General features: G+C 44.1%; 4 protein-coding genes across 8 annotated transcripts; 2 read left to right on the top strand and 2 right to left on the bottom strand.

The window, feature by feature from the left end:
- Positions 1-16,437: 16,437 nt before the first annotated feature.
- Positions 16,438-66,163, top strand: ZFYVE9 (zinc finger FYVE-type containing 9). 4 transcript variants are annotated; one of them, XM_073643473.1, is made up of 19 exons: positions 16,438-16,728; positions 36,728-36,829; positions 37,000-38,678; positions 39,503-39,602; positions 40,136-40,312; positions 44,315-44,478; positions 44,632-44,743; positions 47,666-47,788; positions 48,873-48,938; positions 49,322-49,477; positions 50,694-50,918; positions 51,768-51,850; positions 51,983-52,087; positions 53,410-53,560; positions 58,162-58,242; positions 58,928-59,090; positions 59,194-59,299; positions 59,802-59,978; positions 60,247-66,163. In XM_073643473.1, exons 2-19 carry the CDS (start codon positions 36,760-36,762, stop codon positions 60,406-60,408), a joined length of 3,900 nt encoding a protein of 1,299 aa, XP_073499574.1. In that variant the 5' UTR covers positions 16,438-16,728; positions 36,728-36,759; the 3' UTR covers positions 60,409-66,163. The 4 variants fall into 4 exon arrangements, with proteins under 4 accessions (XP_073499574.1, XP_073499573.1, XP_073499576.1 ...); XM_073643472.1 differs by having other exon boundaries at positions 44,297-44,478; XM_073643475.1 differs by lacking the exon at positions 48,873-48,938 and having other exon boundaries at positions 16,439-16,728.
- A 943-nt stretch (positions 66,164-67,106) lies between these two features.
- Positions 67,107-94,418, bottom strand: CC2D1B (coiled-coil and C2 domain containing 1B). The gene is made up of 25 exons (XM_073643476.1): positions 94,119-94,418; positions 90,776-90,905; positions 90,205-90,343; positions 88,055-88,164; positions 87,677-87,817; positions 80,689-80,811; positions 79,596-79,830; positions 79,387-79,496; positions 78,686-78,761; positions 78,532-78,603; positions 77,991-78,115; positions 77,409-77,481; positions 77,196-77,314; positions 76,142-76,289; positions 75,886-76,058; positions 75,593-75,721; positions 74,050-74,108; positions 73,145-73,261; positions 72,569-72,642; positions 71,850-71,908; positions 71,617-71,668; positions 69,769-69,868; positions 69,246-69,339; positions 68,634-68,762; positions 67,107-67,505 (listed from the first exon to the last, which is right to left on the bottom strand). The coding sequence occupies exons 2-25, from the start codon at positions 90,842-90,844 to the stop codon at positions 67,503-67,505; spliced, it is 2,529 nt and encodes an 842-aa protein (XP_073499577.1). The 5' UTR covers positions 90,845-90,905; positions 94,119-94,418; the 3' UTR covers positions 67,107-67,502.
- Positions 94,419-104,359: 9,941 nt separating this feature from the next.
- Positions 104,360-124,569, bottom strand: ORC1 (origin recognition complex subunit 1). 2 transcript variants are annotated; one of them, XM_073643468.1, is made up of 17 exons: positions 124,436-124,569; positions 123,247-123,349; positions 121,906-122,030; positions 121,487-121,665; positions 119,386-119,761; positions 117,067-117,319; positions 111,665-111,763; positions 110,980-111,217; positions 110,767-110,864; positions 109,568-109,669; positions 108,886-109,057; positions 108,617-108,724; positions 106,719-106,868; positions 106,107-106,226; positions 105,380-105,546; positions 104,945-105,032; positions 104,360-104,658 (listed from the first exon to the last, which is right to left on the bottom strand). In XM_073643468.1, exons 2-17 carry the CDS (start codon positions 123,342-123,344, stop codon positions 104,464-104,466), a joined length of 2,568 nt encoding a protein of 855 aa, XP_073499569.1. In that variant the 5' UTR covers positions 123,345-123,349; positions 124,436-124,569; the 3' UTR covers positions 104,360-104,463. The 2 variants fall into 2 exon arrangements, with proteins under 2 accessions (XP_073499569.1, XP_073499570.1); XM_073643469.1 differs by having other exon boundaries at positions 111,665-111,760.
- Positions 124,554-131,943, top strand: PRPF38A (pre-mRNA processing factor 38A). Its single transcript, XM_073643471.1, has 10 exons — positions 124,554-124,743; positions 125,941-126,100; positions 127,069-127,190; positions 128,089-128,174; positions 129,581-129,688; positions 129,903-130,012; positions 130,175-130,201; positions 130,431-130,513; positions 131,177-131,225; positions 131,814-131,943. Exons 1-10 carry the CDS (start codon positions 124,614-124,616, stop codon positions 131,854-131,856), a joined length of 918 nt encoding a protein of 305 aa, XP_073499572.1. The 5' UTR covers positions 124,554-124,613; the 3' UTR covers positions 131,857-131,943.
- The last annotated feature ends 353 nt before the right edge of the window (positions 131,944-132,296 follow it).

Below are 132,296 nucleotides of genomic sequence, written 5' to 3'. Positions count from 1 at the left end.
ACAGAAAGGGGAAGTCATTTCGGCATGTTATCCTGAACTGGAGGGTGAGGTGCTGGAGGCTCAGGATGGTTATTTGTACCATCTAATCTGCGCCGCAAAGTAATTAAGGAACATCATAACTCTGTGGCTTCCAAGTGGTAAGGCAACCGTGGACATCCTCTCTCGTTTTTGGTGGCCGGGGTTGCATTGGGATGTAATTTAACATGTATCTGCTTGTAGTATTTGCTCGCGTTCTAAGGTTTCGCATACCCGTCCGTCTGGTACTCTTCTTCCGTTACCTATCCCTAGTAGGCCATGGACACACTTATCTAATCTGCGCCGCAAAGTAATTAAGGAACATCATAACTCTGTGGCTTCCAGGTGGTAAGGCAATCGTGGACATCCTCTCTCGTTTTTGGTGGCCGGGGTTGCATTGGGATGTAATTTAACATGTATCTGCTTGTAGTATTTGCTCGCGTTCTAAGGTTTCGCATATCCGTCCGTCTGGTACTCTTCTTCCGTTACCTATCCCTAGTAGGCCATGGACACACTTATCCATGCATTTTATTACTGACCTATCGGTTTCCGCAGGCAAAATGGTGGTTTTGGTGGTAGTACATAGGTTCAGTAAAATGGTTCATTTTGTCGTATTGCCTGCGCTTTCAAATGCCAAGACACTTGCTCAGGTGTTCATAAATAGGATTGTGAAGCTTCACGGGGTTCCCTCCGATGTGGTGTCAGATCAGGGGACCCAGTTTGTTTCCAAGTTCTGGAAGGCATTCTGTTCTCGACTGGGGGTGCAGCTGTCCTTTTCTTCTGCCTTCCACCCTCAGTCGTATGGACAGATCGAGCATGTCAATTAGAATTTGGAGACATACCTCAGGTGTTTCGTTTCTGAGAATCAGGAGGATTGGGCATCCTTCCTGCCACTGGCAGAATTTGCCATTAATAATCATCATCAAGAATCCACTGGCAGGTCACCGTTCTTCGGTGCATGCGGTTGCCACCCACAGTTTGGTACCTTTAGTGGGGGAAGAAGCTTCAGGAGTTCCTGAGGAGGAACGGTTTGCTTCGTCACTCTCCTCGGTATGGCAGGGTGTGCAGAGTAATTTAAAGATCATGGGAGACAGGTATAAACGTATGGCTGACAGAAAACGCTCGCCAGGTCCGGACCTGAATGTGAATGACTTTGTGTGGTTGTCTACCAGGAATATAAGATTGAAAGTTCCTTCTTGGAAGCTGGGACCTAGGTTTATTGGCCTCTATAAAATAACCGCCGTCATTAATCCAGCAGCGTTTCGTCTTGAACTTCCTCAGGCCCTTAAAGTCCACAACATGTTCCATAGGTCCTTACTGGTGGAACCTCTTGAGCCCTTGCCTCTACCACCGCCCCCAGTAATGGTTCATGGTAATCTGGAGTTCCAGATTTCGAGGATTGTAGATTCTCGTCTCCAACATCGTTCTCTACAATACTTGGTGCACTGGAAAGGATATTGTCCAGAGGAGAGGATATGGGTTTCAGCGTCAGAGGTGAACGCTCCCAGATAGGTTCGCTCATTTTACACACCTCTTTTCCTGAGAAACCCGGTCCTGAGTGTCCAGAGGCCACTCGTAGAGGAGGGGGTACTGTCACAGGTGTATCAGAGGTGACAGACAGTCTCCCTGCAGTTGGTTGCAGGAGATCTCTACGTTTGGCATTACAGACATCTTCTTAGAGGCTGGCTGTCTCTAGGACCCAGCGGCTTCCTCCCACTGGCTAATTAGCTCCCTCGCCTGCGTGTATAAATACCTTGGTGTGTCTGAGAGGGAAGTACCGGCGATATTCATTATTACTTGTGAGGCTTTAGCAAGATCAGTACTTCGTCCTCTCTGGAGCTTGAGGCCATGTGCACATTTGCTTGGAGTCTTCTAAGGCTAAGCAATCCCCCCTGTTTTGTCTACCCTTGTTGTCTATAGAGTTTAGTGGAGATCGACTAGTGCTCATCTCCTTCCTTCCCTACCCTTAGCCATATGCCAGGGAAATCAGGATGAGGCACACGTGCGGCGATTGGTGAAGACTAAAGAGACAATATAGGGACCGTAGTTGAGACAGGGTGACACTATACCAGATTAGGAGGTCTCCATTCCCCCCTTTCCCTAGTGTCTGGGCTCCCTTTCCCTCTTCCCTCTGTGTTACACTAAGTCTTCCACACACCTTGCGTGACACCACCATACGAGCCTCTCGGAAATTCCGGCATACAATCTCTCTCCCTAAAAACTGCCTTCCTGGTCTCCGTAACGACAGCAAGACGGATAGGAGAAATACAAGCATTGTCCCTCAAAAATCCATACCTAAGGATCCTAGACGACTGCATTATCCTCAGGCTAGATCCAGCTTTCCTTCCAAAAGTAGTAACAACTTTCCACATGAGCCAAGAGAAGTCTTGCCCTCCTTCTGCCCGCACCATAAAAATAGTCAAGAACTGACTTTTCATTCTCTAGATGTCAGAAGAGTAGTCCTCCATTACCTGGAAGCAACAAAGGACTGGCGACTAGATCCCAATCTGTTCATTCAGTTTGCAGGAAAAAACACGGAAAAAGACGTCAAAAGCAACATTGGCAAAGGTGGGTTAGGTCAGTGATCAGCCTGACCTATTCATCAGAAATAAGTTCTCCTCCGGTTAACATCAGAGCCCAATCTACTAGCGCAGTGGCCACATCATGGGCAGCATGAGCAGGGGCCTCAATGGACCAAATCTACAGAGATGCAACATGGACACATTTTAACACCTTTTGCATGGACATTTTATCAGACCAAAAAATGGCTCTTGGAAGAAAGGTCCTCCAAACAGTAGTCCCACCCTGAACGTATACTCTGGTATTCTACTGATGGCACTATCAGGAGGGACGTCCTGGAAAGTAGGCATTAGTCCTACCGGTAATAGGCTTCCCAGGAGTCCATCATGACAGCACCCATTACATTCCCTCCCTTTATTTTCCTGTCTGTTATGTAAAGGTAACGTATGTAGAAGGAAACTAAATAAAATAGAGTTGCATCCATCCTGGTGTGGTACTTGAAAAATCACTGGGGTTTGGGTGGAGGGAGGGGCCTTTTAACCTCTTTTGTGTTCCTGTCCCTATCAAGGATATGGAGGATGACCTCCTGATGGTGCTGTCATGATGAACTCCTGGAAAACCTATTACCATTAGGACTAATGCCTACTTTTCTTCTTCCTTCGTAAGGGATCTTTTGAGCGAACGAAAAAAAGTTTGCTTTCACCTTTTAATTTTTAACAAATCCTTATGGACTTGAATAATTCTGACCTTCAACAATAGATCAGGATTGGACATGCATTCCGTTTAACGAAATGTATGCACAAATTAAAAAAAAAAAAAGAAAATAAAAGTTTTCTTGAACTAAACTGGACAGTACATGGATGGGAAAAACATGAGGTGTGAACTTGCCCTTAGTGTGCTATATAAACTTCTGGACCAAAGTATGGACACCTCCACTTTACACCTACAAGACCTCTTATTGTAAGTCCATAGACAATAATATGCAATTTGTTCCACACTTTGGTTACAACAGCTTCTACTATTCTAGAAAGACTCTTTTCAAGACTCTGGAAGTGTCAGGTGGGTATTTATTTGCCCGTTCATCCAGTAGAGCATTTGTGATCTCAGATCCTAAAGTTGGAGAAGAGGCCAGACTTCTAGCTCTGGGTGGGGCCGGTCATGTTCTTCCACCAAACTCCCCCCAACCATGTCTGTATGGACCTTCTGCACTGGGCACAGTTATGGGGAACAGAAAAGGGTCTTCTCCAAACTGTTCTCATAAAGACGGAAGCTAAAATTGTCCAAAATGTCTTGAGCTGAAGTATTAAAGGGAATCTGTCACCCCCTGGGCGATATTAGACCTCTACTATGGGCATACAGGTGATAGAAAAGTAAATCTATACTTACCAGTATGGCCCATAGCAGAGGTCTGATTGCAGAGAAATCTGGTTTTATAAAGTCTGTTTTCCAGAGGCTTGGTGCCGGGGGATGCCAAGCAAACCCCTCCTATCTGCTTATTATTCCCCTAAATCGCCACCTAAATTACCATATTCCCCCCCCTGTGACAGGCCCTATGATGTGCCCTGCCCTGCCTCCCCTCCCGCGCAAAGCGCCTCACCCATGGAGCGCGCTTTGATTCCCTGCGGCCCCATTTGGCTGCGTACTGCCAGCGGAGCGGAAGTCTCAGTGACTCACCGTTGATTGCGCTATACAAGGCTGGGGCGCAGTACACAGCCAAATGGGGCAGGAGGGAAACAAAGCGCGCTCCATGGGAGGAGAGGCAGAGCAGGGCACGTCACAAGGCCCTGTGACGTGCAGGGGTGGGTAAGAGAGGGTAAATGCAAAGTTTCAAGATTTTCTTTAAATTGGTAGTGAAATGGAAGTTAAAAAAAAACAAACTTTTTATATGTTTAACTACTTTCAGACCATCCCGTGGTATTAAAAAGTAGGTCTGGGCCACGTGTGACTCTGCAGTGACATTATAAAATGTCATTGCAGTGTCAGCAGCTGCATGGCGATTAACCAGCTGCAACAGCGGGGAGCTGGCTATCTGAGAGGAATGGACTCTCCACAGACAGCCCAAGTTACAGGGGAAATCGGCAATAATAAAAATGTATTTAAATGTTAAAGCGCCTCCAAAGCTCTTTTATTGGGGACATTAAAGGGGTTGTCCAGTACTTTTTTTTAAGTTGCCCAACGTATTCAGCATGTGGGTATAAGTATCTCTGTAAATACCTTGTGTCGCAGATAATGCCTGTGAGTGGTGCTATCACTGGCCACTCACAGACATCACGTGACCCCCGGCTGCAGCCGGCGCTGACATCCGCTGCCGTCACGACAAATCCAGGCTTCAGCCGGAGGTCCCTCTTCAGCGTTCCACCGGTGACTGCTGCGTCACACCCGGCATCCACCGCGCGCTCTCCCGCTCCCCGCTGCGTCACACCCGGGGACCCCAGCGCGGAGTCACGCCTCACTTGTGACGTCAGCGTGGGGTCACGTGATGCCTGTGAGCGGCCACCGATAGCGCCGCTCACAGGCACTATCAGCAACACAAGGTATTTACAAATATACTTATGCCCACATGCTGAATACATTGGGCAATTTAAAAAAAAAGTATCGGACAACTTCTTTAAGTGTGAAAAACATAATAAAAAAAAAACAAACAGATAAATTGGGAGAAAAAAAAAATTAAAGCTTCAGCCAGTCGGAATCGCTGTTTTTAACCCAGCGCCCGATCAAGACAATGTCCAATATATAAAATGAATTGTTCTGGAAAGAAGAATGGAATTTAAAATGTATTTTTGAGGTTGTTTGTTGTGTTTATTTTCTTTACGTTATCGGAAAAAGAAAAAATATATCTAAATTACATACAAATATTTATATATTTATTTATCAATATATAAATGGCAAAAATTATTTTCAAAACCAAATGAGTAAATATTTTAGAACATGAATATCAAAAAAATAAAATGTGCGCCTGGTCATAAATGGAGAAAAATGGCAAGTATTGAACTAGTTCAAGCCTTTGTCTACTATTGTACATTTTTTTTGTTATATAGGACCGAACTGATGAAATAAATTGTAAGATAGCGGAGTGATCCATTTTCCCCGCGGAGCCCCTAACAAGGTCTGGTACATTGTAGAAGGCTGGGAACATATGTTGCAGATGTCGTATTTCACACAACACTGAGATTTCACATTCACTTACTGTAGATGATCAGGCTTTTCCCTCCGACTAATTAGTTTGGACTTACAGCAAAATCATAACCAGTTACACACGTGGTCAAAATTGTTGGTACCCCTCGTTTAATGAAAGAAAAACCCACAATGGTCACAGAAATAACTGAATTTGACAAAAGTAATAATAAATTAAAAATCTATGAAAATGATCAAATGAAAGTCTTGTTGTGGTGGAAGATAATCACAGGGTAGCAGTAAACTCTGATGAACTATTCCACGAACTATTACTATTAACTATAACTAACTAACTATAATTAACTATAACTAACTATAAACTATTACACGAACATGCAACCAGAGAACATACTAATGAAAGATATGAAGTGCGACAAAGAAGGTCCAAGACAAGATGCTTGGAAGGGAGGTAAGAAAATTTCAAATATAATCCACAGGGAGAAGATTGGAATAAAACAAAATCGTGTAAACTGCGCGCTAGCAAATGCCAGAAGCCTGACAAACAAGATGGATGAACTGGAAGCAGAAATATCTACAGGTAACTATGACATAGTGGGAATAACCGAGACATGGTTAGATGAAAGCTATGACTGGGCAGTTAACTTACAGGGTTACAGTCTGTTTAGAAGGGATCGAAGAAGTCTGAAAGGGGGTGCAGTCTGTCTATATGTAAAGACGTGTCTAAAGCCTACAATACGGGAGGATGTATGGGAGGGAAATGAGGAGGTCGAGTCCTTATGGGTGGAGATACACGGGGCAAAAAACAATAATAAAATTATCATAGGAGTCTGTTATAAACCACCAAATATAGCAGAAGCCACGGAAAGTCTATTAATGAGACAAATAGACGAAGTAGCAAAAAATAATGAGGTGCTTATTATGGGGGACTTCAACTACCCCGATATAGACTGGGAAACCGAAAGCTGTAGATCTCAGAAAGGAAACAGGTTTCTGTCAATTATCAAAGACAATTATTTGTCACAACTTGTGCAGGAACCACCTAGAGGGACGGCCCTTTTAGACTTAATATTAACTAACAGGCCAGACAGAATAACTGAGGTGCAGGTCGGGGGGCACCTGGGAAATAGTGACCACAACATTATACAATTCCACATGTGCTTCAGTTGGTGCCCAGCAAGGGAGTCACAAAAACACTGAACTTCAGGAGAGCAAAGTTTGATCAGCTGAGAGATGCCCTTCACCTTATAGACTGGGATAGTATCTTCAGTAATAGGAGCACGGATAGAAAATGGGAAATTTTCAAAACAGTCCTACATAGTCACTGTAGAAGGTACATACCTTATGGGAATAAAAGGGCTACGAATAGGAGGAAGCCAATGTGGCTAAATAAGGAAGTCAAGAGGGCAATGAAAAACAAAAAAAGGGCTTTCGGTAAACTTAAACAAGAAGGCAGCGAGGAAGCGCTAATATCTTATAGGGAAAAAAACAAAATCTGTAAGAAACAAATAAGAATAGCAAAAGAAGAGACAGAGAGACTAATTGCCAAGGAAAGTAAAACTAATCCCAAACTGTTCTTTAACTATATAAACAGTAAAAGGATTAAAACTGATGGAGTTGGCCCATTGAAAAATAACCTGGGTAAAATCATAGAGGGCGATGAGGGTAAAGCAAACCTACTCAATAGCTTCTTCTCCACTGTTTTCACTAAAGAAAACAATTTATCGGAGGAAATGCAGAGTGATAAAGTAAACCCTCCGCTAAATATCACCCACCTAACCCAGGAGGAAGTTCAGAAACGCCTAAATAATATCAAAATAGACAAGTCACCAGGCCCAGATGGCATACACCCCCGGGTACTAAAAGAATTAAGTAATGTGATAGACAGACCGCTGTATCTTATATTCAAGCACTCTTTATGGACAGGGACTGTCCCACTTGACTGGCGCCAAGCAAATGTGGTACCAATATTCAAAAAGGGGTCTAAAAGTGACCCTGGGAACTATAGACCAGTCAGCTTAACGTCTGTTGTGGGTAAATTGTTTGAAGGATTTCTTAGAGATGCTATTGTAGAATATCTTAATGATAATAACTGTCTAACTCCATATCAACATGGATTCATGAGGGATCGCTCCTGCCAAACAAACCTGATGGCCTTCTACGAGGAGGTGAGCTCACAGCTGGACCGGGGAGAGTCAGTGGATGTTTTATACCTTGACTTCTCCAAAGCGTTTGATACCGTGCCACACAAAAGGTTGGTATATAAAATGAGAATGCTTGGTCTGGGGGATAATGTGTGCAAGTGGGTAAATAGCTGGCTGAGTGATAGAAAGCAGAGGGTGGTTATCAATGGAGTAAGCTCAGGGTGTGTCAGGGTTACTAGCGGGGGGCCTCAAGGGTCTGTCTTGGGCCCTATATTATTTAATATATTTATTAATGATCTAGTGGAAGGGTTGCATAGTAAAATAGCAATATTTGCAGATGATACTAAACTTTGTAAAGTAGTTAATACAGATGAGGATAGGGCACAGCTACAGGAGGATTTAGATAAATTGGGGAGTTGGGCCAAAAAATGGCAAATTGGGTTCAATGCCGATAAATGTAAGGTTATGCACATGGGAAAGAAAAACAGCAGTCACCCATACATATTAAATGGGAAACCGTTGGGGAAATCTGACATGGAGAAGGACCTGGGCGTCTTGGTTAATAGCAAATTAAATTGGAGTGCCCAGTGTCAGGCAGCAGCTGCGAAGGCAAATAGAGTCATGGCATGCATCAGAAGAGGAATAGGGGCATATGATGAGAACATTGTTCTTCCTCTGTATAAAGCGCTGGTAAGGCCGCACTTAGAATATTGTGCACAGTTCTGGGCTCCGGTGCTCAGGAAAGACATATTGGAGCTAGAGAGGGTACAAAGGAGGGCGACTAAGGTAATAAAGGGAATGGAGGGACTAGAATACCCAGAGAGGTTGTCAAAATTAGGCCTATTTACGTTGGAAAAGAGAAGGCTTAGGGGAGACCTCATAAACATGTATAAATACATCAGGGGGCAGTACAGAGATCTCTCCCATGACCTGTTTATACCAAGGATGGTGACAAAGACGAGGGGGCACACTATGCGTCTGGAGGAAAGGAGGTTCCTGCACCAGCATAGAAGGGGATTCTTTACGGTCAGAGCCGTGAGACTCTGGAACTCTCTGGGAGAGGAAGTGGTGATGTCCAACTCACTTAATGAGTTCAAGAGAGGCCTGGACGCCTTTCTTGAGAACAATAAAATTACATCTTACGCTTAGTGATAGTTAATTAATCCAGGGATTTAATCTGACTGCCAGATTGGAGTCGGGAAGTGAATTTTTCCTCAATGATGTAAATTGGCCTATACTGCATGAGTTTTTTTTGCCTTCCCCTGGATCAACGCTGCGGAATAGCTGCAGTGCACAAGAAATAGGCTGAACTCGATGGACGCTTGTCTTTTTTTCGGCCTTATAAACTATGTAACTATGTAACTATTCCGGTTTTCTTGTCTCCTGTTTCCAATCGGATTTCATACACTGGGCTGTCATTACCTTTCCTCCTTACGACCACATACACCTTGTCTTCCCAGTAAGAACAAAGTTTTCCTGGGCCGCCTTTCTCACGTACGTTTTTGACTAGCACACGGCTTCCCGGTGCCAATTCTGCTCCATAACATTTTCGATCATAGTACTCCTTACTCTTGCTCTGTCCTTGCGTAACCACTTTGGACGCTATGTTGTATGCCTCTGCCATCCGTTCTTTCCATTTCTGAAGTACTCCGGATACGTTCTGTAAGTCTCTGACACCGGAGTATCGAACATGATGTCGATTGGCAGTCTTGGCGATCGTCCATACAATAGGAAAAAGGGTGAGTAACCCGTTGCATCGCTCTTTGTACAGTTATAGGCATGTATCACTTTTGACAGAGAACTCTTCCAGTCTTTCTTCTCATCAGCTGTTAAAGTGAGCATCATCGACAATAATGTCCGGTTATAAAGTTCCACTTGTCCATTACCCTCTGGGTGATAGGGCGTTGTGTGGGATCTCTGAATTCTTCAGTACTTTCCTAGCTTGGCAAAGAGCTGGTTCTCAAATTCTCTTCCTTGGTCAAGGTGTAACCTCGTAGGGAACCCAAACCTCAAAGCAAAATCATTGAAGATCTTCTCTGCTGCTGTTCGACCTGATTTTATTGGTGGTGCATATGCTTGACAAACTCGAGTGAAATGGTCTATCACCACCAAGATGTATTGATAACCACCCTTGCACATCTCGAGATGTAGAAAGTCTATTGAGACCATCTCAAACGAATACGTAGTTTGGATGTTGCCCATAGGTGTCCGGGTTGATGTGTTGGGACGTTTATCTTTCAGACACCCACACTCCCTGGTCACGTACCTCTCAATATCTCTCTGCATGTACAGCCAGAAGAAACGTTCACTGATCAAATTTGTTGTACTTTCCACTCCCAGGTGTCCCATGTTTTCATGGAGTTCTTTGAAGACCAACCTACAGAATATTTTGGGAAGTACCAACTGCCGGTTTTGTCCTCCTTTACGATACAGGATACCGTCTTCACTAAGGTGGAGCTTCGTCCATTCTTTAATTAAAACAGATACTGCTGGTGACTCATTGTCTCTCTCCCGTTTACTTGGAAACCGGTTTTGTTCCACATAAAGTAGTATTCTACCAATTATCTGATCTTCCCATAGTGCTCTACGGATTTTCCCTTTTGGTAGTAGTTGTTGAATAGACCGGGGATGATCTTGTTCGCTCACTTTTATGGTGGTTTCCATCGTCAACGGACACCACAATGGTGTGTCTTCCTCCTGATAAGCTTGTACTGCTTGGGTAGTGCTCTCAATTGCTTCCAGACTGACTTCCTCCGAGCATTCTTGTATGAACTCCTCAGGGTCTAGTGGCATTCTTGACAATCTGTCAGCATCCGCACTGCATTTTCCTGGCCTGTACTTGATGCTGAAATTGAAGTCAGCTAGTTCAGCGACCCATCTCTGACCCGTTGCATTCAGTTCGGCAATAGTAAGGACATAGGTCAAAGGGTTGTTGCCAGTGTATACCTCAAACTCTTTGCTGTAGTAGAGATAATCTCTAAATCATTCACAGATAGCCCATTTCTAAGTCAGGAACTCCAATTTTCCGGAATGTAGATGGTAATTCTTCTCGGCATCTGTCAACGTTCTAGAATTGTAACCGATGACTCTCATTTTTCCATCTTGATGCTGATACAGGGCAGCTCCCAGTCCAACTTGAGAAGAGTCACAATGAAGAACAAATGGTAAATTGAAATCAGGATATCCCAAGATTGGTGGTTTTACCAGGTAGTCTACTAGTCCTTACAATACCTCCTGGTGTTCTGCTGTCCAGAGAATGGGCTGTTGTAATGAAGCGGTGTTGTTTCTTTTAAACCCGCGTTCTTCTTTTTCTCCGTGGGTGTTGTGGTCTCTGTCGTCTTCCCCAAAAGAAGGTATAGTGGGGCGGCAATCCTGGAGAAGTTCCGAACGTAAGTACGATGGTAGGAGAGAAATCCTAATATCTGCCTCAACTTCCCGACAGTAGAGGACCGCTTTTCTTTTAAGGCCAGTACCAAAGCGATTTCTGCTGGGTCCATGGTATATCCTTCTCCGGACACAATTATGCTTAGAAATCGACTTGTCTTTTGAACAGTTCACACTTCTTTGGGGTCAACTTAACTCTGTGTTGTTGATACCGTTGGAATACGGTCCTCATGTGTTCAACATGCTCCCGGAAGGTTTTGCTATGTACCACATTGTCATCCAAGTACGGCTGGCAGATATCGTCCCTCAATCCTTCTAAACATGTCTCCATGCTCCTCTGGAATTCTGCTGGAGCTGAACTGAGCCCAAACGGTATTCGGAGCCACTCATATAATCCCCACAGTGTGATGAATGCTGTCAAAGGTCTACTGGACTCTTCAACAAACCCTTGATGGTATTCTTTACCCTGATCGAGGACAGAGAACCAGGTACTTCCTGATAGGCTATCCAACATATTTTGGATCTTTGGTATCGGATACTGATCAGGTACTGACTTTCGGTTTAGTTCCCAGTAATCACAGCAGAGTCTCAACGTAGCATCCTTCTTCCTAATGCAAAAAATAGGAGAGGAATAAGAGGACTTGGACTTTTGGACCCAACCTCTGTTGATTAGGTCTTGTAAATACTCTTTCACTTCACAGTGTAATGGTTTTGGCACAGACATGTAACTTCTGGTTACTGGGGTCGTGTCTTTCAAATTGATTTTCAACTGCAACAATGGGATACAACCTATATCAGAGTCATCTTTGGATAACACATGACACTCTTCTCTCAGGATCTGTTTTGCTGCCACTCGATCTTCAGCACAGTGTTCCAGGGGTATTGGGGGATCCCTGGACTCCGAGGTGGGTCGTGCAATTTCTTCCCCTGGGCAACTCCTGTTCCTTGGTGGGGAGACTGAATTCACTGTAGACCCCTGGGCGGGTCTTACACTGGCTCGATATACCATTTTAATGGTTTTGATGTGACCTAACACAGTGTTTGGATCCAGTCTAATTTTGTGTCTGGTAGTATTCATCACCGGTACTGTCACTCAAGCATACCAACCAGTAGGAATCGTAAGCACTGTCTCACCTTGAACTAGGCCTTCCGTAAGTTCTGAGGAGTCTTTTGGCACGAACAGTCCTTTCTGGACTTTTCTTCCTGGTTCTACTCGGACTCCACACCTCACCCCCACCATTTGGTTTGCAGGAATGATGGTTGGGCGCCAGCCTACCTTGACTTCTTTTAGATCCATGGTATTCTATGCTTTCTTTACTCTATGAATCACGTTTTCCGCCACGGCGTTGGGTATGGCGAGCAATGTGGCGATTCCATCCACCACCAATGCCCCTGTCTTGTGTTTCGTGATGACCTCACTGATTACATTATAACCCAGGATAGGATCCTCTGCCACGTTCTGATCACTAGTCACGAGAAAAGGTACCAAAAGCTCGATGGTGTTGCTGTTCTTCGTGGCCTTGAGTTGGAAAGTCACTTCCACCCAGCCTATGAAAGGAATTTCGGTCTGGTTGACGGCTTTGCCGTGGAGTTCCACTGGTCCCAAGAGTTCTTTTAGTGACTGAAGGCAAGTGTGTGGCAGGTAGCGCCTTCTCAATTCTTCATTTAAAAGGCTCGCTTGGGCTCCTGTGTCCCACAGTGCTTTTACCAGGAGTTCATCTAGCTGGCACTGTACAAAGCACCTTTCACCGATTAGGCTGATGAGGCTATCTTTACTGACCGAGGAATCCTCCTTCCAGGAGTACATAGTTTGACCTCCGCACTGGGCATTAAGTAACTGATGCCCCTGTCTCCCTTGCAGCTGTTGTAGACGGGAACACACTTGGGGATAGTACTGACGCAGCCGTTTTACCTCATGCGCCGTTCTAGGGTTTGGTGAGATTTGGATTTGCTTCTGGGGCCTCCTCCGTGTCGCAGTTACCAGTCGCCCCGCACTGGTAACCTCCTGTCTTTTAACCCAAATGACCAAGACCATTGGCATTCCTTGGCATAATGTCCTTCCTCACCATATCTTACACAGTGGACACACACCGTACTCTGTTTTGATGAACGGCACGCTTCATAAGCCGGGTATCTTCTGTTTTGGAACCCACTCCTGGGTCTGAGGGATACCGGTTCTGGCCTGGAACAAATCAACTTTTTCATCTCAATCAACTCGGCTCGCAGTTCTCCTATTACTTCCTCCCAGTCAATGCTGGTAGGCCGCTCTTTTGTTGGTAATTTAAGGTTCCCTCTCGGAAGTGGCACTGGAGGGTCTCTACGATGATCTTCAGACTGGCCACCGGGGGGTCTCCAAATTCAGCTGACTCATTTTGGTGATTTTAGGAGCAGAGCCTTTCTTTAACTTCTGTTCGCTCTCTGACTCCAAACTAGAGGCCTCATTCATTTTTTCAAATAGGACTTCGTCCAAAATGCCAGGATCTTCTAGGTACTGTTTCAGCTGCAACTTGATATCTTTGCTGATTAATCCCGTTCCCAATGATCTCAAGAACTTCTTTTGGACTAGTCCAGCATCAAACTTCTCTTCCGCTTCTACATCTCTGGATACAAACAACAGTCTATCCTTCAGTTCAATTGCTCTGAACAAGAAACTTTGGGGTGATTCATTATTTTTCTGTGAGAGGTTAATGAGTCGGTGGAACAATTCTGAAGTACTCTCTTCTTTATAGTGCCCTTTTAAAATCATCTTCAGCTGTTGCAAGGTCAATTGAATCTTCATTTCTAGCATACTACTGAGGTTCAGTCCTGGGCTGATCGCTTTCACCACCACCTCAACGATCTCATCTGGCTGGTAGTCTTTCTGTAAGCATGCATTGATCTGGTGCAACAAGTTCCTATAAGACAGTCAATCTTTCTGTTCACACTCTCCAGTCTGTCCCAGGATCTTGAATTCTTTCCTTATGGTGATTTGTGGTGTTAGAGAGGACTGGCTTCTTGATTTATCTAACCTGAGCAAGTTAAAGGTCCTGTCTGAGTCTATCACCCGTTCAGAGGTTTTGGTCGATTCCTGCAGTGATGTTATTAGGGCTTTGAATTGTTCTTTCAATTCCTGTAGTTCAGTCTGTGGACGGAGATTCCCGCTTTTGGTAATTGGTGCTGCCCCTCCATCCTCCAACTTCAACCTAGTTAGAAACTGTGTTAGTTCCTGGAGGAATGTCCCCATGACGTCTTCAGCTTCTTTCTCCCCCAGCTCATCCATTTTTGCATTAATGGCAGCTAACAGTTGCCTGTGGTTGTGTGCTTTAGAAATCTGTTCTTCTGACATCTTTATATGTTCTGCTACTGTTCTCAGTTCTTCACAGGTTAACTGAAGAAGCAGCTCACTAATTCTGTCTATTTGTATTTCAACATCCATTGCTGCTAGTGAGTTTTCTTTAGAGCTGGTCCCCTTTAACTGGTGTAGCAGAGTTGAGTTGAGGTGCTGTGCTTTTGTGTTTTTCCAGACACTTTTTCTCTTCACGCTAATTCCCGCTCAGGACTTCCCGTACGGGCCACCAATGTTACAAGCACGCCGCTAGGTTCAGATAGGGGCGAGACAGGTTACATGAGTTCTTTAGAATCCTGGGGGAACCGTTACTCAGGGCGACCATAGACCATGTGCTGCAGCTCCTCTCAGGCACACAGGGGTATTGACCCTCAGGCACAGACACGCAGGTTGTTTCACTTGCTGACCAGACACACTTGACAAGAGTCCTCATAAACGGTAGAACAGTAGCATTTAATAAGAAGCCGCACAACCAGTGCAAGTTAAGTCTTATGAGCAACAGGCTCCAGTGACAAACAGTACAGTTTCCTTAGCAGCACAGCAGTTCACAGTCTTCCCAGTAGTACAGGACAGCACAGTTCTATTCCAAAGGCACATTAATGAACACAGCATTCTTTACAGCACAGTGAGATGGAGGAGGGGGGAGGGTTTGCTGAGGGAGATGATCCCTGTGACATCATTTCTTCCAGTCCTTATCTTTCTGCCTGACAATACTTTGCACTGCTAGTTGAGGAACTCAACTTTTGTGAGATACGGAACACACACACCACCTTTCTCTTCGGCTCCAGCCAGACAGTAAACAACTTCTCCATAATCCCCCTGGGGCTCTGCTAAAACACTCCCCTTCTCTTGTGACTGTGTTAACCATTCTAGTTGCTGGATGCTTCTGGAGCACAACACTTCCGGTCTCATGTGCTTGTGTTACTTCTAATAGTTGCTGAAAGCTTTTAAAGCAACAGCACTACTTCAGCATGTCACACTCTGCAACAGCACTACTTCTGCATGTCACACTCTGCAACAGCACTACTTCTGCATGTCACACTCTGCAACAGCACTACTTCTGCATGTCACATTCTGCTTATGTAGTGTAGACGGCATGAGCCACTGCAGCCAAGTAATAGAGGTGGAGACGCGCTGCTGGACTTCGGGAAGGTAAGTAATAATCCGTCTACTATAATGATCAAAGCTTATACCGAAAAGTGTTCTAAAAGACTCCTTTAAGACCAGTATTTCATAAAATAGTTTTTAAAAGGATGAACCAATATAAGAACTTATCACTACAGATGAGCGAATCCATCTGTAGGACTCTAGCCAAATGGCCACCTCAGTAGTCCGTGGCTTCCGGATCAGCGCCCTGCAAACCGTTTCCTACCTGCCGACATCCCCGCTGCCTCTTCTGATTAGCAGGTCCGGTGTGACATCATGAGTGCACCATAGCGATGACATCACGCAGGGCCTACTACTCAGAAGAGACGCCGGGGAGGTCGGCAGGTAGGAGGCGAACCGCAGGGCGCTGATCCGGCGGCCAAAGACTACTCCAGAGAGAGGGAGAAGCTCCATGTAATGGCTACAACTAGGGTGAGCTAGGACGCACAACGAAAATAATAAATATATAAATAATATATATATATATATATATATATATATATATCATATCTCATCACACTACCTCCCTTTTCCTGGAAAATAAAAAAAAATAAAATAACATTTTGCCGCATGTGTCACCATCCAAAGTAACAAAAGATCAGACTATGTATCCCATGTGCTGACTGTAATCTTATCTATACATCTATCCCTCCCTACTTCATCCATCCATTCCTTCATTTATCCATCCATCTCTCCCTCCCTCCATTTCACCCTCTATCCATCCCTCCTTTCCTCCCTCCCTTCCCTGAGCCCTGGCTTGCACTTGTCTCTCCTCCCAGGCAGGGGGCGCTGTGTTCCCGGCGCTGCTCTCCTTCCTCTCTCCCTGCCTCCTCTTGTCTCGTCGGGCCGGACATGGCAGTGACAGCAGCAGAGCTGGGTTTGCACGGAGCCGGGCCGCATACCAGGCAGGAACCGGACGTCGGGGACAATACCAGGCCGGGGAGGAGGACGAGGCCCGGGACCGGAGCTTCCGTGCTAAGCGGCTGCTATTAGAAGATACGGGGGGACTGAGCTGCTGACGCCGGGAGCCTGTGCCGCCTGCTCGGCATGAGGAGTCCCCCGGTAAGTGCGGGCAGTGGCGGAGCGTCACAGTACGGGGGAGCCGGGGACACAGCGCTGTACTGCGGGCCCCGGACACTCAGCGCCTGCAGCGCGGGTCATAGCGGTACCTGAGAGCCCGCAGCAACTTACCGCACTGTGTGTATGTGTGTGTAATATATACTGTGTGTGTATATAGATCGATCACATACAGGCCCGGCTCCAGGTTTATATTGTCCTGTGGCCATCCCAGTCCAGTCGGTCCCTCTTTTGCATAGATTTTTTTTTTTCTCTTCGTCTTTCTTTTCTCCTTACTCTTTTTTTTCTTCATTTTTTTTTTTATTTTATTTTTTCAAAAATATCAGTCTCTGGAGGACTCTTAGCGCCTGTGCACTGTATAGTTGTATAGTTCAGTTTAAACCGCTCTACTTTTCATTGAATGTTGAAAAAAGTCTGAAAAAAAAACCACTTTCCCACAACACCTGGTATTGCCGCATGTGTAACTGCCGGAATTGATAAAATATTATATTTCTTCCATATAATAAATGCAAAAATAAAAATAAAATAAATTATTTCTCCCATTTGACCCCCTCCCTCCAAAAATCTAAAAAGTAGCAGAAGGTTTTTCTTTCAAAAATAATCATCATTCAAAATAATGGAATAAAAAAGAATATCAAAAAGTTGTACGGACGCTAAAATGGCGACAATGAAATTTACAGCTCCTCTAACCAAAAAAAAAACTAAGTCCTGATACCTCTCTACAAAACTAAAAAATAATATAAAAGTGCAAGTATTCCAGTGTATTGTACTGGGTTTTCCTAGAGGAGTAAAAAAAAAAAAAAAACCCCAATGACAAAAAAAAAAAAAAATAAATAAAAAAAAAATACAAAAAAATATATAGAATTTTTCTTTAACTAATTGTCATTGTTAGATAGATAGATATCTATCTATATATATGTGTGTTATTTTACTATTTTTCGTAGTTTTTTGTTGTTTCCTCCAGTGATCACTTGCACAATAGACTGTAATACTTTTTTGCAGTGTATTGTAAAATTCACCCAGGTATACAAACATAACCGACACTCGGGGGGGGCCTTTGCTAGGCACCTGGCTGTCATGAAAAGGCCATTGGCACCCCATTCCCAACCTCTTGAGTGCTGCTGTCATAATTGAAGGCAGCATCTAAGGGGTTAAACAATTTCAGCAGTTAGGGTATGTGCACACGACGTCTTTTTCAGAAGGATTCTGCCTGAAAAAAAAAAAAAATGCTAAAGAATGAACATAACGTGCACCACTGTAAAAATGACATTGCTGTGCGAATGTTCTGTCCTTTAAAAGACTGGAAGTGTTTGAACGCACAACTTCTTTTAATCTGTGTCCGGCATCCGCTCAATATTTCCAGTTTAAGTTACAAATAAAAAAATAAAAAAACCCCACAAAAATAATGACAAAAAATGCAAGCTAAGCATCTTTGTCTTGGAAAAATTGTCTGGTACGACGGCATCTAAAAGTTGTTGTGTCCACATGCCCTTGGACTAGTTGTACAGCCGGCCCCTGCTTCATATGGAGCAAGATCAGCCCCTCCATAGGGCCCTAGAAGCAGGGGCATGCACCTATCAAAACTCACTTGTATGCTGCAGTCCTCCCGTCCTGCACCGACTGCAGGGGGCAATCTCCCCTCCTCTGTCCTGTCTTCTGCCCTCTTCACCAGAGAGAGGAGGGGGAGGGGTGCCTGCCCTTCACAGGATCCAATTCCTGGGCCCCGAGCTGGAGAAAGTGAAAGTACTACTGCTCATCTCTGTCACAGGAAGGTAACTAATGCTAATATTCTGGTGATTATTATGTGCTCTCTGTACAATGTGTGAACTATATGTGCGATATGTGCAATGTACTATTTGCTGTCTGTAGCTGTCATCTGTCTATCACACTCTATCTATCCCTCCATGTATTCATCTATCTATCTATCTATCTATCTATCTATCTATCTATCTATCTATCTATCTATCTATCTATCTATCTATCTATCCATATCTTATCTGTACCAAAAAGAATGAAGCTCTGACTGAGGTAGCAGTTGGGATGAGTGGCCTACCGGACTGCCAGGCGCAAGAGGACTTGAGTCCTGACAGTGCTACTGCTGCCATATCTTCATCCTCATCAGATGAGGAGTTTGACTTTGACAAGTATTTGGATGACATGGAGCAGGCAAAGCGTTACCGCAAGGAAAAAATTTCACCCCGTCTCCTATAGCAAGCAGATTGACCATATTTCAGCAAAATATTTCACTTGCTCTCAAAGAAATAGAAAAATTCAACCGTTCATCAAAACTGACTGTGCATGAGGCAATTCCTTTATACCCGGGAATTGTTAGAGATGTCGCCCATGTGGTTACGGCTTTGCCTCCAACCCAAGTTAGTGTAGAGAGGTTGTTCTCTAGCCTTAAAATTATTAGGTCAGATTTGAGGTCCTCTATGAAGGAGGATCTGATGGAGGCAATTCTATTTCTTAGAACAAATTCATAGACTGCACAAATGTTATTTAGTATGTTTTTGTTGAAAACAGTTTTTTGCCACTTACATATTTATTACATATTTACAATTTATTAGTTTTTTGTGTATTCCAATAAATATATATTATGTTCTATCAGAAAAATGATTAAATGTCTGATGTTCACATTGTACTACAATCAATTTTTCACTTAAATATAAGCAATATATGTGGGAGTCGGAGTAAGGGAAATTGAGGAGTCGGAGTCGCAGGTTTGGCTTACCGACTCCACAGCCCTGCTAGTTACATCTACTCCAGTGATTTAACTGGGGGGTTCAAAAGTTGTTTTTTTCCCCTTAAGTTCTCATTTTGCTGTTGTTAGGGAACTTTTTTTTAAAAGATGAATTTAATTTAATAAGAGAGATTTTCTAGAAACTGCAGAGTGCTACTGATCTATGGGTGTTTGGATTGTGAAACCCTACTGTTCACTCAAAAGCAGCGCTCTAATGCAGCTCAGTGCTAAGTGTATAGGTCCCTGCTCCGCTCTGTTCACGTGCTCTTGCAGGAGCTGCACTCTTTAGAGCGTTGTTTTGTATGAATCCTCTTTAACCCCCTTTAGGCTATGATCACACATTGCGTTTTTACTACGTTTTTTTTTCCCACAGGCAAAACCTGCTCTCTTGGCAGTAAAGAAGCAGCGTAAAAAAAAGGAGTTTTTTTTTTTGCTGCGGAGTTTTTTAGAAGTGACATGCTGCTGCAATTTGCCAAATCGCTCAGGAAAAAAAGCCAATGTGTGTGCATGAGATTTCAGAAATCTCATAGACTTTGCTGGTACTTTAAAATGCAGCTTAAAATTTGCATAAAAAAGCAGCAAAAAAAAAAAAACGCTGCAAAACCTCCATATGTGAACATAGCCTTAGGGGCAGCAATGCTCAATCTTGTTTTTTTTATTCCATTTTTGGATTATTGGAATGCATTTGTACTGATGACCGATAGTGATGGTGGACTCTTTGGAGATAGACTTGTCAGCATTAGTACTTGTTCATACAGTGAAGTTTTTTTTTTTTATATGTTTTATGGTTGGCCCATATTAGGATTGAATCCAGAAATAAGTGTGTTTCCTTACGGCTGAATTCACACATGGGGGTAATTTCTTAATCTATTTGCCACACTTTTCGGGTGGGGAAAAGGAAAAGTTGTGTATTTTTATACATGTCTGTTTCTTTGCACAAGTTTGAACCTTTTATTAAGTTTGTATGCTGCTTTCACCACTTTTCTAAAAGAAAAAAAAATGTCAGTGGACTAGGGAGAGGGATAGGACCCGACAGATTTATAATTTTACTGCGGAAATTGATGGAAATTATACCGGAAGTCTCAATTTCAAGATGAGCCTCCTAATATATTTGGTTCGTCTTAGTTCAGTGGCTTCTGCTTAAAGGGGGTTTCCACTAGTTTAAAGGATAATCATCGTTAATATCAGACAAGGGGGAATGTCTGACACCTACCACCCCCAAATAAGTTATCAGCTCTAGGGGGGCTGTACAGAGCAGAGGAGCTCAGCTCTATCCATTGTCGAGAACTACAGCTCAGCTGAATATTGCATACGCTACCAAATGACATCCATCATCTCCTTTCTGGAACCCCAATTTATTGGGGGGTGGGGCTGGGGGCTTTCTACAGCTGCACTGGCTTTAATTAAAAAGGTAATTGTCCTTGTACCCAGCTTTTTCCATTGTTGTCCATGGCTGATATGAAACAACTGAGTGCTTGCTCAATGTATTTGTTGACGTGGTTGTGTTTTTTGGAAAATGGAGCATGTCACTTCTTTCAGCGTTTTTGCAGCAGAAAAGCGTACCTGCATTTTTTCACCCATAGGAATGGGTAATGGGTGGTCAAAAAAACGCAACAATAAGGCTATGTGCCCACGATGCAGAAATGAAGCGGAAAATTTCCTCTTCATTTCTGCATGTCCTTGCCAGTAAAAACGCGTGCGGATTTTTACACGCGTTTTTGACGCGTTCTTGAAGCGTTTTTGACATGCGGATTTGCCATGCTTTTTTTTAATGCATTGAGTAGCCAATTCCGCATGCGTAAACGCACAAATAATAAACATGCTGCTTATTTTTCCGCACATAAAATCCGCTGCGGAAAATTCCGCAGCATGGGCACAGAACATGCGGATTGTCATTGGGGACCATGGGGCACGGATTACCAAGCGTTTTTCAAGCATTTCCGCAGCAGAAATTCCGCAGCAAAAACGCTTGAAAAACGCATCGTGGGCACGCAGCCTAAACGCCCCAAACCAGCGTTTTTAACTCAGCTGTTTTCCTGCCAGAGAAAAGTTAGCAGATTTGCAGCAGAAAAAAACACAACGTGTGAAAACATAGCCTTATGGTATGTTCACACATTGCATTTTTTTTTTTTTGGCAGGGAAAATTGAGTTTTTTTGCAGTAGGGCTCAAAATAAGAAAAATGCAGCGTGTGCATGAGAATTGAGGATCATGAACAGCGGACGTCTCTAATGGGGTGTATATAAAGCTGGATTTCAGATTGCCCGTGCTGATGGTGCAGCATGTAGATCGTTTTTTATGGCGTCCTGTATTCTGTCAATAGACCGCAGTCACAGATTTTTGGAAGTTAGCTTGCATCTGGTGATGTTATTACGCATGCCCTGCAAAAACTGCTATCGAAACACCTCTGTGGTAAAGGGTTAATGCCAGAAATAACGTGGTGGAGCTATAATGTTTAGCCCCTGAGATAGGGCCCATTGGTAGAAACCCACCAATAAATCATTGATGGCGTATCAATTCAACATGCTATAAATGGTATTCCAGTGGGCCAATGCAAACTAAGTTTTTTTTTTTTTTTTCCATGCTCTTTCATCCTGAAAAAACAACTGAATACAACAGCAGTAAATTGTGCGCTTGGTGTTTTTTTTTTTTTTTTAAGTTTGCCCCATAAATTGACCTTAGGCGTGGTTTTTAAACTTTGCAACATGAGATTTGTTTGTGCTTTTTTTTTTTTTGTTTAATCTTTTTTTTTTTTTTCTCCATGGACTTCAAGAAACTTGTGTACAATGTGCTGTGTATTTTCTTTTTTTTTTTTTAATGCTTTTTGCATGCATTTCTGCACCATAAAATGCAGGTGTGGCTTTCTATATCAAGGATGTGATGTCACAGCAGCAAGAAGAACCATAAAAAAAATGCTATAGAAAAAAAAAGCACAAAAGAATTTATCAAACCTGCATGAAAAAACCCCCACAAAAATCTGCAATTTATTGATGCGTTTTCTTACAGATTTTCTTTTCTATATTTATCTCTATGTAAAATGGACCGTTTTTGTCTCTAGTGTCATCCATTTTGCCTCCACTTTACATCCATGTTTGTTTTTTTTTAAAAAAAGTGAAGGTGAACTGTCCGGTCTTATATTTATCCATTGATTCTTAGTGATGGATCAGCTAAAAACTGACGAATCGCAATGGAACACTAAAGGCCAAAGTTTTGTCTTCCGTTCTTCATCCATGTCTAATGGATCCCCATAGACTTTAATGGCAGAAACTGATCTGCAAAGCGGACAAGACTAGTGCGTGCTTTCAGTCTCGTAGATCGGATCCGTTTTTTTTAAAAATGATGTTTGTGGATCAATGTAAAGCCTATGGGTCCGTCCGTGTACTGTCTGTTTGATAAATGTTTGTGTGGTTGTAGCCTTGAAGAGCGGGCCCGCTCCTGGCCCAGGTGAGCCTCTGGGTACCTATTAAGAGTAGTCATACAGGGTACATGCAACAAGTTTTTTGTGTGACTTGTCCCTTAGATCAGGCATACTCTCTGACATTGGGTGTGGAACAACTCCAGTGCGTTCTGGGTGGTACAGTCGCCGAGTCAGCAGTCCGACACCTATAAACTATCGTGTACAGGTCCTGCTATTTGCTATAGGACCTGTGCACAAGCTTTGCTGGGCGTTGGATGGTTTGACTCGGCAGCTCTACCACCCAGCATGACCCCTTTAAGGCCTCCTCCAGAATATAGTCCTAACTAGCTAATGATCCCTTTGCTGCTGGGTCCTCCTCACGGATCGCTCACGGCAGTACTCAGAGCCTGCTGGTATTGTTAGCACAGGATGCTATAGGGTGGAGAGTATAATGGCTTCCTTAGTGCATTAACTAAACCTCATCAGAAGTCGGAAGCTTCAGCCATTGATGAGACATTAGAACGGTATTTCCTCTGGTTATTTACTGCTAGATCAGTCTCCCCTTGCAGCATGTGATGGTCACACACAAGTGTTATCGGATTTTTATATATTTTTTTGCATTGCAAATAATGATGTGCTTAGGGTGTGCCAGGCCGAATGTGTGATCCATTCCCCGGTGCTGGCATGTGTTATAAACCTTGTTATTGCTTCATCTTGGCTCCCGTCAGTCTTATGTTTTTTTAATTAAAAGCCGGAACGTGTGCCAGTGCTAAACTCTGCAGATGTTATTAGCGGAGACTCTGCTCGGTGCCTTTAAATGTCACAAAGAACGTACTTTTTACCAGGGTGATACTGGATGACACCATTAGAGATGACGTGGACGCAGGATTGTGGTGAGATGGTCACCTAAAAAGTGAATAATCCGACCAGGTCCTGTGCAAAAAGGAAAAGATATTAATGATGCAAAGCATTTAAAAAGAATTTGTAACCAGTTTTTTGCTATTTAATCTGAGAGCAGCATGATATAGGGACTGAGACCCTGATTCCAGCGATGTGTACGGTTTCAATACAATCAGTGTTTTATCAGCAGGAGATTATCACCACAGGACTAGGTGCCTCGTAGTCCAACCACGCCCTCATCAATGATTGGTTACTTTTCAGTGTTCACATAACACCCTGGAAACGAAGTGATATATCGCTGGAATCAGGATCTCAGCCCCTACGTCATGCTGATCTCAGATTACATAACAAAAACCTGCAGACAGATTTCCTTTAATAAGTAATCCTAATACCACTGCTGCAGATTTGAACTGCACCCATAAACGTATAGTCCTGAAGGAGCAGATATAAACTTTTCATCTGATAGCCGATCTAGTCTTATAATTGAGATTGTTAGAAATTGTCAAAAAATATTGTTTGAATTCTTTGGAAAATGTATCAGGCCGCGTCTGTGTTTTTTCTTGATAATTTGCAGTCTATTCCCAGGTGAATATAGCTGATATCAGGGAACAATACACACTGTACTGACTTTAAGCTAATTAAATACACTGCTCAAAAAAATAACGGGAACACTCAAATAACACATCCTAGGTCTGAATGAATGAAATATTCTCATTGAATACTTTGTTCTGTAGAAAGTTGAATGTGCTGACAACAAAATCACACAAAAATCATCAATGGAAATCACATTTATTAACCAATGGAGGCCTGGATTTGGAGTCACCCCCAAAATTAAAGTGGAAAAACACACTACAGGCTGATCCAACTTTGATGTAATGTCCTTAAAACAAGTCAAAATGAGTCTCAGTATTGTGTGTGGCCTCCACGTGCCTGTATGACCTCCCTACAACGCCTGGGCATGCTCCTGATGAGGTTGTGGATGGTCTCCTGTGGGATCTCCTCCCAGACCTGGACTAAAGCATCCGCCAACTCCTGGACAGTCTGTGGTGCAACGTGACGTTGGTGGATGGAGCGAGACATGATGTCCCAGATGTACTCAATCGGATTCAGGTCTGGGGAACGGGTGGGCCAGTCCATAGCTTCAATGCCTTCATCTTGCAGGAATGCTGACACACTCCAGCCACATGAGGTCTGGCATTGTCCTGAATTAGGAGGAACCCAGGGCCAACCGCACCAGAATATGGTCTCACAAGGGGTCTGAGGATCTCATCTCGATACCTAATGGCAGTCATGCTACCTCTGGCGAGCACATGGAGGGCTGTGCGTCCCTCCAAAGAAATGCCACCCCACACCATTACTAACCCACTGCCAAACCGGTCATGCTGAAGGATGTTGCAGGCAGCAGATCGCTCTCCACGAGGTAGCCTGACTGCCATTAGGTATCGAGATGAGATCCTCAGACCCCTTGTGAGACCATATGCTGGTGCGGTTGGCCCTGGGTTCCTCCTAATTCAGGACAATGCCAGACCTCATGTGGCTGGAGTGTGTCAGCAGTTCCTGCAAGATGAAGGCATTGAAGATATGGACTGGCCGCCCGTTCCCCAGACCTGAATCCGATTGAACACATCTGGGACATCATGTCTCGCTCCATCCACCAACGTCACGTTGCACCACAGTCTGTCCAGGAGTTGGCGGATGCTTTAGTCCAGGTCTGGGAGGAGATCCCACAGGAGACCATCCACAACCTCATCAGGAGCATGCCCAGGCGTTGTAGGGAGGTCATACAGGCACGTGGAGGCCACAGACAATACTGAACCTCATTTTGACTTGTTTTAAGGACATTACATCAAAGTTGGATCAGCCTGTAGTGTGTTTTTCCACTTTAATTTTGGGGGTGACTCCAAATCCAGGCCTCCATTGGTTAATAAATGTGATTTCCATTGATGATTTTTGTGTGATTTTGTTGTCAGCACATTCAACTTTGTACAGAACAAAGTATTCAATGAGAATATTTCATTCATTCAGATCTAGGATGTGTTATTTGAGTGTTCCCTTTATTTTTTTGAGCAGACTAGTAGAGTTGTAACTTTACCGTATGCATTACTTATATTGTACCGATTGTGAATTCTGCAGGCTTCAGAGCTGAAATCTTCCAGTGTTCCATTCCAGTCTCAATGTCTGTATTGAGCTTGCTTTGGTGATTTGTGTTCTTGGATAGTGTAGTCTTTCTGCCAGGTTGTATACGGTCATCTAATGTAGTAAAACATTTTTTGTTATTGCATTATGAAAGTTAAAATAAACTGACACCAACTTTTCTGACTGGTCTATGGAGCAACCAGCAGAATTGTGATTGCAGCTCTGGACTACTAGAGTAAATGCACAGGTAGCATAAAAATATTCCAAAATCTGCACTTCAATTACTTTTAAAGACATGCAGATTTTGTGACTCGGTTGCTACAGATTGGTGTTCAAGTCTATGAAGATTTTCATATTACTTATTCTCCCGCCTCGAGCTCCATGTGGTTTTGGCGCAACCGCCAAACTCCCAAAGTATAAGCCCCACATGGTAATCGGAGCCCTCTACCTCCAGAAATGTATTGTCTCAGACTCTGAAATGTTTTTTCTTTTCTTGTAACGTTCATTGTCCTTTTTCTGTTTTATGCCGGATTATTGGAATGTTACTATATAATGTGTTCTAGAACATTCAGATGTAAGGGGGCATTCTAATAAGGCGGCCATACACTTTACATTAACGTCGTCCAAACAAGCTGACCATCTTATGTACGTGGATGTGTCCTGAAGCTTCCCTGATGCCCAATGTTAGAGGAAAGATAGATCAGACATGTTGGCTTTCGCTCTGCCCAATCCTTTGTTCTGTATATTTTGGGGGGTTGTGAGGTTCGGCTGTAAGACGTAAAGCTTCTTTACAGTATGTCCTTTCTTTAGACTTGCGGTTGGGCCAGGCCTTGCATCCGTAAAAATAGACTCTCAAATGCACATTTCTGGTAATTTAGTGGTCAAATTTGGAGCTTTTTTTTTTTTTTTTCTCCAAGAATTGACTTTCTGCTTCTTTTTCCACATGGAAGAAAAACAGCTGTCTAGGAAGCTCATTCAAAGAGTATTTGAAGCCGTTTTCATATGGATTTTAGAATTTACTCCAAAATCCAAGTAAACAAAAACCTGTGCGATCCTACCCTTAGGCAATGTGCGCACATTACGTTTTTGCAGCTTTTTTTTAAGCAAATTTTTACCTGCTTTTTACAGTAGCAGCAAAGTCTATGAGACTTCAGAAATCTCATGCAAACAGCTTGGTTTTTTTAGTCCTTTTTTTTTTTTTTAGTTTTTGCATTTGCAAAATGCAGCCTGTCACTTTTTTCAGCGTTTTTCATCCATAGAAAGCAATGAATAAGTGCAAAAATGCAGCAAAAAAACGCAGGCATCAGGTTTTACTGCGTTTTTGGTGCCAAAATCTGAGGAAGTTGAATCAGGTTATGTTTTTTATGCACTAAACTTTATCAGCATGCACACGAGACAAATGTACACTGATAAAAATGCAGCAAAAACTCATCAAAATCTGCTTTTTTGACGTTGCTTCTTTAGGCTATGTTCATACATCATGTTTTTTTCAGCATTTTTTGATGCAAATTTTCAGCTGCGTTTTACAGTACCAGCAGAGTCTGAGATTCCAGAAATGTTTTTTTTTTTTTTTTTTTTCAGGATTTTGTGCTTTGCATGTTTTTTTTTTTTGCAAAATAGAGCATGTCGATTTCTTTCAGCGGTTTTTCACCCATTGGAAGTAATGGGTGGTGAAAAAAGCGCACCAAAAACGCAGTTGTCAGGTTTTTCAGCATTGTTTGTGCCAAAACCAGAATGAGTTTTTTTTTTTCTTTTCGCTGAGCTTTATGTACATGCATATAAGAGACAAAGGGACAGTGAAAAAAAAGCACCAAAAAATAAGCAAGAAAAATCCTGAACAACCTCCTGGCAAGAGATCAGGTGTTGCTGTAGGAAAAAAAATGCAGAATAAACCATGATGTGTGAACATAGCCTTACTGCCAAGAGAGCAGGTTTTGATGCAGAAAAAAAAAACGCAACGTGTGAACATAGCCTTAATGTATTTATTGAGTTAGGCCTCATTCTGACATCTGTGATTTTTCTTCTGCGAGAAAATCAGTCCGAGTGCCATCAGTGTTTTTTGATCAGTTTGGTGGTGGAGGGGGAAGGGGAATATAAAAACTTTCTCCAGCTTCTCCTATCAAACAGTCTGTGAATATGGGACAGAACAGGGCCACCTGCATTGGCAATTTTGATCTGATAATCGTATCCACTCGGTTCATGGAAAAAAATCAGACATGTGAACTGCACCGTAGACTATCTTAGGTACGAGTGCTATCCGTGTAGCGCTTGTAGGAAAAAAAACTGACGTCTGAATGATCCCTAGGGTGTTGAATTGTTTTCCTGGAGATTTCCAGCAGAGGCTTCCTCATTGGAGCTGGTTGAGGATTCGTCCTGACCATATAATTTATACCATTGGGGAGCAGAGGAGATGATTATTGCATCGGGGGATTATTGCGAGCCCATAATAAATAGTCAGGAGCCTTATAGGTGATATAGAAGCAATGGTGTGTTTTGTGGAGGCATTGCATTATTCAGCAGGCAGCTCCTGTGTTGTGGGCACAGTCGGTGCTGGCACGCCATTAATGAATAACACGCATGACAACTTTCTGTAGGTCATTGTTTGCATGAGGTCATTGGCTTCTGTGTGCCATTACGTGGGAGGGCCGACGCTGCTTCTGGGTGGCTCTGATGGTTGTTTCGGACCCTTGGGCTGGGTTTGATTAATTCTGCTCTATGATCTATGAAACGTGTGATGTTCGTTCAGTGATCAGATGCTCATTCACCCGCATGGCTGCACCCTGCCTGCAATTAGATAGACGGCGACATCCAGGACTTTTTACATCCACCGCACCACCTTATACTCTGCACTGTATGGATTCTCTTATGTGCTCCATGGGCCTTGTCCAGCGCGATCGCAGAATTGTCGTCATCCTCATTGTTCCCATTATTTTCTGTGATCTTTGAGGATTTATTTTCATCTTTTATTTCGGGCTACGACCAATAAAATAAAGGTTTTTGAGCAGATTCCTTCATGATCAAACCTTTTACCGGTCCTTTAAAAAGAAGGTATCGTCAGAATATGACTTAACAAAAAAAGAATGATAAAAAAAATCAATAATGTAGTTTTTTATTATTAATAAAATAATAAGTATATATAATATTTTTTATTGTTATTTATTATCATTTTTTTTTTAAATAATATTCTGATACCTTTTTTTTTAAAGGAATATGACTTAAAAATAAATTGATAATAAAAATAATACAATAAAAATAACAAGTATAATTGTTATACATATATTCAATAAAAAATACAAAAATAATAAAAAATAAATATAATAATATTTTTTATTGTATTTTTTATTATCAATTTTTTTGTTTAAATCATAGTCTGTTGATACCTTCTTTTTAAAGGAATATAACTTAAAAATAAATTGATGATAATAATACAATCAAAATAATTCCATCTTATTTTTTATTCTTTTTTTTTTATTATATATTTATTCATTTCGAATGCAGCTGCAGTGTTTTGCGTCCAGAATTATAAATTCTATTAAAGTTATTTTATCCTCTATAACATGGTCACTTACGGCCAAAAGAAAAATGAAATTCCAGAGAACCCCTTTAAGATTGTTATGCGATCAGGCCCAGTTGTCATGCAGTCACTTGTTCGTAAAGACAGATCTGTCTTAAAGGGGTTGTCCTAGATTAGAAAAACATGGCTGCTTGCGTCGACAAACTGTGCCACACCTGTGTGTGGGTTGTGTCTGATATCGCCGCTCAGCCCCAGAAGTGAGCGCTGAATGTGCTGCAATACCTCACAAGCCATGGAGGGTACGACAATATTTTTTGGAAGACATCAGCAATGATTTAAATGGGTTGTCCACTTTTGAGGACCTTTTTGTTTGTTTACTTAAGTGCATGCATTAGTGTGTTGATTTACCGGTAAATGTTTATGCACCTTTTATAGTCTGTTTATTACCGGCTGCAGAATGAGTTAACTGAGAATCCGTCAGCGAGCTTATTTGGATTAAACGATGGGAGAGTTTGTAACTCTTTTATCTGTCTTTTTCTGAGCTCCTCTCAGCTGATTTATGTCGACAGACTACATCAAAGTAGAATGTGCAGTGAAACAAAGAGCCTGGAAAAGCCAAAACGGTGCAAAATTTTTAATGGAGCCCAATTGTAAAAATAATTTTTAGACCCAAATACAAGACGGGGGGAAAAAAAATTATCCTGGAAGGGGGGCAAATTTATTAAGCCAAAATGATTGACGGCTATCTCCACCAGCTTCACCATAAACATGCAAGCATGGAGCTGAGCAGAAAGATTTGCAAGATTCTGGTTCAACAATCCTCATTTGACGTCTATTGGGGTCTGTCGGGTTTCTGCAGGACGAAAAAATGGTGTTGTACGTAGATACCATAGGGTCTGCAATGGCGGCTCCTAACGGAGCTTCTGACGCAGATTCCCACCGCACGGGTAGAGGGTACCTCTGGTCTCAGGACACTTTTCCTACCAGCTGAATTATAGATAGATACATTTGCTCAGGAAATGTAAAATGGTACAGAGCTGCCAGATGTTCCCGTTCTTAAATACATAAAGTAACCTTGCAATCCCACAGATTGCGGCTGCGGTGATTGTGCTCCTGTAAATCTCATGCTGGGATTATTCTTTGTCGCCTCTGCAGTCAGCGCTGATTGTGAATATACATCGCTGTATACTGCGCTCTCGTCACTCTCTGGATGGACGTTGTGTCCCTTCTGCAGCTGCTGTTTTATTCTTTATGGGTGATGCTTGATTGGTTATTCAGACTTTAATGAGATTATCTTTTTTGCTTAAAATCTCATGTAATTAAGTGGCTAAATAGCAGTGATTGGAGCATCTTGTATGTGACGATTTATATGTATTGCAAATGCACTGTATGAGCAAAGGTATTGGCACCCTACACATTACACCTACAGGAGCTTTTGTGTCATCCCATGTTGTGCCCCATTTGCAGATATAACAGCTCCCGCTCTTCTGGGAAGGTTTTCTAGAAGATTTTGGAGATGTCTGTGGGAATTTTTGTCCCTTCATCCAGAAAAGCATTTGTGAGGTCAGACCCTGATGTTGGGGAGAGGCCGGGATCACAATCTCCATTATAGTTTATCCCAAAATGTCATATTGTTCCACCCCCCCAACCATGACCTTGTGCACTAGGTACAGTCAATAGGACCAAAAAAGGCCTTCCCCAAACTGTTCCCAGAAAGATGGACGCTACTATTGTCTAAAATGTCTTGTGCTGAAGTAGTAGGATTTCTCTTCACTGGAACTAAGGGGCCACAGCTGAGCTCTGAGAAGCAAGCCCATATCATTATCCCTCCTCCACAGCTGTCAGACTCCTCCATCAGACGCCAGATAGAGAAGTGTGATCCGTCACTGCACAGAACACATCTCCTCCAGAGTCCAGTGGTGGCGGCTTTACACCACTCCATCCGACGCTCCGCATTGTGCTTGGTGATGTACGGCTGCATGCAGCTGCTGGACCATGAAGCTCCCGGTGGGGGCGCAGTGTTTGTGCTGATGTTATACCAGAGGAGGTCTGGACTCTGCAGTTATGGAGTCAGCAGAGCGGTGGTGACTTTTCTGCCCTCTGCTCCTCAGCACTCAGTCCCCCGCTCTCTAACGTTACGGGGTCTCCACTTCATGGCTGAGTTGCTGCGGTTCCTTCCACTTCAGTAATATCACTCACAGGTGATGGGGGAAGATTTAGGAGGGAGAAATATCATGAACAGACTTGTTACCCCTGTGGCTCCTATTACATGACCGTGCTGGTATCAGTGAGCTCTGCACCACCGGCCGATCGGTCCAGGGCTGTGGAGTCGTTAAGTCAAACCTCCTCCTCATCAATTTCCACAACTCCGACTCCCTTATACATCTGTCACTAGGCACACAGCATGGCGAGGGGCTGGAGCTTATACACCGAGGGGGATGAGAGGTCGGCTGTTATACACCGAGGGGGATGAGAGGTCGGCTGTTATACACCGAGGGGGATGAGAGGTCGGCTGTTATACACCGAGGGGGATGAGAGGTCGGCTGTTATACACCGAGGGGGATGAGAGGTCGGCTGTTATACACCGAGGGGGGATGAGAGGTCGGCTGTTATACACCGAGGGGGGATGAGAGGTCGGCTGTTATACACCGAGGGGGGATGAGAGGTCGGCTGTTATACACCGAGGGGGGATGAGAGGTCGGCTGTTATACACCGAGGGGGGATGAGAGGTCGGCTGTTATACACCGAGGGGGGATGAGAGGTCGGCTGTTATACACCGAGGGGGGATGAGAGGTCGGCTGTTATACACCGAGGGGGGGATGAGAGGTCGGCTGTTATACACCGAGGGGGGGATGAGAGGTCGGCTGTTATACACCGAGGGGGGATGAGAGGTCGGCTGTTATACACCGAGGGGGGATGAGAGGTCGGCTGTTATACACCGAGGGGGGATGAGAGGTCGGCTGTTATACACCGAGGGGGGATGAGAGGTCGGCTGTTATACACCGAGGGGGGATGAGAGGTCGGCTGTTATACACCGAGGGGGGATGAGAGGTCGGCTGTTATACACCGAGGGGGGATGAGAGGTCGGCTGTTATACACCGAGGGGGGATGAGAGGTCGGCTGTTATACACCGAGGGGGGATGAGAGGTCGGCTGTTATACACTGAGGGAGAATGAGACAGGAAAAACTGGAGTCCGCTCTGCTGACAATAACAGACACTGGGAGCAGTGATGGAGACTCAGCGCTGGACCTGGGGAGGCTGAGTAACTCAGTCTAGTTTTCTAAAACCCCTTTAACTGCTTTTGGTCTGCAGGTGAATAAACAACATTTAATGGAGCAAATCCACATGTGGCAATCCAACTGTGAGATCAATTATTAACTGGTTTTGGAAATATGAGTGGCAAATGATAGCAGGAATTTCATGGGTGCTCTTCTTGCTGATTTTAGTGTGTGAAATAAACACCGTGTACTTCACAAATATACCTTGGATTTTAGTCCATTCGTTTTCAGATAGCAGAGAGTCACCTTGAACTGAAACTTGCCCCTCTGTTAGGTCTGAAACAGACAAGCCCCTTTAGTCACCCCCACTGGTCTGTAATCTGCTCCTCCGCCGGATACTGCACAATGATGCACAGTCCCTGGTAATTGCTCTGCAAATTGCCTCTTCAGAGAGAGAGAGCATTTGATCTAGTGCCACCGATTGGATGTATAAATCCTAAAAGTCAATATCGACCCTTTAACAAGCCTTGCCACATGACTTTGGGATAAGAAGCCAAACCAGGCACTGCTTTTGCAGACACCTGTTTCAGGGTGTTTGCCCCTCATCCGTGCAAAACAGTAGGTCTGATTTGGCCAGATGAGAGGACTTTTATGGCCATTTGAACAGCATCTCTGCCTGAGAAATTACGATAAAGGAGAAAATCCACTTGCCGGCTCCGCTCCTGTAACTGGAATTGACAAGCGAGCTTTGACGCGTGGTATAAAATGTCACAGATTTCACAGTCCATTGGGATCTGTCATGAATATTTATCCCTCCTTTGCTACTAATGTTCTGACGTATGAGAGGTTAGAGGCGACCTAGCTACAGACGGAGCTCGCTGCATCTTATAATGACTTATACACTTCTACATATTTATGATTATTGAATAAAAACCTGCAAATTTTTTTATTTTTAAAAAGCAAACTATGGATATCAGCCTGTGAGAAAGACAAAGATATAAGATTAGTTAAAGGGAGTTTGTTGGTTTTCCGGCTGCAGTTTTTTTTTTTTTTTAAATAAATTTCTTTGCTCACCCTCCCCGGGTCCAGCAAGCATGAGCCGCTGAACTCAATTACTAGCTGCAGTGCTGCCGACATCATGCCTATGCCGCAACAATAACAGATACCAGAAGCAGCAGAGACTGACCTATGGACCCAGGGAAAGTGAGTAAAGCACAGTTTGTTTTAGAAAAACAAAACGTCAGCTGAGGGACCAGTGTTTTCCGAAGCCGAAAAACCCTGTCCATATACCCTATAAGAGAGCTGTCCCTTTCTCAAGCATCCAGGGACTGGCAATGTGATGACATCCTATCCATCAGTCACTTGACCTTGCGGCCAATCAATGGCTCAAATGAATGGGGTGTGATGACTTCTGGTCCTAGCGTAGATCACTAAGCTGGTGTGGGATCCCTTTACACATAGAAAACCCCTCTAATTATAAAGGGATTGTCTAATCTGGATGACCGAGGGGGTCTCAGCTGTACAAGTTGTTTTCATTGGCAGAAGAACCCAGCGGGCGTTGTCCTTTCCATTGAGGCCATACACTGTATTTTAAGGGGTATTCCCATTTCAAAGTTCCTATCCCAATAAGTAGTAGGTGTAGTAATAAGAATAATATTAGCAAATACCTCCATTTAGAACCGTAGTATAGTTCTTCTGATTTTTTTACGTCACTTACCCTATGTGCAGGGCATTAGAGTAGCTCAAGCATCCATGCTTACAATCATTGGGTGGTCATAACCATAGATACCTAAGCTATTGCAATGCCCTGCACATGCGGTAAGCAACATGGGTTATTAGCAGAACTATACTACATGTCGCTTACCCCATGTGCCGGGCATTGCAGTAGCGTAGGTATCCATGGTTACGACCACTAAACTAACTGTCACTATATGAGTGGTCGTAAACATGAATGCTTGAGCTACTGCAATGCCCTGCACATGGGGTAAGTGATGTAGCGAATCAGAAAAACTATACTAAATTTGTAATTGGAAGTATTTGCTAATATTATTATTATTACACCTAGTACATATTGGGATAGGATCTTGGAGATGGGAATACCCTTTTAACGTTAGAGTGGGCTATCTGAGAAATTTGCAGCAAACTTGGGTCGTCCAGAACTTCTGTTCCCGGTCGAAGGGATACATGTAATTTCTGTAGGGCAATATTTATGCTTTGCTTTAATGTCATGGGGTATCAGAAATAACATCTGTGCTCCATTACATTTGTAGTTCCCGGAGCTCCCATGTCGGGGCGCGCCTAGTAATCTATGGCTTGATTTCTTGCATTACTATTCCGAGTGAAAATCCCATTTACTCGCTGTTATTTCTGCCCTCCTAATCTTTGTTTTAAAATTTGTGTCATTTCTTCTGAGAATTGCAAATGGGATTAGGGTTTAATTTTAGCCAATGTCATTAATTTACACCGCTCTCCTAAGGATTTGTGAGCTGAAGGAGAGGGGGGAGGCGATGTATCTCCCTTGTAATTCATCCTGCACCAGCGGGAGAAGTGCAGGGAAAGTCACCCCACCTAATCAGATCCGTCTTCCACAAGACATCCTAGGAATTATTCCCCCTGACACAGGAGCTCTGACAATTCTATGTCTTTGTCATAGAAAAGCCCCTCTTATTACCTCCCATCCAGCAGTCTGAGTGCCCCCAGAGCCTCTATAAATGCATTTCCCGAAATCCATCACAGGGAAAGAGCAAATTTAGCCGACAGCTCCCAGCGCTGAATACACTCTTTTCTCTGTCCACAATGTCAGTCATTTATATATTCCATTTTTTTTGGTGTCCTTGTGAGTTGTGTTGTATGTAAGTCAGATAGAAGCGAACTACGTGTCTATTATTGTACGCAGGATCTGTACCAGGAGGTTAATAATAAACTAGTTCTACTTTTTGGACAGTTTTACTAGAAATTGATCAGCTTGTACCCAGCTGGGATCTTCAGTGACAATCTTTTAGTCTGGATTCTCACCGACTGGCCGCAAGTCTCTTGACCCGATTTTTACAGCCTCATGTGAAGCTGTTGAATTAGGGCCAGGAAATGCTTGCCAGTCCATGACACACGGATGTGTGAATGTAGCCTTAATCTGGGGGAAAACCCGGCAGCAAGTGTTAAATTACCCTACAGTGCCTCCCTCTTACACTGTGGGAGTGTCCCTTCCTGAAATATAGGCTGGATGACAAATCTGTGTGCTGCTGTCTTCATTAGCACTGCTTCTATCCTGTACTTATTTCCTTCCATGAGCCTTCCTCCTTTTCTATAAGTTTTTTTTTTCTGCCCTCCCTGAGAGACTGTAGATTCTTTCTTCCCACTCCATTCTTGAGATCTGTGGTGAAACCCAGCAGCAAGTGTTCAATTACCCTACAGCGCCTCCACTCTTGTGGGAGTGTCCCTCCCTGTAATATAGGCTGGATGAGAAATCTGTGTGCTGCTGTCTTCATTAGCTCATATACCAGCACAGCTTCTATCCTGTACTTATTTCCCTCCATGAGCTTTCCTTTCCTACAGCCTATTTTTTTTTCTGCCCTCCCTGAGACTGTAGATTCTTTCTTCCCTATCCATTCTTGAGATCTGTGTACAACCCCCTCTCTCCTGCTTGACTCTAATACTAATACAATACAATACAGAGCTGTCAGGAGCAGGAGTTTGACAGATCTGTATCTTTTTTTTCTTATAGTGCCTTTTGCTTGCTTGTAAGATATTACAGATGCTCTGCAGCAACAAAATAGCAGTACATTTTTAATGAAGACTATTTGGAAAGCTACTAAAAAGGTGTACATTGCTTATAAGTTTGACATTTGGGTGTCCCTGGAAAGATTTTTCTTGTATAAGGGCCCTTATTAAATTGCAGTCTGTGCACTTAAATTTAATGCGAGAAGCTCTCGGATAACTTGCAGAATTCGGTGGTTTCTTTACATTCGTATGTAAATGTTCCTTCAGTGACATTTGGGGACTTTCTCACTTATCGATAATGACTTGTCCTAGGTAATCAACCTTTTATGCCAAGTAACTAAATGAATCCTTTCACCTTTATAGGCAGAGAAGTCAGCCTGAAGGGTCCTTAACAAATGGAGAACTATTTCGAGGAAGAATCGTGTAACCTGGACAAAGTGTTAGATGAATTTGAAAAGAACGAAGGTGAAGAAGTAAATTTAATATGACGACTAAAGCTTTATTATTATTATTTTTTGTTTGTATTACTTTTATCTATCATTTTTATTATTGGACTGTTCTATTATTATTATATATTAGTATTTTTTTCTTCTTGGTCTTTGTCAATAATACAGTTTTTTTTTTTTGCTTTCCAGATGAGAACGTCTCGCCGCGATTGTTGGATGCGAAGTGGAATCAGATCCTAAATCCTCCTTCTCGACTGACAGAGAATTCAGCGCTGGACAATGTCAGCAAATCAATCATTGCTATCGAGGCTCACCTCAAAGACAGATCACCCAGCCTGGCACCCCTACGTTCCAATGGAGAGATCGAGTGCGTCGCCCCTGAGCTGTCCACTATGGTGACAGAAGACACCAGCATGGCTGAGGACAGGAAAGCCCAGCCAGAAAACATATGCAGTACAAATACTTTGCAATGCGAAGAGGAATTGTTGTCGGCTGACGTTACCCTAAATATGAGTTGCGGTAAAGGTCCCGCTCCTGGAGAGTGTTTATCTCCTTCAAGCCAAGTTATTGTGAACTCTGATAATGCTGAGATCTTACACGTCGCTGACACCAGTCTGACCGGTCCAGACTTCAAAAACCTGTCCCAGGTCCATGATACTATTGAAAGTAGTGTACACAGACATAGTAGTATTAATAGTAATTCATGTGAAAATAGCACTGAAGACCTTCATGGTCCACCCCATTCTGTGCCCCCTGTGTCTGAGATTTGTCCGCCCTCTCCTAGTACTATGGAAAATGACAATAAAAATAAATTCTGTTCAAATATAATCAATGATCAGACTGTAGGCGATGATTTAAGTGCAAATCATCTAAAAGCCTCATTTCTTCCATCTACGGATCAGCAGATCGTTATGGCCTTTGCAGATGGTGATCAGATCGCACTCCGTAATGATGGACTCCCGCCTGCTGGGTCTCCTGAGCACTTCTCAGACTTTCTCGTGACAAATGGGGATTTTGAGGATAAAGAGACAGCGGAAAGGGACAAGAAGTCTGAAATACATGATGATGCGGAAAGCAACCTGCCTAACGCCGAAGGAACAGATGCATTCACGTCTCTCCAAAATGGGTGTGATTCCTATGGAATGCAAAACCCACCTGTAGCTCGAAAGCCAAAGAGTTTACCATCGAAAGAAGACTCTGTGACAGAGGAGAAAGAAATCGAGGAGTGCAAATCAGAATGTTATGCTAATGCTTACGAGCAGAGGGAGGACGACGTCCCCGAGGGGAGAGGACTATTGTTAAATGTCAGCGGCGACGTCCTAAAGAACCACTTGCATAGCCTCAGCAATCAGGTACCGCCTGCGCAGGGGCAGACTTCCAAAACGACCAGCGGCGTGCAACCTCTAAGCGTCCCCTATGGTGGAGCGCGACCAAAGCAGCCGACTCATCTCAAGCTGCAGATTCCAAAGCCATTATCTGACATGTTACAATGCGACGTGGTTCCCCCCAATGCCGGCTGCAGCTCCAAAAACAAAAATGATGTGTTAAACAAGTCCAGTCAGAACGACGTTATCTCGTCTGACTTTCTGCGTGACGAAGCTGCACTGCGCAGCCCTGGTTTTGATGCAAACGGCGACCTGCTCGGAGAGTACAGGGGACCCAACAGTCCGTGCCTTGCTGCGTCTTCAGACAGCCCCGATAATGACCTCCTCGCTGGGCAGTATGGGTCTCCTGCCGCCAAGCCATTCACAACTCTAGGGGAGGTGGCTCCTGTCTGGGTCCCTGATTCTCAAGCCCCCAACTGCATGAAATGCGAGGCAAGGTTTACATTTACAAAGCGGAGGCACCACTGCAGAGCATGCGGAAAGGTAAGTGTGTATGGGCTAACAGTAGTGTACAGATTAGGAGCAAGTCTTAGGAGATGTGGTATCCATAGTTTCGGTCATCCATAACAGATTGGGGGGTGGATCAGACAGTCGGTACCCCCACCGATCGGCCCTGTACACTTGGCCTTTCCCGGAGACTGTTATTAGCTTCAGTATGATAGGTCATCAATATCGCAATCCTGGACAATCCCTTTAATTTGGCCCTAAACATTTAATGTCATTCAATTTCATTGGGATCTGACAATATAAAGTTTCCAGGACAGCTCGTCTGTCCCCGGATGCCTTTTAGGGCAGAGAGCATCGAATATGTTCGTTCATGTAAAAATATATATTTCTAGTGTAATTGAAGATATCTCTTTCAGAAAACTATTCCTTTCTCTTAACTAAATTTTCTGTGGTTTTCAGTTCTTTTATTTCTTTTGAATATTGACCTTTTTCTTTTTAGCGAAAATCCCCTTCCCAGGAGATCGGTTTTCAGTGCAATTTTCGGTGTTCATCTCAAAGAGGTTTTACTTGTTTACTTGTGAACATTTGCAGGGAGAAAGCGACAACTCACTTTTGTTACTTTTAGGAAAAAAAAAAAATTGCAATGCTCATGTTATGTAAAAATTATAATTACACCTTAATAAAAGTGGTGCAACCTCTTTAAGGAGACGCATAGCAGTAATAGACGATGCTTTACCTAACATCATGGTGTATTTACTGCCATAAATTAGGACTTGAGCTCTTCATAAGTTGTGATTGATGCTGAAGTGATGTATTGATGTAATGGCCAGTAATAATTGCATTTATCTCGCCTCCTCCAGGTCTTCTGTGCGGCTTGTTGCAGCCTCAAATGCAAACTACTCTACATGGATAAGAAAGAGGCTCGCGTGTGCGTTATCTGCCACTCCGTACTCATCAATGGTAAGTGATGTCCTTGTTCTGTACTACAAATTTTCTGCAACTTCTTCTAATATGCAAGTCCTCCTGTGGATTCTGAAATAACATAAAGAGCCCATGTCTACCCACTGATGTGGGAGTGCAGAACGGGGCACTTCTATCCCCATCTGAATGGAGCATTAGTGCACATGCCCGACCACTGCTCTGCTCATTCCCAATGGGGCTGCTGAGTTCTGATCAGTGCGGGTCCCGACTCCCCCCCCCCCCCCCTCCTACTGATTCCAGTCCCGGTTTCCCCCCACCCCACTACTGATCGGTGCCGGTCCCAACATCCCCCCTCTACTGATCGGTGCCAGTTCCGACCCGATCCCCCCCCCCCCCTCTACTGATCGGTGCCGGTCCCGACCCTACTCCCACTACTGATCGGTTCCGGTTCCAATACCCCCACCACCACTCCCCCCTCCACTTATCTGTGCCGGATCTTGAGGATATGTGATAACTTATTTTCACAGGATAACCGCCTATAATTCTAAATTTCGAAAAAAATTTTGTTTCAGCCCAAGCATGGGAAAACATGATGAGTGCATCAGTTCAGAGCCCAAACCCAAACAACCCCGCAGAGTACTGCTCTACCATACCCCCAATGCAACAGGCTCAGGCTTCAGGAGCCCTCAGTTCCCCTCCTCCTACTGTCATGGTGCCTGTTGGAGTTCTTAAACATCCTGGAACTGAAGGTGAGGCCTAAAATTGCAAAGTATTACATTTACCTAAAAGCTAAATTGCTTTCTTGCACTCTTGGGTTGTTTAAAGTTGTGTTCTAACAAGTTACACTATTTTTAATGGAATATCTATTTCATTGCACCTTTGGAATCTCCACCAATTGGGGAAATAGTGGTCATTTAAAGGGGTACTCCCATCTGCAAGATCTTATACTAATATGTTGTAGGTGTAATAATATTATTAGCAAATACCTCCAATTAGAAATGTATTATAGTTCTTCTGATTCGCTATGTCACTTACCCCATGTGTAGGGCATTGCAGTAGCTTAGGTATCCGTGGTTACTCCCTCTCATATAGTGACAGTTAGTTGTTAGTGATTGTAACCACAGGTACCTAAGCTACTGCAATGCCCTGCACATGGGGTAAGCGACATAGCTAATCAGGAGAACTGTATTACATTTTCTAATTGGAGGTATTTGCTAATATTATTATTATTACACCTACTACATATTAGTATGGGAATACTCCTTTAACCCCTTTCTGACATTTGTGGTAATAGTACATCCCTGTGCGCTGGGCCTATTGCACCAGGGACATACTATTACGCGGTGCGGGGCGATCACCACGGGGTGTCAGCTGATAGTTACCGCTGACACCCGGTACTATGTGCAGGGCGCTGTCCTCTCCTGGCACATTAACCCCCGCAATGCTGCAATCGAAGTCGATCGCAGCATTGCGGGTGGAAGGGGAGGGAAGTGCCGATACTTACGTCCTCTCCGGGGTCCCGCGGTTTCTGTGACCGGGTGCCGGATGTTGTCGTGGCAACCCGATGTCGTCATGACAACATCCGGGTCACCAGAAGGCAGGAAGTTACTTTGGTCATGCGCAGTGCATGACCAAAGTATCTTCTCCCTCTGCAGCTGTGACAGCCTGCTTAGCACAGGGATGGTTCTGCATTCCTGTACTATATAGGTTATCTGAATGTAAAAAGTGAAAGTCCCATAGTGGGACAATGTGTAAAAGTCCAAAAAGTGTAAGAAAGTGAAAAAAATATATATATAAAAAAAAAAAAAAATGAAAAAATGAATCCCCCAAAAATAAAAATATAATGTACCCATCAATGAATATTATTATAGAAAAAAAAACAGTAATGAAAGTAAACATATTTGGTATCACTGCATCCGGAATGACCAGACATATAAAACTGTCCCACTAGTTAACCCCTTTAGTTAACACTGTAAAAAAAGAAACAAAAAACGGTGCTTTATCATCATACTGCCAAACAAATAATGGAATAACACACAATTAGGCATTTATTCAAAAGTTAAAATAAAAAAAGTGACGATATGGCGACTAGTGTTGAGCGCTAGTGCTCGCTACTTGAGTTTGCATCGGGTGCTCAGGTATGCATTGAGTATCCCGGGTGTTCGGGTGACATGCTCGAGTCTCCGCCCCATATGCTTCGCGGCCAAAAAAAACCTCGCGGGGATTGCCTGCCATGCACAAGTGATCCCTGCGTGTTTTTTTTTTTTGGGTGTCTAATAACCGTGAAACATGTGGGGCGGGGACTCGAGCATGTCACTCGAGCACACGCTGTACATGGTGCATACCTGAGTACCCGATGCAAACTCAAGTAGCGAGCACTTGCGCTCAAGACTAATGACAACTTATTCAATATGATGACCTAATGTTATCAAATTCTGTGTCGTACCTCTTGGTTCAAAATGTTCACTATACCCCTTCATAAAATCCTTGAGGGGTGTAGTTTCCAAAATGGGGTCACTAGTGGGGGGTTTCCATTATGTAGGCACATTAGGGGCTCTCCAAACGCAACATGGCGTCCTCTCTCAATTCCAGCCAATTTTGCGTTAGTCACACAGTGCTCTTTCCCTTCTGAACCCTGCCGTGCCCCCAAACAATGTATTTTCCCCACATATGGGGTATCAGCGTACTCTAGAGAAATTGCTAAAACGTTTTTGGGGTCCATTTTCTCTTACCCTTGTGAAAATAAAAAATGTGGGGCTAAAACAAAATTTTTGTGGAAAAAGTTTGATTTTTTATTTTCACGTCTCAATGTTATAAACTTCTGTGAAGCACCTGGGGGTTCAGGGTGCTCACCACACATCTATATAAGTTCCCTGAGGGGGTCTAGTTTCCAAAATGGTGTCACTTGTGGGGGTTTTCCACTGTTTAGGCACATCAGGGGCTCTCCAAACACAACATGGCGTCCGCTAATTATTCAAGCAAATTTTACATTCAGAAAGTCAAATGGCGCTCCTTCCCTTCCGAACTCTGCTGTGGGCCCAAACAGTGGTTTTCCCTCACATATGGGGTATTGGCGTGCTCAGGAGAAATTGCACAACAAATTTTGGGGTCCCATTTTTTTCCTGTTACCCTTACCATATCTCTCTGATTTAAGTTCATGAAAAATCAAAGTTTTAAAACTGCGAAATTTTCAAAATTTTCGCCACATTTCCGATTTTTTTCACAAATAAACGCAAGTCATATCGAAGAAATTTTACCACTATCATGAAGTACAATATGTCACGAAAAAACATTCTCAAAATCAGGGGGATCCGTTGAAGCTTTCCAGAGTAATTACCTCATAAAGTGACAGTGGTCAAAATTGTAAAAATTGGCCTGGTCATTAACGTGCAAACCACCCTCGGGGGTAAAGGGGTTAAGTCGGTGAAGACATAATAAAGAACTGGTCGCTCTGTTGATATTTATGCCATATATTCCTTATGAAGTCAACAGGGTCACTTTTCGCCTCCGTCCTGACACTTTCACCTTTTTTCAGACCTGCCCAAAAACACGGCAGCCCCCATAACCCACTAGCCCCTATAGAGAAGGGTTATCTCCATCAGACAGCCTTTTATAGCCTCCTTTGTGCAGGTGAATAATAAGTTCTACACCATAAATATGTAGGAAGGTAAATGCTGAGGATTTGGCCTTTCTTTCCTCCTCGCTCTGGTTATTTCAGCCTCCCTTTTGAGGTGTGTTGCTGGCACTTCCTGAAATTCCAAACCCCCCAACCGGAGGCCTCTCAAAACTTTTCTCCATTGTTTGCCTTGTGTTTCAGTCAATATGGTCCTTAACATTCCTCTAAAATACCATTGTGTCATAGATGTTTGTTGTTTTCTTATAAGTCTTCTTTTAACCCTTTAGTGACCACCAATACGTCTACTTGCGTTAAAAGACTAGCGTTCCCCGACAGGTGACAATCCTGTAACTGTCACCTGTACATTATAGCTGATAACTTTCTGCATCAGCCACGATCGGTGTTGGCACCGACGTGGCCCTTTAACCCCTTAGATGCTGCTGTCAATAGTGACTACAGAATCTAAATAGTTAACGGAGTGCAGGGGCTCCCTCTTTAACCCCATTGGCACCCCAGTTGTGTGGTCCTGATGTTTGTCTTGGCAGTTCATGGGCAAATAACGGCCTTAGAGTCTACCGGCTATAGCAACCTGTACAGAAGTTATCAAAACTTAGATGGTAAAAAAAAAAAAAAAAGTTTTTTGTAAATTTCCTTGAAAAAATGAAAAATTACTGCTACATTTTTAAACCTTTTTAAAATGCTAACAAAATAAAACAAAACTTTAGAAATGGTAAATAAGACAGACATGAGGAAAATGTTATTTATTATTGATTTTGTGTCGTGTGACTATCTGGATGAAAGGGATAATCATTCAAAGTTTGAAAATTGCAAATTTTTTTTAAATTTTTGTCAAATTTCTGCTATTTTTATAAATAAGCGTAAAACCTATCAACCTAAATTTACCATTATTAGAAAGTACAATGCGTCATGAAAAAAATCAATTTCAAAATCAATGGGATATGTTGAAGCGTTCCAGAGTTATTACTACATAAAGTGACACTGGTCAGATTTGGTCTGGTCACTAAGGGGTTAAGCAACCAAATGCATTTAGCTAAACGGGACCGTTCTCTCTATGCAAATAAGAGAAGATGTAAAAAATAATTCTAAATAAAAGCAGCTTTGTTTTATTATGTAGGATCCCAGTCCAGGGAGCAGAGGAGGGTCTGGTTTGCGGATGGCATTTTACCAAACGGTGAAGCAGCTGATGCGGGAAAAGTGAGCGCAGCTCCGGCGGCCGGAAACCTGACTGTATCACATGACACTAATAAATCCTCCCCGAGCAATTCACCATCGTCAGAGGTGAGGTCACCTTGCTCGGAAAGCTGTAGAAAGAAAAAATACTCAGCATTCTGCAGATGTGATCTGGGTATCAGCATTGTGTTCAATCACATTTGTATTACTTTATACTCTTTTATTCGTTCTCTTCCTCACCGTTGGGTTCTATCGTCCTAGACTGAGAACACGTCTGGGTTCTGCGGCAGTATAACTCAGGTCGGCAGTGCGATGAACCTGATACCGGAGGACGGGCTGCCCCCCATTCTTATCTCCACTGGCGTAAAAGGAGGTGAGTTGATAAAAAAAAAAATGCAAGTTTTATAATAATAATATTATTATAAAATGTATTATTTATAGTAAAGTGAGTAATAACTTTATCATATAATTTTATAATAAAATACTTTTATAATACATTTTATAATAACATTATTATTATTAAAATTATATGTATTATAAAATTATTATACTATAATAAATTATGTCTATAGCGTCAACATATTCCGCAGCACTTTACGTCTTTATAGCAACCGGTTGTCGGGAAAGTTTTTTTTTTTTTTTTATACAAATATGCAGCAATATAAGGGTTAAATCAAGCCTACCATTCAATATATAATATTTGTAGGGGCACATCAAAAAATAGATATTTTCTGGCCTCTGTGACACTGCGGACCTGAGGAAATTACTCCCATGTTGCACGTAGACTCCACTTTGTCTGTGCATCACCAGAGGAGTACAGGGGGTGCTGCGGTGGGTTGTATCCATCCATCCATCCTGCTAGCTTTAGAGCATCGCTTACAAGCTTTATGCTAGAAGGCTTCAAAGCGCACTCCTGTTGCCTAGGAGACCGACCACTACTGATAGACTGCAGAGGTGACTGGTAACCTTTGCAACTAACAGTGATTTATTGAATTCTATGAGACTTTTAATAAGAGTCAAATTGCAAAGTTACTTGTTTTTACAAACTCTTTACATTTTACCCAGTTATGGCAACAATAATACCCCTTTATTGTATGAAGCTTGAGCTTTCATGTTAGGATAGGACATCAATATCTGCTTGGTGGAGGTTTAACCCCTGGCGTCCTGCTGGGGGCGCTCTCTCCCCGTCGCGTTTATCAGGCAGGGCTCCGCACATTTCCATGTGGTTGTGTAGCTTTTCTGTAGCTTCGTCCAATTGTGGTGAATAGAGCTGCCGTACCTGACCCGGCTACTTCTAAGTGTACGGAGCTCTAAATACCAGGAGTAGGCGCTAAATGTGCGAAGAAAGTGTCAGGCAGAGGTCACAAAAAAAGTCTCATGCGTATTACTACACGAGATTTCTCCAGCTCTCAGGTGCACACTGGTTTGTCAGAATGCCATGCCGAGTATTCATCACAATAGGAAAAGTTTACCTTTGCTACCCGACACAGAGCGTGGTGCAATGTGAGACTTAGAGAAAAAGTCAAGAAAACGTGAAAGATGTAGCATATCCGAGCCGGACAACGCATTGGAATAGAGGAGGTTTTCTTGCAGTCATATGTCAAGTGTTGTCGCCACGTACTGTGGGACGCTCTGAGACGTCTGCTCCAAATTAAATTGTAAAATCGAAGCACATGTACAAAGAGAGAGAACCCCACTGACACGCTTAATGTGCTGGCATTAGCTTACATGCTTCTAGTTGGCTAAGATTACACTTTATTTTGGTTTAGGTGTAGCTTCTACTTCTTAATTGTTTCTTTCTTTGGAATGTCTTTAGACAAAGACATTCCTAAGACCTTCTTATCTGAACACAGACTTAATTTTGGTTTTTATACATGCATGACTTTGCTCGTAAAAATGAAGTCAGGATAGATAAAGAACTCCTATTCTTACACAAGTCTACACAACACATCAGATGGACATTTACATAGGACTGCAGTTAAACCTACTTCTGACAAACTGAGCTCTGCTGTGTGCGTGATATCAGCACGTTAGATGTTTCCTCTGGTAACCAGGAGAGATCTTGTGAGTCAAGATGATAGTGGGGGTGAGTAGTAGTAATGGTGCACATCTTGGGAATCAAGATGATAGTGGGGGTGAGTAGTAGTCATGGTGCACATTTTGGGAATCAAGATGATAGTGGGGGTGAGTAGTAGTAATGGTGCATATCTTGTGAGTCAAGATGATAGCGGGGTGAGTAGTAGTAATGGTGCACATCTTTTGAGGCAAGATGATAGTGGGGGTGAGTAGTAGTAATGGTGCACATCTTGTGAGTCAAGATGATAGCGGGGGTGAGTAGTAGCAATGGTGCATATCTTTTGAGGCAAGATGATAGTGGGGGTGAGTAGTAGTAATGGTGCACATCTTGTGAGTCAAGATGATAGTGGGGGTGAGTAGTAGTAATGGTGCACATCTTGTGAGTCAAGATGATAGTGGGGGTGAGTAGTAGTAATGGTGCACATCTTGTGAGTTAAGATGATAGTGGGGGTGAGTAGTAGTCATGGTGCACATCTTGTGAGTCAACATGATGGCGGGGGTGAGTAGTAGTAATGGTGCATATCTTTTGAGGCAAGATGATAGTGGGGGTGAGTAGTAGTAATGGTGCACATCTTGTGAGTTAAGATGATAGTGGGGGTGAGTAGTAGTCATGGTGCACATCTTGTGAGTCAAGATGATAGCGGGGGTGAGTAGTAGTAATGGTGCACATCTTGTGAGTCAAGATGATAGTGGGGGTGAGTAGTAGTAATGGTGCATATCTTGTGAGTCAAGATGATAGCGGGGTGAGTAGTAGTAATGGTGCACATCTTGTGAGTCAAGATGATAGCGGGGGTGAGTAGTAGTAATGGTGCACATCTTGTGAGTCAAGATGATAGTGGGGGTGAGTAGTAGTCATGGTGCACATCTTGTGAGTCAAGATGATAGCGGGGGTGAGTAGTAGTAATGGTGCACATCTTGTGAGTCAAGATGATAGTGGGGGTGAGTAGTAGTAATGGTGCATATCTTGTGAGTCAAGATGATAGCGGGGTGAGTAGTAGTAATGGTGCACATCTTGTGAGTCAAGATGATAGCGGGGGTGAGTAGTAGTAATGGTGCATAGTATGTAATATTTGTGCGCCATTGTTTGTGCCGGAGAGATGACTCCTTTCTAATAAAGTAGGCCATGTGCCCTGCTCAGTAGTAATGCTGTGAGATACATTGTGTATGTGGTGGTTTTGGTCACCTTGGTGCGTTGGTCATCCTCCTTCTTCTTCCCTAGATTATGCTGTTGAAGAACGCCCTTCGCAGATGTCCGTCATGCAGCAGCTGGAAGACGGCGGACCCGATCCCCTCGTATTTGTCCTGAACGCAAATCTTTTGGCAATGGTGAAGATTGTGAATTGTACGTCATGTCGTTAAGTCAGAATTGTTTATGCAGAAGAAAGGCAGTGACAAAGCGCTCTGACTCCAAAACCTCTGAACCTTAAAGGGTTTGTCCAGTATTGGATGACCTCTTGTGATTGGCCTTGGAGTGCTGCATTAAAAAAAAAAAAAAAGTATAATTGTCTCCTGGAGGGGCGCCGCTTTTCTCTCCGGTCTGACTATTGCCAGAAACCAGTGAGGCTTTAATTCTCTCATGGGATATTTTGAGAGTTGAGTAACTAAAGTGAATATCACCAGATTTAATAAAAAAACAAAGACTACATACACTATTAAATAGATCACTTTGACCTGTTGAGGCAGGTGTACTTACTTTGAAAATCCACATCAGAATTGTTGCATAATCCTGATATTAAGATTCAGCATTTTGAGTCTTTTGTAAAGACTTATTCGGCCATTCTGACACCGACTTTTTTTCACATTTTGTACACCAGTCTCATCAGGTCTAAGATATATTAACTAATGTGTGCAGTTTGGTGACCAGTCTGCTTTAATAAATCAACCTTCAAAATATCCCACGTCACAGAGCTATAAAGTCTCACCGCTCTTATGGATGGTTTCACACTGAAGATTAAACCTTCTTTCCTTTAGACATTGTGATATTTACAGATCTAGGCATAAGCGAATCTTTATATAGCTTTCTACACCAGCCCCTGATACCGGCCATACATGAGGGACTAACATCAAGTTTGAAGTCTAGTAGAACCCCTTTAAGCAGATCTGTCACCAGATTTTACTATATGAGGCTGGTGTATTTACTTTAAAGATCCATGTCGTCATGGCTAAGAGATATATATATATATATATATATATATATATATATATATATATATATATATATATATATATATATATATACATACACACACTCCTTTATGAATGTTACATGCAATCTCTACCCACCTTGTCTGATTGGCAGCCCCTCAGTGCCCCTCATCCCTGCTGCTATCTCCCACTGCTCAGTACAATCCGCAGTTGTCAGTCAGACTCGGGTGGGTGAGTGGCTCCTGAATTCACTTGCACTCATGAAATATTTTATTCTATAGCTGGACTCCTGAAATGCCCATCCTTAATAGCAGGATTATACAGTCATTCTGACACTGATGTTCAAAGTAAGTACACCAGTCTCATCAGGTATAAGGTATCTTTTCTTTCTTTTTTTAAAGTAATGCCTGAAGTTTGTTACAACAGCATCTTTATTTTCATACTTAAAGGCAAGGATTACTTTACACGGTAAATCAGAGTGCGGGATGGCTAGTCAATCCCTTTAATTACTTTAGTTGTCCACCTACAGGCCACACTCCAGCTCCAAGTTTTATTGCCACCTATAACTGTACGCAATACCTTATGGGTCCATCAAATTATTTTATATGGCATCCTGTAAAATGAGGATGCTTAGCAGCAGCTGCCTGGCACTGGTAGTCGTTTTGTGCTCTACTAGTGCAGCAGTGTCAGTGCAGGATCACTCAGTGCCCCTGGTGTTTGCTTCCTGCAGATGTGAACAGGAAGTGTTGGTGTTTCACCACTAAAGGAATGCACGCCGTGGGCCAAGCCGAGCTCGTCATCCTCCTGCAGTGTCTGCCCGACGAGAAATGCCTGCCCAGGGACGTCTTCTGCCACTTTGTGGAAATTTACCGGGAAGCCTTGGCAGGTAGGTGAAATACTTTGTGAATAAACCTCTACAATTAATATAATTTTTGTTTCAAAACTTTCCTTTAGAGTTGGTGCGAATTGACCCCTAGCTGCAGACATCCCCGGCTCCTCTTTTGTTTAGCTGGCCTTTATCCATCGATGCAGTGTGACGACGTGCCAGGACGGCTAATCAAAAGAAGAGCTGCAGATGCCGCCGGGTAAAAGGCTACCGGCCACGGGCGTTGCTGCTGTACTGGGTCGATTTGCACCAACTCCACGATTATATTTTACACTTTGATACTGCTTGTCAGTGATGCCCAGACTTAAAGATGTCTCCTCCAGACACAGGATAGCTGTTCCTTTCTTTTTTTTTGTTTTGGCATGTTTTGTGTGTGAAGGAGGCTGGCTGACTGCTTCTTTCAATAATTAGCTTGTGCAGAACATAAAACATATTCCCTTATCAGTACGTCATCAGTGCTGTGTGTGAAGGAGGCTGGCCAATTACTCATTACAACAGCAAGCCTAAGCCCCTGCATCAGCCATAAAAGAGAAGGGGACTGGCCTAGTTATTGGCATGAACGGCATAAAAGAGAAGGGGACTGGCCTAGTTATTGGCATGAACGGTCTCCAAGCCCCCTTCTCTATCATGTCTGATGCAAGGACATACAATAAAATACTTTATTGATCCCAAGGGAAATTGCAGTACATAGAAAAAGGGTTAGGTGTGCTATTGTAATGAGTAGTCAGCCAGCCCCCTTCTCTATCATGGCTGATGCAGAGACCTAGGGGTTAGGCTTGCTATTGTATTGCGTAGTCAGCCAGCCCCCTTCTCTATCATGGCTGATGCAGAGACCTAGGGGTTAGGCTTGCTATTGTATTGCGTAGTCAGCCAGCCCCCTTCTCTATCATGGCTGATGCAGAGACCTAGGTGTTAGGCTTGCTATTGTAATGAGTAGTCAGCCAGCCCCCTTCATACACAACACTGACAAAGTGCCGACAACTGGAAACTCTGCTTTGTGTTCTGCACAAGCGGGAAATGGAGATGCCGGAGTCAATATCTGCACAGAAAGTACCTAAGTGGTAGAACTTGTTGAAGCTCCGATCACTTTCCCAATATTAACACAACCTTTCGGACCCTGCGCCCCTCTCTGTATTATGAAGTGTACTTCAGACCTTTTTTTTTTTCCAAATAGATGACAACACGGTTAACATCTCTGTATTTGCTCTCATTCTAGGTAACATGATCGGAAACTTGGGACACTCGTTTGTCAGTCAAAGCTTCCTAGGCAGTAAGGAACATGGAGGATTCCTGTATGTTACACCCACGTACCAGTCCCTCCAGGACCTGGTGCTGCCCGCACAGCCCTACCTTTTTGGCATCCTCATTCAGAAATGGGAGACCCCATGGGCCAAAGTTTTCCCCATGCGGCTCATGCTTCGTCTGGGAGCAGAGTACAGATGTAAGTAGAGATAAAGCGAGTACTAGAAATCTGACTCCTTCCATTAAAGGGGTATTCCCATCTCCAAAATCCTATCCCAATATGTAGTAGGTGTAATAATATTAGCAAATACCTCCAATTAGAAATGTAGTATAGTTCTTCTGATTCACTAGGTCACTTACCCCATGTGAAGGGCATTGCAGTAGCTTAGGTAGTGACAGTTAGCTGTTAGTGGTCGTAACCATGGATACTTGGGTTACTGCAATGCCCTGCACATGAGGTAAGAGACATAGTTAATCAGAAGAACTATACAACATTAATTGAAGGTATTTGCTAATATTATTATTACATCTACTGCATATTGGGATAGGATCTTGGAGATGAGAATACCCCTTTAATACAAGAGGAGGGACCTCCCTCCCTTATCTTGACCAGCGGAAATTGCCAAAAAGCCTTTTTGAATGGTTTTAAGGGATTTTTACTTTGTTGATCTGTCTTAAAGATACCTTTGAGATAAGTGTGTCTCGCTGAAGTTCCCCAGCACCTAAACTGCAGTGCCAACACAGCGCCACTGTCATCCAAGTGGCTGTTTTTGGTACTGCAGTTCAGCATTGTTCATTAGAATCACTGAACTACAGTACCAGACACAGATCTACTCATATAGGTGGCAGTGTGCGGCGTACCGGAGCAAAGGGCGACCACAGTGCTTATGTTCTTAAGTAAAATCCCAGACAACTGTTTATATAAGGATTTTACAAGCGTTATCCTTAAAGGGCTAATCCTCTTCATTTCTGCGTTTCCATCTTTTCTGTATATTTCACTGCTAAATGTTTACTAAAGGTCTGTAATTGTGTCTTTCTTTCCGTTTAGTGTACCCCTGTCCGCTGTTCAGTGTCAGATTCAGGAAGCCGCTATTTGGGGAGACTGGCCACACAATCATTAATGTCTTGGCTGTGAGTATCCCATTTTTTTCTGCACTTTTTCATTTTTTTTATGCCCTTCGGATAAGTAATATTATAGTTTAAGTTGATGTTTATCCGTCTAATAAAGCAGATTATTCATCAATGTTCTTCTGTATTTCTTAGGATTTTCGAAATTACCAATACACGCTGCCGGTCGTCCAGGGCTTGGTAGTGGATATGGAAGTCCGAAAAACCAGCATCAAGATTCCCAGCAATCGCTACAATGAGGTTACTGTCATATTTGCATTTCTTATCTCAACAACAATTATTATTTTTTTTTATACTACACCTGACCTGTTGATCAGGTCTGGCTTCAGAGGCCCCCGGGGATAACAGCTTTATTGTCAGGGGTCTCTAAATCTAGATTTCGACCAATGAGAGATGAACGAATCTTTTGATATTCAAATTCACAAACTTTGCCAAAGTTGGATTCACTACAAACTGAAAGTGCTCTAAAGTCTCCAATTGCCCTGACACGTCGTGTGTAACGCGCTGAGGTCTCCTAGGGCTGTATCCAACCCCTTTCAATTTCTTTAAAGCGCAAACAGCCTTAATGATGTCCAAATGACCTCCACATATACAGCTGTGGGTAAACGGATGGTAACCGTTCTTCACTGCTGTGCTGCCACACATTATATGTACAGTTAGAGTGCTTTATGGCTAAGCTGTGATGTCATCTCACTATCCGAATTGATTACAAAGTGGCTGCTGCATTCCCTGCCTTTGCTTTTATACAGGCTATCGTAGTCCCTCTTGATTGGATGTGCTATGCAATAGTCTTAAAAATGAGTTTGATTTGCATTGAATCGTTAAGCTCCTCTCTAAATATCCATACATCTTCCATGCAGAGCTGTTTTATGCTAGTCTGAACGCAGCCGTATCGATCTATATTATAATGAGTGTGAGAGTTCCCTTTTACATTTTTGGGCAGCTCCTGAAGATCACAGTAATGTCTCTGATTTATGCACTTTGTGGTCCTTCAGGAGCTGCTAGGCACTCAGGAGGAGGTAAGGAAATAAAAAGTGTGAGGGTGTATGATTGATAGTCCTCCGGGGCTGCTGCGGCAAGACTAAAGCAGTCAGAGCTTAGCAGAGTTTAGCTCGAAAACTACTGTAGATCTAGAGATTTCACCTTGTTGGCACTGGTTATTTTTTCTTGTAAAGGTTCATTTATTATTATAGCGACATTTATTCCATGGCGCTTTACATGTGAAAGGGTTTTATACTGCAAGATTATCGAGGACGAGCTTTCCTAGGAGCGCTTGTTTGGCGATAATTTTGCAGTCCAACAGTCTGCCGATCACCCTGCAAAATAGCAAAATGCTCGTTCGTCAGGTGAAATGATCTTTAGGTTTGCATGAAAGATCATTGTTTGTGCTGCCGAGTACCATGGCAGCCAGTGCAAACCGATCGATTTATCCATGTAAACAGGCTATTAAATGACTGCAAACGAACAGGTGACCGTCGGTCGTTTACTACCCCAGGTTTGGAGCTTTATGTTGCAGGTTGTTTGTTCCGTTCACTTTATCGTTTTTCTTTCTGATTTATCAGATGATGAAAGCCATGAACAAATCTAATGAACACGTCCTGGCTGGGGGCACATGCTTCAACCAGAAGGCCGATTCCCACTTGGTGTGCGTGCAGAATGATGACGGCAACTACCAAACACAAGCCATCAGCATTCACAAGCAGCCACGTAAAGGTAACCACATGGACTATGTATATCCGCAGTACGTCGGAGCTGCACGATGGCCGTCATACAACCCACATACACACATCCACGGTCACGACTATCGAGTATAGTCAGACCACATTATGCAAATCGAATAAGTAGAAGGTGTGCAAATGATGAAAGTTTTCAAGTACAGTGCTCCAATCCATGGCACGCATGGAGGGCATAAAAGTCAGATTGTCCAACCAATGATAGCTGGGCATTGGTCTGGAGACCGTCACGAAGGAACGTGACAGTGGTACAACTCCTGGGTGGACATAATTTACATTAGTCTGACGCCGTTAGTTTTTATTCCTGGCGCACTAACAGTTCGGCGTTACCTGGTTTTGTTCATGGAATCGGTGGTATGGCCGTTTCCCTTTTTCATCATTTGCAGATCAGTAACATGGCTATCCATCCTGTGATTTCCATAATTCCACAACTTTTCCTTCAAGGTGTTGCAATTTCATTGTTAAGGAGTGTATTTTATCACACACAGCACACTGGGCATTTTCACAGAAAGATCAGGCACAACACATGGGATCTCACATCCTCGGGCGCTTTCTCAGATGCCTTGTTTCGCCTCCTGGGGTGCTCCCTCAGGTGTTGGCCTCGTGTTGTGCTTGGTCATCTTGTGGAAAAGGCTGCTGCGAAACAATCTATGTATATTTGGGGACTGTCCTAGATTTATCTTGCAAGTAAACAATGGTGCAGCGGTCTCAGGGAGCGCGCCAAAGGAATACTGGACAATTTAGTAGATGTCAACCGACTTTTATTCTTCCTCCAATACCACTGCCACAACGCGTTTCAACGGTCTAAGCCGTCTTCATCAGGTGGGGTAACGGGGAATGTTACAATGACAGCTTTATAAAGGGGTGGTATTTTACAAAATTTAGACCACGTGTTGTAATCAATTAACCCTTTCATTGAAAAACTCCATATAATACATTCTTAACCAATTAACCTCTTATTTCCCCTGGAAACAGCATTGTGCACTAAAAAATCCGTACATGGATTCTTAAAATCACAATTCTTAGTAAAAACTTCCTATTTGTAAAAAAATAAATAAGTTTTTTTTTTTTTTTTTTTTTTTTTTTTTTAAATATATTTATTACCAACTATTAAAAATTATTAAAATCATCCTGGGGACCTTCTTGGGGTGTCTTGACAGTGTTATACTGCAGTTTCCAGCCCCCAATTCAAAAGTTGAATTTCTTAAAGAGACAGTGCACTTTCATATAAAATGGCCGAAAATAACCCTGTACAATTACCCACTACGATTATAAAACCCATAAATATTTAAAAACACCCTGGGAACCTTACCAGAGTGTCCTGACAATGCTATACTGCAGTTTCCAGCCCCCAATTCAAAAGTTGGATTTCTTAAAGAGACAGTACACTTTCATATAAAATGGCCGAAAATAACCTTGTACCCTTGCCCACTGCGATTATAAACCCCATAAATGTTTAAAAACACCCTGGGAACCTTACCAGAGTGTCCTGACAATGCTATACTACGATTGTCAACCCCCAATTCTAAAGTTAAGTTTCTTAAAGAGACAGTACACTTTCATATAAAATAGCCGAAAATAACCTTGTACAATTGCCCACTGCTATAATAAAACTCATAAAACCCAATGCTATCCATTATCATGATCGGAACCTATGCTTCCAGTAAACTAAGTAACTGACGACAACATGAAAAAAGAACTAAATACCAGCCCGAAAGGGCAAGCAAATCTCCTGCTATGCTACGTCATACCATACCTTTAATCCTGTGCAGGTAGCCCCGCAAGCCATCATTAAACGGCTGATGACAACCCGAGAAAGATATGAGAGGGACAACATTAAACCTTCTCAGATTTAATGGTTTGATGTGTTTTCAATCGTAAGGTTCAAACCCTCAGGGTACAAAGTGCCCATTTTGTATATCCAAAAACTTTCTTTCTTTATAAGTGTACTCAATCGTTCTGGTCCATTATCCACAATGTGGTCAATAATGGTTATTTTCATCTTACTCGGGTCTTTGTGGTGATGGTTTTCATAGTGTCTGGAGACACTATGTAATTGATATCCTGCCCTTATATTAGATCTATGTTTATTTAATCGGGCATGGGCGGTCTGAATTGTCCGGCCGATGTATTGCAAGCCACAAGGGCACTCCAGCAAGTACACTACATAGGTGGATTGGCATGTTAATCTCTGCTTGATCTGGAAAACCTCATTAGTGGTATTAGATTTAAAGGTTTTTGCATTATTGATTATAACGCCACAACACATACATTTAGGTGTATTGCATGTGAAGCAGCCTCCTGTGTTAGGATTAGTCGTCACATCCCTTATTTTTTTCTTTTTTCTATTCGTGTTGCTAGGAGCAAGCAAGGTTTTTAAACTTCTATTCTTCCTAAAGATAATATTTGGTTTCTCTGGGATACTTTTGGAGAGAATGGGGTCACCTTTTAAAATAAACCAATGTTTTTGTAATAACTCCCGTACTACCGACCTGGATTGGCAAAATGTAGTAATTAAACTCCACTTTGTCTTTTCCTCTGTCCTTACAGAAGCCCTATCCGGATTCTCCCTTCTGTCCAAGCACGAGTCCTGTGATAGAGTGCATGTTCTTTTATATGCATCTTTTAAAAGTTTTTTTGGATAGCCTTTTTCCAAAAATCTCTTTTTGAGAATCTTGGATTCCACCTTAAAGTCAGAATCCAGAGTACAGTTTTTCCTGACTCTCCAATACTGCCCATAAGGCACATTTTTGATCCATCCAGGAAGGTGTCCACTGTTGAATTTGAGGTAGCTATTCACATCTACTGGTTTAAAAAACGTGGATGTGAATATTCTCCCCAGGTGGTCGAACTGCCCCCATAGATCTAAGAATTGGAGAGAAGTGGATGATGCTGTGGCCGTGAATTTTAACCCCCAATCATTGTGATTTAGTTTGTCCGCAAAGCTCAATGCCTCCTCCATTGATCCATGCCATATAATGAATAAATCATCTATAAAGCGCCTATAGAAAAGTACTCCACTCGTGGATGATCCCGGCTGCGCGATGAGGACGGACTCCACCGCACCCATAAAAAGGTTAGCATAGCTTGGTGCGAATCTCGTCCCCATCGCGCAGCCCTTGATCTGTTTATATAACCCATCCTCAAAGGAAAACACATTGTTCTCCAATATGAACGCTATTGCGTTCAGAATGAATTCTCTTTGGTCTATAGGCATATTAGTGTCTCCAGTTAAAACCTCTTTGATGACCTTTATTCCCAATGTATGTGAAATATTATTGTAGAGGGCCACTACATCCAGAGAGAGAAAAACGCATCCCTCCATGGGTGGTAGAGCCCTTAATTCTTTAATTAATTGTGACGAGTCCTTTAGATATGATGTTAATCTCAGAACATATGTCTGCAAAAATAAATCTACATAATGCGATAGATTACTTGTAATGGATTGGATCCCTGATATTATTGGGCGTCCAGGAGGATTTTTTGGGTCTTTATGCAGTTTGGGCAGAAAATAGAAAAAAGGTATTCTATATTGTGCAATGTCTAAAAAGTTCTTTTCTTTTTTATTGAGTATTCCCTTTTCATAAGCTTTCTTAATTAGAAGATTATACTTTATAAAGATACTGATATTAGGATCATCCTCCAACTTCTCATAAAATTCCGTATCACTCAATATTCTCATGCCCTCTTCCACATACCAAGATCTATCCATAAGGACAATTCCTCCTCCCTTATCTGCATTACGAATGATAATATCATTATTTTCTCTGATAGATTCAATGGCTGCTCTCTCTTCTTTTTTCAAATTATCTCTCATTTTCATGCGGGGAATTGACCTTACTTCCTTTAATATTAATTGTTGGAATGCCTCAATATGTGACCCCTTATGGTGTAAAGGATAAAATAAGAGGTTAATTGGTTAAGAATGTATTATATGGAGTTTTTCAATGAAAGGGTTAATTGATTACAACACGTGGTCTAAATTTTGTAAAATACCACCCCTTTATAAAGCTGTCATTGTAACATTCCCCGTTACCCCACCTGATGAAGACGGCTTAGACCGTTGAAACGCGTTGTGGCAGTGGTATTGGAGGAAGAATAAAAGTCGGTTGACATCTACTAAATTGTCCAGTATTCCTTTGGCGCTCCCTGAGACCGCTGCACCATTGTTTACTTGTGAGATATCTCCATGCGGAGCTAAAGCGGCAGGAGCGGCCTGGTCTATTTGGATGTTTGAGGACCTGCGGTATCCAACCACCGGGTTAAACTACTGAGGACCTGCGGTGACGTGGTATCTGGTCCAGCAGGATCGTGTGACCACTTGAGGAGCACGGAGTTGCGAGGCAAACACCGACAGGACGGTACTACAAATAGAGGTGACCCGGAGCCTCATTAATTACACGCTTAATCTTGGTTGTGTAGACGTACACAACCTTCACAGGTGAGTGCACTGGCACTTTTTAAATTCAGCAAATAGCCCTGTGAGTCTACACATGCGCCCTTTCTTTTCTTTTCACTAGATTTATCTTGTACATTAGATAATGTCCGTAATAATCACATGACTTCTCTTTATTTCATCAGTGACCGGTGCCAGTTTTTTTGTCTTCAGCGGAGCACTAAAACCATCTTCGGGGTTTCTGGCAAAGTCCAGCATTGTAGAAGGTAAGGAGGTTCTGAGATGAGTACTAAAACCAGTGTATTGGTGAAATGAGTACACAAAATGACCTATAGTCCTAATATATCTTCTATATCCTGTGGGATAGTGAAGTCATCTAACAGCTATATGACATTAAATGTCCTTGATATTACAAGGCTCATTTAATAATGTTATCTGATATCCTCTGATTATTTAAGGGAGATAAAAATAAATTTATTTTAATCCACTTTCTGTCTAAAGCAATAAAGGCTCATAACCCTTTCCATGTGATTTTACTACTTCTCACTATGACCTGATGTGACAGCATTGCTGCGCTTTCTAGTTGCTCGCCCTTCCTTCTGGACTCTTCGTCAGAGATCAAAGGGGTATGGTTTGCTTCTTGCTCCTTATGCTAGCCAGCTCCCTGACCAAGGCTCATCACAGACCACCACCTGATCTGTGAGTGCATAGAGAAGCCTTGGCGAGGGGGCTGGCTAATATAAGGAGCAAGATACTCTGATAGCATCACAAAAGAGAGGGCGAGCACTCGGGAGCAGCAGTGTATAACGTGCGGTCACGGTGAGTAGTAGTAAAATCACATGAACAGGATGAAGGACATCAGCCTTTATAGTTTTGGACAGAAAGTGGATCGAATGCAATTTTTATCCCTTTAATGATAGAATATAATACATGTCCTGTCTCTATGTATAGATGGTGTGATGATCCAGATCACGGCAGAGAGCATGGATGCCCTGAGACAAGCCTTAAGGGAGATGAAAGACTTCACCATCACTTGTGGGAAGGCAGACGCTGAGGAGACACAGGAACATGTCTATGTACAATGGGTGGACGATGACAAAAACTTTAACAAGGGGTAAATGAGCCGTTAATTGTGCAGTACAGTAATATATCGATGTCTACTTTGTGATTCTGTTCTTCTCTATGGCTTGTTGTATCTATCCTGCTTTCTCTCTTAGTATTTCCAGCCCAATCGATAGCAAAACATTGGAATCTGTAACCAGTGTCAAGATTTCGCATGGCTCCGAATACAAAGCTAATGGCAAAATCATTCGTTGGACCGAGGTACGAGTAATAAAATATACGACACTCAGGGAGGAGAGATCTTGAATTGTGCTAATAAGTGATTTCAGGATCATTGCTTGTGCACAGCATATATTTCCACTTCTCTGTTTACTTGCAATCACATTGCTAATAAGTGATTTCAGGATCACAGCATATATTTCCACTTCTCTGTTTACTTGCAATCACATTGCTAATAAGTGATTTCAGGATCACAGCATATATTTTCACTTCTCTGTTTACTTGCAATCACATTGCTAATAAGTGATTTCAGGATCACAGCATATATTTTCTGTTTACTTGCAGTCACATTACTATTAAGTGATTTCAGGATCACAGCATATATTTTCACTTCTCTGTTTACTTGCAATCACATTGCTAATAAGTGATTTCAGGATAACAGCATATATTTTCTGTTTACTTGCAGTCACATTACTAATAAGTGATTTCAGGATCACAGCATATATTTTCACTTCTCTGTTTACTTGCAATCACATTCTCGCAGGTATTTTTCCTGGACACTGAGGAACAGCAGAGCGGCCTTAGTGATCCTGCTGACCACAGTAGACTGACTGAAAATGTGGCCAAAGCTTTCTGTCTTGCACTTTGTCCACATCTCAAGCTACTAAAAGAAGATGGGATGACCCGACTGGGATTGCGGGTCACGCTGGACTCGGACCAGGTAAGATTTTGGATTGGAGGTGCGATGATTGTACATAGTATAATAATGATACTAGAGATGAGCAATTTGATTGCCCTGGGCCGGTGTCCAGTCCCATCCTCTGTGTCAGCCGGTCTTCACTTCTGCACCCAACATCCTGGGCACCTCTGCCGTGACGTACATCATGGGGTCAAAGAATCACGCAGAAGTGAAAACTGGACGCCGGACCAGGGCAGCGCGAATTGAGTTACTAATCTCTAACAATATTGTTTGCGCTTGTGTTTTTCAGGTCGGATACCAAGCAGGGAGTAATGGGCAACCACTGCCTCCTCGCTACACCCATGATTTGGACAGTGCCTTGGTGCCAGTGATACATGGGGGCACATGCCAGATAAATGAGGGCCCAGTAACCATGGAACTCATTTTTTATATCTTGGAAAACATCTCATAGGGATGTTTATGAGAGTATCCTCAAAAAACACACAAAAAAAACTGCCCCTGGCTGAACCATTTGCACTTTAATCACGGAAGATTCATGTTTCTTTTCTTTTGCTAACACTAATACTAGGTCAGGGTGCGAGAGGCGGACACAAGAATGCTTTAAACCTTCTATGCATAGCCCGTGGAGAGTGTCGCGTTGCAAGGAGGGCGCACGGTAAAGTGGAAATCTGCGGGTGAAAAACTGAAGAATCGGGTGAGAGATGGAAGAAAGACCCTCATAAGTGCAACACAAAGAATATCCGACTTACAATCAGGAATATCTCACTCTGACCTCATTTAAATCATCGCTGCAAACTTTTCTGCTCGCGTTTATCTATCACTGTTTCATCCTATCCAAGTTTACACTGTTAAAGACCAGCCTGAACCTCCTAACTTGTTTTTGGTTTGTATCCTTATGTACAATGCATGGCAAAAAGGAGACCGAGATACACAGCAGCCTGTAGTGTTGATATCACCTCCCAGCGCAAGTGCATGAAACCAGAGGCCGATCGCCGGCATCGGTTCTTATTTGCAAGGGCAGCAATATTATTTTATACTATTCAGGACCGCACAAGTTTTTATTTATTTATTTTTTTATCTACTTTGTTCATTCGTTGGAACTACGTGGAAAATAGATTACAGAGAGGCAAGAAAATCCGAGACAATGCGTTAATTAACCAAACCCAACCCCGACCCTGCAGCTTCACCGGAGGACGGTAATGAGGTGACATTTACATTACATGTTCGTCTTCGAGACCGTATACTGCACTCTACAGTTATCAGCATTGCCGTGCGTCCCGGCAGTCGCAGCCCTAGCGGAAACCATCAAAGTATTTATTCCCTCTTAGGTCGGATTCAGTATAACACTATCCGCAGAGTACAATGCGGCCATTGTTCAATACACCAAATAAACCGCTTTAATTTATGTACATGAAATTCAGCTTTTGGGGAGTGATCTGGGGCCACACTCATCTTCCCCATCATCTGTGATCTAACTCATATTTATTCACATTGTTTGTGTCCTGGTATTTATGTCTGTCATTTCATAATGGTGTGTTTTTTTTTTTTTTACTGTGTCATTTACAATAATTGCTTAGTTAGTCACAACTTTATGGCTTTGTGCAAATAGGATCTTTTACTAAAAACATGAAAAAAGAGATTCCAGTGCCTATCGTATATGTTCTGTACATGGTATGGAAATACATGTTATTACCGGCAGGTCATTAAAGAGAGACCAGTCGTCTTTCCTGACATGTCTGTTTTAGGAAATCTTTGCCTTGTGCTGTTCCTCTTGTAAAGGTAAGAATAAGTTAACAACTTTAGGGATTATTGCTGACTCTACCGTCCCATCAGCCTTGATATTGTCAGACAATTTAGCGACGGTAAACTTTGTGACATTTATTTATTTTACTCACTTATATAGCGCCATCAATACCGCATCTCTTTACAGACATCATCATCTCTGTGCCCATTGGGGCTCACAATCTACATTCCCTATCAGTATGTCTTTGGAGTGTGGGAGGAAACCGGAGAACCTGGAGGAAACCCACAGATGGGTTGCAGATGTTGTCTTTGGTGAGATTTAAAGCCAGGACCCCAGTGCTGCAAAGCAACAGTGCTAACCACTGAGCCACCATACAGTGCTAACCACTGAGCCACCATACAGTGCTATCCACTGAAATGTAACACCCAGTTGTCATTTTTAGTTTGGGGCTTACATGGTGTCATTGGACATTCGAGGACAAATCGCACTACAATTATAGAGTTACAAGGATGAAGTCTCATGGTGGCAACACAACCTCTTTAGCAATGGTAAAAGGTGATGTTGCACTGTGACACCTTCATCTTCATAACGCATGAACATGTCCAGGAGTAATAACAGAAGAACAACACATTCCAGAGTTTCAAGAATAAATGCTCCAGAATTATCATTTTATGTTGAAAACAAAATAGACACGCCAGGAGTAAAGTTGAGCAAAATGATTTGCAGAACCCTGGACCAGCAGCCACTTCTGTACTCCGTGGATTTTGGACAAGAGCCCTGCAAACTTCCTCCTACCTGCTGGGATCACTGGCAACAACAATGGCCTACTAATCAGAAGACGTGCTGGGGGCGCCAGCCGCTACGTGGAGGTTCACAGGGCTCATGTACAGCTGCCATGGATTAGAGAGGTGGCTGCTGGACCAAGGTCCTGCCAATCTTTCTCCTGAACTGTAGCTAGGGGACTGGCAGGTCCTCCAGGAGGTTATGTATTTTCCCAAATTCTGGCCAAATCTCTTGCAGTAATGCGTTTAGTCTCCTGCAGTTACATCGGATGCAGTAACAGGGCTAAAGACATTTCTTCAGTGACGGACGCAGTCACCACAGACCCGATGGTTCACTGTGTGGTAAGTGAAGAATTCCTTCAAGGAGATATTAACTCTGCTTATCCAGATGTAGGTCACGCAGTCTGTACTATTCAGGGTTATGAGCTGAGCGATGTCTTGAGCAGAGGTGGTGGATATTGGTCCATTCAGAGTGCCTGATTATCGGCAAACAAAGCTTTCCTTGGAATGCTTCTTCCTGATTATCGGACCACGTAAACCTGCCCGCGATCACCGAACAAAACACTTTCGTCAGGTGATCAGATCATTGGGAGTACACGATCACCTACATGGGGACTATATTAATTTATAGTGTATACAATCCTGTCCTGTCCTGTCCTGGCCCTATGACCCTCACAGCAGGGGTCTTCAAAAGCCCATCGAAATATCCAATCAGGAAAGGTTGCCATCCAATGGAAATAATCAATGAAGACTCCTTTCCAAACAGCAAGCAGAGATCTTAAAAACAGTTTTTTTTTTTTAAAGTATATTGTCCTTCTGTGTGACGATCCGTCTGTGACTTTATGATTGATCGTACCCCCCATAGAGGTGTCCCTTATGTTATTAGGGAGTGCGGTTTTGTACCCAGTGTGTATTTTCTGCATTGCGCCATAGGTCGGTAACACTTGTGTGCAGATTTATACAGCCGGGGTTACGTTCCAGATGAAGCCGTCCTTCATGTCAGTGTTACATATTTATGCTATTACACTTTAGTGCTTGAATTGCTGTGCGGCAGCAGCGGATGATGAGGTTGGATCCGGCTGCAATGCACAGTTTTAAAATTTGCAAAGAGCCATATCCAATAAGTCATGTTATAGCAATAGCCGAGGATTATGCCGTCCCTCGATAGATGGGAGGGGGTTGGCTTTAGAAACCAAGACCAGTATTAGCAGAATGTTCCTCAGCGTATGTGCATCGTTCAGAGGTAGGCTGGGTTTTGGGATAGTTAATATTCTCAATGTGCATAATGAAGTCATTACTGAGCACCGTGGTTATTCTTGGATACCTCTCCAATGACTTCTCCGTCCCTGAGCTCCTCCATCCTCCCCCCACCCAGGCACTGGTCCGGCTTCCCAGTATCTTAGCCCTTCTTGTGTGTAAATAAGAATTTCTACAATGCTGTAAGTCTGGGACATTATATAAGGAATCTCCTCTCTGCCTTTGTAACTCTGGTAATGTCATATGTTGGACGATTAAACATGCCATCTGTCTTGTGTGTCCTGAATCCTGTTTTTTTTTTTTTTAACCCCTGTGTTCCGTTTCTTGTCCATAATATCACCGGTGTTCCTAAACTATACGCTGCCAAAAACATCCATTTAAAGTGAGTGTTGTCAGAACAGAATAACTGTTCAAACTAAGCACAGGCGCCCGGAGCACCCTCGGTGCAGCCGCGGCGCCCGGAGCACCCTCGGTGCAGCCGCGGCGCCCGGAGCACCCTCGGTGCAGCCGCGGCGCCCGGAGCACCCTCGGTGCAGCCGCGGCGCCCGGAGCACCCTCGGTGCCCAGCCTCCCACCTACTTGTTCTCCATCTATCTCCGCCCTTAGCGAGAGCTGTCAGTCAAGGAAGGGGATGGAGAAAAAAAAAGATGCAAAACAAGTAAGCAGGAGGGTGCAGTGATCTATTCGGCTACACCAGGGGTGCACCGAGCACCTGTGCTTGGTATAAACCGTAATCACAAAATAAGACTCTTTAATTTCCATGTATACAAGTGTTTTTTTCAATATACTAGTGTGAGAAGGTACAATGAAACCAGGGTGAGGCATCACAACCCATGTTTTGCAATGGGAATCAATGCAGTGAGCTACAGTTTATCACATAATTTGCTATGCTTGCAGTTGGACACTACCCCCCCCCCCCCCCAAAGCGTTGCAATAATCCCATTGTTTTTTTTGCTGTGGTTTGCATTCATGGCTATGGTTATCTTCACATCTCGGTCAATGATACTGCAAAAGGATAACCACCATTGGTTATGTTCTAGATAATGACACTTGCCTGAAAATGCAGCTTCCCCTTTAAGACCGTCTTGGTAGCCAGCTTGGAAGACAAAGTGGCCACATACCAGATAAACATATGTAACCTGCTGATTTTGGCAGCACTGGCTGACCATCTAAAATGTATGGTGGTGTGTGTATAGGTGATGTTTTTTTTGGGGGGGGGGGGGGGGACTTTTTTTTTTCTTAAGTGAGTATGTCCGCAAATGACTGTTCAAACAGAGCGCTGGGTGCACCCTGGGCGTGGCTGAGCACCTTCTCATGTACTTGATTTCCATTTAACTCCGTTGTCATGTAAAGCCAGAGCTGCCAATGGAGGGTGGAGACAGAGGGAAAACAAGTAGGTGGGAAGGTGCACTGAGAAGCTTGGCCACACCCAGGGTGCACAGAGCACCTGTGCTTGGTTTGAACAGTTTTTTTTTTTTTTTTTTGTGCTGACATGTCTTAAATTTGATCATATTTTAGTTGGCTCGGCCTCATTTTTATTAATATAGCCATTTTAACCATTGTGAAATGTATCACACACCCTTTTGGAACAACATAAATCATAGTGGGAACTTTTCTTGTATAGTAATACACAACGTATGACGTTCTACTACTTAGATTTGACATCATCTTTCCTACAAAATTGCCTATAAAAATGGACTTTCCTGCATGTTCTGCAACATCAAGTTTAGGAGAAACATGGTCCTTCCGGAATAAAAGATGTTAATGCGCAAAATCAAATAGTGTCACAAATTATACTTTTTATATGAGTTTTTTTTTCCTCTAGGGGGTTGATACTCCTGTGCCTCCTCTTTACACATGGATTGGTTCATTTTGTTACATGCATAAAGTCATGGCACATTGGGACAACATCCTCACTGGTTTCTTAAAGGGGTTGTTTCAGGTTTAGCGAACAATTTGCTTTTTATTAACAAACTGCGCCACTCATGTCCATGGCCACATATGGTATTGCAGCCGATCTTTATTTGTGCTGCAATACCAGGTACAGCCAGTAGTCAAAAACAAGGGACAGACTTTATTTTCTAAACCTGGACCATCCCTTTAAATCACAATATACTATTGCTTTAACTTACGCAATTGTCCGGGGAAAGATTGCAAGTAGCTATGATCCACATTCCCCCATTTACAATGCTTTTTAGAGGGTATATTAGCATGTGACAATACTGCATGGCACCGTAGCCTGCTAGCACTGGATTTTATAAGCTCTCCAGGAAGATCCTACGATACCTCACTTGTTCTGATGCAAAATTATTTTGCTTGCTCCATTGGTCGAGTACAATCATTATGTAACATGATTTTTTTTTTCCTGTTTTGACTATAAAATGTATTTTTCTTTTAATAAAAAAAAATATTTTATTTTGTAATGCCAAGATTAATATTGTATTTTCTGCTGCACCTAGGAGCATAATCATGGAGAGGGGGGAAAAAAAAAAAAAATTAACATAAAAAGGTTCCCCCATTTCAATTTATTTTTTTTTTACTATACAAGTAAATACAACATCTTCATATAGAACCATCCAGGAAGATAATAAATAAGAACAAAAATGGCTTCCTTTAACAGTCTAAACATTCATTTACACATGGCACAAACATTTCAACTATGGGGAGAAAAAAAAAAAAAAAAAAAAAAAAATGCCGACAACTGTTGTCGGACACCTGCAAAGTGAAGGGTTAATCTGCATATTGGGGGGGGGGGGGGGGGGGTCTGCAATGCAAAACTAAATGCTCTCAGCAGTCTTTGGCTGGCAAAGCATGCTGGGGGGGTTGTAATTTTGCAATGCATAGCTGTTGGAGACCCCCATTCATAGTGCTTAAAAAAAAATAAAAAGGCACACAGAACAGACAAAGCTGGAAACGTAGGTGACAGAACCCAATGACCCCGCAGTCTGCAGACTGAATCGGTTAAAGGCACTTACAGGGAAAGGTTGACGAGATCGCTCTGCAGGACCAAACCTCTCCTTGCCAGAGTAGTCATGCTTGGGTGGTCCCTAAAAAGGGTACATAGTCCTCATTGAAGCCACCATGGTGGAAAAAGAAGTGGGACTGTGAACCCCTAGTCAGGGTGATTATACACCGCTTCATACATAGGAGGGTCTCCGTGCTGTCACTTCTTCCGTTTCAAAGAGTCGGAAAGGTTTAGCTGCTGTGCAGATTGCAAGAAATAGCATTTGAGCACCAGAAGCGAATCCATTCTCATAAAATCCCCCCCAGCCCGAGGCTTCGTACTGCATTCTAGGAGTTCATTGATACACCCGCTGCTTGTCCGATTTGGGGGAAGTAGAAGTTTGCAACGAAGTACAGGTTAGTCGCTGGTAGTTTTGTTGCCGTACATTCTTTTTTTTTTATCACGCTTGTCCACTGGTGTTTGACAAAATCGGAATATAGATCCTGATTTACATTCAACAAATGAAAGAAAGCCAGAGGTTACGCAAAAGGTGACACGAGTTATATTGTTAGTAAGGTATAGCGGCCGGCTTGGTCTAGGAGCCACGGAGGCTACAGAGGCTACCAGCACGGCGGACATTCTGCACCGATAAATCCCTTTGCTCTAGACAGTGTTCCTCCAACGTGCTTTGATGCTGGGGAAGATCCTTTGGTAGGTTACTCCTCTCGCAGCCTGCAGGACATGTTGCTTAGCAGGCTGTCACGGGCGTGAAGGGCAGCATCTTCATTGCACAGGGCACTGTCTTCCTTTACCGCTTCTCACTAAGTTTAAGAAGAAAAAAAATTACAACTCTGTTACTTTTAATATTCGGTACTGCAGACACATCTCCCTCTGTGCACTCAGGCACTGAAGCCCCCAATTGAAAAAGTTTGCAAAATTGGTGAAAACTAGTGCAAATATGCAAAAAGTTTTGCCACATTTAAAGCAGTTTTAGTATAGAAAACTGTTGTAAATTGCGCTCTAAGGTATAGATTTACAAAAAGTCTTGATTCTATCTAGCTTTATATAACAAAAACCACACTACACTATAGTTTTGAGTATACGTCGCCTGAGTTTAGGTTACTCTGCTTTCTTGGTCTTTTGTACTTTACTCCCTCTTCTTGCTGAACTAAAGTTACCCGTACAAATTAAAGCAGACAATTTTGATTAGACTAACGTACTGACTCTCTCCCAATAGATGACATTGGGGGAAACCAAGGATCGTTGAATTTTAACAACTGATCCTTTAGGGGGGTCATTGGTGCAGTTGGGAGGGTGAGAAGAAACCGGTTCAATGTGAATTTGAGGTGCAGGAAGGAAAGGGATTTAAGCAGTGAGCGTATTAGCTAAAAAATGTACTGAATGCTATGATTTAGACCTCTCTGGAAGGGGCTGTAATCCATTTTGTAATCCTCGGACATTTTGCATTTTTCTACCACCTAATGTGTATTGTGGCGTCCAGCTTTTTGCTGCTGCTTTTAATTGTTTTTTAACTTTTTGGAGCGTTCTTTAATGAATTAAATAAAGTTGACAAACATATTTTTTCTATCTAAATATTATTGTCTTGGGTGTGCATTATTTTACTGTGCAAGCTTTCTCTAAATGTTCTTTATCTAGTTTCTTTTTTTGCATGGTTACCATTGCACCCCTCATTATTCAAATTTATAGGGTGGTGCCCGCTGTTGCTTGTTCATTTTCACAGGTTCTCTCCCCAGTTTTCTGGTTTTCCTAGTGGAGGCACACCAAAATGTGATATTCCATTTACTCCCCTCCCCCCACTGAGAACAAACGAGCCCTCGGCCGTACTGCTGTCAGGGGAATATGACTGAAGATCTGACTACAGCATTTGTAGCCATTCAGACATGAAATAAGAAAAGCCAAATAATAATAAGGATATTAATTATAATTACCTTCCTTGTAACTGGATCCATCACCAGCCATTTCTCTGTCAGCGTCTGAAGGTCTTGTCCATTAAGGGGTTCTCTGAGCTGAATTTTAACTTCCAGCTTCCCTCCTGTTGGTTTTCTTCCATCAAATACCTGAAATGAGAAGATTATTGAGATCAGAACAGTAATCTTCTGGAAATTCTCCCTCCATATCACAAACACAGAACAAACTTCTTACATGGTATATAATGTCCTACGCTACAGTCATTTTCCTGCTTCCCTCAGATGGGATCCAGTCCAATTTTTGTCGAAAAAAAAAAAAAAAAGGGTGTACACATCTATATACTGTCCTATAGACTATATAGGTAGAAACAGCTGATATTTTGGCCAAACTCCTTAAAAGATGAATCAAATTGATCCATAAATACCAGATCCAGCATATGGATGGCGCTTTTCTCTACAGAAACAATGTTGCTGATACTTTTTCTAATCTCGTACAATCCTTTTACCATAGCAATGAGAGATCAATATGCGGTAGTTATTAAAAATACCTAGAGCTGAATGTCTGTTTGAGATTATCGCACAAACAGTCCCTATGGATAATATAATATTACACAAGTAAGATTTCACATTTACCTCCACAATCTCCCGGATTTCACACTGTGTCTCCAGTTTGTCCAGTTTCACACTGGCTGTACCGATCTGTTTATCGCTCCTTAGCAAAAACACTCTGGAAAAGATAAGAAACCAAGAGTAATGAATACAACCATATAGAACTCCAGTCTACTGGGAACACCTGGAATAACAAGGATTCCTGCAGATATTCGAAATAAAGATCGACAGACATCTACAACAATACTTATCCATACAGATATGTGGAAGGAGCAGAGGGGCGGCCGGCGGGAGCAGAGGGGCGGCCGGCGGGAGCAGAGGGGCGGCCGGCGGGAGCAGAGGGGCGGCCGGAGGGAGCAGAGGGGCGGCCGGCGGGAGCAGAGGGGCGGCCGGAGGGAGCAGAGGGGCGGCCGGAGGGAGCAGAGGGGCGGCCGGCGGGAGCAGAGGGGCGGCCGGCGGGAGCAGAGGGGCGGCCGGAGGGAGCAGAGGGGCGGCCCCAGGCACCAGACACTCAGAAAAACGGCGTATATTATAATCACACACTCACCCCTTATGGAAGATCTCAAACTTGATGCCTTTAGCCTGAACCACTCTCTTAAAGCCTCGGTGGTTGCGGTTAATGTTCAATTTAAATGACTGCTCATATTCTGAAGGAAAGTAAGAAAAACTAATCAATCAATCAAGTAATGAAATGGTCAACAACCCCATGAAACCTAATAACTGCGCTATGTCTAGTGCAAGGCCGAAGGGAGCAGAGCATGACAGATTGTACGCTTGGTGCTCGCCATCACTCTTCTGTCTTTGGTAAACTATTTAGCATCCAGCATCCACAATTAGAGAGAGGGTCCTGGCCATATATATGTATTACAAAGGATAATGCAAATAATGACTTTCATTCCGAAAACCTTGGGATGCCGTTAATAGCTGTATAAACAATACAAATATCATCATTCTTTGCTCCCATGAGCTTCTGCAACGACTCTGGACAGAATCAGTCTCCTCCCCCCTCTGGAAGCCAAAATTGCAGTCCTTACTTCCCCCTACACGTCAGTATTTAAGGTACGTGTGGTGACAATGACACACGTAGACCTATTCAAATGAATGGGTCTGAACACATGTAAGTATGTTTCCACGGACCGTGACCCACACATAGACATGTCCATTTTTAGCCAGCAGCACAGATCACATGGACCCATTCAAGTCACTGGGTCCTTGTAAACACGTACGGCACACGGATGCCATCCGTGTAACACGTACCGGCCCTTGGGAATCAGCGGTACAGTTAGCGCTGTTCTGAAGCACCGGGTGCTGAACGCTGCCCTCATCATAGTACCCTGCCGGCGCTGTGATCAGCACCAGCAGGGGTTAATGATGAGAGTTGTAGTCTGCTCCTGGTGTCTCCACCTGTGAAAATAAGAATAAAATAAAAAAAATCCATATTCTCACCTGTCCTAAGTGTCCCCCACTGTAATCCATGCGACCGCTCAGCAGAGGAGCCGGGGAGAATGACGAACAGGCCTCCGCTGTGCTCAGTGAGTAACAGGCCACTGCTCACTGCAGGAGTCATTCTCCCTGGCTCCTCTGCTGAGCGGTCGCATGGATTACAGTGGGGGACACTTAGGACAGGTGAGAATATGGATTTTTTTTATTTTATTCTTATTTTCACAGGTGGAGACACCAGGAGCAGACTACAACTCTCATCATTAACCCCTGCTGGTGCTGATCGAAGCGCCGGCAGGGGACAATGATGAGGGCAGCGGTCAAGCACCCAGCGCTTGGAAACAGTGCTAACTGTACACTAATTCCCAAACGCCAGTATGTGTGCTCCTGATGTGGCACACGGGCAGCACATGGACACAGATATCTCTGGTACCGGAAATATCCGGACGTGTGAAACCGGCCTAAGAGGTAATAACACTGTGACCCTGCAAATATTCTGCTCCTTCTCTGACAGTGAGGATAGTAAACGCTTTCTATTGCCGGCCTTCTAGTGAGCAGAGGATCACTAAGCAGTGAAAGCTCTACCGGGAGAGTGACTGAACTTGCGACACCGGCACTCAGCAGTAGATCACCATGGACATTGCTTTACACCATAGTTGGGACAAAAAGATTTGCAGGACCTTGGTCCAGTGATTACATTGCTAGTGCATGGCCAGTGCAAACCTCCTCCTACCATCCATGGCGCGTCATGCGATGTCATAGGAGGAGTTTCACTGTGCTGGGTACTGTACACTAGGTGGCGGAGTACTATGTAAACAAATGTTTGTTTTTTTTTTTTTTTACAATAAATTTGATATTTTAGTGGTTGAACAACTGATTTTTATTGAGCCCCATTTTCAAATATCAAGTTTTACTTTGGTAAATTGTGTCCTTTAAGGTTGAGGAGAAAACCGACCTGGAGAGTTGGTATTCTTTATAACATAGGTTTTATTCTTTTGAGGTTGTTCCTGCAAAACACAATTAGGGAAATGTTCTGTTACTGCAGCCCGATATCTGCCATAGCGTACAAGTGTATATGGACTCTTACCACAGCCCTGCACATGTAACGGAGCAACACAGGAAAACGTATAGAAGAGATAAAGGGCGTCATGGCAACGGAATCTTGTGACAACATTCCGCGACTCTTACCGTGCTGGGATATGGAAAGTCAAACTTCACAAACGCCTGCAGATCACTGGGGGCCAGTCCTGTATGGAAGACAAATACATCATTGATTAATAATGTACTGTATCAATGTTTTCAGCAGGTTGGAAAACTTTTAAAGTATAGATAATCCATGACCCCCAGCTGCATTTTTTTAAAATAAATAAAAACAAAAAAACCCAAACACCTCTCCTCCCCCTCCCACGGTCCACAACTGAATCTCATTTGCTGCTCCAGGTGTCTACTATTGTCTGCAGCGCTGACGTCGCATTGACATGGCTGCAGCCAATCACTAAGCTCAACAGCTCTGCACAAGTTGATTGCATTAGCCGCTCAGCTCCCTGTTTGGCTGCAGCGATGTCAATATGATGTCAGCACTGCAGACAATAATTAACACTGGAAGCAGTGTTGGAGACTCCGCGCTGGACCCGAGAAGGGTACGTAAAGAATTATTTTTTTTAAACAAACTGCAGCTGGGTATAGAGGATTTCAGAAACAGGAATACCCCAATTAAAAGGCTGATGTCAAGTTTGATCGCAGCAGTCACTCTCGGGCGCCTGCTGTGTAACACAGCCGACACCCACATTGCTCAGTTCCTATGCTGGCTCCATAAAAGTAGGGCATACAGCTACCAAAGGGTTAAGGTTTTCACCAAGAAAATAAGCAGAAAATCTAAATAGAAACCAGACACCCAGTGACCTCACCTGAAGGAGCAGGAAGGTTAATGCCTCGAACTATAATAAGCAGCATCTCTGTACTACTGAGTTCAGAGAAAACCCTGTGGAAAGAAGAGAGAAAGCAATTTTATCAACCCGTGAGCTTAAAAAAAAAAAAAAAAAGGTTATACTTTAAAAGAATCACAGTGCGTACAAAGCCGGCTACAAGCCTTTCTCCCCTAAACAAGGATGGCTGGTTTGATGCAAAAAATATGTTAGAATTATACATTACTCAGTATGTAAAGCCATATGCATCTCCTATGGAAGCACACGGGACTCATACAGCCCGGGAATCCATGCTGACCTTCCCAAGTGCAGCCTGTGCACCTGTACTGAGGGATTTATAATACAGCTGTACAAGAGGAAGAATACATATATTCCAATATGCCAGATCTATAAAAGGTTTCCAGTACTATAAAGTCAAAAGACCCCAAGTCCTTAGATTGGTGAGGGTCTGACTCCCAACAAAACCCCCTCACACCAGTTGACTAAAGGGGCCATCACCGTGGACAGCTCGCTACTAATTCTCTAGTCAGCAGTCTATGGAGTAATGTAAGGAGATACCTGACGATTTTCAGTGTTTTGTCCTCAAAATGATAGGGAGGAGGATCCAGGCCCTGAGCTTGCGATAAATGCAGAATCTCACAGTTTTTCTTGCAGTCCTCTGCCATTTTCTCAAATCTGAATAAAAAAAAAGAATAATCAATGTAACAAAAAAGCCTGCCTGAACATAGAGGATTCTGAACGTAGACCCGTTATAGTCTGTGAAAAACAGGGATAGAAGATGTCCATGAAAAATAGAGGCCTTTTCCATAGTGGAGAGCCCCAGTTAAAAGTGATGCCCGGGACCACCGAGTATCTTCACACAGCTTTCTAAGAAAAGACTCAAAACTTAAAAAAAAACAACAATTAAGAAACCCCAATAAGAAAAAAATGATGCAGATCAGACTTTAATTGATAGGAATACATAATGAAATGTATCTATGGTCAGTGCAGTTGCTGAATAATATATAAAATTGGGACTTTTTTTCCTTCTGTATATCCAAAATCAGCATCATTGTTTATGGGCTGTATTTGGTATAACAGCTCGGTCGGATATAAGTGAATGTTATTGAGCTGTATTTTCCCATACGAGCCACCTTGCCTCTACAATGAAGCGGACACAGCACTTATAGATCAAATATTAATGGCCTATCCCAAATACAGGCCCACCAATACTTGGTGAAGTTTCCCAGCCTTTTCTAAAGTTTGTGGCTTTGTCTAGTCCTGCAGTTCAGCCATGCTAAGCCCCAATCACTTGATAATGCAGAGCTGCTGTACCGCTGGCCAAGAAGCCATGGCGCTGCAGCTGCCGGCGAGACCCCGACTGACCATGCATGGATAGAAATATCCAGTATCCTACAGAATAGCATCAGCACGCCAGCATTTATATAGAAACTGACAGTAATGTGATGATTTAAGAAGCCTACCTTGTAGTCTCTGCAACATTACCCATGTGTGTGAACTGCTTAGAATATCTCATACATTTCTAAAGAAAAACAAAAATATTAAATTCAATGGTAATTGGTCTTCAAAATGATACGCTTTATGCTGTTTCATGATTACATACCCTTCTCATATGCTGCATTAAATCATATAGACATAACAGAGAAGGGTCACACAACTCGGTGCCCCATCTGTAATCCAGAGTGGAGATCTACTAACAAAGAGCGGTTGCTTCCCCCTCCCCTATCCACCAGGGTCGTTTCACAGCTTCTTTATTACAGTCCTAGCTCCCTCTACACTCCTGGACATGTCATAATGAAGCTGCAAATACAAGCTGCGATTAACTGCAGAGCAAGCCATGACGGTGTATAATGTATACCGTCATGTGTCGGGCAGGGAGCAGAGCTATGGTACAGCACATGCAATGACATGTGGATCAGCGCTCTACCTCTGCTCCCTGCCTGACACATGACAGTACACATTATACACGGTCATGGCTTGTTTTGCAGTTGATCGCATCTTGTATTTGCAGCTTCTTTATTACGTGTCCAGGAACATGGAGGGAGCTATGACTAATAAAGAAGCTGCGAAACTAGCAGGCATGGATCCCGAGTGCAGAGCGGAGGGGAAGGGTAGGCAGAGCACAGATAGAATGACTGCAACTTGGCAGGGTCTGGCTGCGCCCCTTGATTCTGGCTAAATGGAAGGAGCAGGGTCTAACGTCCCAGAAGGAAAGGAGCAGACTGTCACTTACAAAAGCAGGTAATGTCAGGATTAGAAACAACTTTATCGCTTATGAAGGCATGCTCATTAAAATATTTTTTTCTATCTCCCTGGAGTATCCCTTTATATGTTGCAGACAGTGATTGACAGCTGCATTTAAAGACAGTATACAGCAGTGATCAGAGCTGGCTCCAATTGCTGCTGTTAGTGGGAGATGCTGGAAATATAACACAGCCGGCACCTGCCAAGTGTGAAACAGCTCCATACATCTACACATGCTGCATAAAGTAATAGTACACCATGTATCAGGAAGGCAGTTTTCAGTCTTCACGAATGTTGTGACACGAGGCGCAGTTTGAAGGGAGTAAACAGACTTGTTTTATTCATTCTCCATGGGTCCAGCACAGAGTCTCTACCGCTGCTCCTGGTATCTGTAGTTGCCTGCAGCCAATCAATGAGCCCAGTGTCTGTCAGTGTAGACTTCACGGACTGGCAGTAACATTGTCGAGGTGACGCCAGCGCTGCAGACAATAACAGACACAGAGTAGAGCCAGACTCAGCGCTGGACCCGGGGAGGTTGAGTAAAGCTAGTTTATGTTTTAATACAAACTGCACCTGTGATTTTTTCTGAAAATGGAAAGCCCCTTTAATTTATGTTATAAAATAAATAGGTCCTGCTTTACAGACTACATCCAAAGAGGGAACATTTCCAATCATTACAATTTATGTAGGTTAATGCAACTCCCAAATGTGGCACCAAGTGAGAGAATAGGTGAAATATTTTGGGGGGTTCATGTTCTGTACCTCATGTTGCTCTTGAAGAATCTTTGTCAACTGGGCATACACCTCATCAGAGTTCTGTGCTTGCCGGCCGTCCTCATGTTCAACCACGACAAAGTCAATGTCTTCATCCACAGGCGGAGGAGGAGGCACCTGGGAGATTGTTAATGCAAGGTTTATACACAGAGAATAATCTACATGTGTGGACACATTGCATCACTTATACTTTGCCTGTGGGTGAGGTTTTTGCAAATACTACCGGCATGTAGTGATAAAAATGATGCAATGTGGTTTCCAAATCTGAACATCGCTCCCACCTTGGTAATGTCCACCAGGTTTCCGCTCTTGAGTTTATCGATAGAGGTCTGGAGAACATGGGCCACTCTCATGTGCTGTTTGGCCAGTTCCAGATCGTTGTTCTGCTTGGCTTGTAGAGCGGCTTTTCTGTATTGTCTTCTCCGATTCTCCAAGAACTCCATTTGCTCTTGCACTAAAATACAGGAACAGGATTAGTGTCGGTGATGATACGAAGCCCCTGCACTGGATCATACTGTAAACTTTTGCAAATATTACCTGCAGAGGGGAGACTTTCCAGAGACCCTGCCGTACCCGCACCTTTGGTTTTGAGCATTTCATCTTGTGGTGGCGCAGCTGGCGATACCTGCGGCCTTACAACCTGGGTGGGTTTTTGAGGAACGGGTTTCTTTGCCGGCTGTTCATCCTGAGAAATAAAATGTAATGAAATGTAACAATTGTATTAGATTTTCACACTTCATCATTACAATACTGCTGACAGATGTCATACTATACATATATACATATACTTTTTATCAGTTTGCTAGTAAGCTTTTGCTCCGAACGGACATTTTTGTAAATGAGCGATGGTATAACTTTATATAATTCTATGGTTACTGTACACAGCTCGCATTCAGAGCAGCAATTAAGTGTCCTGGACTCTCTGCACGAAACTCTCCCCTATCTTTTCCCCTCTGATCTTGAGTAACCATTCTTGCAGTCTACTGGATGGATGCTACAGTCGCCACCCAGAGAAGGGGGCCAGGGTTAGGGCGTTTACTGCTGAGAGTCCAGGACACTTTATAGTAAAGGGAACGCCCACTGGACACTTTACATTGCAGCACAAGTCAGAATAAAACTTCTTTTTCTCCCCAGTACAGAGTGGGCTCAGCTTCATACACCTACTCCATGATGGATATCTACGTCATTGTGTATGAAGGGTCCCACAAAGATAAACTTATAACAGAACTTCTAGCAATCAGCTGTGATCTGCGGAGACCTGACTGCGTCACCGCAGGAGAAATAGAGCATGATCGTTCCTAGTGAACTCAATGATCTGTCCCTGTAATGCAAAAGCATGAGGCACTCTTTTGCATTGGATCTAAAAGATAAAGAGGTTTACAAATTTATCCATGAAAAATCCTTATGAATCACAAGCTCTTGTAAGGAGCATTCACGAGATGCGTCCACTGCCGTCACAAGTATTTTAGCTCCCATCCCCTAGTGTCACGGTACAATCTTGTACAGTCTCTTGTGATTTGTAAAAAAACACAAAAAAACAATTAATGTATATATAAAGAAAGAGCAAAGTAACACTTAGACATTAGCCAACCTCCTCATCTTCATCCTCTTCATCTTCCTTGGCATTTGCCAGTTTGTGGGCAGCTTCCAGCGCTTTCTCCACGCTCCCCTCACCTTCTGCGTCCTCCATACCAGGGAACGGAGGGAAGCCTAGATAAAAAAAAAAAACAGATCTTTACTCTTGTATGCCTGATGTAGTCTCAACCATTCTCCTTCTTGCTTTATATAAATATACATGGCTTACCTGGAGGAACGGGGAGCTCGGCCAGATTCACCTGTCTCCCGGCTTTATGTGCTCGGATGGCATCCTGGTATTGCTGCAGGGAAACACACTGATGGGTAAGTTGGCTTCCTATGAAAGTGGCCCAGCTTTTCTCAGCAGACATAACATTTGTGGTGATTCATATGCATTTTTTACATAGCTGAGACATTCTTTTTAATGCCCTGTGGACCATGAAAATAAAGGTGCAGCCCTCTGCAAAGAAACACAATGTTGGCCCCGAGCTGCTCGGCTTTACTTGTTGTTTGCCTAACCCTGAATGAGGGTGCTCCTACCAGCCGGGGTGAAATAAAACAATGTTACATCATATCTCTAGCATGTGCCCTTATGATCAGTGGGGGTCCAACCTTTAGGACCCCAGTAAATTCCTGCACTCCCGCTGAGCAGGGAACGGCAAAACATCTCGCTCCGAGTGAACGGGGCTTCATGGTAGTGTCCTGCACCGGTGGTGTCTGGAAGCGTCACTGTGCACAACCCATCACCTCCAACAAAATACTGAATGTATGGAAAGGATAAAAGACGGATATAATGGACCTTCCTTTTTACCTTCACAATCCTTTCATGCATTCTTGCTTTCCTCTCGTCTCCACTGCCTTTGGCTTGCTGTGCTGCAGCTTTGTATCTTTCCATTCTCTGTTGTAGACCTTGCAACACAGAACTGGCCGGGGCTGCTGTACCACAAAAAAGACAGGACTTGGTCAATACCAGCTTTATTCCAGGAGAAGCAGATTTTCTTCCACCGGTCACACAGCACCACTAGCAGCTTCGATAAATGTCAATCACAATGCTGGGGCCCTCACTCATTGCAAAAATGAAAACGAATTGTGCAGCCCCTTTGAATGGAGCAATGGTTGAGCATTTGTGCTGTCGCTCCAATTCATTGACTATGGGACTGATGAAGGCATCTCTTTCACGCACGTTTGACAGTCACTCTATAGACTTCTCCAGCTCTCATAGTGAGTGGAGGTCCTAACAGTGAGACCCCCATAGATGAGGCTCTTATCACCCCATCCTATGCATCAGTCCAATGAATAGGCGACAGGTTTTGAGGGACAATGCCAGTAGTGTCCTAATCTCAGTCTCTCACCTTGTGTAGTTACAGGGACGGATGGTTGAGGTTCTGGAGTTATGGCCACTTCTGGGGTCTTTACATTGTGGTCTAAATGTAAAGAAGAAATAACAGGTACAAAAATCCATGATGTCTGCAGGCTTTTCTCATGTATGGTGCGGCTTTTGCATACCATTTGGAGCAGGAGGCATCTGGCTAAGGTCCACAGGTTGTCCGCTCTCCAGAGCTTCCAGAACATTGCTGAATTTCTGAAATGAGAAAACAGAACCTTGAAGACATGTGAAAGAGAGGATACAACTTTTAAGGGGTTGTACTCTACTAGAAAAACCCTTATTATCCACTTCCTGTACCAGGATGTATGTAAAAAGTAATGCATGCAGCAGCTGAGCAGGCACAGGAGTCGAGCCTGCACCTTACAGGGCAGGAGACGGCAGTGTTATACAGCCAGCACCTGCCTTCAAAATCAGTGTTTGAGGCTGCCTGGCAGCGGCATTTAAAGGCTTCCTCGCTGTCGGACCAGATGTGAACGCTGCTACTGATCAGTGGCCACTGGATTTTGCTATCAACAGACCAGTGGGGAAAGCAGCTTCGAGTACAGAGGAGTGGCACCGGTCCGATAATGGATGATCCCTTTAAAATGCGAGATGACGAAGTTAGTAAAACTTTTTCATGTATTACAGGAATGTAATATTAATGTGAACTTTTTTTTTTGCTTGTGAAATCAATAATCTGGAGCATCGAACAAGATTTATATTCTTCCTCCTACGTATGGGATGTGCCATTACCTGGTCAAAAGTAATGGCACATCCGCATCAGTTTGTAGTATAGAGTCTTTTAACCACGTGTGATCTACTGCATGCACCCAATAAATACCTTAACAATCTTCATGTACTCCTTGGCTTTCTCCAGATCTCCGCTCTGTTTCGCTCTCAGAGCCGCCATCTTGTACTCCCTCTGTCTTGCCGTCAGCACAGTTTTGGGGTCTGTAAATTGATATCATTACAGTGGTAGTGAGATAGGGCGGACATACCGTCACATATGGCTGTGGTATATGATCTGATGTGTATGGTTAGAAGTCCTACCGTCTTCACTTTGCTCCTCGGCCCCCGGAGCTGACACTTCTGTCCTCTCTGGAGGGTCTTGGCTGCTGGCAGATTCTGTGGGAAGGGCTTCACTTTGACTAGGGTGCTCTTCCTCCATGGCCGCCATCGAGCCTTCGGCAGGCGTCGTAGACTTCCCACAGGCCACTGGTGGCGGCATTTCTTCCTCCATCACTGGTTTCCCTTGTTTGGCCGCTTTTAACATAGACTCTAATGTCTGCAAGATGGAGATACAATAGATGTAATTCTGTGAGTACATATTTTCATGAAATGCTACATCGTGCCATTCCTCTGTTATTCCTCCTGGAAATGTGAGTATGAGTAGACAACGATGTATTACCATCTCCCTAAAGTGCGTTTCTACATTGTCAGACTATGTCAGAAAAGATTAGGCAGTGTCAGTGTGTGGAGACAACCCAATGTGATGACTCTGTTAAAAGGGCTGTCCACTAATTAGATATTGATGGCCTATCCTTATGATCGGTGGGGGTCCAACACCCACTGATCAGCTGCAGCGATGGCTGGTATCAGGAGCACGGAGCCGGCACAGCATGGCTCCCTACACTGTGTAACGTCTGTTCTCACCAGCAGCAGTTCAGTGCTAGGAGTTGAGCTGTAGTACCCAAAAATGGCCACTAAGCAGTGTATGGCACTGTAGTGCTCAATCTATATGCAAGTAGTGGACAATCCCTTTAATATATTTCCAGGAGGAATAACACGAGGAACGTAACAATAAAGGAAAACATGCCCTGGATTTGTACGTTTATGGGATCTGTGTTAACTAAAACTTGTTTGGACCTATGCAAGCTCGGCTTTAATGTATTTTCATGCCATGTGGTATAACAATCTGATCACAGAGAGGGGCGTACTTATAATATGTGATGCCAATTTTGGAAAAATAGCCCAGATGCACACAAAATGGTGAAGTGTGCAGCAATTGGTGCCATACTCTGAAGTATAGGACACAAAGCACTGGAATAAAAAGGATTGTACAGAGTTTAGCGCCTAAATATGGATGGTATGAACAACGCCATGATGACCCAAAGCAACACATACTGTAGCAAGAGGGTCTGACCTTCAGCCCCCGCTCGTAGCGCCTGGCTTTGGAGCCTTCGTTGCTCTGTTTTGCATTGATAATGGCAGTCTTGTAGTTGGAGATCCGTTCCTCTAGCGTCTGTACGAGTCCCCCGGCGCTCGCCTGCGGAGTACACGAAAAAAGTGGGTCATATCACAACATGCATTAATTAGATAATGAAGTGAGGGAAAACAAAGCATTTACAGAGACAAAAACCTTTCATTCCGATAGAAATGAAGAAGAAAATAACTTAGCATAATCACAGTGACCGTGTATGAGATCAGTGCATGACATTTATTACAGAGTACGAAATTATATAATTATAGTTCTTATTTGCACTTTTGTTTTTTCCTCCCTTTCTTCCAAGAGTCATAACTTTTTTTTTTTTAAATTTCTGATTAATAGCAGCATCTAAATAGTTAACAGCAGCAATCGGAGTATAGCACAGCCAATACCTGCTATGGGTATGCCGAAGGTGCTATACGTCCTCCTACAAACGCCAATATATGTAAACACAAAGCAGTTTGATAGACGCATCTTCTTATCGTCTGTCCCTACAACCCGGAGAGCTCACATCCATTACATGTGCTACTTCGCTCTTCTACAAGGACCCATGAGTCTCCATTCAATACCGAATTCTAAGGCAGGGCCTTATGGTCTGATCTGCAACACATGGGGGGTCCTATATCAGAAAGGGTGGGATTGATCTATTTCGGTCAGATCTTTCCAGATGCTAAAAGAACAGCTAAACCTTCCAAACAATGACCTCTTCCGCTACCTACAGTTGTGACATGCCCTTCAGATCTTGTCCATCCTCTGTCCTGCGAGACTTCCCCTTGTCCCAGGTGCTACTTCATCCCTATATTCGCCCTTTTGCTGGTAGGAAGCGTGGAATCACTACATGACCTGACGAGAAGCGAGTGGGAGACAGATGTAGGACCGGTAAGTGATGAGCAGTGGCAGCTCTCGCCTTTAACCCCTTAATAACATCTGACGTACTAATACGCGTCTGTGCCCTGGGACTTAAGAGCCAGACCCGTATTAGTACGTCATCGCGATCGCGCGCGCACACAGGCTGTGCGGGCGCGATCGCCGCCGGGTGTCAGCTGATTGTCACAGCTGACACCCGGTACTATGTGCAGGGAGCGGTCCTGCACCGCTCCCAGCACATTAACCCCCGCGATGCTGCGATCGAAGTCGATCGCGGCGGCAAGGGGAGGTGATCGGCGATACTCACCTCCTCTTCCGGCTTCCAGCGCAGTCTGCAAAGGCTTCCCGGGTGTTGCCATGACGACCCGATGTCGTCATGACAACATCCGGGTCACCAGAGAGCAGGAAGATTGCTTGGACATGCGCAGTGCATCTCCAAGCAATCTTCACACTGTGCACTTCTGACAGCCTTCATGGCATAGGGATGGTGCTCCATTCCTGTGCCATACAGGCGATCAGAAAAAAAAAAGTGAAAGTCCCAGAGTGGGACAAAGTAATAAAGTGTATAAACTGTGTGAAAGTGGAAAAAAAAAAAAAAAAAAAAAAAAGTGCAAAAATATTATAAAAAAAAATAAAAAAAAATAATACACCAAAAATAAAAATATAATGTACCCATCAATAAATATTATTATAAAAAAAATAAAAAAAAAACAATAAAAGTACACATATTTGGTATCGCCGCGTCCGGAAAAACCTGACCTATAAAACTGTCCCACTAGTTAACCCCTTCAGTGAACACTGTAAAAAAAAAAAAAAAAAAAAAAACGAAGCAAAAAACAATGCTTTATCACCATACCGCCAAATAAAAAGTGGAATAACACGCGATCAAAAAGACGCATATAAATAAAAATGATACCGCTGAAAACGTCATCTCGTCCCGCAAAAAACAAGCCGCCAAACAGCTCCATCAGCCGAAAAATAAAAAAGTTATAGCTCTCAGAATAAAGCGATACTAAAAAATATTTTTTTCTATAAAATAGCTTTTATTGTGTATAAGCGCCAAAACATAGAAAAATGATACAAATGTGGTACCGCTGTAAACGTACTGACCCGAAGAATAAAGCTGCCTTATCAATTTTACCACACGCGGAACAGAATAAAAAAAAAAAACAATTCCTGAATTGTTGGTTTTTGTTTATTCTGCCTCCCAAAAATCGGAATAGAAAGCGATCAAAAAATGTCACGTGCCTGAAAATGGCACCAATAACAACGTCAAGTCATCCCGCAAAAAACAAGCCATCACATGACTGTCTGCCAAAATCTGGAAAAATTATAGCTCTCAAAATATGGCGATGCAAAAACTAGATTTTACAAAAAAATGCGTCTTTTAGTGTGTGACAGCTGTCAGTCATAAAAACCTCATATGATTCTGGCATTGCTGTAATCACACCGACCCGAAGAATAACGTCGTCTAATCACTTATACCGCACAAGGAACAGCGTCAAAAATAAACTCTTGGGTTAGGATTGGGCTAGGGTTAGGGCTGGGGTTGGGATTTTTTTCAAAAGTAAGAAAAAAAGATGACGATATGGCGACTAGTGTTGAGCGCAAGTGCTCGCTACTTGAGTTTGCATCGGGTGCTCAGGTATGCATTGAGTATCGTGGGTATTTGAGTGACATGCTCGAGTCTCTGCCCCATATGCTTCGCGGCCAAAAAACTTTACGGGGATTGCCTGCCATGCACGAGCGATCCCCGCATGTTTTTTTTTGGGTGTCTAATAACCGTGAAACATGCGGAGCAGGGACTCGAGCATGTCACTCGAGCACACGCTGTACATGGTGCATACCTGAGTACCCGATGCAAACTCAAGTAGCGAGCACTTGCGCTCAAGAATAATGACAACTTATTCAATATGATGACCTAATGTAAACAAATTCTGTGCCGTACCTCTGGGTTCAAAATGTTCACTATACACCTTAATAAAATCCTTGAGGGGTATAGTTTCCAAAATGGGGTCACTTGTGGGGGAGCTCCACTGTTTAGGCACATCACGGGCTCTCCAAACGCGACATGGTGTCCGCTAACAAATTGAATGGAAAATCGGCTCAAATTGTTAGCGGACACCACATTGCGTTTGGAGAGCCCCTGTGTGCCCAAACTTTGGAGCTCCCCCACAAGTGACCCCATTTTGGAAACTAGACCCCCCAAGGCACCTTTCTAGATGCATAGTGAACACTTGGTACCCCCAGGTGCTTCACAAATTGATTCGTAATAATGAAAAAGTGAAAAAAAAAACACTTTTTCATTTTTATGAATCAATTTGTGAAGCATCTGAGGGTTCCAAGTGCTCACTATGAATCTAGATAGGTGCCTTGGGGGGGTCTAGTTTCCAAAATGGGGTCACTTGTGGGGGAGCTCCAATGTTTGGGCACACAGGGGCTCTCTAAACGCAACATGGTGTCCGCTAATTATTCAAGCAAATTTTACAATCAAAAAGTCAAATGGCGCTCCTTCCCTTCCGAGCCCTACAGTGCGCCCAAACAGTGTTTTTCCCCAAATATTGGGTATCTGCGTGCCCAGGGGAAATTGCACAACAAATTTTGCGGTCCATTTTTTCTTGTTACCCCTGTGAAAATAAAAAAAATTGGGTCTAAAGTAACATTTTTGTGAAAAAAGTTAAATGTTCATTTTTTTCTTCCACATTCAAAAAATTCCTATGAAGCACCTGAAGGGTTAATAAAGTTCTTGAATGTGGTTTTGAGCACCTTGAGGGGTGCAGTTTTTAGAATCGTGTCACTTTTGGGTACTTTCTGTCATAAAGACCCCTCAAAGTGACTTCAAATGTGATGTGGTCCCTAAAAAAATGGTTTTGTAAATTTTGTTGGAAAAATGAGAAATCGCTGGTCAACTTTTAACCCTTATAGCTTCCTAACAAAAAAAAATTTTGGTTCCAAAATTGTGCTGATGTAAAGTAGACATGTGGGAAATGTTATTTATTAACTATTTTGTGTGACATATCGCTCTGATTTCAGGGCTTAAAAATTCAAATTTTGAAAATTGCAAAATTTTCAAAATTTTCGCCAAATTTCCGTTTTTTTCACAAATAAACGCAAGTGATATCGAAATTTTTCCACAATCATGAAGTACAATATGTCACAAAAAAACAATCTCAGAATCAGGGGGATCCGTTGAAGCGTTCCAGAGTAATTACCTCATAAAGTGACAGTGGTCAGAATTGTAAAAATTGGCCCGGTCATTAACGTGCAAACCACCCGCGGGGCTTAAGGGGTTAAAGCCCCTAAACAGATTTCCCCCATCTTGTACCCACGGAAATATATTTTCTGACAATCTGTTCAAGTTCTAACGTTTTTGGTTTTATAGCAAACCAACGTTTAAGTGAGCTGCAATACCAGACACAACCTTTGGGCAAGAGTGGTGCTGTTCTGTTCCTGGAAAAAAATAGAATTCTCTTTCCTAATCTCACACTATGCCTTTCAAATACTGGCTCTCTTAAGACCCCAGTACACATTAAAGGGGTTGTCCGGGTTCAATATATTGATGTCCTATTCATAAAATAGGTCATAACTGTGAGATCAGTGGGGGTCCGACGTCAGTCACGTCACTGATCAGCTGTTATTTCCTTCAGTGGCCGCTGGATGGAAACATTTTGTAAGGAGCTGCTAAGTGCAACTCTGTTCAGTGTGTAGTGATCGCTGCAGGGTACTGCAAAAAAAGCTCCTATTCCTTTTATAGGGCTGTTCTGCAGTACCCAGCAGCAGCTGCTACACACAGAATAGGGCTGCACTTATTATAGGGGCTGTTCTACAGAACCCAGCAGCTGCTACACACAGAATAGAGCTGCACTTATTATAGGGGCTGTTCTACAGAACCCAGCAGTTGCTGCTACACACAGAATAGGGCTGCACTTATTATAGGGGCTGTTCTACAGAACCCAGCAGCTGCTACACACAGAATAGAGCTGCACTTATTATAGGGGCTGTTCTACAGAACCCAGCAGTTGCTACACACAGAATAGGGCTGCACTTATTATAGGGGCTATTCTACAGAACCCAGCAGCTGCTACACACAGAATAGAGCTGCACTTATTATAGGGGCTGTTCTACAGAACCCAGCAGCGGCAGCTATACAATGAATACAGCTGCACTTACTACAGGGGCTGTTCTGCAGTACCCAGCAGCGGCAGCTACACACCGAAAAGAGCTGTACCTTATTATAGGGGCTGTTCTGCTGTACCCAGCAGCAGCTAATCACTGAATACAGCTGCACTTACTATAGGGGCTGTTCTGCCGTACCCAGCAGCAGCAGCAGCAGCTATACAATGAATAGTCCTGTACTTTACATCATCTTACAAAGTGTTTCCATCTACTGGAGCAAATAACAGCTTATTGGAGGGGGTGCCCTCGACGATCTCATATTGATAATCTGCCGAATATGTCATCAATATGTTGTGCCCGGACAACCCCTTTAATGTTGACCAAATCCACTGATTTCAGCAATACTGGCCAACAATATGGAATTTTCCCCCTGCAAGATATTATGTCCGGGAAGGGAAAGAGCGGGCATATTGCATTATCATGCCCCATCCTTCTGATTCATTAGGAGATAAGCTGCCCCCAGAGGTGTCCGTCAGTGGCTTACTCCCCTCTTCCTTTAGTACTCGCCATCATATAGTAAGGGGATCTCTCGTACTCACCATCACATCGGCATCTTCTCCAGTTCTAACTGGCTCAGTGAGTAAGCTTGAGATTAGTCCTATACTGAAGCATGCTGGAAAATAAGTGACCCTGGCGACAAGATCCTAAATGTCATCTCCGTCTTGGGTTTAGGATCAGACCAGTGAAACCTTTATGCTTAGAGTCGAGCTTATAGTCACAGTGAGGATGCCCGATACATACAGAATCCTGCAGATCCCACTGCAGGAGTGAGTGGAAATAGTTACTGGTGGAAATAAAAACACAGGGACACCGGGCCAGGAGAGGGAACAGTGTGGCCTCTGTGTCAGCCGCAGGGAGGGGTTCTTCCAGCAAATATCCGTTAGAAAGTGAGGCTGATCCTTATACATATTCCATGTGCTTGTACAAATTAGAACTAAACAAAACGGAAAAAAATAATACCGCCAAATCTCGGTGAACTGCATTAATAGACCAGTAAGGGCTGATCGCCACACTGCGTGGGCAGGTTTCCCACTGAATAACAGTGCAATGATGTCAGATCAATTTTTAGAAACTTTGTTCAAAACTTTTCTCTTGGCATTTGCAATTTGGTCTTATGAGCATTAGACACTCCGTGCCCCCTGGGGTGGGTGAGGCAGTAAGGAAAGGGACGTGGCTTAACACACAACACTATGCACCAAAATTTTGGCGCATATTTCTGGCACAAAAAAGCCATATAAAAGGCAGTGTAAACTCAGAGTAGATAGTCTAACGATGCGCAAGATGCATGAACTACTACGATAACTGACGCATTTCAAGACTTTCTAATCTAAGTTTGCAATGTCTAAAAGTAAAGGAGTATTGATAAATCTGCCCTGATATGTCACCAGCTAACTCGTCCGGTCTCCCCACCCTCCAATCCTTCTAATCCATATTTCCTCTGAAATTTAAATGGGTGGCAACTGCATTTAAGTGGCAGTGAGGACCGCGATCGCCAATTTCTCCCCAAAGTGACATATCAAATCTTTTAGATAGAAAAAAAAAAAGATAAAAAAAAATGCAATTTAAGTCAATCTTTCCCAGCAAGAATCGCTTGGGATTCTTCCTTATCAGGGGGGCCAATGTACATGTTTGCATGGCTCTCAAGGCCGGATGTCACCCCAGGGTTCCTACCACACTTGCATTGTAAATAATGCAATACTCTCTGCAGGTCTTTGCAATTCTTTAATGCTGGAAAAGACTCCACCTTGGACGGAACAGCTAAAGAAGGAACAAACAGAATCTCAGACTCCAAAATTGTCATCTGATAAATCGAACCCTCCAGTGACACTTACATACAAAGGTGAGAACAGTAGGGGGCGCTGCTCAGTTCTGGGGCAGTTACCTGTGATGGGCTTTTCAGGTTGGAGATAAGGAGAGGTGCAGGGTCTGCATCTTCCACCTGCTGAGGTGCGGCTACTTCTACAACATCTGAAGAGGTTGATGTCTCCTCCTCATCCTCTCCTACCACTTCCTGGAGCTCAGCCTATTAAGAAAACCACAAAAAAACAACATTTTCATATGTCAAAGTTTTGGCAAGGTTAGAAAGGGTGGAGACGTTCGTATTTATATTTTGCTGCACGATAGATAGATAAAAAGTAAAAAGAAAAAACATAAGTTGTAAATTTCTAAAAATTTTCATTCATTAAAACCAAATTTCAGAGAATTCTGCTACTTCTTTTGCAAAATATCACTGTAGTGATACTGCAATGTTAATATTTACCAGCAAGTCATCATCTTCCTCCAGGTCATTGTCATCATCTCCGTCTTCTGCATCCAAGTCTTTCATGCATTCTTGTGCCATCTTCTCGATATGATCCATAGGGAGAGGAGCTGTGGAGACATAGTAAGGGGGTCATGGGTTACTAGCAGCAAAGTTTAGGCTGTGGTCACATTGTGAAATCGCCTCTAATTATTGTCAAATGGGGCCACGCTGCCACCTACTGTGACTAAGAGGAGACTGTCATGTAATATCCGACACACGGTCGATATAGTTTGCAAGCAACTGTGCAACGTGTCTGGAATTTTGCTCTTAGCTCTAAAATAGTCACGTGACAGCAAACTGCAGACATTTCGCACAAGTACTTTTGGTTGCGTGATTTGTCCAAGAGCTTCTGTCGTAAAACAAAAAAACCCTATGATAATAAAATAAACAATAAGAATAAAAAATCAAGTAAAATAAAATTAACCCCCCCTGAAGAAGCGCAGCGAAACGCACGCTGGAGGTTACACAGCGGCATTTACTATAATGTAGCACTATGAAAAAGCCCAATACAAAAAAAACCCCAATGACAATAAAATAAACTATCAGAATATAAGTAAGCACTCCCTGAAGAAGCGTAGCGAAACACAAGCTGGAAGTTACACAGCTACATTTACTTTATGGATGTTTCAGCTCTGTTACTATCATGAGTGACTTATACCTGTTAGTTCGCCGTACTATGCGGAGCGCCTTGAGATTTATGTTCCACTGATTGATTATATTACATCCTACGGCATACTCTTCTGGTTATTTTTGGACCTCCTTGACACATTAAAAATTTATAATATATTATCAGATTGATTTTTTTGGAAAGTCAGGGTCATTTTATCTAATCGTGTGATTATCTATAACCTTTGGTAGTCTCACTAATATGTACTTTAGAATGGTCCTTGTCTTTTCTATTTATGTTACTACCATTGGATTAACTAGAAGACCTTTGTCCCATCTGCTACTTATCCTGTGTTCCTCCCCCTCCTTTGGATTTTATCATGTCCTGTCTTGTGCATTTTGGTATTTTATGTACAGAAAACTTGTAAATTAATACATTTATTTAATTACATTCTGATTTTATTTATTATCATTGGGTTTTTTGTAGGGCTTTTTCATTTGTGTTGACGACCTGATGATTTTTTATTTATTTTTTTCATCATATTTATTTGGCATTTTCCTTTGGTTGTAGGTGTTAATTTGTTAAATCAGTCCTTTATGTCAAATGTATCTACAAGATGTCAATGATACGATGAGAGGAGAAAGCTCTGCAGAAGTTGTGTGACAGATGAGGAAAAAAAAAAAAACGGGAATGGAGGCTAAAGCTTTCTCATAATTCAGACATATTGGATTATTTCCATTTTGAGACCCTTTTTCACTCCGAAGTTAGTAACTTGCATGGTTAGCCATGCTTCTGTATGGGAGACATGCAGTGGTACAGTAGAAGAGCCAGGCCCTTTAGCTGCCAAAATAAAAAGTTTTATCCCTTCTCCATTGGATCGGGGATAACTTGCTGATAGTTGGGGGTCCAACTGCTGAGACCCCTAGAAATCCAAAGAACGGGGCTCTGGAAAAAAATAGTCAGGGCTATGGAAGTAGTCTGCGTTTACTGGAAAGAAGACATTCCCGATCGGATATAGAATGCAGGTTTATTGTCTATGCGCTTCAGAGTCACACTGACTCCTTCTTCAGGACACCCATACAGAATACCAGGGGATAACTTGCTGATCGTTGGGGGTCCGACAAATACCAAGAAAGGGGCTCTGGATCCCGGAAACTAGAGTTCTGCACACCCATCTTGGAGGTGCGCATGCTCAACACTTTTCACTACTTATTGTCTATGGGACTGCCGATAATAGAAGAGCAATGTACTCTCTCCAGCAGTCCCATAGACAATGAATGGAGTGAAAGTTGAGTATGCACACACCAGATCGCTGGAGGGTCCCTGTATTAGTTATTCCAGATGGATAGGGAATAACGCTTAAATTCTCTCACCCTACTGAAAATATATGAATGCTCGGTCATCCTATGTACACAGGAAGTCCTGAGAGATTGCAGTCAGCCTAACAAGCATTCGGCGGACATCTACCTGATGTGTATGGCCGGCCGGCCGGCTTGCTCACCTTTTCCTTTAGGCTTGGCCTTAGGTGCAACCTTGCCACCAGTAAGTGCAGCCAATTCTGCCTCAAGATCTCCGTCGTCCGGGTCATCTGGGATACCCATCATCATGTCCTCGGGGTTGAAGTCTATAAAGAGCCCGAGCTACAAACCAGACAAAGAATCATAAGTAGACTGATCGCACCAGGGTTGTCCACATTGTCCCAAAAACAGAGTCACTTCTGTTCAGGGGCTAAGCAGTAATTAAAGTTCAGTTTTGTTCATGGATTGCAATACCAGGCACAGCCTAAGGGTGGCACTATTTGCTTATCCAATACATCCCCTTTAAAAAAAAAATTACCGGTCACATGTGGAAATCCATGTGTTGTATTGTGATGTACAAGGTTTTGTAGAGTTGTCACCGGACACGGGTTCAGCAGCCACATCGGTAGTCCGTGACTGCCAGATCAGAGCCCCGTGAACCTTGCGGGTTCTTCAGCTTATATACAATAAGTACGGCACTCCAAGGATCCCCCCCGCCCCCACCCGTAACACTAGTGGAGCGCCATTTCCATACCCACCTTGGCATTTCCTTACCTCCTTTGCTGCGGCTGCCCCCCTGCCCTTGGCTTGGGCATTTTTTTTGCCGGGTCTCCTGCCCAGCATTTCGGCTCATGGAAGCGCTACTGCTGGTCCCAGTGTATGGATTACTGGTGATCGCGAATCCCTAAAAAGAGAAATAGTCAAGGAAGCAGCAAGGAGCACATCAGTAATAGAAAGCTGGAAGGAAGGCGACACGAGAGCTTCAGTACACGTAACGTCAGATTAATCATCACTGACGCTCCACTTCTATCAGAATCCTCCGAACGTTACTCATCGTTGGCCAATGTTCACATCAGGAATGATTACACAAGTTCTCTCATCAGAGATACAAAATGAGACCTGGACAGTTATCCGCTTTGTACAATCCATTTTTGTTGAATCTGCAGCTGAGATCTCAGCAATCAGCTGTAACCTGTAGCAAGTGTTTGATTTCCCTATAGCACCCCCACAGGGCAAATTAGGCATTACACTATTCTATTAAAAATCAATTATGTAACATATGGAGGTTCATTTAGGCACAAGACACGATGAAGATACTAGAAGAAAACGTATTACATGCGTTCCTGATCCTAAATGCACACACAATTAAAATGGTACTCTGGGACTTGAATATATATTATGTATCCTATCATCAATACCTGATTGGTGGGGCCCAACTACCAACACTCCCACTGATCAGCCCACAGCAGGGGCAAATACCATGGCCCCTTCATTGTTAGACACAGCACCATACATTTAGTAGTGGCTGCACCTGGTATTACAGCTCAGTCCTATTCACATGACTGCGACTAAGCAGCAATGAGTTGTAATAGCAGGAATAACAATGCAGAACGTGAGGCGTCCTGCCTGGCAAACAAGGGGATGCAGAGAGCTATGGCCCCTTCAAATAGTGGATCAATGGGGGCGGCAGGAGCTGGAGCACCACTGATCCGATATAAGAAAAGACCCCGGACAGAGGACAGGATTATAGAGTCTCCGGGTTCCTATAAACAGACAGCCAGGCAGGATTATCAGACAGTCACTGAAATGAGGTCAAAGATGGGTCTGGACGCTGTGGATTTGCACAACACGATTGTGACCTGCACCAGGAAGCCTCCAACATGTAATCTCATTACAAACATGGGTGATTTCTGCTCTGACTCACCAGACGACTCCTCACCAGGGTTTCCAACAGGTTTATCATAGATTATATTAGGCTGCGTTCACATTGTGTTTATTTTGTTTTCTGCAGTCTCCAAAACTCACAGCAAAAACAATGTGCAAATTGCCTCTTCAGAGAGAAAGAGGACTTGTACTCTGTAGCGCCACCTATTGGAAGCAGGGATCCTACAAGTCACAATCGACCCTTTAACGAGTCGTGCGATATGACTTAGGATAAAAGCCAAATCAGAATCTCAATTTGCAGACACGGTGTTTCGGGCTGTTGGCCCTCATCAGTGCAAAGTATGAGAACTGATTTGGCTAGGTGAGAGGCTCTGGACTGAGGTCTAAGGGGTAATGTTTCTCCTTCTCGGGAGTGACATACCAGCTCTGGCATGCCAAGGTAAGGAAGCTTATTCGCCGTGCAATGCTGCTCTGGGAAATTTAATATGCAAAAACAATGAAATTGGCGGCACCAAGCTTGAACGTAGACTACAGAGAAAAGTATTGGGACATGTCAATCAATCAATTCAGGTTTTTTATCTCCCCCCCCCCCAGTGTATAACATCCGGCCCCCGCCGTGCCGTCTGCCTTTACTACCATGTGACAGAGCAGCCAGTGGTGCAGAGCTCGCTGATACAAGCACGGTCCTGTACTAGCAGCCACCGGGGTAACAAGTCTGGGCATGACATTTCTTCCTCCATCACCTGTGAGTGATATTATTGAGAAGTGAAGGAACCGCAGCAACTCAGCCATGAAGTGGAGACCCGGGGGGCCGAGTGCTGAGGAGCAGAGGGCAGAAAAGTCACCACCGCTCTGCTGACTCCATAACTGCAAAGGACAGACCTCCTCATCAGCACAAACACTGGAGCTTCATGACCAAGCAGCTGCATGCAGCCTTACATAACCAAGCACAATGCTGGGTGTCGGATGGAGTGGTGTAAAGCCGCCACCACTGGACTCTGGAGAAGAAGTGTTCTGTGCAGTGAAGGCTCTTGCAAATTAACCATTAAAGAGGTTGTTTCATAATTTGTTTTCAGCAGTGCCCAACTTGTTGGGGGACTGCTCTCCTGCTTGATTGACAGATCAGACCAGCAGCATTATTGCGCTAGTGATCCGCTATAGTGCTTTTTGATGCTGCAAACAGAAGCAGCTTTACCTCTCAAGCACCACAGAAGTGCAAGGGCACTGAGGATCCTTGCCAAGGAGACCGGCCACTACTGACAGACTGATGAAGTGGCTGGTAACCTAGACAACAAGCTGTAAACAAACAGCAGTAAAAATCCCTCTTATTCTGTATGATTAAATATTTGTTTTCCCCCTAAGAAAAATAAAATCACAATAATACGGTGGCACCTCTTCTTATTTCTCGTGTCGTTCCTCTGTTATTACTCCTAGAAATGTAGACTAAATTGACAACTAGGGCAAGGTGTGTTCCTCGAACGTGACACGGTCAACAATGCCTGGATGGTCTAAGTGTACGGGACCACCCCCTCCACGATTAGTAACACACAGTTATTGCTTTAGTCATACATTTCCAGGAGGGACAACAGAGGACCTATATCATACAACGAATTTTCAGAATTGTTATATTATGGGGAGTAAAATTACTGACTAAACTGAATGTGTCAGGAGAGGTGACATGTACTCAGGAATGGCCACCCCTATAATACACCGAGGGGGGCACCGTGTCGTATCTATAAGGTTTTTGGTCCCAATAGACCTTATAGGCTGGGATTGCATTTAGGAGACTGTCCCTTTAACACATTGCCCCATTAAAGTCAATAATGATAATAATTTTTATTTTTATAGCATCAACATATTCCGCAGCACTTTACAAATTTTAGGGGGGGACTTATACAGACAATACAGAATAAACATAACTCATATCGAAAGGAGTGAGGGCCCTGCTCACAAGCTTACAGTCTATGAGGAAATGGGTCAATAGGGCTGGCTGCATGTCTGTGCTAAGCCGGGCGTCCAGGAAAAGCAGCGATGATGGGTGTAGGATCGGACCCTCCTAACTGATGCGGTGACACTACAACTCCCAGCACACTGCAAGAGCTGCTGGGAGTTGTAGTGTCTGGAGCCTCAAACACAGAAATCACTGCAGCAGCTGCGCATAACTTTGCGGCTCCCCAGCTGCTGTGGGACTACAATCACCAGCATGCCACGGGGCACCACATCACACACTCACCTGGGGGTCACACGGGAACCAGGGTGCAGGGCTCAGCAGCGGAGGGATACCAGCGGGCACAGCCGGCTCCTGTCATGTGACGCTCTGCAGGGACAGGCTTATACCACAGTATGGTAAGTGCAGGGTTAATTAATGATGGCGGCTTCCAGGCTGTCCGTTGCCGGGAGGAGAAGCTGAAGAAGAAGGAGGAGGAGGCGTGGGACCCAGCACCGGGAAGAGGTCCTCAGAGTCAATGGAGGACAGGAGCAGGGGATGCTGGGAGGAGGAGTGATCCCGGAAGTAGGAGCCGCTGTCACCCAGCACGTGACGGCAAGCGCCAGCTGTGGGGGCCGGCCTGTGTAAGAAGCACGTGACCTGTCACATGAAGGGGAGGGGCTTGTCATACCGTTGGGGAATGCCACTTATGTGAGCAGGAAGGGGGAGCGGCAAGCATGTAGCAGAAGAGCGTGCCTACAGATAGTGGATGCAGCAGAGCCGAGTGTGTGCGTGCCTACAGATAGTGGATGCAGCAGCGCCGAGTGCGTGCGTGCCTACAGATAGTGGATGCAGCAGAGCCGAGTGCGTGCGTGCCTACAGATAGTGGATGCAGCAGAGCCCAGAGCGTGCGTGCCTACAGATAGTGGATGCAGCAGAGCCGAGTGTGTGCGTGCCTACAGATAGTGGATGCAGCAGAGCCCAGAGCGTGCCTACAGATAGTGGATGCAGCAGAGCCGAGTGTGTGCGTGCGTGCCTACAGATAGTGGATGCAGCAGAGCCGAGTGCGTGCGTGCCTACAGATAGTGGATGCAGCAGAGCCGAGTGTGTGCGTGCCTACAGATAGTGGATGCAGCAGCGCCGAGTGCGTGCGTGCCTACAGATAGTGGATGCAGCAGAGCCGAGTGCGTGCGTGCCTACAGATAGTGGATGCAGCAGCGCCGAGTGCGTGCGTGCCTACAGATAGTGGATGCAGCAGAGCCGAGTGCGTGCGTGCCTACAGATAGTGGATGCAGCAGAGCCGAGTGCGTGCGTGCCTACAGATAGTGGATGCAGCAGAGCCGAGTGTGTGCGTGCCTACAGATAGTGGATGCAGCAGAGCCCAGAGCGTGCGTGCCTACAGATAGTGGATGCAGCAGAGCCGAGTGCGTGCGTGCCTACAGATAGTGGATGCAGCAGAGCCCAGAGCGTGCGTGCCTACAGATAGTGGATGCAGCAGAGCCGAGTGTGTGCGTGCCTACAGATAGTGGATGCAGCAGAGCCCAGAGCGTGCCTACAGATAGTGGATGCAGCAGAGCCGAGTGTGTGCGTGCGTGCCTACAGATAGTGGATGCAGCAGAGCCGAGTGCGTGCGTGCCTACAGATAGTGGATGCAGCAGAGCCGAGTGCGTGCGTGCCTACAGATAGTGGATGCAGCAGAGCCGCGTGCGTGCGTGCCTACAGATAGTGGATGCAGCAGAGCCGAGTGCGTGCGTGCCTACAGATAGTGGATGCAGCAGAGCCGAGTGCGTGCGTGCCTACAGATAGTGGATGCAGCAGAGCCGAGTGCGTGCGTGCCTACAGATAGTGGATGCAGCAGAGCCGAGTGCGTGCGTGCGTGCCTACAGATAGTGGATGCAGCAGAGCCGAGTGCGTGCGTGCCTACAGATAGTGGATGCAGCAGAGCCGAGTGCGTGCGTGCGTGCCTACAGATAGTGGATGCAGCAGAGCCGCGTGCGTGCGTGCCTACAGATAGTGGATGCAGCAGAGCCGAGTGCGTGCGTGCGTGCCTACAGATAGTGGATGCAGCAGAGCCGAGTGCGTGCGTGCCTACAGATAGTGGATGCAGCAGAGCCGAGTGCGTGCGTGCCTACAGATAGTGGATGCAGCAGAGCAGAGTGCGTGCGTGCCTACAGATAGTGGATGCAGCAGAGCAGAGTGCGTGCAGCCCTACAGATAGTGGATGCAGCAGAGCCGAGTGCGTGCGGGCCTACAGATAGTGGATGCAGCAGAGCAGAGTGCGTGCGTGCCTACAGATAGTGGATGCAGCAGCGCCGAGTGCGTGCGTGCCTACAGATAGTGGATGCAGCAGAGCCCAGAGCGTGCGTGCCTACAGATAGTGGATGCAGCAGAGCCCAGAGCGTGCCTACAGATAGTGGATGCAGCAGAGCCGAGTGCGTGCGTGCCTACAGATAGTGGATGCAGCAGAGCCCAGAGCGTGCGTGCCTACAGATAGTGGATGCAGCAGAGCCGAGTGCGTGCGTGCCTACAGATAGTGGATGCAGCAGAGCCGAGTGCGTGCGTGCCTACAGATAGTGGATGCAGCAGAGCCCAGAGCGTGCGTGCCTACAGATAGTGGATGCAGCAGAGCCGAGTGTGTGCGTGCCTACAGATAGTGGATGCAGCAGAGCCCAGAGCGTGCCTACAGATAGTGGATGCAGCAGAGCCGAGTGTGTGCGTGCGTGCCTACAGATAGTGGATGCAGCAGAGCCGAGTGCGTGCGTGCCTACAGATAGTGGATGCAGTAGCGCCGAGTGTGTGCGTGCCTACAGATAGTGGATGCAGTAGCGCCGAGTGCGTGCCTACAGATAGTGGATGCAGCAGAGCCCAGAGCGTGCCTACAGATAGTGGATGCAGCAGAGCCCAGAGCGTGCCTACAGATAGTGGATGCAGCAGAGCCCAGAGCGTGCCTACAGATAGTGGATGCAGCAGAGCCGAGTGCGTGCGTGCGTGCCTACAGATAGTGGATGCAGCAGAGCCAAGTGCGTGCGTGCGTGCCTACAGATAGTGGATGCAGCACAGCCGAGTGCGTGCCTACAGATAGTGGATGCAGCAGAGCCGAGTGCGTGCCTACAGATAGTGGATGCAGCAGAGCCGAGTGCGTGCGTGCCTACAGATAGTGGATGCAGCAGAGCCGAGTGCGTGCGTGCCTACAGATAGTGGATGCAGCAGCGCCGAGTGCGTGCGTGCGTGCCTACAGATAGTGGATGCAGCAGCGCCGAGTGCGTGCGTGCCTACAGATAGTGGATGCAGCAGCGCCGAGTGCGTGCGTGCCTACAGATAGTGGATGCAGCAGAGCCGAGTGCGTGCGTGCCTACAGATAGTGGATGCAGCAGCGCCGAGTGCGTGCGTGCCTACAGATAGTGGATGCAGCAGCGCCGAGTGCGTGCGTGCCTACAGATAGTGGATGCAGCAGCGCCGAGTGCGTGCGTGCCTACAGATAGTGGATGCAGCAGAGCCGAGTGCGTGCGTGCCTACAGATAGTGGATGCAGCAGAGCCGCGTGCGTGCGTGCGTGCCTACAGATAGTGGATGCAGCAGCGCCGAGTGCGTGCGTGCCTACAGATAGTGGATGCAGCAGCGCCGAGTGCGTGCGTGCCTACAGATAGTGGATGCAGCAGAGCCGCGTGCGTGCGTGCCTACAGATAGTGGATGCAGCAGAGCCGCGTGCGTGCGTGCCTACAGATAGTGGATGCAGCAGAGCCGCGTGCGTGCGTGCGTGCCTACAGATAGTGGATGCAGCAGAGCCGAGTGCGTGCGTGCGTGCCTACAGATAGTGGATGCAGCAGAGCCGAGTGCGTGCGTGCCTACAGATAGTGGATGCAGCAGAGCCGAGTGCGTGCGTGTCTACAGATAGTGGATGCAGCAGAGCCGAGTGCGTGCGTGCCTACAGATAGTGGATGCAGCAGAGCCGAGTGCGTGCGTGCCTACAGATAGTGGATGCAGCAGAGCCGCGTGCGTGCGTGCCTACAGATAGTGGATGCAGCAGAGCCGAGTGCGTGCGTGCCTACAGATAGTGGATGCAGCAGAGCCGAGTGCGTGCGTGCCTACAGATAGTGGATGCAGCAGAGCCGAGTGCGTGCGTGCCTACAGATAGTGGATGCAGCAGAGCCGAGTGCGTGCGTGCCTACAGATAGTGGATGCAGCAGAGCCGCGTGCGTGCGTGCCTACAGATAGTGGATGCAGCAGAGCCGCGTGCGTGCGTGCGTGCCTACAGATAGTGGATGCAGCAGAGCCGCGTGCGTGCGTGCCTACAGATAGTGGATGCAGCAGAGCCGCGTGCGTGCGTGCCTACAGATAGTGGATGCAGCAGAGCCGAGTGCGTGCGTGCCTACAGATAGTGGATGCAGCAGAGCCGAGTGCGTGCGTGCCTACAGATAGTGGATGCAGCAGAGCCGAGTGCGTGCGTGCCTACAGATAGTGGATGCAGCAGAGCCGAGTGCGTGCGTGCCTACAGATAGTGGATGCAGCAGAGCCGCGTGCGTGCGTGCCTACAGATAGTGGATGCAGCAGAGCCGAGTGCGTGCGTGCCTACAGATAGTGGATGCAGCAGAGCCGCGTGCGTGCGTGCCTACAGATAGTGGATGCAGCAGAGCCGCGTGCGTGCGTGCCTACAGATAGTGGATGCAGCAGAGCCGCGTGCGTGCGTGCGTGCGTGCCTACAGATAGTGGATGCAGCAGAGCCGCGTGCGTGCGTGCGTGCCTACAGATAGTGGATGCAGCAGAGCCGCGTGCGTGCCTACAGATAGTGGATGCAGCAGAGCCGCGTGCGTGCGTGCCTACAGATAGTGGATGCAGCAGAGCCGCGTGCGTGCGTGCCTACAGATAGTGGATGCAGCAGAGCCGCGTGCGTGCGTGCCTACAGATAGTGGATGCAGCAGAGCCGCGTGCGTGCGTGCCTACAGATAGTGGATGCAGCAGAGCCGCGTGCGTGCGTGCCTACAGATAGTGGATGCAGCAGAGCCGCGTGCGTGCGTGCCTACAGATAGTGGATGCAGCAGAGCCGAGTGCGTGCGTGCCTACAGATAGTGGATGCAGCAGAGCCGAGTGCGTGCGTGCCTACAGATAGTGGATGCAGCAGAGCAGAGTGCGTGCAGCCCTACAGATAGTGGATGCAGCAGAGCCGAGTGCGTGCGGGCCTACAGATAGTGGATGCAGCAGAGCAGAGTGCGTGCGTGCCTACAGATAGTGGATGCAGCAGCGCCGAGTGCGTGCGTGCCTACAGATAGTGGATGCAGCAGAGCCCAGAGCGTGCGTGCCTACAGATAGTGGATGCAGCAGAGCCCAGAGCGTGCCTACAGATAGTGGATGCAGCAGAGCCGAGTGCGTGCGTGCCTACAGATAGTGGATGCAGCAGAGCCCAGAGCGTGCGTGCCTACAGATAGTGGATGCAGCAGAGCCGAGTGCGTGCGTGCCTACAGATAGTGGATGCAGCAGAGCCGAGTGCGTGCGTGCCTACAGATAGTGGATGCAGCAGAGCCCAGAGCGTGCGTGCCTACAGATAGTGGATGCAGCAGAGCCGAGTGTGTGCGTGCCTACAGATAGTGGATGCAGCAGAGCCCAGAGCGTGCCTACAGATAGTGGATGCAGCAGAGCCGAGTGTGTGCGTGCGTGCCTACAGATAGTGGATGCAGCAGAGCCGAGTGCGTGCGTGCCTACAGATAGTGGATGCAGTAGCGCCGAGTGTGTGCGTGCCTACAGATAGTGGATGCAGTAGCGCCGAGTGCGTGCCTACAGATAGTGGATGCAGCAGAGCCCAGAGCGTGCCTACAGATAGTGGATGCAGCAGAGCCCAGAGCGTGCCTACAGATAGTGGATGCAGCAGAGCCCAGAGCGTGCCTACAGATAGTGGATGCAGCAGAGCCGAGTGCGTGCGTGCGTGCCTACAGATAGTGGATGCAGCAGAGCCAAGTGCGTGCGTGCGTGCCTACAGATAGTGGATGCAGCACAGCCGAGTGCGTGCCTACAGATAGTGGATGCAGCACAGCCGAGTGCGTGCCTACAGATAGTGGATGCAGCAGAGCCGAGTGCGTGCGTGCCTACAGATAGTGGATGCAGCAGAGCCGAGTGCGTGCGTGCCTACAGATAGTGGATGCAGCAGCGCCGAGTGCGTGCGTGCGTGCCTACAGATAGTGGATGCAGCAGCGCCGAGTGCGTGCGTGCCTACAGATAGTGGATGCAGCAGCGCCGAGTGCGTGCGTGCCTACAGATAGTGGATGCAGCAGAGCCGAGTGCGTGCGTGCCTACAGATAGTGGATGCAGCAGCGCCGAGTGCGTGCGTGCCTACAGATAGTGGATGCAGCAGCGCCGAGTGCGTGCGTGCCTACAGATAGTGGATGCAGCAGCGCCGAGTGCGTGCGTGCCTACAGATAGTGGATGCAGCAGAGCCGAGTGCGTGCGTGCCTACAGATAGTGGATGCAGCAGAGCCGCGTGCGTGCGTGCGTGCCTACAGATAGTGGATGCAGCAGCGCCGAGTGCGTGCGTGCCTACAGATAGTGGATGCAGCAGCGCCGAGTGCGTGCGTGCCTACAGATAGTGGATGCAGCAGAGCCGCGTGCGTGCGTGCCTACAGATAGTGGATGCAGCAGAGCCGCGTGCGTGCGTGCCTACAGATAGTGGATGCAGCAGAGCCGCGTGCGTGCGTGCCTACAGATAGTGGATGCAGCAGAGCCGCGTGCGTGCGTGCCTACAGATAGTGGATGCAGCAGAGCCGAGTGCGTGCGTGCGTGCCTACAGATAGTGGATGCAGCAGAGCCGAGTGCGTGCGTGTCTACAGATAGTGGATGCAGCAGAGCCGAGTGCGTGCGTGCCTACAGATAGTGGATGCAGCAGAGCCGAGTGCGTGCGTGCCTACAGATAGTGGATGCAGCAGAGCCGAGTGCGTGCGTGCCTACAGATAGTGGATGCAGCAGAGCCGCGTGCGTGCGTGCCTACAGATAGTGGATGCAGCAGAGCCGAGTGCGTGCGTGCCTACAGATAGTGGATGCAGCAGAGCCGAGTGCGTGCGTGCCTACAGATAGTGGATGCAGCAGAGCCGAGTGCGTGCGTGCCTACAGATAGTGGATGCAGCAGAGCCGCGTGCGTGCGTGCCTACACATAGTGGATGCAGCAGAGCCGCGTGCGTGCGTGCGTGCCTACAGATAGTGGATGCAGCAGAGCCGCGTGCGTGCGTGCCTACAGATAGTGGATGCAGCAGAGCCGCGTGCGTGCGTGCCTACAGATAGTGGATGCAGCAGAGCCGAGTGCGTGCGTGCCTACAGATAGTGGATGCAGCAGAGCCGAGTGCGTGCGTGCCTACAGATAGTGGATGCAGCAGAGCCGAGTGCGTGCGTGCCTACAGATAGTGGATGCAGCAGAGCCGAGTGCGTGCGTGCCTACAGATAGTGGATGCAGCAGAGCCGCGTGCGTGCGTGCCTACAGATAGTGGATGCAGCAGAGCCGAGTGCGTGCGTGCCTACAGATAGTGGATGCAGCAGAGCCGCGTGCGTGCGTGCCTACAGATAGTGGATGCAGCAGAGCCGCGTGCGTGCGTGCCTACAGATAGTGGATGCAGCAGAGCCGCGTGCGTGCGTGCGTGCCTACAGATAGTGGATGCAGCAGAGCCGCGTGCGTGCGTGCGTGCCTACAGATAGTGGATGCAGCAGAGCCGCGTGCGTGCGTGCGTGCCTACAGATAGTGGATGCAGCAGAGCCGCGTGCGTGCGTGCCTACAGATAGTGGATGCAGCAGAGCCGCGTGCGTGCGTGCCTACAGATAGTGGATGCAGCAGAGCCGCGTGCGTGCGTGCGTGCCTACAGATAGTGGATGCAGCAGAGCCGCGTGCGTGCGTGCCTACAGATAGTGGATGCAGCAGAGCCGCGTGCGTGCGTGCCTACAGATAGTGGATGCAGCAGAGCCGCGTGCGTGCGTGCCTACAGATAGTGGATGCAGCAGAGCCGCGTGCGTGCGTGCCTACAGATAGTGGATGCAGCAGAGCCGCGTGCGTGCGTGCCTACAGATAGTGGATGCAGCAGAGCCGAGTGCGTGCGTGCGTGCGTGCCTACAGATAGTGGATGCAGCAGAGCTCCTTCCATTTCTGGATATGTGCACAATGACTTTTTCATGTGGATGTCACCTGAACAAGTGCTTAAATATGCAAAAAAAAGAATGAACCCATGCACTGATATATTAAGACGACTTGTGCAAATGTTCATCCTTTTTGAGCTTTTAGAAAGTTGTTAAATGGCTAAAAGAAGTCATCATTCTTCAGATCAAAGACGCCGGTGTGTCTAAAAGATGTTGCAAACACTAGGAACCTAACACCTGCAATGAGCATGCTCCAGCCAACTCATCAGGCTGCAGAAATGTGTCACTATGGTAGTTCTTGTCATTTACCGGACTTTGGGAGAAGTTTGCACCAGGTGGCTTCTCCCCAAGACTTTCCATGGCACAGAAGAGCTTGACTGACAGGTCTCCGCCTATAAGGTTGGGCACCAGAAAGCGGACAGGTGCCCTCAGTCTAGAGATCTACTCTCATGCACAGGTACAACTTGAGCACGTATGTTTTCAATGAAAAGAGTGGCATACGCTGGCAGATACCTCTGGTGACGAATTATCCCCCACAGTAGAGGAAAAAAAAAAAAAAAAAAGGAATGGGCGCTTTTCAACTTGTCTAATCCTACTGACCCCATACAGATTAGCTGGTCGGCCAGTCCCGCTAAAGTCGGTGGTTGCGGCCAATAATAATCTAATATATATTGGGGCCTTAAAAAAAAAAAACACAACACCTCCACCACAGAACTTTTATCTACTGAAAAGGAAATAAGACTCCACATACAGTACAGACCAAAAGTTTGGACACACCTCATTTAGAGATTTTTCTGTATTTTCATGACTATGAAAATTGTACATTCACATTGAAGGCATCAAAACTATGAATTAACACATGTGGAATTATATACTTAACAAAAAAGTGTGAAACAACTGAAAATATGTCTTATATTCTAGGTTCTTCAAAGTAGCCACCTTTTGCTTTGATGACTGCTTTGCACACTCTTGGCATTCTCTTGATGAGCTTCAAGAGGTAGTCACCGGAAATGGTTTTCACTTCACAGGTGTACCCTGTCAGGTTTAATAAGTGGGATTTCTTGTCTTATAAATGGGGTTGGGACCATCAGTTGTGTTGTGCAGAAGTCAGGTGGATCCACAGCTGATAGTCCTACTGAATAGACTGTTAGAATTTGTATTATGGCAAGAAAAAAGCAGCCAAGTAAAGAAAAACGAGTGGCCATCATTACTTTAAGAAATGAAGGTCAGTGAGTCCGAAAAATTGGGCAAACTTTGAAAGTGTCCCCAAGTGCAATTGCAAAAACCATCAAGCACTACAAAGAAACTGGCTCACATGAGGACCACCCCAGGAAAGGAAGACCAAGAGTCACCTCTGCTTCTGAGGATAAGTTTATCCGAGTCACCAGCCTCAGAAATTGCAGGTTAACAGCAGCTCAGATTAGAGACCAGGTCAATGCCACACAGAGTTCTAGCAGCAGGCACATCTCTACAACAACTGTTAAGAGGAGGCTTTGTGCAGCAGGCCTTCATGGTAAAATAGCTGCTAGGAAACCACTGCTAAGGACAGGCAACAAGCAGAAGAGACTTGTTTGGGCTAAAGAACACAAGGAATGGACATTAGACCAGTGGAAATTTGTGCTTTGGTCTGATGAGTCCAAATTTGAGATCTTTGGTTCCAACCACCATGTCTTTGTGCGACACAGAAAAGGTGAACGGATGGACTCTACATGCCTGGTTCCCACCGTGAAGCATGGAGGAGGAGGTGTGATGGTGTGGGGGTGCTTTACTGGTGACACTGTTGGGGATTTATTCAAAATTGAAGGCATACTGAACCAGCATGGCTACCACAGCATCTTGCAGCGGCATGCTATTCCATCCGGTTTGCGTTTAGTTGGACCATCATTTATTTTTCAACAGGACAATGACCCCAAACACACCTCCAGGCTGTGTAAGGGCTATTTGACCAAGAAGGAGAGTGATGGGGTGCTACGCCAGATGACCTGGCCTCCACAGTCACCAGACCTGAACCCAATCGAGATGGTTTGGGGTGAGCTGGACCGCAGAGTGAAGGCAAAAGGGCCAACAGGTGCTAAGCATCTCTGGGAACTCCTTCAAGATTGTTGGAAGACCATTTCCGGTGACTACCTCTTGAAGCTCATCAAGAGAATGCCAAGAGTGTGCAAAGCAGTCATTAAAGCAAAAGGTGGCTACTTTGAAGAACCTAGAATAGAAGACATATTTTGAGTTGTTTCACACTTTTTTGTTAAGTATATAATTCCACATGTGGTAATTCATAGTTTTGATGCCTTCAGTGTGAATGTACAATTTTCATAGTCAAGAAAATACAGAAAAATCTTTAAATGAGGTGTGTCCAAACTTTTGGTCTGTACTGTACGTTCAAATACAAGGGGTTTAAAAAATGCATAAGAAAAATAGCAACATAAGGAAAAATTGAAAAATAAATAAAACACATATAAAGCTTTATTATAAATAACCATAAACTGGGTTAAACATAGGTCACAGATTTAAAATATATACATTACTGCTCAGCACAGTAAGAATACAGCTCACTCCTCTCGGAGGGCGTACATGATATCATCCTGGCTGACATTCATCCTCACTCGTAGGTACAGGTCATTCCGGCTGGATTCAACCAAAAGAAGACGAGAGGCTCCGAGTCTTAAACAGACGGCCATGGTCTCTGACATGGAAGGAGGCGCAATTCCTTCTATCCTGCATAACACGATGTACTGATGATATACCTGCAAAAACAAACAACAACAAAAACCACTAGAGTAAGAGCACATACATCTCACAGCAACAGCACATACGCCTCTGGTTTCCAGTGTCCCCAATGAAGAAATAGAGAAAAGTAAAATTACCCCTTTAAATTTTGCATATATTATTTCAGAGGCTCGGTGCAAACCCCCTGTGTGAAGTGGAGATGGACAGATGACCCTGCTCAGCTCGGGCAAATACTGATGAATTGCTGGATCTTTTACAAAATATTAAATATAAAAATAAATATTAAATCTATATATAAATCACCTGTTGAAAAGTGGATTCTTCAAGGCCAGATCTTCTGAATTCTGCAATCACCGCTTTTAAGAATGCCTGCTCCTGCACAGAGGCGCTCCTGCAGAGAAACATGCACACTGGGTTACTGCTGTATCTTCTGCTCTGACTTCTTTAAAGAAGGGGTTGTCACATAATTAACATATCAGCTATCTGTAGGATAGGTGATAAATGTATGATCACTGGGGGTGCAGCTGCTGAGATCCCCACCAATCTAGAGAATGGGGGGCTTGAAGTCTTCTAGTGGTGGTCGCACATGCTCACTACCGCTACAGTGAACTTTGGGACCTCCTCTGCTGATTGGTTGGATCTTCAGCGATCATACATTTATGATAAACCCCCTGTAATATAGCAATAAAAAGAAATGTAAGGCTTTGAGATTTTGCCCATCGCTGGACCCGATCCTACCTAATGGCCAGGACATAGGGAGAGGAGAACATCTCATCCAGGGCCTCTATGACATGAGGCATTTTCACCAGGGACAATTCACCCTTCTTGCTCGAGAACTCGCAGATCTCTGTTGCTCTACGACAGATGTCCAGACATCGGCGAGCATCGCCAGACAGGGCAGCCACCTGAAGGATAACAATGAGAAGGTTACATGTAGTCGTCGTAAGCGTTCGTGGTCGTACTGCATCCCTGCAAACGAGACTAGCAAGTTTTGTAAGGTGCACGTTACGATACATTGTGGCCCTGTTCACATACATCACAGCATAATGTAACAGCAAGTCAATCCTTGGCCAAGCGACCTGTGACCAAAGATTCCTTATTATGTAAAAATAAAATCAGAATCTCCTTTAGGACCCCCACTGATCAGGGACTGAAGGGGGGATGCAGCGCTACTTCAGTGCCGTGGCACCTTCACGGTATTTTCCTACATAATCGGTGCACCAGAGAAAGGAAGAACAACTCTGTTCACTTGAAAGAATAAAAGAGTCACAGAGTCGGAACCCGCAATTATCCTAGTGATACAATATCACCTCTTTATAATCAAATATTACTTGAATTCTTCAATAAACGATAATGTATGTCCAATTGTATTCATTAGTGAGCAAAAAAAAAAAAAAAACATGGAAGACCTTAAAAGTCTCCAGAATGTAAATAAACTATACCCGAAAGTACTGTACGCACAAACCTTTCTTGACACTAGTTGGATGGCATCATCCTCAAATGCCTTGACGTGATTTAGCCTGGAAGTTATGATCTGCTGGAGCTGTTTGTGTGTGTAAGGCTGGAACGACATTCGGGTAAGACCCTAAAAATGAACATTTTATATTAATAAGAATACATATTTTGAGAAAACACAAAGCAACCGAAAGAGCAGAGTAATTAAAGATACAACGAAAGAGGAAAACTATTAGATCATGACGACAAAGCCTTGGCTTATGTCCTATCAGGGTATAACATGGGGGTCCCCCACTTGAATCCCACCCTGTGTATGGAGAGAGTCTCTCTCGTTCTGAATGATGTTCACCTCCCTTCTACTACCAGGATCGTCATATATCTGAATGGCCGCCATGTAATATTACATCTTCCTTGCAGCAGTTCATGCAATGTCAAAATTGGAACCCATATGTCCTCCGTGGGGACACCCAGGCTCCATCTGTACCTTTATGAAAACAGATTCATACAGACAGTCTGCGGCACTTTTTATATGGTGTGAATTTAACCGTTATTGCAAGACAATAAAATATGAATATATGACATTATGAAGAACATTATTAGAAACACAAGTAACATTTCCTACCAGCCTGCTGGCAACCCGATTCATCATTATTCTTTCTGGCAGATCCATTGTGTTAGCAATTGCAAGGACAATGAGTTTTGCACGTTTTCGTGTCGGCCAGTCAAATAAACTGTACATCACGTTTTGCTTCCTGGTCCAAAGCAAGTCCAACTGGGGAGAAATATTACAGGTCAGAAGTATGCAACCTGTTCCTTGGCATATTTAGCTTAATTTCTGTCAATGCAAGTCAGAAGATTTGAACAAAATTTAAAAAGGGAGCCTGCACTTTAATTTTTCTGTGCAAGGAGAGTATAATGCACGGATCCAATGCACGATACTTTGATGTGGTAAGATTGCTGGAGTAGAGGTGGGCGAATTTATTTGGAACAGCATTCTACTCGAATTTTACAAAAATCTGCATTCTTTGAGAATACAATTTTTTTTGCAATTCACTCTGTGCAAATTCAGCAATGTGGTGGCCATGCCAGCATCTTGGTGAACAGTAGAGGGCTGGCAAAAGGTTAACAAAACACAGACTCACATTACAACTTCGCCCCCGTTGCTGGGTCCTCTGTTGCACCCCCAGCCCGGTGTTTACTGTAGGCTGGGGCTTTCCGGCTGCGAGCGGACCCCGGAGTTTACTGCACATGCTCCGGAGCCTACTCGTGACCTTAAGCCCTTGCCTAAAGTGAACGCCAAAATGGAGATGCGGTGTGGTGGAGGACTGGACGGGGGGCAGAGAACAGAGGGAGCAGCTTGAGAGGTAAAGGTTTTTTTTTAGTACACTGAACGAATAATTTCATTGCAAATCAAAATTCCCAGGTAAAATCAGCATAATTTGGTGAATTCAAAATTTTATCAGATCCGCCTGTCCCTATTCCAATGAATTGCAATACGGCAGGTGGCGCGGGGGCACAAAAACATAGGAACATTTTTTAATTGAGCTAATGCATAGTCTTGGTAAGAAATAGTCTTGCCATCAGCATTCACTTGGGGCTGAACACCATAAAAAAAATAAATAAAACTGCATCCCCAATTCTGGCTGTGTAAGGCTGAGTTCACACGATGCGTTTTTCATGCGTTTCTGCGGCGTTTTTGCAGTTGCGTAAACGCCGTGGAAACGCATGAAAAACGCATGGTAGAAGGGCAGAAAAAATCCGCAGCATGTCAATTAATTTTGCGGAAACGCTGCTCTTTTGCCGCCATTGACTTGCATTAGACCGCATGGAATCCGCATCACTGTATATGTTGATGCGCTTTTCATGCGGTCTAATGTGCGGATGGTACCCGGGTGTGGATGAGAGGACTCTCATCCAGACCCAGGTACCATTAAAAAAAAAAAGAATAAAATAAAAAATATATATATTCTCACCTTCTGACGGCCCGCGCTGCGTCCTGCCGGCTTCCCGCGCACTTCGCGGTTGAATGAAGGACCTTCGCTGACGTCAGAGTCATGTGACGGGTCACGTGATGCTGACGTCGGAAGGTCCTACAGTCTTCACTGCCGGCAGCCGGGACCGATGACGCAGGACACCGGGGGCCATCAGAGGGTAAAGTATATATTTATTTTTTGACATCACACACTATATAAATCCATGCCGGCTGCATGGATTTATATAGTGTGAAGTTGACAAGCACTTTCCAAGTGATGCTAAAATCGCTTGGGAAGCGCTTGTCAACCCGCATGCGGAAATGAAAGTGAAGACCGCTTCATTTCCGCATGTCCCTGGCAGGAAACCGCATGTACAATCCGCATGTACAATCCGCATGCGTTTTTTCCTGCCAGAGAGATGCAGAAACGCTCAGGAAAAAATCCTGAGCATTTCTGCATCGTGTGCACATACCCTAAGACCAACCTTTAACTTGTGCAAAACTTTTTTTTTTTCCCACAGAATTGATTCCAAAATCCACATCCTCACCTCATCTACCAGCAATACTGTGGTCTCTCTATTTGAGGCTGCTGTGCTGAATCTTTTCTCCAGCAGTGCAGCCGCGTGGTCTGCGGTGGCCTTCTGTCCTGTTAAAAGCTGAGATGACACAAAAAAAGGGAACGTCACAGCGTATCGAGTATCTATGTACATATTATATGTTGTGCATAAAAACGGTTTTAGCTTTAGCCGCCTTTTACACAATACTGTTACTGAGATTTATATAAAACGGGGCTGTGAAGTGCTCCAGGTTTTCCCACCTTTAATACTTGCACATAGGCCTGATGAGGGTCTGTGAGCTTCATGCCATTGATTTCTATGAATTGGAAAGATGGCAAATCATCGTCCTCAGCAGCGGTCTGCAGACTGCGGATCACTTCATGTACAGTTGCAGTTTTCCCTGTGCCCGGCACGCCAGATATGTACATGCAGCTAGAAAAGTATACAAAATGCACTGTAAAAATCACAGCAAGATAAACTAACGCTCAGTAACCTATGAAAAAAGCATTAAACATGAGGACGATAGACTTAAAAGGGTCTGTCGTAATTGGGTTATATTAAAAAGTGCATGTGAAAACAAGCAACTTTGCAATTTACCCCTTATAAAAATAAAAATCCTTTGTTCTCTAGAATGAAGGTTTTTTTTAATTTATAATTTACTGCTCATTGCCTCAGACTGCAGCGGTGGCTGAGAACCATCAGTTGTGGCCGGTCTCACAGGCATAGAGCGTGCACTTGCAGGCTATTTGCTATACCTCTTGCAGGCACAGTTCTGAACCGGTCCATATCGCTGGATCCGGACAGCTTCAGACCCTGCTGCAGAGGAAAAGCTGCCTCTGTTTGCAGCACAGAGAAGAACACAGTTCAGACCAACAACGGGAAAAGCACTTTTCTGCTAGGGACCCAACAAAATGCATTCGATATATGCCAATATTAACTTACCCTCCGGTCCCATCCAGCAATTTACTTTCTACAAAGTTGTATACGTCTTGGTATTCCTGCTCCCTGCAGGGCAGAGACTCCGGCACAGCAGAGACATGAAGCCTGCACACAGAGGAGACGAATTACATCTTTGCACAGCCGAATAAAGGGAATAAAATACTGCAGGGTGCGGACTCGTATATATTTTATATAGCACGTTCATGTTCCACAGAGAACAAAATTTTTTAATGAGAAAAAAATAAGTATTTAAGAGGTTAGGAAAGCAAGGGGACGCTTTGAATGCCCCGTAGCCCAGTCATTGATGGTTGATTGATTGCTATGGCAGTCAAGACCCTACTGAAAACTTCATAGAGATGTGTAAATATGCAATACTACAGATTCAATTACTCCAAGAATACTTAGGAAAAACAAAGTTAATTTTTATATATATATATATATATATATATATATATATATATATATATATATATATATATATATATAATAAATTAACCACTCCTCGTAAAAGTTTATATCACCCCTTTGTTTTTAAAAGTAAATGGCAAAATCTTAAAATGTAGTCCAAATTAAAAAAGAATGAAAGATCGGAAGGTTGCATGGAACCCAAAATGATACAAATAAAAACTACAGCTCACCCCTGCAAAAAAAAGTAATCATAGAAGTATGAAACCAAAGAAAAATAAAAGTTATAGCGCTTAGAGTATGATAACCAAAGCCTAAATTGTTTATATTTTTTCTTTTCCAATTATATTTTAAGCCGTAAAAACAAAAAAAACAAGAATGGGGGAAAAAATGGTGGAATTGCTTAACCCATTAGGAGTCCCCCCCCCCATTTTTCAGTACATTATATGGTAAAATAAATGGTTTCATTAAAAATGACAACTCGTCCCAAAACTACAGCTGGTGTCAGTCAAAAATAATCTCTTGTGCGGTTACGTTGATGGAAAAAAAAAAAGTTATAGGTCTCATGAAAGGAAAGAAGGGCAAAATAAAGGCAATAAATAAAATATATTATATATATATGGCCACGTCTCCAGGTAGTGAAATCCGATTTTTTTTTTTTTTTTTTTTTTTTTTTAAAAACCCTATGGTGCAATCCAGGATCAGTATATTTGGTCGCTATGTGTGAATCACAAAATAAAGTTGGACATAAGATGTTGAATACCCAAGACATGGCTCAGCGTGTTCCAGGGTCTCACCTGATGCGAGCCTCCTCCAGCACATTGGACGGCTTCTGTACCGGCTGGTTCCGTTCTGGGATTTTGGGTGTCGCAGTATGAGCGGCTTTGGCGCCAGGCTGAGAACATTAAACAATGACTCCATTACTATACCTGCACACATCCATCAATATGTGGGGGGTGTAGAAGAAAGGAATAGCGGAAAATCTGTCTCCGCTAGTCAACACCGCTCACCGTTTTGTTTGGTGTCCTAGCTGAGGATTTTCTAGAGGAGGTCGGAGTCCTTGGCATCCACCTTTTCCTTGCTACTCTCTTTGGAGACTTTTTATCTTCTATTTCCGCATCTTCATCATCATCATTCTCCTCCTCGTCATCTTCACTGCTACTCGACACTGTAGACTTCTTCTCTGGTACAAAGTCTGTATCTTCATCCAGGTCTTCAATATCCTCTATATCGTCTTCAGACAGGATCCTGGGGCAAGGAGAACAAAATCATGAAAGCTTTGCAACTTCTCTCTTATGAAAAAATCCTCTTTGTTCTCAAGAACAAAAGAAACTCATTGTTGTATTCTCTACTACTAGCTACTTAGATTACCTATCTGGTGCACGGTCTCCTGGGCAAGGAGAAGAGCGCTAACAAACTCTTTGCTATAGTACTTGTAAGTGGGCCTCTGAAGCTTCAGTACTACTGCGCTTCTCCGATGCTGCAGAGACAAACCTGCCTCATGTAGCGGCATCGTAAAGCCCAAAGGTCAATCATTTAGGGGCACACCGACCTCTGCAAGCAAGAAGCTGCGATGTGTTCCTAAAGATGGGGGGGGGGTCATGAAAATAACCCTTTAAGAAGAATGTTCTCAATCAAGGAACCCTCCTCCAATCATCTTAGATGACACTTCTGAAAATATTCAGAATTACTTACCTAATCTGTCTGCGGATTAGACTAGTGGTTTTCTGTGCGGACTTCCTGAGTGAACGCGGTGTTTGAGGCCCTCCACCATTGTGCTCTTCTAGTGGCCTGCTGCAAAAGAAAAAGTTACGAACATAAACAAGATTTAAGCACAATATCACTTATGTTCCAAAGAATCATTGATACACTGTGTATCCCATGCACATTTGGGTACAGCCTCTCCACTAGGTTGTAAAAATTACATGTACTCCAAAAACCAAAGCACTGGGTATCTTCCTTCCACAAAAATAATTTTTATTTACAGAGGAAAAATAGCAACGCAGGGCCTTTGCCAAGCCAAGAAAAAAAAAGTGCTTTTTTTCTTGGCTTGATTTAGACGAAACCCCCCCTCACTTCCCAAAAAAGACCCAGATAAATTGCAGACAAACCGCATGCAAGTTGTAGTCACTTGCAACGTCCATTAACATATAGAGCAATTGAGTCCCATGCAACTTGAGACTAGCCATAGGAAATCCAATACATCTGGGAACAGCTGTGATTGTGTTGCAGCAGGTTGCAAAGTTGCGTCACCATAGGAAGCCACGAGATGTAGCAAAGCGACGTAGCAAAGCGATGCCACAGTCATCGGAGGCGACGCCGCCGCAGTCATCGGAGGCGACGTAGCAAGGCGAAGCCGCAGTCATCGGAGGCGGCGTAGCAAGGCGAAGCCGTAGTCATCGGAGGCGACACTGCGATATCGTGTAACATATCCTCAGCTAGGACACCAAATAAACCGGAGAGCAGTATTGTCTCCATATAGCCCCAGCTATAAGCCTCTAAGTTCTGGTGGTAGAACGAGCCTTGCGAAAGAAGATCCGGGCGGTCGGGAAGACGCCAGGGAACGTCTGCAATGAGTCGTACGATGTCGGCGTACCATGTATGCCTGGGCCAGTCCGGAGCGACTAGGATGGTTGGAACTCCCTCCTGTTTGATCTTTCTCGGAAAAATATATAGGAGCTGGAACTGGGTCCAATCCTGAACCAGGGCATCCGCCGCCAGCGCTCGCAGATCGCGTGACCTGGCTATGAAGTTGGAGACTTTGGCATTGAGGTGAGACGCCATTAGGTCCACGTCTGGAGTGCCCCAACGATGGCAGATCTGTTGAAAGACTTCGGGATGGAGAGCCCATTCTCCCGAGTCTATTCCTTGCCGGCTGAGGAAGTCTGCTTCCCAGTTGTCTACACCCGGAAATGTGGACAGCGGAGATAATCGAGTCCGCTTTCTCTGCCCAGTGGAGAATGTGTGTCACTTCTCGCATCGCTCGGGCACTGCGGGTCTCCCCTTGGTGATTGACATATGCTACGGCCGTGCCATTGTCCGACTGGACTCTGATGTGGGAGGCTGCCAGTAAGTGCTGGAATGCTCTCAGCGCCAGTAGAATGGCACGAATTTCCAGGATGTTGATGGGCAATGTTGCTTCCGCTGGAGACCACTTACCCTGTGCCCTGTGGTGTAGATGTACTGCACCCCAACCAGTCAGGCTTCCATTGACCTGGGAGAAAGGATTTTCCTTTTGTTAAGAGAGGACCGGTTGAGCCACCAGTGAAGGGACTTCCAGGCTGACAACTTCAGTTGGAATTTCCTGTCGAGGGAAGAAGGGTTCCTGTCCCATGACCTGAGAATGTCTAGTTGGAGAGGTCTGAGGTGAAGCTGAGCAAATGGAACCGCTTCTATTGCCACCACCATCCTGCCAAGGACTCTCATTGCAAATCGGAGAGATCGGGAGGATCTGTTGAGAAGGGTGCAGACTCCTGAGCGCAGAGGTCGTGCCTTGTCTCTGGGAAGAAGTATCAGATCCTTGGAGGTATTGAATAGCATTCCCAGAAATGTCAAGGCCTGGGTTGGGGTTGGTGACGACTTTTGGAAGTTGACTAACCAACCTAGGAGACTCAGGGTGTCGATCATGATTTAGACACTGATCTCGCAGTCCTTGAAGGTGGGAGCCTTGACGAGGAGATCGTCTAGGTATGGAATGATCACTATGCCTCTGGAGTGTAGGACGTGCATGGTGGTTGCCATGACTTTGGTAAACACTCTGGGAGCTGTGGCAAGTCCGAATGGGAGAGCCACGAACTGGTAGTGGTCCTGGTCGATTGCGAACCTGAGAAATCTCTGATGAGCAGGTGCAATTGGTATGTGCAAGTATGCATCTTGTATATCTATGGAGGCGAGGTATTCTCCTTTTTCCATGGATGCTATGATGGAACGAAGAGATTCCATTCTAAAGTGACGTACTCTTACATAGTTGTTGAGATGTTTGAGATCTAGTATGGGCCTTGCTCCGCCTCCTTTCTTGGGGACTACAAATAGATTGGAGTAGAACCCCTGAAAGCGCTCGGCTGTTGGGACAGGTATTATGACTCGTGCTTGAAGGAGTGAGGAGACCGCCAGGTGAAAAGCTCACGCCTTTTCTGGCGGCTTTGGGGGAACAGATATAAGGAATCTGTTTGGTGGGATGGAGGTGAACTCTATTTTGTATCCTGAAGATACTAGCTCCCTGACCCACCTGTCTTTTGTAATAGGTAGCCAGACTTGGTGAAAGAGTGAAAGTCGGCCGCCTACGGGTGGAGTGGGTGAGTCAAGATGAGGAGAAATTCTTTGATTTTCCTCTGCGAGACTTTGATTGGCCTGTCTTTGACTGCCAGGGCTTGTCCGACTTTTGGGTCGATCTGGAGTCTTCCTTGCGTGAGAAGCGGCTGCTAGTTTGTGCTGGCCGAGAGAAGGACCAGCCGGAAGAGTTCCGAAAGGACCGGAATCTCGTTTGGCTACGTTTATTAAAGTTGCGTTTGGGCTTCAGTTGGGAGAGAGAGGTACTTTTGCCCCCGGTGGCATTGGATATCATTGTGTCCTACTTTTCGCCAAACAGTTGACCTCTGAAATATGGAAGCTGTGTGAGAGACTTCTTTGAGGTTGCATCTGCTTTCCATTCAGGTAACCAGAGAATACGTCGAATAGTGACGGCATGTGATAATGCTACCGCTGCGCATCTTGCGGAATCAAGAGCCGCATGAATTAAGTAATCCGCCACAACTGCTATTTGAACTGCTAGTTGAGACAGTTCAGGGGCAGAGGCTTGAAGACTAGTTTGTAAATTTCTAGCCCAAGCTATTATGGCTTTAGATGCCCAAACAGAAGCGAACTCGGGAGCTAGGGAGGCTCCTATGATTTCGTAATTTGAGCGTGCCAAACTTTCTACCTGCCGGTCTTCTGCATCTCTGAGGGTTGAGCTATCTGGCAGTGAAAGAAGTGTCTGCGCTGCCAGCCTGGATACTGGTGGGTCCACTGCTGGAGGATCTGTCCACTCTTTGAAGATTTCCTGGGAAAAAGGGTATCTGGTTTCCACAAGCTTGCGAGTGGCAAGTTTTTTGTTAGGCTGTAAAAATTGCTTTGTAAGAATAGATTTGAATTCTGAGTGATCTAAGAAGAACTTAGCCGGTTTTGGTGGTCCTTCAAATGAAACTTTATCTTGAGGTACATCTGGGGTCGGATCAGAAATGTTCAGTACCCGATGTATGGACGAGATTATGTCCTCAACTAGTGCTGCATTGCTAGTTGGTGATGGGGTTAGAGATTCGTCAGTCTCCTTGTCCGAGTCGGAGTCACAAATGCCTTCTGACTCCCTTGCGTCACTGTTGCGTCTGCTAGGCGAATCAGGCTGGGGTATTTCTCTGGCCGGTGAATGGTTAGGAGAAATATAGTTCCTGTTCCTGTTAGGGGACTGTCTAGATGATTTGGGACTATGGTTTCTGTCTCTGGACAGGGATGACCGTGTGCTGTGTGAAGACGCAGATGAGCGGGACCTGTGGGTACGCTTGCATCCTGACCCTGACCTGGAGGTGCCTGGGTCAGAGTATGGATGGGAGGGACTTTTCCTTTGTTGTGTAGAATTCATAGAAGAAATATGACTTTGCATAGCCTGAAGCAGTTTGTCAGTCATGTTATCCATGGACTTCGTAGATTGTGACATTTGAGTGACCCATTCCGGCATGGCAACAGACTCTGATATGGTAGGGGCTGCTTGGGACTCTGGCACAGTAGTCTGCATACAATCCCTGCAATGCGGATATGTGCTGCCGCTGGGAAGAGCAATGCCACAGGCTGTACAGAAAGCGTAGACACTGTCCTGCCTGGTTTTCTTAGACTTTGAGCCCGGCATAGTGCACCTGGAGTGGCTATGCAGGGGGGGGGGGGGGGGGGGGGGCTATCTGTGCAGAGGCGGATATAGAGTATATATAGCTTCACAGCTGAGGGTAAACTCAGGCTGTGAACTTACCCCACCTTTAGTGTGCCCCTGTGATAGCGCCGATATAAACCTGGTCCTGTGCCTCCCCGGAGACCTGGCTGGCCTGTGTCCTGTTTGCAGCGATAATGGCCGCCGTCAGAGTGAAGAAGGGGGGCGTAGCGTTACAAGGACGCCAGTTTCTATGGGGATGCGCGCCCTGCAGCACAGCTCCGCCCTTTTTATGACGTCGGGTAGCGTCAGAAGTGTCTTCTGGGGGCGGAGAATGGGCTTCGGCTAGGCATAAATTTAAAATAGTGCCCGCAAAGGGCTCCAGGACGGCGCGGTGGACGGTCGGATGAGCACCAGACCCCCCCCCACCCGGTTGTGAAGCCAGATGGCGGTGGGGAACTGATGAAAAGGGGGGCCCTGAAGAGGGTCCCCTGTGGGCGCTGTAGGATGAAGCTGCCGTGGGTGCAGAGCCTGTGAGGGCCTGCACCTCCTATGCCATGGCTGTCTGCACCTTCCCTGGCTTGTACAGGAGCCCTCAGTGGAAACTGTGGCTCCTGTATGTGCTGCTGGTCGTCGGCTGCTGTGTGCTGCTGGAAGAGGTCGCAGCTGCTGCCATCCGATCCCTACCTGATGGTGTCTCAACCTAATACCCCCCAGGGGGGGATTAGGGAGGGTGCCGCTGTCACCTTCAGGGGGCTTTATCCTCTCCTCAACTTTGGACCAAGACGTAAAGAATTGGGGAAGGAGGGGGGTTCTCAACTTCGGACCTGACCCAGGGGCTGGAGAAGGAGCAGCATGATGGCAGTGCCATCTCGACTTCAACCGTGCACCGCAGACGGGGGCAAAGGAAGGAGCCATGCCGGGGGTCTCTTAAGAGAGACCCTCTTTTCTTCATCTGTAATCCCGTGCTGGAGCGAGGGACGAGTGAAGGTCTAAAAGGTGTGCCTCCTGCTAACACTAAGCAAAAACTGGAGTAGGGTAATGCCGCCCAGGGGTGTATACTGCAGGGGAGGAGCCATGCTTTATCTTTTTTTCAGATAAGCATATAGTGTCGCCTCCTAGTGGACAGCAGCATAACCCAAGGTCCTGTGTCCCCCAATGAGGCGACAGAGTAACCACATTTGCAGTGGAAGTTGGGACTTACCGATTTCTGCTTGACTTTCGCTCATCGGACGATGCTGGTTTCAGAGGGGTCAGTCTTAAACTGTGTCTAGATTCTTGCTTGGTTTCACTTAAGCCCCTCAAAGACAAATCTTCATCGGTCAGCATCTTTTTGGGTGGGGAGACCTGGAGTCCAGAGAAAACGACTCTACGTTTGGGAGCAGCTGGTTCTAGAGCCTTAAATTCATCCAGGGAATCTCGCTCCACCGGTAACCTGCACCTTGAGTTCGGTGGGCCTTAGGAGAGGAAAGAAAGGTTGTAAGGTAAATAAATAAAAAAGCAGCCTCACCGTGTCCTATTTATATGACTCAGTCCGTCTTACAACGTTCTGGGTCTCCAACCAATAGCAGTGACTTACGGCTTCACATAAGAAAATCATTTTGGTGAGTCCCAAAAATAATTAAAATCCTCAATTTATTACAAAATAATTTAAAAGATCATACAGGTTGGGAATACATCTCAACACATTTCTGGCAATAAGCACTTATTCACTGAGATACAGATTCCTTATGATACATGGTATAAAAACAAATGGTAACCAAGAATTGATCAATAAACACATATGTTGACAATCAATCACATTTGAGAATAATTAGCATAATCACAAGGAAAACCAGAAGGAGAGAGAAGAAAAAATAAAACAAAAAAAACCTGCATTCAAATCTCTAAGATGTAACATAGGTATAGAGTATCATTCCTGTGGTTCATGCCGTTGGGGTATTTTGTATCAAGTTTAATGATCCAAAATAATTCTCTTAAGAGTTTTTTCCTCTAATAGGAATATCCACTTTTTCTAGCCCATAGAATGAAAAATTGTTTAATTCCCCTTTATGTCTCTCTACAAAATGCTTGCATGCTCCTGAATAGGATGCGTTTTTAATTTTTGATGTTGGTAACATGCTCTGCCATCCTTTTCTGTAATTTCCGTATTTGTGCAGCCAATGTATTTTATTTTACATTCTTTGCAAAATATGCAACACACAACATAAAAGATTTATCAATTGCAATACAAATTAATATCATTGGCAACATAAATTTTTTGAGTTTGCAATGTATACTGGCAGATCGTACATTTGGAACATGCACATTTACAAAAACCTTTACAACTGAGCCAGGTTTTCTTTATCACTTTTGTGTGGCATGTATAGACTTGGGGAAAGAGTAGCACCTATTGATCTCGCTTTTCTCGGCACACACTCTAATCCATTTTTCAGAATTTTATTTAAGTCCCGATCTTGGAATAATACAGGGACATATGTTTATAATATTTTTTATTTCCTGAAATTGGCAACTATATGGGGTACTGAAGATGGTTTTTTGTCCATATTATTTGATTTTATTGTTATTGGTTTCTGGTTTTTATTAGTACCATCATCTCTGTTGTTTAAATGAGTGTTTCTTACAAGAACTTTTTTTAATGCTGAATCAATTTGTTTTTTTGATACCCCCTTTCCATTAATCTAGATGTTGCTACCTTTGCTTGTTCATTGAACAGTGTGATATCAGAGCTATTTCTATAAATTCTATTTAATTCTCCATAGGGGATTGAATTCACAGTATGGGCAGGTGGCAGCTGTCTGCTCTAAGTGTAGTGTTCCCACTAATAGGTTTTCTATAGTTGCGATATCTAACCTTTTGTTGCTTTACATCCCCCATGAGATACAAATCCAAAAAGTTGATTTTGTCCTGCGGTTCAGTATAAGTAAATTTTAAATTTACATCATTAGCATTGATATAGGATATAAAATATGGGATTTTTTCCACTTCTCCTACCCATATTAGTAAAACATCGTCCAAATATCTAACATAGTTCAATGTCATTTTAAAAGGATTTTTGTCTGTGAAAATAGTGCTTTCTTCCCACCAGGATACAAAAAGTACGGCTAAAGATGGAGAGAAACATGAGCCCATTGGGCAAACTTTGATTTGGACCTGTATGATCTTTTAAATTATTTTGTAATAAATTGAGGATTTTAATTATTTTTGGGACTCACCAAAATTATTTTCTTAAAAAAAGGTTGTAATCTGTGAAACCTAATCACATGCATTTTAAAGCGAACTGTACACTGATAGAAGTTTGAAAAAAGATAAAAAGTTGTGCGTCTTTGGCAAATAATTGTCGTGGCTGTGGAAGCTAAAGGCAATGTAACCAAAAGCTTGTGTCCTTCAAGTTCAACCAGGGGATGGGAAACAAAGGAAAGGAAGTGGTACAGATACATTTTAGAACTATATTGACCAGAGGAAGACAAAAACTAAAAACACCCAAAAGGAATGAGTCAATCTGACCCCCCGAAAAACCTACTGTTCAGCTGCAGCTTCTTCCTGGCACCGGGGGTGTCCGTCCCATTGGGGATCCTCTGTGCCCCTCTCTCTTTGGACAGTGAGTTTTTTGAGGACGAGTGTCGAGACTCTATTTCGGCTTCCTTTCTTTGTACCCTGGTTGCACTGCGGGTGATCTGTCTGTTTTCACCTGCGTCTCCATTCTGTGAGTAGAACTGGGGCTTCGGTAACGGTTTTTCGGACACAGGTCCGTTATGCACAATCTTCTCATCTTTCCTTTCCGAGAGGCTGGAAGATAATGGTATGAAGCTCTTTCCATCCCATGATAACTTCACATACAGGACATTTCCAGACTTCTTTGCTTGAGGAAAAGGATTTTCAGGTTTTAGCTGAATTACCTAAAGAAAATAGTTTTACATTACTATAAAGCGGCTTGGATCTAAGGGGTAAGGTTTCTCCTTGCGGAGAGTGACATGTCAGAGTAAGGAGACTTATAGGCCATGCATGCGCCTCTGAGAAATTAAATATGCAAATTATCTCTTCAGAGAGGAATAGGACTAAAACTCTAGGATTAACTATTGGAAATAGCAATCCTACCTGTCATTGAGTGTTTTCCTCACTTATCCAACACGTGATCGATGGGGTGCCCCCCACAATCATAAGAGTAGAGATCGGCAACAATGTGGGGTCGTAACACCATCGGCGACGTTGACTTCCAATGAGGAAGTGAGATCCCCCGAAATACACCACTAAGGTCCCTATATTATCGTGGCATGCAAACGTTTGGGCACCCCTGGTCAAAATTACTGTTATTGTGAACAGTTAAGCAAGTTGAAGATGAAATGATCTCTAAGAGGTCTAAAATTAAAGAAGACACATTTCCTTAGTATTGTAGGCGAAAAACTAATTATATTGTCATTTTTTACATTTAAAAAATTACAAAGGAAAATGGGCCGATGCAAAAGTTTGTGCACCCTTGGAGATTTGTGTGCTCCGATAACTTTGACCAAGGTTTCAGACCTCAATTAGCCTACTAGGGTTATGGCTTGTTCACTATCATCGTTAGGAAAGGCCAGGTGACGCAAATTTCCCAGCTTTATAAAAACCCGGCCTCCTCTAACCTTGTGCCAAAAAACAGCAGCTTCTAAGCAGCTGCCTAGCACTCTGAAAATGAAAATGGTGGAGACCCACAAAGGAGGAGAAGGATATAAGAAGATAGCAAAGCGCTTTTAAGTTGCCCTTTCCTCAGTTCGAAATGTAATTAAGAAATGGAAGTTAACAGAAATAGTGGAGGTCAAGATAAGGTCTGGAAGACAGAGCAAAATTTCAGTGAAAGCTTATGCCACTGTAGGATGACAAATGATTGTGCATTGTCCAATTATTCAGTTGACCATTGGGCCAAAACAAATTACAGATGACGTCAGCCAATACTGAATTATTTAAACTGATGAAACAGACAGTGATAATCATCGGCAGAAAAAAAAACCTCAACATATCCCACTAGCACAATCATTCATTTCACCGAATCTGCCGATGACCATTCATTGCAGTTGGTTATTCCATTTGCGTTTTATCCAACTCCTCAAGTAATGTGAGGAGGAATGAAGGGATTGGGACATTGTACATTTATCACCTATCCTGTAGAAATATCAGTTTTGGGACAAACCCTTTAAATGTTTAGTCCCAATATCAACACCTATCCCAAGGACAGGAAATTACTTGTGGGTCTGACCACTAATGCCGACAACAGGGCTCTGATATATCCCATCGTGCATGTATCCGCTGCATTTATTCTCTATAGGACTTCTGGGGGGCGCGCTATATTCTATCTTCAGCAGTCCAATACAGAAAAAAATGGAGTGGAGACGCTCGCCCGGCCATCGTTGTATTCCAAAGGGGCATTTCAGGACTCCTTTCTTGGAAATCAGAGTACAGCCACAGACTGTAACTCACCATTCTTGACATTTAGTATCACCTCTATATAACTGACAGTTTGCTAATGTCGCACTTATAGTAACAGCTTTTAGTTGGCTGCTTAGAAAACTTTCTGGAAAGAGTGTGGGTGGTCAGCCAGTGATACAACGGGCTGTCAGCATGGCTATAAGATATAATGGTTAGATTACCTGAACAGTCCCAATAATTGTCTCGGCATCAATGTCATTTTCACAGATGTTGAAATTATTGAAGAAGATCTCCTGGGGGTGTGGATCTCTCCCAAGCAACTTCCGTTTCTTGTAGGGAACTTCTTCGTAGCGTAGAAACCACTGAACGACGGCATGCTTGCTCGCATCTTTTTCTGCACCTGAAAAAAAAAAAATCTGACGTCAGAAGGATTGAGAAGATGAAAATATATATTTTATTTATTTATCTCGCTTATATAGCACCATTAATTCCATAGCGCTTTACACACATTATCATCACTGTCCCCATTGGGGCTCACAATCTAAATAACATTAGTCATCACTGACGCCTATACAGGACATTTGTCACCTATATATCTATATACGTCACCTCCTCCGTCTAGACACTTTGCTCTTCTTACCGTCGTCATATAGTTCTTTCAGTCTTGCTACAAAAGGTCTATCTTCAACTTCGCCTTCAATCAAAACAAAGTCTCCGGGATTTATTGTGACTTCTTCGGTGTCACCTGACTTCATCACAAGCCCCCTGAAACAGAGACATATCCACATTAGGGTGCATTGGTACAACTGTATTTTACGGGCCAAGAAAACACATGCTGATAGTTTAGGACACAAGACCAGTTGGGTCTTAAGACAACCGTTTTTTTTTTTTTTTTCAGTACTTGTGCAATGGCCTCATTCAGGAGCATCTTTATTTCTTTTTTACATGGAATGAGTAACTGTGTGTGGGCGGATGCAGGGTGCTGTGGTCTATTTTTTTTCCCTTATCAGACGAACATTATACCTCATTCAGACAAGCATATTTTTTTTTATCTGAATGATGTCCTTGTGCCAAACAGACCAATGTAAGTCAATGAGCTAGTCCAGATGCACATTTTTATCTGCAGACTTTTGTACCATGAACTATTTTGATCAGTTTTTCAGATCAGAATAGCCATTTAAGAAAGGAAAGAAGGCACAGAGGGAAAAAAGGCAAGGAAGAAAAAGACAAAAAGAAAGAAAAGGGAAAAGGAAAAAAAAAAGCAGATGCCCTATGGACACCATCAGTTTTTCAGAGTTCCCCTGCAATCATTAACATAAGGGAACCTGTCACGTCCTAGTTGCCATCTACACTGCCCCCATTGCATTGTTAGTGATGCAATTTGCATCACTAACTAGCTGTTTTCTTTAAAATTGGCACAAATATAATGAATATAATGAACAGAATTCAAATGCGTGGGCGGCGCCAGCACTGACTGAATGTGAGGATCACATCCCTATGACTGAATACGAGCAGGTATGATATAAGTATAGAATATGTTATATACTCATTATATTAGCGCCAATTTTTATGAAAAAAAGCATGTTAGTGATGCACATTGCAGCACTAACAACGCAATGGGGGCAGTTTACATAGTAAATAAGACATGACAGGTTCCCTTTAACATAGAAAACATATTTGGCCAAGTGAAATATTTTTGTTAATATGTATATATGGATGATGTGTGAATGGACATATGGATGGTATACATAACCTGCTTTCTACGGAGGAAAAACAAACGATTTTACAGGCGTTCGCCTGATCCCAGCCTTACTCATATCACCATACCCTAAGGAGTCTTAATCAGACTGGATACTGATTTATCACTTCGATAGAAACTACACTCTTGGTAGATGAGGAAAAGCTCTAGAGGATAAATTGATGAGAGGGGCAGACGAGCAATGACCCAGCTCTAAACCCATCAATATTAGAGAACACTCACGTATACTGAAGATGGAAAACTTTTCTGTCTTTCATGAACGGTCTCCCAACCCAGCAGTACAGACGCCGCCTATTCACACGGGTATAATACTTTGTCATGATGTCTGCGTGCAGAATAGAAAAAAAAATTATAATGTAAATTATACAAAAAGGAGGAAAAGGCAAATATTGCTGGATATAAATTTAAAGGGGTGATTTGCAAGGAAGAAACAATCACCTATCTGAAGGATATTTGATAACTTGTTAATATGTGGAGGGGTCCGACCACTGGGAGCCCCACAGATCGCCACTTTTATCCCTGTTGGAATGGAGCAGCAGTGAGTCTGCTCAAACGCTGCTCCGTTTACTACTTATGGAGCTGCCGGAGAAATGGGGAACGAATTGAGCGAGGGTCGCACTTCCACCTCATTCTAAGTGCCCATTTGCAGTTAAGTGGGGTCCCAACGATCGAACCCCCTCTGATGAACTAAAGTTATCATTCTCCACTGTCGATCGATAGCAATAAGTTAAAACCTGACAATCCCCTTCAAGCTCCATGAACAAAATAACCGTCATGGAGGAAACTCAGGTGCCGGCTGATGACATTTCACCCCTTTAAATGCCGCCTGGCAATCACTGCCCAGTGTCTTATCTACACAATTGGGGGGCACGGATGTATTGCTGTGACAGCCAGAGGACTTCAGAAGCTTCCCCCCCTCGTTGCCGATATCTTGGCACATATAGGCTGAGCTTCATGGGAAACTGCAATTTCTGTATATTGCGGAATAAAGAAAAGGCCAAAAAAGAAAAAAAAAAAAAAAGTTTTAAAAACCATGAGAATGTCAATCACCCTGCTTTTCCCCCAGATAAAAAAAAAATTATTTATTATCACCGCACTTGTAAATAGTCTGATGTATGAAAACAGAAAATTATTTAACCCTTCTGGTGAACAATGTAAAGAAAAAAAAAGGGGAAAAAAAGAAGTAAAAGAAAGAAAAAAAAAAGTAAAAGTAAAAGTATAAAAGATGTAAAAATAAAACAAAAAAAAAATGGCACTTTTTTGGTAAATTCATCTGCTTGACCCCATTGAAAGTAAATATGACAGATGGAACAATTATTGAACTGGGTGACGGTCTATGGTCTGAAGCTGTGGATAAGGCTTATCAGCAGGCAAGGCCTGCTGGGACTTGTGGTTCCCTCCCTGCACTCACCGCTCCCTGTGCTCTGCTCCTCCGCGCACTCTCTCCAGTCTCAAAACAAACTCAGCTAAAACTTTCCCGCCACTGACGTCATCCACTGGGAGGAGCAACCATGTAACCCGGAAGTGACTTCAGCGCAGACTGATGACGTTACCCACCGGAAGCGGAAATACGGAAAGCGCCGCGCAACATGGCGAACCGGACTGTGAAAGACGCTCATAGCGTCCACGGCACCAACCCGCAATATCTGGTGGAGAAAATCATCCGAACCCGCATTTATGAGTCCAAGTACTGGAAGGAGGAGTGTTTCGGCCTCACTGGTGAGTGGGAGGGAGGCGCTCATTCATTCATCTGTCTGGAGACTGTGGTGACAGACGGTTTCAACATGTAAAGGGATTGTCCACTTATGGAGACTTTTTTTCAGTTATATGTATGTATTTGGGACTAAAATAACTTTTGCACTTCGGTTGAATTAAATAGTTTGTCCTGTTTGGCTTCTCCGGGCTCTTATCCTCCAGCACATTCAGCTTAGATGTGATCAGTGGTCATAAATCAGCAGAGAGGAGCTCGGAAAAGACAGATAAGAGAGCTGGGAACCTTATCACACCGTCATGGCAGCCGACGGACGCTTTGTTTATTATTGGCCTTTGCTATAAGATTATGTTCACATGCAGCAGATTTTTCTGTGTTTTTTTTTTTTTTCTTGAGGAGTTGCTTTAACATCCTCCTCAAACTTGTCACTTTTCTGTTCCTATGAGTGTTCTTATTCTTTTCCTTTTTTTTTTTTTTTAAAGATCTGGTGGAGAGAAAGTGCATGTCCCCCTTTTTATTTTTTTTAGGCCGATCCTGGTAACATCCTCTCCAAACTATACACTGTCCAATAAAAAAACAACAAAAAAATGCTTGAGTCATAAAAAAAGACTCCCCAGAAAAGGAGCATTTCCTGAATCGATATCTGTTTGAAAAACTTGATAACTTAGATGCCCGTGTGAACGTAGCCTTAGTCTGACGGAGATTTCATGTGTATTCATGAGATCTTCCGCTGCAAATGTCTGTAGCTTGAAGCCATGTGGGGGTTCTGTCTAAGATGGTGGTATGGTGTCTGGCATTGCAGCCTTGCAGCGCTGGGGTCCTGGGCTCAAATCCCACCAAGGACTTTTCAAATTCCATCAAGGAGTTTATATGTTCTCCCCGTGTTCCCTTGGGTTTCCTCTGGGTCCTCCGGTTTCCTCCCACACTCCAAAGACATACTGATGAGGAATGTAGATTGTGAGCCCCAATGGAGACAGTGCAGATAATGTCTGTAAAGCGCTGTGGAATTAATGGTGCTATATGAGTGAGTAAAATAAATAGATTGTTGATCAGTCGAGAAACGATTTGATATGACCCATTGTCTCTGCTCAATCTTTACTGTTGTAATTTGACAACTGACAAAAGGTTTTAAGTATATTAAAATTTTTAACAAATATACATTTTAAATAAAACACAATTGTGATTTAATTTTTTTTTTTTCTCAGCCGAGCTGGTGGTGGATAAGGCCATGGAGCTGAAATATATTGGAGGCGTTTATGGAGGCAATATTAAGCCCACGCCGTTCTTGTGTTTGGCATTGAAAATGTTGCAGATCCAACCAGAAAAAGACATCATTGTGGAGTTCATAAAGAATGAAGACTTCAAGTGAGTAACAAAGCAAAGAGTTCACTTTAATATTTACTTAAAGGAAACCTCGTTTTCCAGAACTTGGGACCTCTTCCAAATTCGGGCGGTGCCATAGGTATGCGAGCTATAACCTTTTAGAGTGTAAATCGGGAATCGCACTGGTCTAAATGAAGTTGGAAAGTGCAGCCTAGTGGTAGGAAGCCGCTCTATATATTGTATGTATGTCACCTGACCTGCAAAGACTAATTATTAGGTCTAATTCATACACTGCAGATTTCATCAGTGTTTTGCATTAGTACTTTAAAGCTAATTTTTTTGGCTACATACTGCTGACCGGAAATTAAGTCTGTGAGTAAGGCCTTAAAGAGGTATTCTGCTGTAGATATTAAATATGCTATAAATGTCTAATAGAAACTGGTACAATCTCTAGACTCCGTAGAAGAAGGTCCCCTGTTTTGCTGTGGTTGAGAGGGTCCCGTGGGCGGCCCATTCACTAAATGTTTCTCAGTATCTGCATTCCCCTGCTCTGGCGTGACAACTCAAGCCCTCTACTGCATGGGCTCTTCAGGTGTCATTCATGAGGGCTGGGGAGAAGGTGAGGTTTGTTCATCTGTGATTGCAGCCTGAGGTGGGGATTGAATTGCAAAGAAGGTTACAGCCTATGTGAGAAAAAAAACTTCTAAAGAAAATGAAGGTACAGCAGGAAGACATAGGATAAGCTGTTAATAGTGGAGAAGACATGGAGCTTGAGGATGTTTTCCTACATGCAAAAAGTTGCCAAACTGAGTCCTGCTTCTCTTTATCCACACAGTGATTGATCGTTCCCTTTGTATATAGACTCATGCAAGGAAAGCATATGTGTGTGGGGGCGGCCTCTGGGGAGAGGGCGGCCTTTGGGGCTCCTGGACTGGGGAGGGGGTGGCCTCTGATAAGAAAACTGCCAGATTGATTTTAACACTGGAGCTCTGCACTGTCCTTCCTTGCAGGTATGTGCGAGCATTGGGCGCTCTCTACATGCGACTGACTGGTACAGCCAGTGACTGCTACAAATATCTGGAGCCGCTGTATAACGATTATCGCAAAATCAAGACTCAGAACCGGAACGGGGGTAATTGTCTTGCAGTGATTTTAGTTTATAACTGATGCAGTGACAGCAATTTTACTGTTGATAATCGTCCTTATGTGCAGTATAAAATCTGGGTTTATGGTGCTGTACACTGGTGTCCATTCTCGTTTCCCTTACGGGGTGAATGTGCACAATGTCTGCGGCCATTTTATTTCTCTGTTGTGATGCAATGTATTTTGGGTTCGCAGCACAAAATCGCTTGAGATATTTTGCCTACAATAGTAATTAGAGGGGAGAAGATATTCAGTTTTGACTTTATATCTTCATCAATGCTTCAATGCTTTTTTTTTTTTTCTATACAAGTCCGAATCCTTTGCACAGTTATAGCTCTAGCAGTTACCGTTCTATCACCACTAGACAATAAGCAGAGGAATCTCCGCGGATCCACCGCAGGTCTTTGCAGCTACACAAGCAATGTATATTCCATTTGTAAGTCACCAGAGCCAGAGACACATTGGATGCCTTGCTCATCTGGTCACCTGCAGCCGTTCAGAGACTGCAGAGGTCTTGGTGACTACCAAACGCAGCAGACGTTGCTTCCATAGCTTGCGCAGATCTGTGCTGAATCTGCAGAAATGGGAGCATGCCTCCATTTACTGTTTTAAAACCATTCATACCAAGAAAAGAAAACCTTTCAGTGTGGGACATCCCCCTTTTAAGCTTACAGCTACCTGTGTATGGACATCTACATAGAGGAAACATGAAATCAGTCATCCAAAATCTTTTGTCTTTTGCAGCTTTTACTGTTTTTTTTTTTTTTTTGTTTGTTTCACGGTTACTTCCATCTTTGGTTGCATGAAGCGCGATACTCTGTTTTAGTAGCGTGAGCTGGACAATTCTCAGAGGGATAATGATTGATTTGTATGATTTCACCTCCTAGAATTTGAGCTGATGCATGTAGATGAATTCATAGACGAGCTCCTCCACAGCGAACGCATCTGTGACGTGATCTTACCGCGCTTACAGGTATTTATCCATTACTGCTGCTACTTAACCAGCAAATAAAAATGAAGCATTTTGGACAGTGTATGTCTATACTGCAGGGGCAGGTTCTGGTTTTCGTTCTCTTGTTGTACTTATTAATGTGGGATGATTGGAAATGATCTCTGCTTGGACTGTGGCCATGATGAGTTTTCTAATGCAGTTTTAAAAAAAGAAAAAAAAATGCAACCTTGTGAATATTCAGTCATAATGGCTGACCATGGATGAGCATGGCACTGGACTTGTATCACATGGGCAGCACTTTATGTGCCCTAACATCATGCTTCTAGGAGAGACGACCCCGGGGTCCTGTATACGTCCCGTCAGCTGACAGCAGAGGGGTCCCCCAGCCGCCGCTCTGGGCCACCAGGATTGCCGCTGATCCGGTCGAATGGGGGAATCCTTCGTGACAAGACAATTTTCTTTTTCTTTAGTTATCCTCTTTTTTTTTCAAGAACCATAACTTTTTCTTTTTTATCACAGCCATATGAAGGCTTATGTTTTTTGTTTTGTTTTTTTGTAGGATAAGTTGTAATTTTGAGTGATCATTTACTTTACCACATAATGTACTGACATAGAAAAGCAGTGCAACTTTGGTATTTCAAAATAAATATATAATATATATATAATAATTTTTTTTTTTATTACAGAATTTAACCAGTGAAAAGTGAAATAAATTTATAGATCGGACGTTAACCCCTTGCCAACATACTAACACATCATATGTTAAGTTCCCAGAAACTGAGCTTGCATCATTACCGGCATATAATGGTGCCACGCAGCCTGGATCTGCTTCTAATGGCAGCGGGTGTATCGGAGCTATTCTGCAGCTGGAAACCAATTCAATTCTGCTGTCAATCGCTTGCCGGTGGCATGCAATACCACATGCCCATCACTTCTTCCCCCTTCGCATTGTGATTTGCAGGGCGCTGATGGATTGCCATGATGGTTGGGGTTCTGCTGAAATGTCCCCGTCCCTGCCATTGAAATCTAGCCTGTGGTTGGCGTTCATAGGAGACTGTGAATTTTACTATATACTGCAATACTGTGGTATTCCAATGTATAGTATCAGCGATTAGAGGATCACAGGTTTAAGTCCAATAAAAAATAATTTTGTTTTTAGTTAACTGTAACAAGCTGTTCAATGGATTTTCTTAAGAGATTGTAAATTATTACCTCCCCATAGGATGGGGGATAACGTACTGATTGCTGGGGGTCTGACCACAGGGACCCTCACCGATCCCAAGAACGAGGCACTGTGTAGCCCTGTCTAAATCCACTCTATGGGACTGCCGACGATAGCAGAGTACAGCCGTTCTGCTTTACATTTTGCAGAAATTAATGATTAGTTGCCTCCATTTTTTTAACACTATAATTTACCTTCTCATTAGAAACGCTATGTGCTCGAGGAAACGGAGCAGCTGGATCCTCGCGTCAGCGCTTTAGAGGAAGATATGGATGACGTCGAGTCTAGTGAGGAAGAGGATGACGACGAAAAGGTTTGTGAGATGATACGCTGGTGATGGGGACATGCAAGATTACAACTATCAACTTATTGTCAGGGAATACTTCTATCAGGATGGGATGAATGATATGAATGAAGGGAAAATATGTTTGCACTGTAGATATGGTTGCTGGGTTGTGATGGAGATAAGTTTTGCAGTGAGAAGTGTGTAGTTTTTTTTTTGTCTTAAATCCCTCTTTTGGCTTTAGGGCAGAGATCCTACTCCAGATCATCACAGACGAAGCTACAGAGACCTAGACAGACCAAGGAGATCTCCTTCACCCCGATACAGGCGGAGCCGCAGCCGTTCTCCAAGAAGGTAACACAAAAACAGATCATTACTGGGTAATAGTGGTATATGGAGTCACAAGATGGACTCTACAAAGATGGGAAGCTGTTATAGGCCTTCTTGAATTATGTGTCTGTATAATATAATAATTTTTTTTTTTAAAAGAATATTTATATATTTTTATTTTTTCAGGAGAAGCCGTTCCCCTAAGAGAAGAAGGTAAGTTTGGAACTGCATTAATATCTTTGCATTGCAAGATTGTAGAGTTAGCTAATGGCCCAGGACTCCAAAGTACATAGTCCTAAAAATAAGAATGTATTTTACTTTAGAACATGAATTATCCTCCCCCCAAAAAAAAAAAAAGTTATTTACCCACTCGAATAAGCAGTGATAGTATTAGAATGACATTTGCACTACTCTACACCCACAGTCCTTCTCTACCCCACAGAGAGCGACACCGAAGCAAGAGTCCAAGGAGACACCGCAGCCGATCGCGAGAGAGACGACATCGATCAAAATCTAAATCTCCAGGTTTTTGTTTTTTTCCTTGACCAATTTTTAATCTTTATGGAAGGGATCACTGAGTGGGGAATCACACGTGATGGAGTTAATCAATTTAGATTTGTTGTAGATTTTAACATCTGAATCGTAAAGGATGAAATCTGAGGAAAGAATTGATGTTGATTATTTAAATATCTGCTGGTCCATTTCCACATAGAAATTATCCGCTGTATGTGGATGGGACTTTTGAAATCTGATTTACTTTCCTGATACTGGAATCCTTTTCCAGATTTCTTCTAACTCTGAAATCCACAAAGTGTGAACAAGTCCTGTTTTTTTTTTTTTCTAGATCCATAGAGCTGTCAATTCATTAATAAGACTAAGGCTGCATTCGCATTTCTGGTTTTCTCTGCCAGTGTTTGGACTGTGATTCCCAGATCGGCCCTGGGTCTAATGACCCAAACTCAACAGTCTTATAGGTATTGGGTTCAGAAGACCCATGGCTGGTCTGTGCTCGGACTCTGAAACATTGATTTATTCATCTGGCCTAAGGTGTAGTAAATGAATGTTCTGTCCTGGAAATGAACTTTTTTTTGGTTTGCAATATGGGATCGGGCCTTCCAAATATTGTTTCTGCTCTTGAAAAAATTACTTTAGGAATTGTTGTTAATTTTTTTTAATCTTATTAATTAGGGCATCATCGAAGTCATAGACACAGAAGCCACTCAAAATCTCCAGAGAGGTAAATGGGACTAGTTTTAGTCTATCCTAAAATCAGCTTATTCTGATTGGATGCTGCATCTTTCTGAGTAAAGTATTTTAGGCTATCGCTCAGCTGTGAGATGAAACATCAAAATCGGCATGGTGCTCTGTTGGTCGGGGGTCTTTGCTCCGCAGTGGCTCTAGAGCCACCTGTGCCATAGCGATTTGAACAAACTTATTGTTACATTATTGTTTAGCTTCGGGACTGTCATAATGATTGGAAAACTTTTCTAATTACTATGGAAAACTTGCAGTTGGTTTAAAAATTTTCCAAATTGTCTGCCCAAAATAAAAATAAAAAAATCTAAATATTAAAAAAAAATATATATATATATATATATAGATAGAGATATATCTCTATCTCACATATATATTACATATCCTATATACACGCACTGTGGCCAATTTAGGGCTTTTTACTAGGGAGATGCACATCTTTGTTAAATTGTAAGTTTAATGTGGTTTTACTTTTTGATGGTTTGACCATCGCAGCTGGAAAATCTTGTGATTAGGGACCACTCAGTAACACGCGAGTTGATCTTCACTGTTTTCTTGTGTTTTTCTGTAGGTCAAAGAAGAGTCACAAAAAAAGTAGACGTGGGAATGAGTGACCAGAGGACATTGGAAGTGCATTGTTCTATTATCCAGGACTTTTTGTATATACTAGAAAGCATATCAGTATGTCAAATGTCATTCATTCAGGCAATTGTTTTCTTAAGGGATTTTTAATAAAAAATTGTTTTCACTGTTGCATAAGTCGTACAGTGGTCACCAATGTAAGAGGTGAGAAGAGATAACTACCATCATGGCTGCGTCTCCAAAGCCAGAGCCCCTCTGCTCTCCCTTCAAAGTCCATATGTCCTAAAAGGCCATATAGACAAGGGGTGCCTCTTTAAAAATGTTTTGTGTCTACAGCTCTTGTGCAGATCTATGGTTACAGACTTCAAAGCAACCCTTTGTTTAGTCTGGATCTGCAGACATGTTACTTTTCCATCTGCCCCCTCTTCTGTAGTCTTATAAAAGTAGAAAAGTGATTCAAGACTGTAGGATC

Source organism: Phyllobates terribilis, unplaced genomic scaffold, assembly GCF_046119375.1.
Source record: "Phyllobates terribilis strain yellow unplaced genomic scaffold, ASM4611937v1 Scaffold_8__6_contigs__length_399053987, whole genome shotgun sequence".
Lineage (NCBI taxonomy): Eukaryota > Metazoa > Chordata > Amphibia > Anura > Dendrobatidae > Phyllobates > Phyllobates terribilis.
This window is presented reverse-complemented; position numbering and strand designations above follow the sequence as displayed.

What these genes read in the sequence shown, in the direction of transcription:
- ZFYVE9 (XM_073643472.1), top strand. Translation starts at nt 36,760, where the DNA reads ATGGAGAACTATTTCGAGGAAGAATCGTGTAACCTGGACAAAGTGTTA. An exon ending in TGAATTTGAAAAGAACGAAG is followed by an intron (nt 36,830 to 36,999) that starts GTGAAGAAGTAA and finishes TTTGCTTTCCAG; the next exon opens with ATGAGAACGTCTCGCCGCGA. An exon ending in CCACTCCGTACTCATCAATG is followed by an intron (nt 39,603 to 40,135) that starts GTAAGTGATGTC and finishes ATTTTGTTTCAG; the next exon opens with CCCAAGCATGGGAAAACATG.
- CC2D1B (XM_073643476.1), bottom strand. Translation starts at nt 90,844, where the DNA reads ATGCTGGGCAGGAGACCCGGCAAAAAAAATGCCCAAGCCAAGGGCAGG. An exon ending in AGGAAGATGATGACTTGCTG is followed by an intron (nt 87,818 to 88,054) that starts GTAAATATTAAC and finishes TTTTCTTAATAG; the next exon opens with GCTGAGCTCCAGGAAGTGGT. An exon ending in AAGAGGATGAAGATGAGGAG is followed by an intron (nt 76,290 to 77,195) that starts GTTGGCTAATGT and finishes TTTATTTCTCAG; the next exon opens with GATGAACAGCCGGCAAAGAA.
- ORC1 (XM_073643468.1), bottom strand. Translation starts at nt 123,344, where the DNA reads ATGACAAAGTATTATACCCGTGTGAATAGGCGGCGTCTGTACTGCTGG. An exon ending in GAAGAAGCTGCAGCTGAACA is followed by an intron (nt 117,320 to 119,385) that starts GTAGGTTTTTCG and finishes TCCTCTCCTAAG; the next exon opens with GCCCACCGAACTCAAGGTGC. An exon ending in CCTATGTGCAAGTATTAAAG is followed by an intron (nt 108,725 to 108,885) that starts GTGGGAAAACCT and finishes GTGTCATCTCAG; the next exon opens with CTTTTAACAGGACAGAAGGC.
- PRPF38A (XM_073643471.1), top strand. Translation starts at nt 124,614, where the DNA reads ATGGCGAACCGGACTGTGAAAGACGCTCATAGCGTCCACGGCACCAAC. An exon ending in ATAAAGAATGAAGACTTCAA is followed by an intron (nt 126,101 to 127,068) that starts GTGAGTAACAAA and finishes CCTTCCTTGCAG; the next exon opens with GTATGTGCGAGCATTGGGCG. An exon ending in GACTCAGAACCGGAACGGGG is followed by an intron (nt 127,191 to 128,088) that starts GTAATTGTCTTG and finishes TTCACCTCCTAG; the next exon opens with AATTTGAGCTGATGCATGTA.